The sequence below is a fragment of the Cydia fagiglandana genome, chromosome Z (genome assembly GCF_963556715.1).
Source record: "Cydia fagiglandana chromosome Z, ilCydFagi1.1, whole genome shotgun sequence".
Lineage (NCBI taxonomy): Eukaryota > Metazoa > Arthropoda > Insecta > Lepidoptera > Tortricidae > Cydia > Cydia fagiglandana.
The window spans coordinates 31,576,516-31,720,694 of NC_085959.1; the positions used below are offsets into that span (position 1 = coordinate 31,576,516).

The 144,179-nt window shown below is 36.6% G+C and overlaps 5 protein-coding genes and 2 long non-coding RNA genes across 7 annotated transcripts; 3 read left to right on the plus strand and 4 right to left on the minus strand.

Annotated features, from left to right (window-relative positions):
* Positions 1 to 23,222: 23,222 nt before the first annotated feature.
* Positions 23,223 to 55,713, plus strand: LOC134678116 (uncharacterized). The gene is made up of 14 exons (XM_063536566.1): positions 23,223 to 23,255; positions 24,658 to 24,786; positions 26,373 to 26,512; positions 27,222 to 27,402; positions 33,700 to 33,933; positions 36,282 to 36,404; positions 37,185 to 37,298; positions 37,944 to 38,129; positions 38,833 to 39,075; positions 40,289 to 40,543; positions 40,928 to 41,157; positions 52,701 to 52,852; positions 52,991 to 53,043; positions 53,758 to 55,713. The coding sequence occupies exons 1-14, from the start codon at positions 23,223 to 23,225 to the stop codon at positions 55,693 to 55,695; spliced, it is 4,011 nt and encodes a 1,336-aa protein (XP_063392636.1). The 3' UTR covers positions 55,696 to 55,713.
* A 2,165-nt stretch (positions 55,714 to 57,878) lies between these two features.
* On the plus strand, positions 57,879 to 74,366 carry LOC134678596 (ATP-binding cassette sub-family C member 4-like). The gene is made up of 25 exons (XM_063537223.1): positions 57,879 to 58,105; positions 59,978 to 60,109; positions 60,944 to 61,148; positions 62,635 to 62,860; positions 63,163 to 63,260; positions 63,841 to 64,038; positions 64,133 to 64,259; positions 64,609 to 64,755; positions 65,136 to 65,302; positions 65,421 to 65,585; positions 66,211 to 66,348; positions 66,494 to 66,661; positions 66,887 to 66,997; positions 67,432 to 67,673; positions 69,135 to 69,187; positions 69,280 to 69,489; positions 70,118 to 70,348; positions 70,439 to 70,545; positions 70,638 to 70,761; positions 71,186 to 71,359; positions 71,761 to 71,888; positions 72,233 to 72,355; positions 72,733 to 72,855; positions 73,259 to 73,419; positions 74,036 to 74,366. Exons 1-25 carry the CDS (start codon positions 57,912 to 57,914, stop codon positions 74,301 to 74,303), a joined length of 4,020 nt encoding a protein of 1,339 aa, XP_063393293.1. The 5' UTR covers positions 57,879 to 57,911; the 3' UTR covers positions 74,304 to 74,366.
* Positions 74,367 to 93,459: 19,093 nt separating this feature from the next.
* Positions 93,460 to 96,407, minus strand: LOC134678258 (uncharacterized). Its single transcript, XM_063536740.1, has 3 exons — positions 96,246 to 96,407; positions 95,534 to 95,722; positions 93,460 to 94,391 (listed from the first exon to the last, which is right to left on the minus strand). The coding sequence occupies exons 1-3, from the start codon at positions 96,393 to 96,395 to the stop codon at positions 93,747 to 93,749; spliced, it is 984 nt and encodes a 327-aa protein (XP_063392810.1). The 5' UTR covers positions 96,396 to 96,407; the 3' UTR covers positions 93,460 to 93,746.
* Positions 96,408 to 104,624: 8,217 nt separating this feature from the next.
* Positions 104,625 to 138,351, minus strand: LOC134678845 (ATP-binding cassette sub-family C member 4-like). Its single transcript, XM_063537550.1, has 25 exons — positions 138,007 to 138,351; positions 136,885 to 137,016; positions 135,652 to 135,856; positions 134,347 to 134,572; positions 133,799 to 133,896; positions 132,682 to 132,879; positions 131,907 to 132,033; positions 130,138 to 130,266; positions 129,275 to 129,459; positions 127,669 to 127,833; positions 124,665 to 124,802; positions 122,436 to 122,603; positions 121,997 to 122,110; positions 121,629 to 121,873; positions 121,400 to 121,446; positions 120,318 to 120,527; positions 119,653 to 119,883; positions 118,974 to 119,080; positions 114,367 to 114,490; positions 113,325 to 113,498; positions 106,800 to 106,927; positions 106,227 to 106,349; positions 105,781 to 105,903; positions 105,517 to 105,677; positions 104,625 to 104,952 (listed from the first exon to the last, which is right to left on the minus strand). Exons 1-25 carry the CDS (start codon positions 138,222 to 138,224, stop codon positions 104,673 to 104,675), a joined length of 4,056 nt encoding a protein of 1,351 aa, XP_063393620.1. The 5' UTR covers positions 138,225 to 138,351; the 3' UTR covers positions 104,625 to 104,672.
* Positions 123,162 to 123,530, minus strand: LOC134678865 (large ribosomal subunit protein eL42). The gene has a single exon (XM_063537586.1). The coding sequence runs from the start codon at positions 123,500 to 123,502 to the stop codon at positions 123,188 to 123,190; it is 315 nt and encodes a 104-aa protein (XP_063393656.1). The 5' UTR covers positions 123,503 to 123,530; the 3' UTR covers positions 123,162 to 123,187.
* A 1,400-nt stretch (positions 138,352 to 139,751) lies between the features above and the next one.
* LOC134678512 (uncharacterized) lies at positions 139,752 to 140,545 on the plus strand. The gene is made up of 2 exons (XR_010100197.1): positions 139,752 to 139,990; positions 140,129 to 140,545. It is a non-coding gene; the product is annotated as an uncharacterized LOC134678512 (long non-coding RNA).
* Positions 140,546 to 140,967: 422 nt separating this feature from the next.
* Positions 140,968 to 142,905, minus strand: LOC134678511 (uncharacterized). The gene is made up of 2 exons (XR_010100196.1): positions 142,316 to 142,905; positions 140,968 to 141,226 (listed from the first exon to the last, which is right to left on the minus strand). It is a non-coding gene; the product is annotated as an uncharacterized LOC134678511 (long non-coding RNA).
* Positions 142,906 to 144,179: the final 1,274 nt, after the last annotated feature.

The following is a 144,179-nucleotide window of genomic DNA, read 5'->3' on the forward strand; positions in this document are numbered from 1 at the left end:
GTGCAAGTGTTATTTTCAACGTCGATCTTCTATGAAATTACGACGTGTAACGTGTAACTAGTTTTGACCCAGGTTTCACTGGTCGCGGTCACTGGTGGTGGTGGCCGTCTATAAATGTGAGTTGATATGTAGCAACAAAGACATGACCATTTGACCATACGCAATTACCTTACAACTGTAGAGACCAAAAAAAGAAAGGCACCCTAATTGATACACATTATGTAAGTTGTATACTTTCGATTGGAACATGTACCTAGTTCATGCGGTAGGTTTTTCAGTGAAATAAAAAGAAAAAAATATGTTTAAAAAAATTTAAAATAGCGTTGACCATATTTTTTGGGAAACCCTATTCATATGTGTTCAATAACATATTTGTGACGTCCCACGGTAAAGGTACCTTATGGCGGTAGACGCTTACGCTATTATTAATACCGCTCCACGGCGCTATGCGACGTAAGCGCCAGCCGCCATAAGGTACCTTTTGCCGTGGAACACATTTTATTTCATAAATATAAGTTTCATCCAGTAGGCAGATCGGTGAAGGTTCGCCTTATTACGGAATAATCTATGTAGTACATTTAGTTTCCTTAAATGTTCTTAATAGCCATACGCCGAAGTTAACGGTGTTCAAAAAAAAAACATCCCGTATTTCCCTAAATTTCATGTCCCTTTTTCTTACTTAATGCGATTTCTAAGTAGCCTTTCTAAGAACTTTCAGTGTCACCTATGTACTCAATGCAAATTGCAGTTATAGGTATAGTAGGTACTAACCATCACGGGACAAAGTCGCGGACGGATAGGCAGTATAAATATTTTTTTATGGCAGTATAAACTGTAGTGTTAATAAATATACAGCGTTACAACAAGTAATAAAACCGACCAAGAGCATGTCGGACCATGCTCAGTGTAGGGTTCTGTAGTTACCCGTCCGTCACAATAGGTGTCTTGAGCGAGGGCTATTAGTGGTTACCTATCATGCCCATAACAAGTAAAAGGGATTACCTTCGTAGCACTTGTTTTTACCTACGTCTTTTTACTAAGAAGGAAAAAGATTTTTCGGAAACTCACAACTACTAGACCGATCATGTTCCTTATAATTATCATTGAAAGTCTTAAGCGTTACTATCACGATTTTTTTTTTCATATTTCTTGGACTCGTGTTCCAAATACTGGAATCAGTTATGTAACGCTGCCATACATGACCCAAAAATTTTTTATTAAGCTATGAGCTTCATCACATCTGATATTTGAGTAATTCTAAGCATTTCTAGCCTGAAGTGGGGGGGAGGGTGGGGTACAAAGACGGCCGCCACCCGTCAACGTCATCTTTAAAAAAAATCTATTCTGATCCTGGTGGGTACTAGGGCAAGTTTGGTATCATTTTCGTATAAACCAAAGACGTAGAATTCATTGCTGATATTTGTTTTTTTCAGTTTCATAGTAATTTTACAAGAAAAACGTAAAAAGGTGAAAAATTTGGTTGGAGATTTTTGCTACGCGGAGCCGAAACTACAAAAGATAGAAAGTTGAAATTTGCACACTAGATTACATTTATAAAGTGTACAAGAGATAAGAAGCGATTTTGAGAAATTCAACCCCTAAGGGGGTTAAAAAGGGGATGAAAGTTTGTATGGGGTTCAAGTTTTATTTTAAGCTAGGAATTTGAAACTTCGTAAAACGATATATTATTAAAATACGCGAAGCGCTGGTGGCCTAGCGGTGAGAGCGTGCGACTTGCAATCTGGAGGTCGCGGGTTCAAACCCCGGCTCGTACCAATGAGTTTTTCGGAACTTATGTATGAAATATCATTTGATATTTACCAGTCGCTTTTCGGTGAAGGAAAACATCGTGAGGAAACCGGACTAGTCCCAATAAGGCCTAGTTTACCCTCTGGGTTGGAAGGTCAGATGGCAGTCGCTTTCGTAAAAACTAGTGCCTACGTCAAATCATGGGATTAGTTGACAAGCGGACCCCAGGCTCTCATGAGCCGTGGCGAAATGCCGGGATAACGCGAGGAAGAAGAAGAAGAAGACAAGAAAACTAATTTCAGCGTTTTTGAAAATTCATCCCCTAAGGTGGTGAAAAAGGGGTTGAAAGTTTGTATGGATATCAAAAAATTTGTCGAACGCGGGACTTGAATCTTTGTATTTGGGGATATTATTAAAAGACAGGAAAAGTAATTTCAGCGTTTTGTAAAATTCATCCCCTAACAGGGTTAAAAAGGGGTTGAAAGTTTGAATCCATTACAAATCCGAGTAGACACACATTTCTTATTGCCTCCCAGGCTTGAAATGCTTAGAATTACTCAAGGAACATATGTGATGAAGCTCATAGCTTAATAAAAAAAAATTGGATCAACTTTATAACTGCTTCCGCTAAAAGGTAGAGCGGATGACACATTATTTTCCTTTCGGAGCGATACTTTTCGAAAATGTTTGCGCTATATAAAAATATTTTTGAACCTCTTATTCGTTTTAAAAGTTATCTCAAACGACAGACGAAAAAAATCACCCGGCTATACTTAGTTACGTGTCAAAAAAAACTTTTCAGGTTTTATTTTACCGTATTGACTACGAAACCCAAAAAACCGGCGATGGCACGGAATCCATGAGACACGAGTCCAACTCAAAGTGGACGTTTTTTTAAATTACTATGACCAAAAAATCGAATTTGCTATACATACTAAAATTTGTTGTGGCGTTCGTAGCTTCCATTTCCAATTTTCGATAAGGCATCAGTATAATTGGATTGGCGACGGATTTAATAACATCCAATTCGTACCCAATATGATGAACACAGGCATAAAATTAACTTTTTTTGTGTAGAGCTAATAGTGTAATTCTGACACAAAAAGATTATCTTTACTCGCATTTATGCCTAAATGCCTAACTATCATTGTACATCAGTGCAGGTACAGGTACTCATTTTGAATTGTATTACGTTCAAGGCGTAATATTTTATGGTGTACCCATAGATACTATAGGATACCTACAGTAAAATAACTCTAGAATGGAAAAGCTGACAAGAAATCCTTGAATTGCAGGTTGCAAAACCGACCCCTCATCTACTTAGCTGCACCTTAATCAAGGCTTAGACCACGCCGCCAAGGTCCAACCGGTCAATTCGTTTTACTCTTCGTCAGTAATTTGTAGTAGTACATGTTCCTCGTATCATATCTTCTGATGACAATAAATTTCATAACAACTGATGAATCATTCACTTGCTGTTCTTTTGTAGAACGTCTCAGACCCACCCAGCCCGTTTATTCATAAGCCTGTATAGAACGCAAACACAGCTACTTAATAGCAGAACACTAGATAATTTTTAAGAAAAAAGAACCGACTTCTATGGGGGGCCGGTGAAAGATTGATAGATAAGAGAGATAAAGAAAGATAGATGGTACACTATCTAGAAAAGGAGGTAAAACCACCCACTTTTCTACTAGCATTTCGCTTCTGTAAGGGTCGTAGTTCTAGCCTAACCTGTCTGGGTCCGAGTCCGGGTCCGAATCCGGGTCCGAGTCTAGGTCCGGGTCCGGGTCCGAACCGGATCCGGATATGAGTCCGGTTTCGGGTCCGAGTCCGGGTCCCAGTCCAAGTCAAAATCGAAATTCGTAATCACCAATAGTGTCACTTTGCGTCGTTGAAGAGTTCTGTTCTGGTCATCATCAGCACTCAGCAGTTCCACTTCATCAAATGCGACAGTTTTTAATGTAAATGCTTGATTATATAATGAAAATACAAAAAAATCTATACGTATGCCTTTAATATTTGAAGAGTTCCCTCGATTCCTTATGGATGCCATCATCAGAACTCGAGCATGACAAAAATGTGGCTTATAAACTTAACTTGCTTAGCAAACATAACGAAGAGGAAAAATCGCCAAGCGTGAACTATGCGTCGTTGAAGAGTTCTGTTCTGATCATCATCAGGAGTTCCAGTTCATCAAATGCGACAGTTTTTAATGAAAATGCTTGATTTTCTGATGTAAATACAAAAATCTCTATACGCAGGCCTTTAAGATTTGAAGAGTTCCCTCGATTCCTCATGGATCCCATCATCAGAACTCGAGCTTGACAAAAATGTGGCTTAAAAACTTAACTTGCTTAACAAACATAACGAAGAGGACAATCGCCAAACGTGTACTATTCGTCGTTGAAGAGTTCCGTTCTGATCATCATCAGCAGTTCCACTTCATCAAATGTCACTTTTTTGGATGTATATGCTTGATTTGTTGATAAAAACCCAAAAATCACTATATGTATGCCTTTAAGATTTGAGGAGTTCCCTCGATTCCTCATGGATCCCATCATCAGAACTGGGTTTTGACAAAAACGGGACCAATCTGTATGCATATACATGCAATCAAAAAAAATATTTTCAAAATCGGTCCAGTAATGACGGAGATATGGAGTAACAAACATAAAAAACCGGGCAAGTGCGAGTCGGACTCGCGCACCATAATGCAAAAAAAAAAAAACAAAAAAAAGCAAAAAGAAAACGGTCACCCATCCAAGTACTGACCCCTCCCGACGTTGCTTAACTTTTGATTCGGTTAAATTATGTTCTAATGTATGGGCAAGAAAAACTAAGTAATTATAGCCAGCATTCTATGAATGTACTTAGTATGATACCTTTGGGTATGGTGCTTTACGCACACTAGCGTCCCTCCCCCTCCCCCTGACGCAACCCCCCCTTTTAGCATGAAATATGTCCCGGTTTACGGTTTTTTTTTATTTTTGAGAAAAGTATTAGAGTTAGGAAATAAGTGTCGAGGTAAGAAATAATCCTTAATAAATTTTAAACAAAAAAGGTTATATACAACTTTTTAGTAAGACTCACCATATTCATGTATTAACTTGTTGAAGTTCATTATAAGTTAGTACGTGATAGTACTGAAAAAAATCTTATACGGAAAATAAGCTTGCAAGGTTATTGTCCTGTATGATTTCTTTTAATACTGTCACGTAGGTACTATGTTATATTGATCTTCTGCAAGTTTTTCAACGGTTAAATTTTGTCGAAGTTCATCTAGCCATAACATGAATATGGTGCGTCGTATCAAAAAAATGAATATAACCTTTTTTGTTTAGAATTTAATAGGGAACATTTCTTTCATTGACACTTTTTTCCTATATTGTATACTTTCCCCAAAAAACAAAAAAAAACTCCCAATCGGGACATATTTATACTAAAAGGGGGGAGGTTGCGTCTGGGGGAGGGGACGGGACGCTAGCCTGCGTAAAGCACCATACCCAAAGGTATCATACTACATTCATAGAATGCTGGCTATAATTAGTTTTTCAAAAAACACAATTTGACCGAATTATTTGGTCAAAAATCACGTTTGTTGTATGGGAGCCCCATTTAAATCTTTATTTTATTCTGTTTTTAGTATTTGTTGTTATAGCGGCAACAGAAATACATCATCTGTGAAAATTTCAACTGTCTAGCTATCACGGTTCGTGAGATACAGCCTGGTGACAGACGGACGGACGGACGGACGGACGGACGGACGGACGGACGGACGGACGGACGGACGGACGGACAGCGAAGTCTTAGTAATAGGGTCCCGTTTTACCCTTTGGGTACGGAACCCTAAAAAAAAACATACAACCGAATTGATAACCTCCTTCTTTGAGATTTGGAAGTCGGTTAAAAACTTTCGAAAATACAAATGCAATCCAATAACTTAGCACTTCATTGGTAAGCAAATTGTGCCTTACACAAATGTAGCTCTCCATAGATTAACCCTTACAATTAATTTACAAGCCTCTTTTGGTTCATTGGTGAATGCTTTATCCCTATCTAATAAGTACATAAGTTAAAATGACAGACAAGGACCAAAGATAATTAGCTTTTTTAGGCTTGAATTGGGTTTATGAACAATGTCATAAGAAACCAATAGGTACGAGGCGTTTGATTGATTGAATAGATAACAGAGTTGATGTTCCGGTGACATGGTATACATGATTCCCGCATTGAACGCCTATTGTTGCATTGCCGGTGACAATTCGTCCAGCGAGCACAATGAGCAGCTATTGACAGCCGCGTGACGGCTCCCGCCACGCCATCATTCGTTTAGGGATAACTTCTATCATGACACACGTTATATCCCAACTCTAACACGATATTATATTTATGATTGGTAATCCATACATAAATAGGACGTATATTAGTAGGTAATCATTAAACAATCGTCAAAAAAATCAAACAGTAGTTATTGTACAGTTGCCAGCAGATATATCGGAGCAGCCAGAGTGCTCACAAATATCTGGACACGCCTCTATTGTCAAGGCGCTAGGGGCTAGCACCTCGGCCGCTACAATTGAGTACCTATATTAATATTTTCTGTAATGGGTATTAATGTCTAAAGAGGAAAAAGAGGACTACGTTTGTATCGAGAAGCGGTCACGTGATTTCGTCCCCTTTCCTCTTAACTAAGTAGGTCCTACTTGGTTAAGAGGAAAGTACTAACCTATGCCATTTAGTTTCTTTAAGGGCCACTTGAGCTATCCAGTCGAGGGTTAGTCACTTGTCGGGGCTAACCGGTTAAACCCGGAGTTAACAGTACAATTTAACCCTGTGTTAGTGGTTAACTCCGTAGTTAGTGGCTAACCCTGGATGGTGTAAGTGGCCCTAAATGTTACTTAGCCATAGCCCAAAGTTAACGGAATTCTGTAAATCCACCGTGTATATTTAGTCGGCCACTTAAACGCTTTAATACTTCAGAATATTTATGACTCACTACAACAAGTTGGTACCTACTTTGTGTTTATCGTGCATACTTAACCATGGCATAACCGTTAACCGCCCTTGCCCGGATTCGATCCCGGGGCCGGGATCATCAGTTTCTTAAGCGGGGCATTACCAAGTACATACTTATAGTACTAGGTCGCCAAAATATAGGTTATTCGTTTTATACAGTATGTTTGCCAGAAAGCTCCGATGGTCGTGTAGACTTTCCGGTTTTATAAAGGAAGTCATCCCGACCGTGACACATTCATTTTTAGGCGTATTTCGTATTCTTTCTGTTTCATTGATTCGCGACGTGAATGATAAAAAAAGTAAGCGTATGTCACATTATCGTGCGACCTTCATAATTTATTTTGTTAGTTCAAGTGTACGCTTTTGGGTACATTTCGCGCTGCCAAGTGTTGCGCAGTACCATACCTACCTACTGCTCATGACGACCATTTATAGGTATGTTTGTGTGTGAGGTTTAATCAATGCGTTTGGAAAAAACCAAGTGCTCCAAGCATACTCTTACTGCCTCTCATAACGGATTTTAATACTGTCCCCAATAAGCAGGCTTATTTGTTCGTGACATGGATAACTGTGATCAATTGACTAACATAATATTTGCTACTTGGGTGTCCGTGACTTAGTATGGTTAATAAAAACAGGTGAGGTTAAAGAGGAATTTTTCATTACCTTTGAAAGTAGGTCATATTTTAACTACCTAATATAATTACTACTATGTGATTAATCGCAAGTAAGCGCACATAAAACGTGAGGGACCATTCGAACCCGGACTGGTGAGATCCTGGTGGTGGTGAGGTGGTGTGGTGGTGGTGTGGTGGTGATCTTACCGAAAAATTGAGGAAGGAGAAGGAACACACGACGTCGTATTCGTTCTGTTACCATCCTGCTTTGCTGCTGCTGCGCATCCCGCCCCTCTCTTGCGTTTCCCACTCGCACCTGTTCAACTATTTGCGACCTGAACCGATCCTGTAGGCCTACAGCAAACCACGATCGACATGTTCCCTCCCATTCACGCTTACGTACGAATTTACAAGTGCAACAGAGAGGCAACACGTCGCGGTAGTCCCTCTGACTGCACCTGCGACTCGTGTTACTAACCCTGTGACCCAGAGGATGGTTCAGGCGCGACAGCTCCTTATGCTGCGCATCTCATAGTCGTCACTTATAGTTACGTTATCCGTCATTTAGCAATCTAAATCCACCTATTCCGTTGTCCTGTCCGCTAGTTACACCGTTGATGAAGTGATCGCTGGAAACCAGATTGCTAATTACTTGTCGACGCCGAAAATACGTAGAGACGGGAAAAAATCTTCAGGCGAAAAGCCCTTCTTCCTGATGACTTGATGGGGTTATATTGTGTGTATTTATGGGTTGAAAAAAATTTAAAGTGCCAGAACAGGTAATGGTCCCTTACATATATGACAACATTTATCGGTCCTCTCGATAAGTCCTAAGATTTAGTATTGACAAAAAAATCATTGATGTGATTTTACTCATTGAACGTACTTTCAATATTAAATAAAAGTTTTTTTGATATCTTTTATATTTACAGAATAATCGCCTATAAACACTTAATGATTACACCCTGTATACAGATACTATCATTAAGGTCCTAGCACACCGCTGCTTAAAAATCGGTGACGTTACGGAATCGCAGTGACGCGTCGCAAATGTCTCGATTTTAACCCATGTCCTCCTAATGAATCCGTACTGCTATTCGTTAACGTCACCGTTTTTTAAGTAGCGGTGTGCTCGGACCTTTATTTCATCTGGTTAGGATAGGTTTTTTCTTTAAATCTTATATTGCAATTTCAATCCAAAGTAGGGGAGAGTACATGTAGTGATGTAATAAAATATCATTTTGCGACAATAGAGATATTCAAATTAAGTAGCATTCACAATGAGTATTAGCAATGTACTTATGTATAACTAAATAAATATATGTACGCATTATTTCCTCGGAACAATAATTAATTCAACCTGTTGTGTTAGATACCAGTTAAGTTCATAAATATTGTATGTACTCATAGATACGCATAATTTATTGCTGGAATCTTAACTACAATAGTACGATCTGGTAGGGTAACTACATATTTTTATAGAGCTCTTGGAAGTCTGGGATAAACCGATACCGGCAGGCTTATTAGTTATTAGCCAACTAATGCGCGTCGACCTTATATTTGCGTTTTATTTTTGATTAAATATTTATACTGTTTATAGTTATAAGTTATATATTTACTAATTGGTCCCCCATATATGTCAAAGATCCTATTTATGTCAAAATCCACTGATGATGGAATCCATGAGAAATCGAGAACTCCTTAAATCTTATAGGCATACATTAAATAAATAGCGTCTTTTGTATTTTTATCAACAAATCAAGCATTCACATACCTAATAAAAAGTGGCATTTGATGAAACTGGAACTAATGTACAGTGTATAGATGAAGACCTAAACGGAACTCCTGAATGGCGCGTACTTATTTCGCGTCTGGCATGTATTTCGACTTGTCTTTTCCGTTAAGTTTGCTGGTAAGTAAGTTCTGATGATGAGTTCCATGAGGAATTGAGGGAACAACTCCAATCTTATAAGTCTACCTACTTAGACCGATTTTTGTATTCTCATTTATAAACCAAGCATTTGCATTTAAACAGAGCTATTTGGTGAAATAGAACTGCTGATGAAGACCAGAATGGAATACCTACCTCTTCAACAAGTATTTTAATATTTTTGGAATAAATGTGTTAGGAGATGTCGTATTTCATTTAAATGGTAAATACCATTGTTTTGCAAACTCGTTTTTTTGTGAAATATTATCAACATTTCTATTAGAAGATATTATGCCGCTTGATAGCTTCTAAAACGACTGTTGTTAACGAAACCGCGATAGTTTAAGAAAAAACGCTAGGGATTATTTACGCTAGGGTTTTGACAAGTATCCGCGGTACTCGTGCCACGAGTCACTGACGGTGTCAACACTGACATATACTCGTACGCGTCTACATAATTTACTTTCTATACACGTCGCTCGCACTAATATAGATGCCAGTACGAGCGAGATGCATAGAAAGTAAGTAACATTCACGCTAGCGTTTATTTATCTTATACTGGAGTCAGTTATGTAACGCTGCCATACATGACACAAAAATTTTTTATTAAGCTATGAGCTTCATCACATCTGATATTTGAGTAATTCTAAGCATTTCTAGCCTGGGAGGCAAAAAGAAGCGTGCGTCTATTCGGGGAGGGTGGGGTCATCTTTAAAAAAAACCTATTCTGATCCTGGTGGCTGCTAGGGCAAGTTTGGTATCATTTTCGTATAAACCAAAGACGTAGAATTCATTGCTGATATTTGATTTTTTCAGTTTCATAGTAATTTTACAAGCAAAACGTAAAAAGGTGAAAATTTTGGTTGAAGATTTTTGCTACGCGGTGCCCAAACTACAAAAGATAGAAAGTTGAAATTTGCACTCTAGATTACATTTATAAAGTGTATAAGAGATAAGAAGCGATTTTGAGAAATTCAACCCCTAAGGGGGTTAAAAAGGGGATGAAAGTTTGTATGGGGTTCAAGTTTTATTTTAAGCTAGGAATTTGAAACTTCGTAAAACGATATATTATTAAAATACAAGTAAACTAATTTCAGCGTTTTTGAAAATTCATCCCCTAAGGTGGTGAAAAGGGGGTTGAAAGTTTGTATGGATATCAAAAAATTTTTCGAACGCGGGACTTGAATCTTTGTATTTGAGGATATTATTAAAAGACAGGAAAAGTAATTTCAGCGTTTTGTAAAATTCATCCCCTAACAGGGTTAAAAAGGGGTTGAAAATTTGAATCCATTACAAATCCGAGTAGACGCACATTTCTTATTGCTTCCCAGGCTTGAAATGCTTAGAATTACTCAAGGAATATATGTGATGAAGCTCATAGCTTAATAAAAAATTTTTGGGTCAACTTTATAACTGCTTCCGCTATTAGTGCCAAGCTGGTGGCAGCTGTACTAAAGTATCCTTTTGTTCCCATCGCGCATTCACTCACCCTATACTCGTATTAAGGAAATCCTATATAGCACGCCATAGTAAGGGAATTGTTTTAGTAGTATATAGTAGTTACTATATATGTGCGCACGAGATGTTTGTAATACGAGTACACACACATTTGAATTGGCGTGACCAGTCCGTATGAAATTCTATACTTAATTCTGTGAATGAAGTGAAGAGAAACTACTACCTAGCTTATTTTATAGCCCGACGTCAGAAAGTTGTGGTTTTGGTCTAGCAGGTTAGGGTTCCGTACCCGAAGGGTATAAACGGGACCCTATTACTAAGACTCCTCTGTCCGTCCGTCTGTCCGTCTGTTTGTCTCATGAACCGTGATAGTTAGACCGTTAAAATTTTCACAAATGATGTATTTTGTTGCCGCTATAACGACAAATACATACTAAAAACAGAATCAAATAAATATTTAAGAGGGGCTCCCATACAATAAACGTGCCTGACTCGCACTTGGCCGGTTTTTAATATACAGTACCTATGTATCAGAAAGGAAGGCCAAGAAAGAGACCCATTAATGTTTAAGTCATACTGAGCAACTTTTACTATGGGACCAACCCTGAAAACTCGAAAAAAAATTACTCTCCCATAGGAAATTTCAACATGTATGAATTATCCAATTTTTTTTCCGCGTTTTCGGGTTTGTTCCCATAGTAAAAGTTGCTCAGTATGACCTAAACATTAATCGGTCTCTTTCTTGGCCTTTCGTTTTGATACATCGTCGGGTGACAAGCAAAAGTCACTAACTAACATCATTGAAATTATTGAACAATAAACCGTGTTACAAGTGTAATAAAGTGCATTGTTACTTTAATTTTTTGATAGTACTTAGTGAGTTTTGCTTGTCACCCGACGACATACTGTATATCTGATATGATGGTGATGGAAAAAAATGTAATGTAGGTTTTCAAGGTACGTTTTAGCTAGCACCACACACGGCTAGCGGCTAAATACGTATGCCGTTAATGATATTGTCATTGATAGTTAAGTACGGTAAACTGGAAACGGACCTCGAGGTTCTCGGAGAACCTCGTGATCCCTATAACTAAGTATGAATCATTTTATTATTGTTCAGGTGCATACTTACTTGAAGTTAAACTATAGTCGAGGAGTCATTTTATGACAGTTATGAATTGACCCTTATAAATATTTACGAAGTTAAGACCATTTAACTGAGAGCCTTAGTGACGTACATATAAGGGTCAATTCATACCTGTCAAAATTGATTTCATAACTTACACCACCTACAGTCAACGGTAAAAATATGGGTGTACAAATCATTTCAAAAATATGTCCCATAACTCTTATGTCAGTGAAATAAGAACTATGGGACATATTTTTGAGTAAGTTGTCTACACCCATATTTTTACCGTTGACTGTACAATACAGGAAAACTACCCAACATAACAACAAGGTAATGAAAAGTGACTTTATTTCTATAATACAATCTATATTATATAAATGCAAGTGTCCTGACTGACTGACTGACTGACTGATTCATCAACGCAGAGCCGAAACTACAAAAGCCAGTAAGTTGAAATTTGCACACCAGATTGCATTTATAAAGTGTACAAGAGATAAGAAGCGATTTTGAGAAATTCAACCCCTAAGGGGGTTAAAAAGGGGATGAAAGTTTGTATGGGGTGAAAGTTTTCTTTTAAGCTAGGAATTTGAAACTTCGTAAAAAGATATATTATTAAAATACAAGAAAACTAATTTCATCGTTTTTGAAAATTCATCCCCTAAGGTGGTGAAAAAGGGATTGAAAGTTTGTATGGATATCAAAAAATTTTTTGAGTGGTGGACTTGAATCTTTGTATTTAGGAATATTATTAGAAGACATGAAAAGTAATTTCAGCGTTTTGTAAAATTCATCCCCTAACAGGGTTGAAAAGGGGTTGAAAATTTTAATCCATTACAAATGCTTTGAAACTTCTTAGAAAGGCATAATAGCCGATTACAAAAAAAAGTGGTTGCAACGTTTTTGGAAATTAAACCCCTAAGGGGGTTAAAAGGGGATGAAAGTTCGTCTTCGGGTGCAAATTTTATTTTAAGCTAGGAACTTGAAACTTTGTAAAAAAGTATCAAATTCAAATATAAGAAAACTAATTTCAGCGTATTAGAAAATTCATCCCCCAAGGTGGTGAAAAAGGGGTTGAAAGTTTGTATGGAAATGAAATTTTTTTTTGAGCGCGGGACTTTAATCTTTGTATTTGGGGATATTATTAGAAGACAATAAAAGTGATTTCAGCAATTTGTAAAATTCATCCCCTAACAGGGTTAAAAAGGGGATGAAAGTTTGTATGGGGTTAAAGTTTTCTTTTGAGCTACGAATTTGAAACTTCGTTAAAAGATATATTATTAAAATACAAGAAAACTAATTTCAGCGTTTTTGAAAATTCAACCCCTAAGGTGGTGAAAAAGGGGTTGAAAGTTTGTATGGATATCAAACATTTTTTCGAGTGTGGGACTTGAATCTTTGTATTTGGGGATAGTATTAAAACACAGGAAAAAAAAATTTCAGCGTTTTGTAAAATTCATCCCCTAACAGGGTTAAAAAGGGGTTGAAAATTTGAATCCATTACAAATGGTTTTGAAACTTCTTAGAAAGGCATAATAGCCGATTACAAAAAAAAGTAATTGCAACGTTTTTGGAATTTCAACCCCTAAGGGGTTAAAAAGGGGATGAAAGTTCGTCTTCGGGTGCAAATTTTATTTTAAGCAAGGAACTTGAAACTTTGTATAAACGTTTTAAACTAAAATAAAAGAAAACTAATTTCAGCGGTTTTCTACAAAAACTAATTCACACATTTTTGAAAATCATCCCCCAAGGTGGTGAGAAAGGGGTTGAAAGTTTGTATGGAGATCAGATATTTTGTGAGTGCGGAACTTGAATCTTTGTATAAGGGCATAGGTACCTATTATGAGAATACAAGAAAAGTAATTTCAGCAACCAACATCAAAATCCACTTGACTTGAAAGTTCATACAACTTGCTAAAAAAGAAAAGTACTTAATTTCAACATTGCTTGGATATGAAAATTATAGGTACTAAAGATGTAAAATGTTGAAGATAAGATTCCACGCGGACGAAGTCGCGGGCAACAGCTAGTCTGTTATACTTATCTTATCTGTTAATCTTTAGTCCGACTGCATAAGAGTAACATTAAGCGGAACCACAGCCAACTAATACTCATTAAGACAATTTCTAACAACTCCTACCACAATTCGGTTGCGTGGTTTTATCACAGCGTTCCTATGGACATCTCCTGTCTCCACCATCAGATCAGCTCCATATGATCATAATATTGCATTGTTATCCGATTTAAACATACCTATGTTATTTATGCAAAATTTCAGCTTAATCGGAAATCGGGAGAGGGTTACATTTAACGTCCAAGATTCGACCAACACTAACTAACAAACAAACATACCTACATACTAAGGCCAAGCGCGCACTACGATTTTTGTCATGCGATATTTTTGTTGCTGAAATGCAACCTATGTATGTGTTTATATCAGTGTGCACATACTCCTATACGACAAAACAATATAACAGCGCGATTCTATAATCGTGTCGCAAAAATTAAATACGTAGTGTGCGCTTGGCCTAACAGGGCAAGTAAAAAGGAATCACAAATATGCTTCTGGTGCTTGCTTTCCGGAGCTTTAGCGTCCGACCCATAGACCTCTTGGCCCGGCCCTGAATTTTTCGAGGATTATGTTTTTTGATTTTTAATTCTTGTGGTATTTTTCTGTCTTTGTATTATAATAGATGGTCAAGCAAATCTTGTCAGTAGAACAAGGCGCGAAATTCTAATTTTCTATGGGACGATAACCCTTCGCGCCTACATTTTTTAAATTTGCTGTCTTTTTCTACTGACAAGATTTGCTTGATCAACTAAATAGTGCCATCATTAATTGTTATTTATTTAATAAGTGAACAAAGGATGTTTAAAGGATTTCGTGATTATTTTTCGAGAACCGCTGGACTAGCACATGATTGGCGCGCCAGTATCACACCCGCGACTACACGCCCCTCTTTAATACAGTCGAAAAAGACTGGTAGTTCTATCTCGCACACAATGATAGGTATCACAGAATAAAGAGAGCTTTTCCGAGCGGGTGTGGTGAAAATACAACAGTGCTCTTTGTCAACGAAATTCTCCATACGCCTACTTATGTCAAAAAGGTTCCATAATATGGATTATGTTACATATTTACTTTCACTCACGAGACTTACTTAGGGTTAAGTTATCTTTGGCTAATTAACCTATTTTTCTATGTTAAATACGCAAATGTTTTTCAAGTATATTATTATATTGTAAGGTTGTAAAAACTAACCACGTATTATGATCTCATTATTAACTACATAACTTGTGCGCTGCGATGGCTGGGGCGTATTTTATTTGAGAATTTTGACAGTTCAGCACTAATCTCGCGCCAGCTGTTATACTCTACCAATTGCGTCTGCGGTTTCAACTTTGCGGTAGCATTCGAGAAGTAAGTGTTTACGGTCTCTCCTTACATGGGGGAGGTGCGTCTATATCTTTTCTTCCTGCATGTACTGCTGTTCATCCAGCACCTATCGAGCTGGTTTCTACATCGGCTCCGAAGCGGACGGGGCGTGTTGGGAAGATTGATGGACATAGCAAGCCATTTCGACGTGTTACAACAAATCAAGATTACCTATGACAAAATATTTACAGAAGGAATTTAAATGCTAATCGATTTTGTTAATATTTCTGGTTTGGGCCATGCATGTTTGTCTGTCAAATAGTCCTGGGCTCTGTAATAAGCTGTAATAAGGTTTACAAATAAAAATGTAAAGTATGTGGTGTTTCAACTCCCCACTGGGCTGTCCATCCTTGCAGTATCACAATACTTTTAATCTTTGTATACTCATAGTTTATGACTTCAGTATACGTCTCGGTGCTAAATTAAATATGCCAAAAATCCGCGCCTCATTCGCGGAGGCTATTGGCCAGTGCTGTACAATTTTTTATGAAGAATTTGTGTGGTAAAACATGTCTACCAGGTAAAACATGTCTATTTCACCAACCAACGACAGGTGCGACAATTCGACAAGTCTCATTGTTGCTGACGTCACAGGCATCCATGGGCTACGGTTATCGCTTACCATCGGCCGTATTCCTGTTTGTCACCATCATTGTATTATTTAAAAAACCTTTATTATATCGGCAAAAAACAGCTATTTCTCTTATGATGTTCATGATGATAATGATGACAATTGTCACAAGATTTCAAAGAACTTTCGGTAATTCTTGACAGCAAATGAGTTCTCTGTGCTGTGTCGGAATTTCGTGACAATTGTCGTATTTCTTGTGACAATTGTCATTAGCTTCGCAAAATAAGTACTTATTTACTGGCGATATAGTGGAGTTTTTTTTAAATTAACATGTTGGTGGCAAACAACCACACCGCCCGTCTGAAGGTAAGCGGTTACCGTAGCCTATGGAGGCCTGTGACGTCAGTAACAGTGATGTCGACAAATGCGACATATGTCACGTTGGTGAAATAGGGCCCAGATGATGGGATCCGACGTACCTAGTTGGATTAGGAGGACGAGACGCAGCGCGCGCGTCGCTGTGCCGCCGCGCAACTGTTGACGCGGAGCTCTGGCTAAAAATAGTAACCACATCGGAGCTAATGCTGGCTATACTTGGAAGGCTCGGACCGTTAGCGGTGGGAACCGGCCGGCGGCGCCGGCGCCCGTGCCGCCGGCGGCCGGGGTGTATCGACCCTTCTCTTTTGCTTTTTATCTTGGGATCATTGAGGATGTTGCTTCTGACTGCTCGCACTTTCACATAGCTCTAGTTAATTTACAATGCTAACATTTAAATGGTATATGTTAAAAGTGTCGGCTCTGTGTATCGCAAACCATTGGTATACTACATATGTACTCGTAACTACCATTTAATACTCGTGAAACGAGAATCGACTTTTATCAAGAGTTTAAAATGCCATCATATTATATATGATCTTTATCAGTTCCACTTCACCAAAATGGAGCTTTTTGAAAACGAATACCCAGTCTAAGATACCAGAAACAATAAAATAATTTTATATCATTATTATTTACCTTTTTTTCTTCTTATTTATTTCAAATAAGTAAAGAGTAATTATTCAAATCGGTCCAACCGTCTTAATAGGAAACATTAGTGGTAATTTTTCCATATAACATTTTGGCCCTTAGATAAATATTTTTTTATACTTTGTCAAGCAGATCTTGTCAGTAGAAAAAGGCGGCCAATTTGAAAAATGTAGGCGCGAAGGCATATCGTCTCATAGAAAATTTGAATTTCGCGCCTTTTTCTACTGACAAGATTTGCTTGACCATCTATATATGAGTTCAATATTACCAGTATCAGTAACTATAGTTTTTGCTTTTTTATATTCTTTTTTTTATAAGAACTAAGTTACTTCAAACAGAGCTAAAGAGGCCAAATAAATGAGCCGTAAACAAACGTCAAAATCGGCAACAATAACGCGAAAATCAAATCGCTTAGACACAGATAATTTCTTTTTCATTTTGGTTCCCAAAATTTCGTTACGATTGATTAAGTTTCGGAGGAAAAAAATCTCGAGAAAAAATCTTGATGTCTGAGATTTTAACGCAGGAATTTTCGGCTAAACTGCAGTTGTCCTTATCACAGTCGTCCCCGTCAGCGCGACTGAGACACGAGTAAGTACTTATTTACCTAAAGTTCTCAAATCTGAGAAGGGGCTCAGCTGGGAACCAAGAAGCACCTCTTAAAGAAATCGGGGAGAATACTTACATAGAAAAAGATCTCGAGAATTTGAGAATGTCCTTCTTCGAAATGATTTACTCTGCTAAAAATGTCTTTCGCCATACAAGTTCAGAAGGGTTCTAATTGTTTTTTGAAATCAGTATCAAAGTTGCTTTATATTCTCTACATAGATTCTTTATTTTAGCTGGTGAAATATGATGGATTTACAAGCGATGAATTTGAATTCTAAATAATTGAGAACTTGAGAACCTAAGAACAGTAGGTAGTGTGTATGTTTTGTCCCTCACAATCGTACGCGTATAGCTACTTATAAGTCTCCTCTAAAGTTCGTACCTATAGATAGCTAAAGTGGGTAGGTACTTAATAACAATATTAGGCAGGTAGGTAGGTACTTACTCTAAGTTTTACGACTGGTAACAGAGCTGGATTTCAACGCGTGATGATATTTTATGCTGAGACAATACGCGGCACGGTTGCGACGGAATCTGTTTCACATAAATAAAATATTAGTTATATATCTGATAATATTTATTGTATGATATGTAGGTATTAATAAATATATATAAACAAGAAATACATAAGAAAAAAGCCTAATAAGGAAAACACAGATTAATTTATTGATTAGGTACTTAACTCAATTAACGATGCATTAGATGAAATAGATGTTATAATTGAATTGATATCCACATAATTATGTTCCTTACACGCGCTTGAAAATTTTTAAATCTCATCGTATCGTCTTGGGTCGTCCCATTCGTTTTTCGTCAAGTTCTTAAATTAGTCCTATTCTGCTTTCGTCACTCATTCTACATTGAAAGCCACCGACGATTGTGACGAATGTAGAATGAGTGACAAAAGCAGATTAGGACTAATTTAAGAACTCGACGAAAAACGAATGGGACGACCCAAGACGATACCATCTCATCATGTACTTACCTTGCAATTTTATATAAGTTATGAAAAATGTTGATAGTCAAACAGAAAAATGAGTATCTATATATACATATAACTAGCGACTCGACCCAGCTTCGCACGCGTAAATCTTAGCAAAATATACTCCTAAACATTACTCAAGAATCTCTCTATCAATAGGTGAAAACCGCATGAAAATCCGTTTCGTAATTTTTGAGTTTATTACGAACGAACCAACAGACAGACGCGGTGGGGGACTTTGTTTTTTTATTTAAAAGGTGTAGTGATAAGCAAGGTGTAGTGATATATTTGAGGTATAATATTCTAGGTCCATGGTGATAAGATAATAAATAAGGATTTATTTACACTAAATGTATTTTTTCCATACAAACCTAACTAAATTTGTGTTTTTCTAATCAAAGCAAAATAGTAGGTCCAATAGTGTAATGTTCAATCTGCCGGCGCTGAGTGATATGAAGTAATAATTATTATTATGAAATAGTTTATAATATATCTGTACTTATGACATATCCATCAAATAAATTGAAAGATGAACTGCAAATGAACTGCGACTTGCACCCACAGAATATAATACTGCACAGTGGTTATATTCTCTTTGACTGCACCTCAAGGCCTATTGACTTCCTTGGAATGACGTGACCCTTCATAATTGTACATGTGTGCTCCGTTTCTAGAGCTGTATTGCCAGTAATTACCATAAAAATATTTTACTACAGCAACATTGCTAGAACTGGCTTTGTCTATACGATTTCTAGGAACAAATCCAATTATTTGATCAAATATATTTTGATTTGTATTTTATGAAGTAGTCAAAGTCATATGTAAATTAATATTTATTTTTTGAAATATGTAAATTATTATCTATTGCAGTTTGTCTTTGTCTATGTTCATAAAATCTATGAAGGGTAGACGTGCCTCTACCCTCCTTGATAAAAGTTAAAAAAAAATCTTTGTTAATAGGCCTCTTTGATAGGCCTTGATTTGAGTCTGGCCGGTAAGAACATAGACAAGACAAAAGTCTGTAATGTCAATGCTGTCATTTAAGTCATTTAACGCCAAAAATATAAATTTTCATATAAAACGATTTATTCACTTGAAATATATTTATTTACCTATTAATTTAAAAATAAAAACTATTCATAAGTACGAGCAACATATCTAAATGCGTCTTCGCACAGACTTAGTTAAATTTAAACCGTTGTCGCTCTTCCTTCCTTGCTGCATTATGTATCCGGCAATGGCGACTTCATCAACAATTCTTATCCGGATTATGAAAAGCCCTAATGTGTGTGTGGAAACCGTTGTAGTAAACCAGAAACAGCGATAATTTCAAGGTAACAAATATATCAATCTTTAAATAAAAATGAGCGTACTAATTACCAAATTCAAATATAATAATTTAATCTTACTATCCCCGTAAGTCCCACGGACGCTATATCGCGTCCGAAATTATAATCTAAATTCATCATAGATGTAAAACCTCTCATTGTTTACGAGTAAGCTGGTAAATTTAGACCTTAGGAATTAGCGACGTTAGTAATTAGGAAGTTAGATTATATTGTTTAATTTGTGACCATTTTGTTTTAGAAAGTCATGGCTTGAGCGTGAGATAATAATATAATCCTGGCCCGTCATATGATTTCTTGGAAAAAGCTCAAAGGGCACGTATCTGCTGCATATACAGACTAGTTTTCCGGTGACCGAGAACGCTGCGTGGAGTTGTGGAGCAGAAATGTCCGATAACCGGATAGATGTAATCATCATCATCATCATCATCTCAGCCATAAGACGTCCACTGCTGAACATAGGCCTCCCCCTTGGACCTCCATTCGTACCGGTTGGAAGCCACCCGCATCCAGCGTCTTCCGGCGGCTTTAACAAGGTCGTCCGTCCATCTTGTGGGTGGACGTCCTACGCTGCGTTTGCTAGTCCGTGGTCTCCACTCGAGCACTTTTCGACCCCATCGGCCATCTTCTCTGCGCGCAATGTGGCCTGCCCATTGCCACTTCAGCTTGCTAATCCGGTGAGCTATGTCGGTGACTTTAGTTCGTCTACGGATCTCCTCATTTCTGATTCGATCACGCAGAGAAACTCCGAGCATAGCCCTCTCCATAGCTCGTTGAGCGACTTTGAATTTTGAGATGAGGCCGATAGTGAAAGACCACGTTTCGGAGCCGTAAGTCATCGCTGGTAACACACATTGATTAAAGACTTTCGTCTTGAGGCACTGAGGTATGTCGGACGAAAAGACATTACGTAGTTTCCCGAACGCTGCCCAACCGAGTTGGATTCGGCGGTTGACCTCCTTCTCGAAGTTGGACCTACCTAATTGGACTACTTGTCCTAGGTAGATGTACGAGTCAACAACTTCGAGTACCGAGTTCCCAACAGAGACTGGGATGGGCACAACATTGGCATTTGACATAAGTTTCGTCTTGTCCATGTTCATTTTCAAGCCCACCCGTTGTGAAACTCGGTTGAGGTCATCGAGCATCATGCTGAGTTCCTCCATCGACTTTGCCATGACTACGATATCGTCGGCAAACCGAAGGTGAGTGATGTATTCGCCGTTGATGTTGATGCCAAGTCCTTGCCATTCCAGGAGCTTGAAGGTGTCTTCCATTACGGCAGTAAACAGTTTCGGAGAGATAACGTCTCCCTGCCTTACGCCTCTTTGCAATGGAATCGCCTTCGTGCTCTGCTCCTGTACTCGGACCGACATGGTGGCGTTACTATACAAATACTTCAACACTTCGATGTACCGATAGTCAATATGGCATCGCTGAAGAGACTCAAGCACCGCCCATGTTTCCACCGAATCGAAGGCTTTCTCATAGTCCACAAACGCTAAGCATAATGGTAAGTTATACTCTTCGGTCTTCTGTATAACTTGCCGCAGCGTATGGATGTGGTCTATGGTACTATAGCCTTTTCGAAACCCGGCTTGTTCGGGAGGCTGGAAGTCATCAAGTCTGTGTTCGAGACGGTTCGTGATGACCCTTGAAAACAGCTTATAGACATGGCTCAGAAGCGTGATGGGTCTGTAGTTCTTCAATAGGCTGTTATCACCTTTTTTGAAAAACAGCACCACCTCGCCTCTATTCCATGTTTCAGGCGTTTTGCCCTCGCACAAGACGGAATTAAAGAGCTTCTGGAGGACTTTAAGTACCGGTGTTCCACCCGCTCTCAGAAGCTCTGAAGATAGATAGATAGATGTAATAACAACTTGTAACCATTTGCCATATCAATGTATGTATTCATATGTATTGCTCCTAACATATATACACTATAATCCTAATAGGCATGAAAATATTTATATCTTAATAATACGTAACTTTTTGCAACCTTTTATATTTGACGACTTTTTAAATATAGCACCTAATCATTATCTTATAACGTATTTCTTTATTTATTTGTGATATGCTAATTTAAGAGCCCAACGAAGTGCACACCAGCACCACTGCTAAAATAAATAATCGTGATTATTTAAGTTAAATTTAAATTTTACAGGTATTTAAAAAGTGGCCGCTACTGACTGTATTGTGTATTTAAGTACCTTTTGAATACATCAAACTAGTTTTTATGTTGCTGGATTCGTCAATCTATGAGCTCAAAACAAAAACGGCCGCTTTAGTTTTGAACGGGTAGGTTGACGAATCCAGTAACATAAAAATTAGTTTAATGTATTCAGCAGTGGCGCTAGTGTGCACGTTGATGGGCTCTTAAAAACCTGACCCCAACAAAAAATAAAATAATACAAAAAGAAATTCCCTCTCCGGGATTCGAACCCAGGACCATTAGCTTCCTGAACTGGATTACTGCCAATACCCGCTAGGGGCGCTAGGCTAAACGGGTTGTCAATTCTAATTACAATGGTATCCTACCGAGCGCTAGTAGTATAAACGAACTTTTGAAGGGGACATTTTTTTGTATGGAGTTATCGTTCTTCTCCTAGTGAGTATTATATTCTTTGCTGCACCTATAGCAAACCTATAGTCTGTCACACTAAAGAGGTTGTTGCTCTGTGGAAATGAGGGAACCATAGATCAACCATAGATAATATAATCATTTCCAATCTGGAAGGCTTCGAGCAACACCGGCTTCCGACACGTCGGATGGAAGGGACTATAATAGATGTCATTTGCATAAATTCGCGTGCAAAATTGTATTGAATATTGAATTGACATCTATCGTACTTTCCAGTTTGAAAATATAGTGTGTCAAAGGACTGTCTCATTTCAATCATAGACAGAGAGAATCATAATATCCTTACTAGTACTAGCACCCAAAAGAAAAGGATGAGTACCTATAGTTTTCCGGTTCTTACTGACTGATAAATTGGTTTGACCAACTATATTATAATGTTAATCTTCTACAAACTTCTTATAGCAAAACGAAGGCTGGTAAGAACAAATTTGAACCGTGGCGGTTGTTAATTTTTCTTTTGTAATACATCAACAAACGTCACTCATCATCATCATGGTATCCTAAAAGTTATAGTCTCGAGCGAATAAATTTGTATAAAAGAAAACGTAAGGAACGTGTGTCATTAGATAAAAAAATCATTACGTATGAATGTATGCGGGGCAAATTACTGTGCTATTAGTAATGCCCTTCTAGAAATAGCAAGCGCATAATTAAAAAAACATATATCCGTGAATCCAATGTGAAAAGACGTCAGCAAATATATAAGTACCAAATGGACAGTATGCACAATGCAGAAAAAGTGCCGGTGAGTGAGCCCTTTGCGGTTTTGTTTTAGAAACCAGTTCACTCGGTCAATTGTAGTGCACCGCAAGACGAGAACGTAACAACGCACGTAACATACGTTCGGCGCGATTCGGGAAATAAATTAGAGATTAACTAGATATGAAATAGTAAAGACATGTGACGTTCTACGGCAAAAGGTACCTTATGGCGGCTGGCGCTTACGCTATTATTAACGCCGCTCCACTATTCAGCCGGGGCAATGGTACCTTTTGCCGTGGGTGGAACGTCACATATCTTTACTATTTTATATCTAGTGAATCACTAATTCATTTCTCGAATCGCGCCGTTTATTATGGATGTGAGTGTGACATTATCAGCGCTACTATTATTTTAACTTTTGTCGAGGTTTCATTTACGTAGGTACTTTTGCACGCTTGCATGATACATTCGTCAAACATTTTGTACTATGCTCAAATGTTTTATAAGTTGAATTATCGAGAAGATGGAATTGCATTTGTAGTGGTTGTACCGTTTGCAACAAAAGGAGAATAATTTTCTCTTAACTTAATAAAATGACATACCCAAGAAGTGGAATAAGTAGTAGTCCTCTGTTTTTTATTATTCGTAGTCGTACGGGCGGACACAATAATTAATTGAGAATACAATCAAATCAGAGTTAAAAATATACGCACAACGTAAATAATATTGACAATTTCACACTGACATTATTTTTGTTTTTAGTTCTTCGATATATATATAACAACCTCTTTGTATGCTGATAGTACAAGAAAATAGAAAATTCAAATATAGAATGCCTGTAAACAAACAATACTACTACATATGCAATTCCACGCTCTCGATGATTCAACTATAACATTTGAGCCCCTAGTAGGATGTTTTTGATTTGGAAGCAGCTTAAAATAACGTAAGGTTAGTTAAGATTTTGTTATTGAAATAATATCACAGAATCACAATTTTTATTGGTTTATTTAGGTACTGCCGCGAATCTCAAGATGTTGTTCTTTATATTATGTAGTATTTAAATGATAATATCTGGGAGACCGAGCTTTGCTCGGAAAACATATAAAAACTCAAAAATGCACGTTTTCTCAGAGATAACACCTAACTAGATCGATTTATCACCCTCGAAAACCCCTATGTAGCAAATTTCATCAAAATCGTTAGACCCGTTTCCGAGATTCCCGAAATGTATAAATTAAATATATACATATAAATAAATAAATAAACATGAATTGCTCGGTCAAAGTTATAGATAATAAATCATTATTATTTATTGCGATTAACATTATTAATTATATTAACAGTTTGGTTAACTAACCGCGTCCTCACTAGATTTTATGGCACACACAGTGCCTCCGTTCACGTAATACATAATATTTATGTTGCCGTGCCTTTTTTTCCAGAGATATGTTGGTCTAGATAGCAAGAAAAAGGATATACAAAGAGTAAACAGAAGAACGCCATCGTTGAAAACACTTATCAAATGGAATATATCCAAAGCACAAAAAAATTATCCTGGAATTGACTTGAAGGTATAAGTTTCAGTTTTTTTCATTAATTATATTATATTATTCTGTACTACGATTATACGTATTTAGGGCCCGGAATTTTGGGTGCAGCTTGGTAGGGAGGGAACAAAACTACAATTTATTGATGTTATCGACAATATGATAGTTCTTTCATTAGTACTATGTACACATTTAAGTACCTATGTATATCAAACTATCCTTACACGTACCTTCTCTTTTCAATATAATTCGTTTAAACTGTTTTATTGAAATGAGTATGATCACCGCTCGTTTTTGCTAGAAAAGCTTTTAGATGTAGCAATATCCTTAAAACTTATATTAAATATATTACCTACTCATAACATTCACTAACAAGTTGTATCATGCCTGGTCAGAAAACATTGATTTGAAACTTCTGTAGAAGCTGTAATTATTTAAGTATTGTTCATTTACAACCAGGCTTTTAGGTACTTTTGCGGATTTTGATCGTTTATTATAAGAAACAAGTTCCACTTTCTTCTTTCCTGTCGAGACTGCCGGCGCCATTAGCTGGTAGTGTCTGAAGCGTATTAATTCTATTTATGACAGCAATTACACTCAAGCGGATTGATCGCGTTTATTTTTCTTGTACCGTTATTAAAAAACCTTTGTATCGTGGCTCACATAAATAAGTTATATGTCTTTTGCCATTACGGAACACTTGGTGTTTTGGACATTCAAACGCGTGCTTGGAGCCGAAGCCAACACGCACCCATCCAACATTCTGATGATCATCATAATATCTAATGATGATATAATTATACCTATTAGTTAAAAGGTTATAAAAATGTTCACAAAATTTACCTGTAACAAAGACTGCTCTTCAAGACAAGTTGCTTAGTGGCGCCTGCCGCTTGCTCCTGGTAAAAGCTTTCCGCAACCAGAGCAGACCGCGGCAGAGACGTCAGGAATTCAAGGCGCTTGCCTCTTCACCTTTACTTATTTAATCGTTCCTGCACAGAAGAGAACTCATCGTACAATACAAAGGCGCTCGCTCAATGGTATTCTCTACTCAAGTCAACTTTCAGGCAAAGCAGATAAGTTAATGCCCAGATTTAAAAGGTGGTCTAAAGCTGACAGTATGTATTTTAGTTACTAAGTCGAAACATTTTAATCTTGAAATTTTATAGGTTTATAAAAATACCACAGGCTAAGTATGATTATATAAGTTTTTATTGATTTGATTTTAAATTAATTAGCAGCTTTTAACCCACTAGCGCCTGATCTATTTTAATGGATCCGACAGAGCCACACGTCGTTATGTCGCCATAGTGTTTTAGTTTATGAAATTTATAAGTAGGTATATATAAGTATTTTAATTAGTCTAACGTATTTGTAATATATGCCTCGTTGCCTAACTCAAATTTAATTACATGAATTGGACATTGTGTGGCAAAATACAACCTGAAATCAAAACTCTTTGTAGTATTTTATAACTTTACATTACAACTCCCGTCTTAGTATATCAAAGTGTTTATTGATTATTAATCAAAATGCTGTTAATAGTATTTAAGCCAGTAAATTGTGGTCTGTGAACACAATAATCTAAACCAATATAATTGACTGGACAGGGAGCGTTGCGAGAAACAGAACAGCGGTTGGACGAGGTGCACGATGCGAAGGCTCTGGTGTCTCCAGACGCGCGCAACCTTTGTTGCGCCCTCTTGGCCTGGCAGCAGCTCGGCCACCGTAGAGCCGACAGCTTATACAAGTAACTACCTAACTAATTGTTGATTTTACACTTTGTTCTTTTCACTTGCCTGCCTATCACTGTCGTTGGTCTTTTTGGATAATTACATAGGCTTAGCTTGAATACCCAAAGCTGATGTTGACAATAAGAAAGCGACTCTATAAAAGCAGGACACGCGGTGATCTTGGTACTTTAATGAGTTCACGGCAAAGTCAGCAGGCAGAGCGCTGAAAGTCACGCGAGTCTGATTAAACATAATACATAATAGATGATCAAAATTGATGCGGGTCAGAGGACGAGCAAGAAATTACTTTGAAATGCAATAAATGCTACCATTAGGTACTAATTACATATTAGTACCTAATGGTAGCATTTATTGCATTTCAAAGTAATATAATTACTTAAGATTCAAGGAGAATTGAGAGTGATGCTTATTTCAAAAGCGAAATGTAGTAGGTAATTCCTACTACATTTCGCTTTTGAAATAAGCATCACGGTTTAAGCCGAAATGAAGTTTTAATGCTACGTAGCACGTTTATGTGGTTGTGGACAAATATTCTTCTAGGTATTATTAATAGTTGTTTTCTTACAGTTTTATTAAAACTCAAGAAGAAGAATTTGAGCTTGAAGGAAGTATAGAAAGTCTATGTAAAAGGACTAGTTACGAAAGTGATATTCCTACCCGCTCTGTTATATCGCCTCTTAATGTACCTGTGTCGAAAAATTCAAGCCTCATGCCTTGTCAGTGGGGTAGTCCTACCAAGATGAACTTCAGCAGTTCCTTTGGGCTCGTGGTAAACCTGCCCAGAGACCCTCAAATGCTAATGTACCTCTCTAATCCCATCATCAAAGTTCCAGAGGAAAAGTCTAAAAGATGTTCTTGTGGCAAACCCGTCAAAAAAGTTGATACCGTGAGTATTTTTTATAACATTTTAAGATTAGACTAATAGAGGATGGCGCTGGAGCTAATATACGGCGTTGCATGAACAAGAGTTTTCCTTTGGCAGGATTGGTCCTTAGGACCCAGGGACGGATTCAAGAAGTGGAGCCACCGAGATTTTTGATGTAAAATTTCAAATTGTAAAACTTGATCTTGATATCTGTATCATTTAAGCTACTAGGTCAAGTTTGGTATCGTTTCCGTATAAATCGGGGGTGCTGAATTCATTTCTGATATCATAATGACACCATTCCGAAGTAAAAACACATAAAATATGAAAAAAATACTTTTTTTTTAATTCCTCTTCACGCTTAAACTGCTGAACCAATTTAGTTAAAATTTGGTACAGAGTTTGAGTCCCAGGGAATAATATAGCATACTTTTAATCTCAATTATCATCCCTTAAGGGTGTGAAAAGGGAGGAGGAAATTTGTATGGGGATTCAATAACCGCTGAACCGATTTAGATAAAATTTGGTATAGAGATCGTTTGAGTCCCAGGGAAGAACATAGGATAGTTTTTATTCCAAAAAAAAACCTTAAAAATGAAAGGTAAGTAAGGTGTAGGATTGTATGGGAAATCAATAAACGCTGAACCGATTTCGATGAAATCTATGTCTACATCTTTAATTAAGTTGAAAATGATACTAAACTTGACTTAGAACCTAAACTTAAATAATTATTAACCTCAAACGTCGCAGACGCTTAAACCCCCCCCCCCCACCCCCCACCTGCATCAAAAATCTGGGTGGCTCCACTTCTTAAATCCATCCTTGGGTCCTAAGGACCAATCCTGCTAAAGGAAATCTCTTGTTCATGCAACGTCGTGGTTGACCTTTTTTTGCTCTGAGCAAACACAACTATAAATCGCAGGCAGATTTTACAAAGCATGTATCAAAAACTACTTATACTTGAGTAAAAATTGCAAGATTGCCACCAATAGAAAGTAATAAAATGCATTTGCAACATACGTATAATTTTAAACCGCGAACCTGTAAGTATACATTAATTAAAGTAATTAGTCTAGTATACATACGTGCTAAAAATATTACTTACATTCTGTTCTACCTAGAACAGTTAATAAACATAACATAAACATTTGGGTCAATTTCTGAACACGATTTTTTTTCTGTCCATGATGAAAATCGCGGGTTAGCATCAGATAATACTTACCATTTTTTTTTTACATAAAGAAGCCACACTTTCACACGGGGTTCCACATGAATTCACTGATTAATTGGTTTTTAGAGTACACTTAAAAATACCTAAAGGCTCAAATTACTACTCCCGTGCCCTGTCCGGAATCTACTTTTGAGCATAATGAAAAATCCTATGAAAAATTCTACATTAGTATCACTAATTTAGTGTCAAATACTTAAAATAGATGATATTTACTATCACTGAGCACATACACTATTAACTTCATTGTGGTAAATAACTCGTGATCGAAGTTTAAATTTTGTCCGAGCGCGCGAGTAAAATTTCGTCGGCAAAACTCAAAGGCCTCTGACAGCCGACGTATGTATCTGAACCGCCTCGTGTCCCGCCTCACCTGTACTGGCAGTATTCGGCTCTTTCTCAAAGCAAGCGGATGTAAGTCAAGCCGCGGCGTGTTCGAGCAAATCGCATAAGTATTTCGGAATCCGGGTGGGCGACAATTTTTTTCTAATTTCGATGCCCCTTATACATTTTATTTCCCACATAGCTTTTCAATAACAATTGTCATATTTAGGAACCCTTTATGTTTCTTTATGTAAGCGATAACATAACAGTTTGGTTAAACACGATTTAAATTTTTGGCGAATTTTTTTATTACGAATTCTAATTTCCGTGCCCTAATTCCCATAGAATATTTACCTAAAACAGCTGATTAAGTGGCACGGGAATTAGAAAATATTACATTTATTGTCAACAAATTTTTAATTGGGGGCACTGTAAGTTAATTAGCAATGTTTACGTCATATTATTATTACATATATATATATATTGGCATTGAATATATATTATATGTAATAATAATATGACGTATATCTTTCTATTTTACATTTAAGGAAATCTCAAAGAATGCACAAAAATCTATGAACGGTTTTTTAGTATAAGTACTATAGTACATACTTACAGGGTGGACCCGAATAACCCGGGCAATTTTAATACGTAAGGTAAGGTGGGGTAAGACGACACTGGGGTAAGACTATCACTTGTATGGAATCCTCGTAATGTTAGTCTTGCGCCACCTTACCTTATTAATTGATCATATTATAACATTAAAATATTATATAAACATAAAACTATTTTTGGAATTATTACATATTATAATACCCGTACCTAAGGTTACATGAAACAAAATGAATCAAATTTACAATGGTTTTTTTTGTAAATTTGACAGCTGACAGCGTAAGCCGTATAAAGTTTAAATATCTGGGAGGCCGAGCTTTGCTCGGAAAACATATACCTACCTAAAAACTCAAAAATGCGCGTTTTCCCAGAGACACCTAGCTAGATCGATTTTTCATCCCAGAAAACGCCCATATATGATCAAATTTCATCGAAATCGTTAGAGCTGTTTCCAAGATCCCCGAAATATATACAAGAATTGCTCGTTTAATAGATTAGTTGTTATAAATTAGCTTTATCAAACTGCACAACGGGACTTAATCGCGTATTTAAGTTTTAAGATTTACAACTAAATCTTAAAACTTAAATACGCGATTAAGTCCCGTTGTGCAGTTTGATAATGTTTAATAATCGTGAAAGTTTAAATAAATTAGCTTTTCTAATAGGTACAAGAAAAATTAAATATATCCTATTCTTACTATATTATAAATGCGAAAGTATCTCTGTCTGTCTGTCTGTTATCTTGTCACGCTTAAGCCGCTGAAACAATATCATCTTGATAATACATATTTGGCATGGAGATAGTTTGAGGCCTGAAGAAGGACAAAGGATCTCGGGGCACGGCAGTGCCGCGGCCAAGTCGAGCAAAACAAAGTGGCACGGCCGTACCATCAAATCTCAATAACATTCTATCTAAATAACATTTAATTTGAGCATGTAGTCTAAGAATTAATACACTTTAAAATCCCTTAGTTTTGTAACTGGTACAATCACTCTCAATCAATATTATTTTAAGGTACTTCTAGCATACCCACAAGTTCCAAATTAGAAACGTAATTATGTTTTAGCTTTTTAAGCCATAAAAATCTACTAATACTGCAATATTAGTCACGTCCTAAAGATAACTGCATAATTAAGTTTGTAATCCTATAGAAATATATGCGATAACAACGTTACCTTTTAGTTCTTATAATTAGTAGGGAAAGTAAAGGTACACTACGATGGACGATGTGAGTATGAATAAAGATGGAGGATCCTATCAAAAAGAATTCATGTAAAAAGATGCAAATCTCGCAACGCAGTTCTTCTACTCTACTACAAAACAGTTTTGGGATGTAATGAGAAACCAAGTCGGTTATTTTAGTCAATGCCAGGGGGTATTGTTTTAGCAAGTATTGTTTAGGAAGATTATGATATTTTTGAGAAATTACTTGACCAACCTACACTTTGAAGATTTTCCCGCAGGGCAGGGACACCCCGTATACCTATGTGTAAAGTAAGGCGGGGGAAGACTAACTTAGTTTATTTTGATCAGGGCAAGACTAACAGTATGAGGATTCTATACAAGTGATAGTCTTACCTCGGTGATAGTCTTACCCCACCTTACCTCATATGACATATCATAATGGGAATTGTATTTTTAAGGTATTTGTATTTGTAACGTTAACTTTTTTAAGGCCTCGTTTTTTTTTTTTTTGAATTTGTACTTGGTAGAGATAAGATATATTTGACCCTAGTTTTTAATGTATGTACTAATTATATGCATGTATTACTATTCGACACAATGTATATTGTTTAGAATTAAATAAAATAAATAAAAAATAATAAAAAATAAAAATATGTGTTCAAACAATTTTTTGGGTTATTAATTTATGAAGGCAGCATATTCGATTTCTTCAGATTAACTTACACAATAACTTCTTCTCAATGTGCCCCTATTTATTTCTTAGTATCATTTCCTATAAGACCATATACCAGATCATACACCTTGTACCTATCTACATGCAGATACATAATGACACTTTTTAATTAATAGTTTTGTATGTAAAGGCGGACAAGTTTACGAAACTACTCAAAGTATTGTTTTGAAATATGTACATTTTACTAAGAAAGAGAGATTAGTTGCCATTAAAATAAAGGAAAGGATTATTCAAATACGTAGTTTTTAGTGTAACATACTTTCGTAGATTTGTCGTTCGAAACTAAAATTAAAGAAGGTAAATATGTCCGATGCCACTTCAGTGTGGTTGCAGTATATTATTGTAGATTAAAATATATATAAATAATAGTTTTAAGTACCAAAATAAGTTAAGAGAACAATTCCCGTGCCGTGTTCTAATTTCCGTCCTAGTAAAATCTAATTTCCATGGACACACTAATTCCCGTGCCCTGACCAAAATTTTAAATTTAAATAACTTTTATAGTTTTATGAATATTTTTATCCCATAAGAAAATTAATATTTATTATATTTTTTATCAAATTCTCAGCATATTTTTTTTTGTGTAATGTTAGTATTTCAAAATTCCATGGGAATTAGACAAAAATGCTCGTTTGGTGAAATTGACCCATTTGCTGCCTAAACTTGTTTCTTGGTCTTATGACCTCTGAAAACTGTAACTAATATGTTTTATTTTTAATTTGCAACTTGCTAAATATCTTCTTTATGTAGATAGATCTATTATTTAGACATTATTAAGGATTGTATTAAGTCCAAAATTGTTCGGTAATGTCGTATATAGGTTTATACTCAAATTATACGCAATTCTTTGTAGCAACTCTGCCAATGGGGTTGGCAACTGTCAAAGGTTTGCATAGATGGCGCCATCATAACTTGCCCCTTTTTCTATGAAATTTGGCTTAAAGGGCTGGCATCCAGGGTAGTTGTAACAAAAAATGGACACAATTGTATGGAATGACAGGGCAAGCTATGATGGCGCCATCTGCTAAAAACTTCCACCGGCCAACCCCATTGGACGGAAACAGGCACTGCACGGTGAACTGACGCAATTACCTTATCTAGGTTCTTTTTTACGGCGGTATAACCACACATACACTCCACAGTTTTACTTTATACTTACCTAAATTCATTTGGTACTTTCTTAAGGGTTCTGGATTTTATGCTTTCTTTTAGTTTTTATATAATATTATGTTCTTCAATAATACGTGCCATTTAAGTGATGCGAATATGCTACGAGTATTAGCCTTTTAGCCAGTCTAAAGTTACGCACGTAGGTAATTAAATAGGGAATATTACGCCAAACTCTGCCTAGGAGGCTTACTGCAAAATACGAAAATCGAAGTTTCGTTTTCTGCCTCTCTATCACGCTTGCATATTTGAGCAGATAGGTACAGTCTGTTCGGAAAGAGAAGAGTCGTTGAATGTGTTGTGCCCCATAGCTACATTCCGCGATACTTCTCTTTCCAACGATATTTTGATCTTCACCTTTTGTGGTAGGCAAACAAACCGTCTTGGTATTTCATTTTGTCTAACATTTTTTTTTTGACAAACTATATGTGAAAACTTGTCAAAAAATTGAAGGCATAGTATAATATATGGTTACTCTATGGTTTACAATTTGTGTTATTGCTGCAAAAAGTGCACAAATAAATATAACAGATACTATTACATACTTATGTACACATAGGCAATGTGTTTTTACTATCATTATAATTATAATATAAGAGTACTTAGGTAGTTGTTTAAAAGTCCGTGACCGCGTGAAAATTATTTTTGTATGTATACCCTTTTTACCATTTCTATTGAAGTATTCACTCTTTGATTTGTTAGAGGAAGCACCCAGTACCTATGTTGGCGATATTTTCTAAGTTTTCTATTTTTAATCACTTAGGCAATACATGGTACTCTGAGGAAATCCATTGTCGAAATGTGAATAATGCGAAAATACAAACCTACCATCGCCAACACTGCACTAACGCCGCTGCTTAGAAGTCTTGGAACGCACTGCGGTTATTTTATTGCGGATTCAGAACCGCAAAAAGTGTAACGTACCTCCGGCAAGCCTGATAAGCGCAAGCACTTTCAAGACTGAAACCGCAAGAAATTAGACTGAAAACACAATAAATTAATCGCAGTGCGTTCTAAGCCTACAAGTGTTATCAATGTTGCTCCCTGATTAGCCTGCTTTGGGTTTAGGCATCAAATATAGCACTAAAGGGATGTTGCCCGGACAAAAAGTGCATGGAGCGTCTGACGAAAATAGAGGCGGAGACGAAGGAGCTGAAAAATCGCGCCGAGCAGTTCACGCACCGCGTGCGGCAGCGCGGTGAGCAGCTGGAGCGCGCCGAGATGGCCTGGCGAGATCTCGACGCGGGCTACCAGCGGCGGCTGCGGGTCGCCAAGGATAAGGAGGAGGAGTATCAAAAGCAGGTTAGTTAGGTTTATAGTCACTTGTGCTAAAGCAAAGATGCTACATTCTTGTTCACTCGGTGAGGACCTATTGCCTTGCCACAAGAGCTTTATCTTGGAAAAGTCGTTCGCAAAAATGAACTGGCTCATCGTTACGCGCTTCTTGCTTATCGTTGACTGTGGGACAACTCCTTCTTTAAATTCATAATGCTTAGGACCGATACATATGGAATGCAACCCGACTGCAAATTGTATGAGAACTGCACGCCGACTGCACGCCAACTGCAACGTCGGCGTACAGTTCCCATACAAGTTGCAGTCGGTTTGCGGACTGTAGGTACCGGTCATTACCGGTAGGCTTTCATATTTCCTTATGTACAGTCAACGGTAAAAATATGGGTGTAGACAACTTACTCAAAAATATGTCCCATAGTTCTTAATTCACTGACGTAAGAGTTATGGGACATATTTTTGAAATGATTTGTACACCCATATTTTTACCGTTGACTGTACCTACATATTATGTATAAATCTGTGTTCAATAATAATTATTACAGTAGGTACATCTGGTGCCACATTTTACGATACCAGGTGTTATAATAACCACATTACGTAACTACGTCGAAAATTTAAAGGGACATATGTAGGTACTGTAAAACGTTGTACGGTACGATACACGTGCGAATAGGCACTTTTCACACCTGTATCGTAAATAACTATTATTGTAAGGTAATTAGCCAGTAACTGGCCACTTTTAGTAACTGGCCGCCCTTAACTAAAAATGAATTCTATTCACTTATAACCAGAATTCATTTTAGTATAAGCTTTCAATAACTGGCCACCATATACTAAAATTAATTCTATTTACAGGCGAATAGAATTCATTTTTGAATAGAATAAAAAAATATATTAATTGGTGATAGAATTCATTTTTAGTTTGGGGTGGCCAGTTACTAAAAGTGGCCAGCTATTGCTAATTACCCTACATCTGTATAGGATCAAGGTCTATAATATCGACACGGACAAAGTACCAAAAATATACGTACTACCCTATCTACAACAAACCAAGACATTAAAAAGTATAGATATTGGCCCTTTGTCCGTGCATAGTTGGCTATTTCTTATAATAGGGTATTTTCCTACTAGTCAAATCAGTTGCTTTTTTGGAACTGTCAAAACGATTTGCTGATATGTAATTTATATGAAACATTACATCGTGACGTCACGGTCAATTCACCTACTTTTTATATTCCTATCACATTTATTTAATAGAACTTGTGTTTATAAATATCTCCTATCGGTGTTTTTCTAATAATTATCTGGTGCTTTATTTCATGCATTTCATTCATAATTACTATAGTACGTTTTTTTAGCATTAGAAAAAGACTAGGTGATCTTGACGTGTCTTTTATTTGAAAAAAGCTTGTTAAAAATTAATAACTCTTACTTATGAAAGCAAAAGAATGTAAATAATCGTACATTATTCATAATTGTTACATATTTGCCGTGACTTATTTTTCATAAGTGTTTTTCAATCAAAAGACACGTCAAGATTGTTTACCTTTAATCTACTGCTAAAAAAACGAACTATAATATGTACTGTAATAGATATTATTATCAATGACAAGACACGAAGTTATCCACAAATCAAATTTCGTGGCCGTACGTGTACGTACGTACGTCTAACAGAAAACTAAAAGTTCAACGTACATACATTAATTATAAACCTAAGCAATAATAACATATTCTACCATAATTACATATCACGTAACTATGACTGCATTGACCGTCCAGTGGCGCCCTCATTGGGGGAATTGTGTCTTCTAATTATTTATTTATTTGTTAGCCTGTTGTGTCCCACTGCTGGGCAAAGGCCTCCCTCTCTTTCTTTCACGCGTCTCGTTCCATGCCAATATTAGGCCAATCTTTCCGAAAGACGTCAAGATCGTGCCGTCATCTCCTTCTAGAGGTCTGCCGTAACGCCGCACTATGTTTGGTGTCCACTCGACCAAACCAATAAACCAATTAATTTATGTATAATTCAGTATATTGCTCGTGTTGTCCTACTAATTTTCCAACTTTTGGTCTTTATCACAAATGTAGTTTTATTTTGTTTATTTTTCGTTTTATCAACTAAACGGCAAATGGTAGCCACATTTTTCGTTTAGGTGATAAAGCAAAATAATACCGAAATAAAACTAGCTTTGTGACAAAGACCAAAAGTTGGGAAATCAGTGAGACAACAGTACTCATAATTATACTGATATATACATAGTTAAATTAATTGATTTACTAGAAAACAAAGTTCCCCAAATGGGGGCGCCACTGGGCGGTTGATGTAGTCTTAAATACTCATGTGAAAATACCAGACGGCAAGAGTTTTGGATGAGAGGAACAAAATCAAGCTGGCATGTTTGCCGCTGGTGGACGCGCTGAAGAAGAAAAGCTCAGTGGCGGAGAAGGATCAAGAAACATTGAAGCAGCTTGAGAAGGTGGGGTGCAAGCTAAACAGATTGTTGATATAATCGTTTTCATTACACTTGATCGAAAAATATCATATTACATGCAGGTGTACCGAAGGGGCAGGTTGTACCCGCGGAATTAGTGCGTAGGGACCGTGCGCGTTAGAGGACTTGTCTCATGGGGACCTGATTTTTAAACTCTAACGCTTTACGTCTATAAGCACGTGCTGTCCCGTAAAATTCTTGCACACTCTCATGGGCGTTTTAGGGTCGGCCATCTAGTGGCCTAAATTGAAAACTTCAACTTGCCTCTAGGTATATATACGCGCCAAAAACCAGGGAGCTCCTGTGCTGCCTCTACAGTTCATATGCAGTCATCAAATATATAATATGCAGGGTTGCAGGGGTACTAAGCAAATAGTTTTGCTGACTTTACGTTCCCTGTAGCTTTACACCCTCTGCACTGAGAGAAAAGTACAACAAAAACACACTTAGTATTACAAAAATAAACTTAATCCCGGGGAGAAGGAGAGTCAACTAATAGGAACAAATTGACTTTTGTAATTTCTATTAGTTCTTGCAATTTCTATTATCTGTTTGTTGAAATTATATTTGGGATTACTGAGCTGTTTGTAGAAATAATTAAACTTTACAGAAATAGTGAAACGTCCATAATTATTACTAAAACTTAATTTTTTCCCCCAGTACAGAACTGTTTTTTAATTCCTGGTGATGATTTTTCTCTCAGTGTGTAAGAGTCATAACTCCGGATTTATTAGCAAGGCATAATTTTACAAGCGTTGTGCACAGGAGATGTGCGCGCGAGCATGCGGACGGGCCCAGCTGGCCGAAAACGTCGCGCGCGTCAGCGCACAGCTCACGGAACATCAGTGCAAAAGTTCCCAGCTTGACAGAAACTTAGCGGTACTGTTTTTAGCTTATTTTCCGTTACGTGGTATTTGGTTAAAGCTTGATTTTACTTTGGGCCAGTTGCACTAATCACAGTTAACAGACTAATCAACGTCACGCAGCAGATATCTATGGAACTTCCCATAGAATAAATAAAATTCTGCGATCGCTTACATCTTATGGATTGTCAAGTGGGTAAAAACTATTTAATTTTGGATTTGGTCAAAAAATTGCCGAGAACACCTCGCGTGATTTGTGCACAACCCCCTATCTTCTAAATCTTCTTTTCTAAGTAAAAAGACGTAAGTACAAAGCGCTGCAAAGGTACTACTACCTTATGATACTTACTGATAGCCCCCGCCGCCTGGCCTGTTTTGACAGAATGGTAACTACGACACCCTACACATGGTCTGCATGGTCCGGGCCAGACATGCTCTTGGCCGATTATTGTTTGAAAAACCATCACACTGTTTGACACTGAAACAGGAGGTCACAGTTTGTATAGGTTTCCATACATTCCACGACACTTCTCTTTCCGCACAGACTGTAATCTAATCCATATCGTCTAGATAGACGTAATATTTAAGTATCTTAAAGTCCGATTTGGGTCGTTATTTTTATTACTCGTATATTCGGTTTATATCTAAAATTGTATGCCAGTGGAAAGAGGAGCATGAGCGTAGTCAACATCGTGCGCTGGAGGACGCGATAGAGGTGGCGAAGGTGCTGACGCACGAGGCGGAGTGTGCGCACCGCGTGGAACTGGAGGCGCTGCGCGGGCAGGTGGCGCAGGCGTCGCAGGACTTGCTGGAGGAGGATGCTCGCACGGCGCTCTTGAAGAAACGAGTATGTATCCCTCGTGTATACGCGTGCGTCCGCTAATGCTCTAGTTTCCTAGGATAGCGGTGCCGTCATATAGCGGTCGTCTCCATGCAAATACTACGACATCCATATTTAGCCGTATTATTTAGTAAGGAGACGGCCGCTATATGGTGCACCGCTATCCTAGGAAAACCGATCTTAAGCGTCCTTTGAGAAAGCGAACATAGATTGATTAATTTTTTGTGACACAATTTCACCATATTTTGAAAGGTAATGCAACACTATTTGTTTTAAGTAGGCATGTTTCAAAATGTTCATGATCATCAAATATTTAGTTACGGATACATTCAATATGTACATAGAAAGTACTTAATGTTACAAATATGATTAAAGATATGATATGAGTAGGTATTACTAATCTTTTGATAAAATTATCCGCGTCATGACAAGTAGCATAAAGACAAAATATTTTAAACAATAATGATGATACATTATGACTCATTCGTTTTTTATTTTATGGACAAATATGTACGTTGGTATGTTTATACTTTGATCTTTTAAATTTGCTAGGACGCTTTTATTACACTATGACTATGCGATAAGTAGGTATATGTAACTGGAAACATCTGAATTTGTGGAAATAACAAAAACAAGTCATGTCTAATATTAATCACGCTCTCTTTTAATTAAACAGTACCTACCCTACATCTTATTTTTTTGTTTTTAGATCGAAGATTATATGGAAGAAAAAAATGGAATGATAGAAGACTTAGAAGGTTGTCAGACCATGTGTGAAAATCGTATGGGAGCATTAGTGAAAGATTTGAGGAGTAAGAAGGATAAGCTTGATGAGTTAAAAGCTAAGGTGATGAAATGCCGCTGCAAAGAGCCCGTAGAGCGAGCGGTGGAGGCGAAGCGGACGCCGTCGCTGGCCGCGTTGTGCAAGTGCTCGCCGAGCGATACCACTCAGGTGACTATCACTGGTAGAATATGCCTGTGCTATTGCTGAGAATAAGGGACTTTATACGGGAATGACGAAGGCTGCGTTTCCACCAAAGCTGTGTGATGTGTTTGTCATGCACCAATAGAAACAGTTCATTTACCTGTCCTCGCTCAGTGCAGCTCCAGTTCAAACAGGTCGCTCGAAACAGCGGATCGATGTTTTTGTACATATAAATTTAAGGGAAGGATGTGGTGAACGAGGAATGTATGGGAGGTGTTACGAGGGATGTGTTGCGAGGGATGTGTTGCGACGGATGTGTTGCGAAATTTGCGAGTTGGACGCGAGCAAAACACGCTTCACCGCACCCTGCTTGCTTATTTGAAAAGAGCCGGTACACTACACATCCTCGCACCGCTCACCTACACTCGCACAGCTTTGGTGGAAACTTAGCCTTATACCCGGTATACGTAAATGAACCAGCGTTTTCGCCTGCAAGGCATGAGGTATGAAGGATACGGTGGAAATATTCGCTGTGAAGGTTAAGTATTGGGTCTTGGTAGCTCAGTTCTATGACGCCTGATCACTAATTCTTCTTGCTACTACTGATGTAGTGAATATAATCCATTACCATCGTATTTATATATTTGTTGTATTATGCTCGACATACGCCGAGAGAATTGTTAACTTGTAATTACATTTTCACAAATAGGTATACTTACTATAATACACGGTGTAACATGAGGAAACCGAATAATTTTAACAGCGTATTCCTGATCATATTTAGAGACAAAAATGTCCTATAAACTTTTTTGAAATATCGCCTAATTTCAGAGATATTTTTAATTAAAAAAAAAGATTTTATTGTTACATAGTGTAAAAGGCCTTTTTGACGGTGATGTTGCTGCTATGGGACGTAGTCTAAATAGGTATCCTTATTGATAGATGGTAAAAAGGGACAAGTAACACTTTGCAAAAAGTAGGTTTTACGAAAAAAAAAATGTAAAAATCAATTTTAAGTGACAAGTTATCTAATAACATTTTTTATGTACAAATACATTCAAAAACTAAAAAAAAAAACAAAACAAAAAATTTTTTTTTGGCGAAATTGACCTAAACTCATATTACATTTTTTACTTTCTTTGACTCAGAAATGCGTGGTTAAAATTATTCGGTTTCCTCATGTTACACAGTGTATAAGTATACCTGTATAATTCATTTAGGTATAATTGCATTCTCTTAGGGATCGTGTTCGTGTACGTCACTACGAAGTCGGCTTCTCTCGTCACTCCTTAAGAATTTATTTAACGGCCTAAAATCGGAAATGGAAACCATCGGCTCTCAGATGCCTTGTAACCTCTTGAAGTGTCTCGAAGACAAACATAATTGGGACCAAAGTACTGAAGTCAAAAAAAGCGTTCGTGCTTATTTTTCCGGACTTTTGCTCAGTGAACTTGACATCGCTATTGCAACAGTAATTGAAAGGAGCCACGCACAGGTAGTAATTCAGCACTCATAGGTAATTTACTTCGTTAATATAGTTTTAAGCGCCGCAGTGAGCTCGACAAAAAACGAGATTAGCTTAAGGCTCGGCCGCCAGCCTCAATTTCCTACAATTATATAGGTGTTGTGCTGACGTGCCCAAAATGCGCTCGAGTATTTAGCAAGAAGTTAGGGTACGTGAGCCACTTAAGGGCGCACTAGAGAGTGGATCAGCTACACTCTAATAACACCAGTTAATAATTGCCTACTCCAGAGCACGCAGTCGCTGTGGCCGAAATCGGTCAGGAGAGCATTCATCACGAGTAATTTTTGTAGTAATATCGCAGCCCAGTTCCATAAATCTTAATAGAAATCCTAACATGATGGTACTGAATTGCAGTGGGTGGGTGAATCTTGCGTTGATAAGATGAGGTCGTCAGTTTCACCAGTCTCCAGGCACAGCTCACGGTGGCAAGAACATGAGCTCCAGATGAAGACGCAGAAACTGGCTAGTGAGCTAGCCGAGAAGATGTTCAAAGAGAGAGCGAAAGAGTTGGCCGAGCTGGCTCAAAAAGAACTACAAGATAGTCGTCCTCCGTGCGAATGTGACCTCATCGACTCACCACAGAAGTTACCAGGTTATTGCTGCCCCACTTATTAAAAATCTTAAAATTGCTTTATACGTAGTGTTCTTAAATTCGATACCTTTTTAAACTAAGTACCTTTTAAAACATAGTATCATGACGTGTTATTTTTGGTCCACAGCCCTATATCCTTGCCTGGTTCGACCGTATCCAAATAAGACGAAGGATGGAGTGATTGTTTCTTTTAGCCAAGTTCAGTCTAGTAAAAGTCCTATATCTCAAATTATGCAAAATAGGTCTTCGAAAAAAGTAAGTGTTGTTTATCTATATACTAGCTGTTGCCCGCGACTTCGTCCGCGTGGAATCTTATCTTCAACATTTTACATCTTTAGTACCCATAATTTTCATATCCAAGCAATGTTGAAATTAAGTAGGTACTTTTCTTTTTTAGCAAGTACTTGTATTCTCATAATAGGTACCTATGCCCTTATACAAAGATTCATGTTCCGCACTCACAAAATATCTGATCTCCATACAAACTTTCAACCCCTTTCTCACCACCTTGAGGGATGATTTTCAAAAACGCTGAAATTAGTTTTCTTGTATTTTAATTTAAAACGTTTTTACAAAGTTTCAAGTTCTTTGCTTAAAATAAAATTTGCACCCGCAGACGAACTTTCATCCCCTTTTTAACCCCCTTAGGGGGTGAAATTCCAAAAACGTTGCAATTACTTTTTTTTTGTAATCGGCCATTATGCCTTTCTAAGAAGTTTCAAAACAATTGTAATGGATTCAAACTTTCAACCCCTTTTTAACCCTGTTAGGGGATGAATTTTACAAAACGCTGTAATTACTTTTCCTATCTTCTAATAATATCCCTAAATACAAATATTCAAGTCCCACACTCGAAAAAATGTTTGATATCCATACAAACTTTCAATCCCTTTTTCACCACCTTAATTAACCACCGTATTTTAATAATATATCTTTTTACGAAGTTTCAAATTCCTAGCTTTAAAAAAAACATTAACCCCATACAAACTTTCATCCCCTTTTGAACCCCCTTAGGGGTTGAATTTCTCAAAATCGCTTCTTATCTCTTGTACATTTTATAAATGCAATCTGGGCCCAGTTTTATAAAGTTACAAGTTACAAGTTTACAGGCGTTTACTGGCAACACTTGCTCCGTTTTTTACAATTTGCGTTTTATAAAAGTACTGTGTTACAATTTTACAGGTTACAGGTACAAGTGCCTGTAGCTCAACCATAGACGAAAATACGGGAGTTTTATAGTTTTAAACTCATAATCGAACAGGCGTTTTATAAAAAATTTGTAAATTACAAGGGTAGATTGGTACACTTGTAACAAAAACTTACATACGTCTTGAGTCCTGTAACAGCACAACAGCAGTTACTTGTAGACTCGTTTTCTGAGAGATTTTAAACTTTACTCTTTATTGTTAAGCACCAACGCCAACGATTGTGCCAGGGCATGCATACTTTTCTATGCACTGACCTTATCAGTTTTTGTTAATGTATCTGAAATATATAGTAAATAGGAAATAAAGTGACAATATGTTTGATATTGATTTTATTGACGATTCGTTTTATTTTATCTACTAGGAAATGGAAAGGGATTATTGCCGATATTTGTCGTTGATTTATTAGCATTCGTCTCTTTATATAAGTATAGTGCATTCACATTATGGTAAAGTGTACTATTCATAATTTTCGATACACACCGTATTTATCTACCCTCTCTATCTTTGAGCCGCTACCGAAACGATACATTTTAATGTAAGCATGTGAAAGAGTACCTACTTATTTATATGTTATTTACTTATTACGTAAATATTTCATTAAATCTAACTTAATCTGAATCTGAAAACGGCCCAAAAAGTATATCCTTGGCATGGAACGCCGCTCTCAACCACTCGATTTTCCCTTCATTTCTGGCCATTTTTCCAGTAATTAATATTTTACAGCAAACAAAAACACATAATTTAGTAGAGAACCGAGTATCTATGACACACGTTTTTTTTTAAATAGTGATGTCCTTCACACCTGTAGATTTCACATGTAATCGAGATTGACCGTGGTTCTTTACAACTGTAATTATTTATGTGTATTTATAAAACACCTGTAGCCGTTCACAGTGCATTACAGGTGCCTGTAGCCTGTACTCTTGTAACCTGTAACTTGTAACTTTATAAAACTGGGCCCTGGTGTGCAAATTTCAACTTTCTGGCTTTTGTAGTTTCGGCTCCGCGTTGATAAATCAGTCAGTCAGGACACTTGCATTTATATATATATAGATAGAAGAATATTATCTATATATATAAATGCATTAATAAGATATAAATGCAAGTGTCATGACTGACTGACTGACTGACTGATGATTTTGAGAAATTCAACCCCTAAGGGGGTTCAAAAGGGGATGAAAGTTTGTATGGGGTTAAAGTTTTCTTTTAAGCTAGGAATTTGAAACTTCGTAAAAAGACATATTATTAAAATACTAGAAAAGTAATTTCAGCGTTTATGAAAATTCATCCCCTAAGGTGGTGAAAAAGGGGTTGAATGTTTGTATGGATATCAAAAATTTTTTCGAGTAGTGGATTTGAATCTTTGGATTTGGGGATATTATTAGAAGACAATAAAAGTGATTTCAGCGTTTTGTAAAATTCATCCCCTAACAGGGTTAAAAAGGGGTTGAAAATTTTTATCTATTACAAATGCTTTGAAACTTCTTAGAAAGGCATAATAGCCGATTACAAAAAAAGTGATTGCAGCGTTTTTGGAAATTCAACCCCTAAGGGGGTTAAAAAGGGGATGAAAGTTCGTCTTCGGGTGCAAATTTTATTTTAAGCTAGGAACTTGAAACTTTGTAAAAAAGTATCAAATTTAAATACAAGAAAACTGATTTCAGCGTTTTAGAAAATTCATCCCACAAGGTGATGAAAATACAACTTGCTAAAAAAGAAAAGTACTTAATTTCAACATTGCTTGGATATGAAAATTATAGGTACTAAAGATGTAAAATGTTGAAGATAAGATTCCACGCTGACGAAGTCGCGGGCAACAGCTAGTAATTTATAAATAGCCCATATATTTGTAAGACACTACACATTTATAAAGGTTTTATCATCACATCTGCTCGGAAAAGCTCTCTGTTTGTTTTGAAAACAAAGTTGTATCCTCTAGGAGTGCATTTGATGCATATTTTGAATTACACTGATTTAAAGAAGAAAGAAAGAAAGAAAGAAAATACATTTATTTACGTCAACAGACCAATTAAATTACAAATTTTATATCGAGGCTTAGACGTTAAATATGACCCCCACTCAGCGTAATGCTGCGACGGTAAGCCGCAGCGCTGATTTTCGGTGGGGATCTAACTTATCACTAACTTAAAACTAATAAGGTGAAAATTAAAATTGACAACACATTTAAACTTCTTTCACGGGTGCGGCGGTTGTTTTATGCGATAAACGCTGCGTTGAACGCATGCGTTAACGGAATGTAAATAAAATGATAATGTGTTCACCGCGTCGGTACTGTGAGGCACAACACAAGCATATTCAGTAGAGATGCCACGAATATTCGGCAACTATGCGGTATTCGGCCTATTCGGCCACTTTGCCGAATATTCGGTATTCGGCCGAATGTTGCCCACTATTCGGCCGAATACCGAATATCTGTTGCACCTACCTAAAAAGAAAAACTACTCAAAAAAATTACCAAAAAATAGATATATTCCATATTTAAAACGTATTCTTGGAAAGTAGTTAAATACGAAGGCACGTTTTTGAGCATTTGTTGATTACAAAATATTTTATTTTTATCATGGGTCGGATTTAATTGACTCTAATGATTCGGTCAAGTTGTGTTTTAATGTATGCGGTAGACAAACAAATTATAGCCAGCATTCAATGAATGTAGTATGATACCTTTGGGTATGGTGCTTTACGTACACTAGCGTCCCTCCCCCTCCCCCTGATGCAACCCCCCCCTTTTAGCATGAAATATGTACCGGGTGACGGTTTTTTTTAATTTTTGAGAAGAGTATAAGACTTAGGAATAAAGTGTAAAGGTAAGAAATAATCGTTAATAAATTTTAAACAAAAAAGCTTATATGCAACTTTTTGGTTAGACTCGCCATATTCATGTATTACCTTCTTGAAGTTTAATATAACATAGTACTTGATAGTACTGAAAGAAATCTTATACGGAAAATGAGCTTGCAAGGTTATTCTCCTGTATGATTTCTTTTAATACTATCACGTACTATGTTATATTGATCTTTAACAAGTTTTTCAACGGTTATATTTTGTCGAAGTTCATCTAGCCATAACATGAATACGGTGCGTCATATCAAAAATTTAATATGATCTTTTTTGTTAAGAATTTAATAAGAATTATTTCTTTCATTGACAATTTTTTCCTATATAGTATACTTTCCCCAAAAAATAAAAAAAACTGTCAAACGGGACATATTTCATGCTAAAAAGGGGGGTTGCGTCAGGGGGAGGGGATTGGACACTAGTGTGCGTAAAGCACCATATCTAAAGGAATCATACTACATTCATCAAATGCTGGCTATAATTTGTTTTTCAAAAAACACAATTTGACCGAATCATAACTAGGTACATTCATTAATTCTGTTTAACATAAAAATATATCTTAGAAAACGTTGTGCTTTGTTGGCGAAAAGTTTTCATAATAATTGTTACTCAAAAGGTTCGCATATCATGCCGAATATTCGGTATTCGGCCGAGAGAGGGGCCGAATATTAGGTATTCGGTATTCGGCCAAATTCACTATTCGGGGCATCTCTAATATTCAGTACAAGAGACATATGTCCAGACGGGAACAATTTTTCGCCAATCTAATACCTTTAAACGAGCAATTCTTGTTTATATCTCGGAAACGGCTCTAACGATTTCGATGAAATTTGCTATAGGGGGGTATTCGGGGGCGATCAAGCTAGGTCTTATCTCTGGAAAAACGAGATTTTTTTGTGTTTTTATATGTTTTTCGAACAAATCTCGGTCTCCCAGATATTCTGATTAAACTTTTCGATCAAATCAGGCCGTGCGGTTTGCGGGCTGCCATTTGCGTCCAAACGCCAATTTGGCTCGCCAAATTCAACCGCCAATTTTGACCGATATTATTTTTAACCGACTTCCATTTCATAGAAGGAGGAGGTTCTGTATTCGGTTGTGGCTATATATTTTTTTTCTATGTACGTTCACCGATTACTCCGACATCCGTAGTCCGATTTAAGTAATTCTTTTTTTGTTTGAAAGGAGCTACCTCCGAGTTGATCCCATTTTAATTTGGTTCTGTTCTGATGATGGAATCCATGAGGAATTGAGGGAACTCTTCAGTTTTTAAAGGCACGTGTAAAGTAATTTCGGTGTTTTCTAAAGTAACTCGAGCATTTGCTTCCGAACATCGCTAATTTGATGTAGTGCAAGTGTAGCCTTACTACGAGTTTGACATTGACATATTCGCTAAGTTAGCGACGCTAACGTCTTCGAAACTTGTCGCCTTTTCATGGCTAAACAGTTGTTTAGCCATGAAAAGGCGACAAAGAGGCAGACAGAATTACTTGTTACATATTTATAATAGTTATTAGTACAGTTCTAATGTGATTTATAGTCATAAGGCTGATTATTTTTGACGGGTATTGTTACTACTTGGCTTGGCACCGACTTCAAACATATCAGTTGGTAACGCATAGACTTAAAAAGGATAATATTTTATTTCATCCTTTTTGAAGTTAGTTTTCTTTTTTTTTGTAAAAAGTTTTTATTTAATTTAGAGCGCTCATATCACCACAAATTTAAAATTGGTGAAAGTGACCAATTTGGCGCCACCTGATTTGACCGGACAATTTAATCAGATTGGCGAAAAATTGTTCCCGTCTGGACAGACTTAAAAATGCACACTCGTGGAATCCCGCCATAATGAAGAAAAAAATGTGCGTACCAGGTAGAATAGAAATAGAAATAGAATAGAGTGGTTAAGAGAGTTATTGTCATGGCAAATTATGTAGCCAGAGTAGGCCAAACATATGGCGCCATAGCTCGTTTTTAGACATGAACAAATTTAAGACATATCAGTGAGAAAATAAGGATCAAAGTCAAATGGCGTTCTAAAAGTTGTTCTGTCGAAAGATGGCAATAAATTTATTGTGGCTTCCTAATTTACTGTGACAATCCGCCTCTATTTCAAATTCTCTTTGGTGCGTACATAATTTCCTATTACACTGGTTATAGGTCAAAATTCTAAAAAAATATTAGAGACAACTATGTATATGTAGAACGAGTAATGTAAGGACGCTAAGCCCAAAGAATTTCGTACATTGACCTGCCATTTCCTATCACTATCGCACGCGCATAATAATATTGCTGTCCAAGCGGGACATAAATGTAATTATTCGCGTGCGATAGAAATAGGAAATGGCAAGTCGATGTGGCTGCTTTCTGAATTCTTCATGTAAGGCGTCCTTACTTTGGTCGTTACACCCATGTTCGAGGTTCAAAAGATTGACAACTCTATCTGGTTTTGTATGTTTCTTCTGATCTAAAAGTTGATAATGATAATCTATCCAACCTTTAGAATGCGTTTGTAACGACTTTCTACAGCGTTGACATTAAATACCTAATATGTTATTCGGCTAGGCAATTTGATTGAGCATTCCCTTGTAGTTGAGATAAAGTTTTTAAAAAACTTGGCGTATTTTATCAACATAATAAATTAATAAGTATAACAAAATAAGGGGGTGCATCTTCTTCTGTCTAGAGTTTGAAATTTTCCCATACAACCGTGAACCACCCTAACCCCAGTGACCTAGCCCCCACCCACTTACCTACTGAGAGTACTGAGGCAACCCTTACCGGTTGACGGTTTTTTTAACTATCAAGAAAATTATTAAGATTAAGATCAGATAAAAGTGTTAGTATTTATAAGAAATAATCCTTAATGAATTTTAAACTAAACCAAATAAGTTTTATCAACGATTTTGATAATATTCAGCATTTTCATGTAATAAGTTGAAGCTCAAAAATTCGATATTTGAACAAATACCTAGTTCTTTAAGAACAAGGGAGCTGTTTAGTCCTCGTGCTTATATCTAGTGAGGTAAGCAGTGTCACCCAATGTATGGGACGTGCAAATTTTGGTATCGGATGAATTCACTTGGCACAGATGTAGTATAGGTAAAGCTAAGCCAATCCAGCCCGGTAGCCAAACGCCACCCCCTGGTGGGTAAGCACTAAGCAGGGGGGCATCCAAAGTTACACGCTACATATCGGCTCCTATTTACCTACCACCTCGAGTTTGGTATCATTTCCAGATAAATCGGGCATAAGGAATTCATTTTTGAGACATTTAATGTACAGTTAATAGAAAAAAATAAAAATATTGACGAACAAATCAAAATCGGTTTGCAATTTTTTATTCAATTATTAATATTATCAGCCGAAACTACAATTGCTAGAAAGTTGAAATTTGCACACCAGGTTACATTTATAATGTGTACAAGAGATAAGAAGCGATTTTGAAAAATTCAACCCCTAAGGGGGTTAAAAAGGGGACGAAAGTTTATATGGAGTTCATGTTTTATTTTAAGCTAGGAATTTCAAACTTCGTTATAAGATATATTATTGAAATACAAGAAAACTATTAATTTCAGCGTTTTTGAAAATTTATCCCCCAAGGTGGTGAAATAGGGGTTGAACATTTGTATGGAGATCAATATTTTTATCGAGTGTGGGGCTTGAAACTTTTTATATGCGCATATTATTAGAATACAAGAAAAGTAATTTCAGCGTTTTTAAAAATTCATCCTCTAAGGGGGTTAAAAAGGAGTTCAAAGCTTGAATCCATTACAAATTACTTTGACTGCCCCCCCTGCCTACCTGCCAGGGGGTGGCGGATTTCTACCGGGCTCAATTAGCTTAGCTTTACGTATATTACATCTGTGCTAAGTGAATTCATCCGATACCAAAATTTGCACCTTATGACAGTACTTCCCAGGCTAATCGAGAAAGAATTAAAGACTAAATCTCGCGAGTAGGTAGTTCAAAAAGAGGAATCTTGAGCTTTACGAGTGTTTCAAGGCATGAGAGATGATAAAAAATGTCATCATTAAAGGAATATAATATTTACTGTAGCTGTAAAACATTACACATACAATGCTGGAAAAATCTCATAGCTAAGGACATCCACAACAGCCAAAGACAAAACAATACCTAGTGTTATAGTTGACGAAATATCATTTTAACAATACATAGTATATACAAACATATGAAGTAATATAGTAGTAATATAGTTAGGCCTATGAAATCATCTGAATGAAAAAAAAAACATACTTACTTAGGGTAATTCGCCAGTAACTGGCCACCCTAAACTAAAAATGAATTCTATTCACCTATAAACATAATTCATTTGTATATAGTAGGGTCAGTAAGGTCATTTAGCATGCACTTTAGTCTCAGGCGATGCCGCTTGGCACGATTGTTCCTTAGGTCAAACAAAGTTGATCTGGCCCGGTACACAGGAGATCGTACCATGCAGACCCCCCAAAAAGGGGGGGTGAAGGGGTCGGCTCCCCAGGTCCAATCTATGCTATATTCCTTCCTAGTCTTAGCAACTAGGTCAAGTTATATATCATTTTCGTATAAATTAGGGACGAGGAATTCATTTTTGAAAGAATTATTATGCCTTTCCATACAAAAAATATATTTTCGTATAAAACATGAAAATATTATGTAATTTTTTGTGACAATTTTGGATGGTACAATCACAGTGTGACGATTTGCATTAAATAAAAAATTGGACGATGTAGCCCATGTATCCTTTATTCTGGAAAATATCACTTTAAAGTAGGCATTCATACATTTTTTTGTAGTAAAAAAATAATTTATAGCGCGTGGCGGTAACGATTTCCATACAAATGGAACTATGCCCAAAGTCAAAGATTAAAAATGTTTACTAAAACACTGAATTTGGCATTTTAAAAGTTTAAATATAATCTTTGAATAATTTTTCCATGCGTTTTTGCCCTTTTTTGGTACAAATTTGATGTTTTTATTTTTCTTCCATACAAACTTTCTCCTCCCCGATTTCCCCCCTTAAGGGTAGATATTTTTAAATTTGTTTTTATAACTAACTTATACCTTTTGTAATTAATCGATGTTCAAACTTTCAGGTTAAAATGTTCAGTAGTTTGGGATCTACATGTGTTTGAGCTAAAGACATTTTATTTCATAATATCCCATACATTATAATATCTAACAAAACTCTGCCACAGGGCGGACACGCCATACATCAAAATTCGTTTGCGTGTATATGTGTGAACGGCACGTCTGTACACGCGTCATTGTGTGAGTAAGTCGCTTAGGGCTACTATTTACATGTTTTTGAGTTCACGGAGCGTTATCGTTGTACTCGTAACGTAAATATCAAACATTTTTATTCCTAAAATTAAAGAAACAAACATACTTTACAAGATGGTATTTTCTCCTAGATCCTTGCTATAATAAACTGTTCTATTCACAGGTCACAGCTAATATTATTTGAACGTATATGCGAACTCACCCGTAACCTGTAAAGGCCGTAAAATATTACGTAAAGTATGGTGCGGCAATAAATTACCAAAAATGTCATGTCGAATTGTCGATACACAATTAGCGTGGACTAAATATAAATCATTACAAAACGCTACTTTTTAATATATGTATAATAAAAATAAATGTTCTTTATTTCGTGAATTTCAAAAACAACCATACATCGCAAAATACATCGGCATTTTGAACGTTGCGTCATCGCGCCGCGGCGTTGCTAGCCGAACTGAGAGTATGTCAGGAGTCCGTCAGAACTCACTCGCGGGGCGAGGTAATCCGAGTCGGGGCGGGGCGGTGCGTGTCCGTTCTGTTTGATAATACTATTACTTATTCTGTGACTCTGCTTACTTTCAGACATCATACAATCTAAACCCCTGAAGATATAAAGCTGAAATTTTCAACATCAATTAAATGCAACAGGTTTAAGATAAAATAAAATTTTATAAAATCAACGCTTAAGGGGGGCAAATAGGGGGGAGAAAGTTTGTATGGAAGAAAAATATAAACAACAAATTTGTACCAAAAAAGGGCAAAAATAACGCATGGAAAAATTATTAAAACACTATATATAAACTTTTAAAATTTCAAAAACAGTGTTTTAGTAAACATTTTTAATCTTAGATTTTGGGCATAGTTCCATTTGTATGGAAATCGTTACCGCCATGCGCTATAATTTATTTTTTTATTACATAAAAATGTATGAATGCCTACTTTAAAGTCATATTTTCCAAAATAAAGAATACATGGGCTACATCGTCCAATTTTTTATCTAGTGCAAATCGCCACACTGTGATTGTAACATCCAAAATTCTCACAAATAATTACATAACATTTTCATGTTTTGTACGAAAATCATTTTTTTTGTATGGAAAGGCATAATAATTATTTCGAAAAATGAATTCCTCGTCTCTAATTTATACGTAAATGATATATAACTTGCCCTAGTTGCTAAGACTAGGATGGAATATAGCATAGATTGGACCTGGGAGCCGACCCTTTCACCCCCCCCCCCCTCTTTGGGGGGTCTGCATGGTACGATCTCCTGGCTACCGGGCCAGATCAACTTTGTTTGACCTAAGGAACAATCATTCCAAGCGGCATCGCCTGAGACTAAAGTGCATGCACTTCCATACATTTGTGTTCCTTACTAACCCTACTACATATATACGGTGGGTAGTTATTGAAGGCTGGCCAGCTATAGAAACCTCATACTAAAACGAATTCTTTTTATAGGTGAAAAGAATTCATTTTCAGTTTAGAGTGGCCAGTTATTGACCGGTAGCCATTTACTGGCGAATTACGTGGAAAAAATACGATTGTCATTTTTAAATAAGGAATCAAAAAATATCGGAAATGACATCTACATAATAAAACATTTTTCATACTAAAAGGGGGGATTGCTTCAGGGTGTGGTTGGGGGTAGTTTTAGAATGGTCCTCGTAATAATTAGTTTGTCTTCCCATCCCACACCTACCACTTCATTGACACGGTGGAACATAACTTGACCATACCGTAGGTACACTCTATAAGTTATATTTTGACTTCTTGCAATAGTGTTTTTTCAGGACGCGAATAAGACTGTGATGACTCAGCCAAAATACGTGTATCCATCAGACAAAATAGGAAGAAAATATGTTAATAATAGAAAGCCTGAACCGATATTGACGAATAAAGGCAATGCTTGTAAACCTGCTACAACTCGAAGAGTCCTAAATATGACTGCGAAAAAACTTAAATCATGTACGAACAAAGCTAATCCAAATATACTAGCCATAAACGCTACCAACAAATTGATTAAAAAGCCCCAACAATATGCAGTAAATATGTGCTTATGCGATAATCAAAAACAATCTACCTCTAATAAACCTGATAAGAACTCTAATATGAAATCGGAATTGTGTCGCACTTATAATAGTGTTTCAAATTTAAGACAGCTGAAACCCATATTGGATTTTAGGGCGAATAGTTTTCAGGAGAGTGACAAGAGTATTTGTTTGTGTCGGGACACATGCGCTTGCTTGAACAAAACACCATCAACTACGTCTATCGACAAAATTATTAGTGTTTTAACAAAATGGAAAGATAATTTAGTTGGATCACGAGATTGTGGTATCCGTGAAATTGTTAATACACATTCTTTGTTTAAAATAACTCATTCAAGTATTTTAAATATTCTACGAGAAATAGATTACAAAACAGATCAAACTGAATATAAAAAGAGTGAAATTACTTTTGAAAACTTTGCAGAAATACATCAACACGACAAGAATGTTAAATCACTAAAAGACAGTAACAATGAAGTACATGAGTGTCCAAAAGCCATTATATCTAGCCAGATGCAGATAAAACAGTCTAAATTATTGATTGATATAAATTTAAACGATGATTCGTACCATTGCGATGATAATGTAAAAATGATCAAATCAAACACTAATCGTCCATTACCTATCATGCCTTCTGTCCAATCCGAACCTGTTGAATTATATATACAAAAGAAATCGATTGATAATTCCTTTCCAATAATAGACAATATAAACCTCGATAATTACAATGGAATCGATACGTCTATCAACAAAAATAATAATGCGGAATTAAAGTTACCTGTAAAGAATATCGTTGAATGTTCTGCAGTACAGTGCCAAGATAGTGAAAAATGTATTCAATTTTTGGGCGCTACACTTTCAAATGCAATGCTCAAACATTCTTTGATTAAAAACGATAGTCCTACTTTGGGTGTTGAACAAAGAAACAGCAATAATTTAAGTACATTAAACAATCAACATGTCACCACAGAAATTGGCGATGTTGCAAAATTTCCTGCCGAAAATACAAATAACATTCGTTCCCAAAATAACACCCAGTTGTTAGGCATTACACTTGACAATGCAAAAGGAAATCTATTATTGAAGAGGGATACAAAAAAATCTAAGAACCGAAAAAGGTATAAAATACATCATCGAAGAAATACGTTTGAGGATAATCGAATTAAAGCACTGAGTGTGTTACATGTTCAGAATGACTGTATCTATCCGCGGACCAAGGATGAGATTTCGAATGAAGACAAGTCTGTAGAAGTTCAAAATAATAGCAATGATGTGAAAGAATGTGTTTTAAGTCCTGATGAACCTTGTGTATGTTGTCCGATAACCAACGCAGACAATACAAACGATTTGGAAGTAAATGCTTTTCAATTGTTGGAAGAACATTTAAAAAGTAAATTAGATGAATTGAGGCGTTCAGTCAGTAGATCATCTTACATACCAAAAGTGGACGAAAAAAGTATTTTGGGTGATACTATAGTCAAGGTTAAAAAACTTATTACGGAAAGTGCGACTAAAGCTACCTGTAAATGTGGTAGAAATGACCAATCCAGCTGTGGAAGCTGGAACAGAGCATATAGTTTATTACATGAATATTTGAAAACTAAAATAGAAGATGTAAAATGTATCTGTAATTCGGTCGAATATAGACAGGACGAAAATTTGGTGACGCGTGTTTTAAATCAAATAAGTTGCTTAATTGAAAATGATTTACAGCGACTTAAAAATATATGCAAATGTAATGATAGGACATTACAGACCATCAGTAAACGGGAATCGCATATAACGCATGAACTTCAATGTGGTATTAATGATTTGTACAATCACGATAATATGATAATAACGAATTCTATTGAAAAAAATAACATGCGAATGACTCAAGTGATGGAATCCAAATATCTTAGTTATGATAAAGGTGTTTCGTTGTCGCACAATAAAGCAGCACAAGTTTTGCTTCATCATTCAGTTGACAACAAGTCATGCAATGCTTTAAAAATATCTAGTAAGTACTCTGGAGTACAAACATTAGACGTAATGAAAACTGAGCTTGTTACAGATAATTATATTACTAGTGAAAGTGATGATGTTAAACCTACCACCAACCAACAAGACAACGATAGTTCTACCAAGAAAGCCGAGAAAAAGTCAAATATCTATCCTGATATACAAAATAATGGGCTTACTAAAGAACCTACACCTTTTAAAAAAAAAGTCATCACAGTATTGCCTCTAGCATTGTCATCAGGTAACAACATTGATGAAAATAGTTCCAAGAAAAATAACCTAATCGACGACCAATTGCCGGATGCAAAAAAACTGATCCACGTCTTTAACGAAGACAACAACTTTGATGAACCATTTTTCGCAAATATTGGTTGTACAATAAATTGTTGCTGCGATCGTGACTTAGGTTGTGTTTGCACAAAGTCAACAGTTCTGTCAAACAGTCAGAGGTTAAGAACACATGATATATTTAAAACATTTACACAAAAACAAAGTGTAGTTGAGAATGTTTCGTACATACTAAAGAGCAAACCGAATAAAATGCCGAAGAATGTAAATTCCATAGAAGATCATTCAGAGGATGTTGACCAAATTGAAAAAATTAAAACGAATAATCTAAATCAACGTGAATCCAATGTTGAGGGAAATATTTATTTCGGTCGATGTAAACAAACGGTACACGTAGTTAACGATGATTACAAAGCAGAATTGGTGCATGAAAGCAAAACAATAGTATGCGAGTCTGGGATAAACACCAGCGATCATATTTACTTAAATCAATCTACTCAAAGATTCGAAATAATTAATGATTATAATGATTCTGCTAACACTATAAAAGATGAATCCTCACTTCAATTTAATTACATGCCTCCTAAATCCAAACACCGTGGCATCCTCAAACGAAGTACACATAAGTTATTCAAACATGTTCCAATGTGCAGCAACAGTGATACTGTACTAATAGCTGACAATGAATTGCAAAAGTCGGAGCCCTTGTCCACAAATTGTGATTGCGCAATGGTTCCTTTATGTCACGTCAAAATGCTTGTGGAAAATATTGGAAATAAGCTGATTAAAGCTGAGTGTACATGTGATTCGTTAAAATCCGTCTGCCCAATTCATTCTTAAGATCTGTTATTAAATAAAGATATGTTATATATTTGGTAACAAGTAAAATTCTAATAACTATACAGACCGTCTAATTATTTAACAACGCAACTTCTCTTTAACCTGTACCTAGTAGCCATGCACAACTTGCCTCAACTCTGACAACAGTAACGGCTCGATTCTGAAAATGTATTAGATCTCTACTAGACATCAACAAGTTACGATATGGATAATTTAAAGATATTTGTAAGATAGATATATCAAATTTGACGTTTCCGCGATTCTGGAGGTCCTCTTGAACGATTTCGACAAGATAGATATGTCAAATTTGACGTTTCCGCGATTCTGGAGGTCCTCTTGAACGACTTCGACAAGTTATGACTTAGATATCCAAGTCACATCTAGTCGATATCTAATGTAAATCTAGTTGATCTCTATATCGTTTCTAGATCTTATGATTATCTCGTTTCCCGAATACGCGTGTAAATTATGCCCATCCCATGAGGTATGGTATAGATGTTGTGCATAATTATTTTCCTTCGCATTTTCACGGAAACGTACGAACGTGTCTTGCTATTTCAATCAGTCTCAGTACAAGAGGTTGACTGAAATAGCATGACATATACGAAATTGATCAAACTTGACATTAAGGTGAAAATTTAAATTCAAAAAGATGATATCAGCGGTTCCAAATACCCACATCCATCCCGCTCAAGCTTACGCTCAAGAGTGAGGGGGCCCTTAAACAGTTCGCTTAGGTACAATAAATTGTTAAAAACTATAGCGCCATTTAGTTCGGCTGTCAAAGTCACGATCTCAATTGTTTCTTAGATTTTACAACTGTTCTACAATTATTAAGAACTCTTTGCTTTGACCCAAGGGCAGTTCCGCTTTAAATGGTTTACACAATGGTGCAAAGCTTAAATTAGCAAACCCTTGGCCCGTCCAAGCCCATTGAATTTTAAATCTTTTATTTAGGTAGTCATTCACCCATTTGATTAATTAGATATCCCCATGTTCTCGCCAAAAAATAATAATTAGGTAGTTAAGTATTATAGAAATTTACAAATTTAATGACTAAGGTCGATAAGTACCCGATTAAATGTGCCTAGCATCCTGCTGGCGTTGTCTCTTTGAAAAGCCAGCAAAATATGCTGTATTAAATATGCGCATGACCTGGGGTCGCCGCTTTTATTTCGGAGGCGTTATTATTTATCGGAGTAAAAGAGAAAGATACCCGCAATTTGCGAATTTCGGTTTTTATTGCGGTAGACCTTCAGGGCAAGAAATACGCATTGTGACTAATTTAATAGTACATTGTGCAACATGGGGCGTAAGTTAAATATTGCAAACGAGAGTAAGTTAAATCGCGACGGCTTGCCGGAGCGATTTATAGACTCGAGTTTGCAATATTATTACGCCCCGAGTTACACACAATGTTTTTCATCACACTTGCGATACAAATATTAAGTATAAAGACAAAAAACTGTTAATTATGGCACTAATAACTTCATAACTCCCTAGGGAGAACGCTTTTTCTATAACTCCCGCTAAACCTGCGTGTAATTCCACATTTACTGAGCGAGTGCGATACAAATATTAAGTATAAAGACAAAAAACTGTTAATTATGGCACTAATAACTTCATAACTCCCTAGGGAGAACGCTTTTTCTATAACTCCCGCTAAACCTGCGTGTAATTCCACATTTACTGAGCGAGTATGATGAAAAAACACTTTTGTGTCTTAATTAGCCGGTTTTGTATACCTAACTTATAATGAAGTTATAAGTTTTAGTCTCTTTCCGAGGTTGAGCCCTTTTACCATGTTACTCGTAATACTTTACCAGGAGGCTGACAGTTTAAAAATGACAATCGAATATAAATTCCTGACCGAAAATAGAACACATGTTAGAAGTGCCGTATGTGGAAAATATATATCCGTTAGTCTGGTAAAGGGTTAAAATAACTGAATTGATGACAGGATTTCTGAATTTCAGCGGGCGTAGAAATAGTAGATACTATCCAACGACCGATAACCATTATTGCGTCACGGCGATAAGAAATCTAATTAATAAACGATATATGGTTCATATCGTTTAATAGATTAGTAGACTCGAATCAGCTTTTTAATCAGTATGTCCTGTTGAAAGTAAAATATATGTACTTAAAAAATAAAAGTAAACAAATACAGTGTTAATGTGTAATTAAATTATAATTATTAATGTACCTGGACAGTCATGGACAACTTGAGTAAAGTCCCTAAAGATGGAGCAGAAAAGAAAAGAAGTGATCCTAACATATTATCGCGTTTATTTATATGCTGGGTTTGTCCTGTACTCGTGAAAGGAAATAGAAGGGATGTCGAAGAAGAAGATCTTATCATACCTGGAAAACAATACGATTCAATTCGACAGGGCCAAATATTGGAAAGGTAATGAGTTCTTTTGCGAATTGTATATTCTATATTATATAAGTATGTACTGTAAAATGTTGTACGTGTACGATACACGTGTGAATAGTTGATTAGTTTAACTCGTCGATTAAAACACGACCGAAGCAAGGAGACATTTCTCGCCACTCGTTGCGAGTTTCCAACTTTTCGCACTTGTATCGTAATGTTACTACTAATATTGTGTAACTGTAATGTTAAATTAAGCATGTTGCAGTTTTAATTCTGCTCTTAATTTTTTTTCTCTATTTTATTGCTCTAGTTGTTAAAGGCACCTTAAAAAGTAATGAAATACAAACCCTAGTAGCGAAGATGACGTCGTTAATCGACAAATGCCAACCAAAGAGTAAAAATGTATCGAGATGACAGATATTATATAAATGATCATGTGACTCATTTCCATTCATTGACGTTTTTTATACACACTTAATTGTCACATGGCCAGCTCCCCCTGTTACATTGCTTGGCGAATCTTGTCTATATACCTCCTCTGCGCAGCGTCAAACACGAGTTTTTGTTGAAAGAACAGAGCCAGAGAGCCACAGTAAGGTTTCATCATTGTGGCATATATTCGTATATTTCGTATTGTTAAAAAAATTTACTAAAGCCCTTCTTGCATGTAGTTGTGTACACATTGAATAAAATCGCATGAGCATAAGGAATTTAATAGACTTTGTCAACTGTAATGCATGATTTTCGTTTTTAGGGTTCCATAGTTAACTAAGAACCCATGTCCGTCTCTCTGTCTGTCCTTACTTCTAGAAAGCTACAATTTGCCATAAGTAGACATATAAATCAAAAAATCAGACTAAGTCGTAGAATATTTTTTTTTTACGGTAGTTACCTACCTTCTACACGTTTTTTTCCCGGTTCAACCCTATGGCGTGGGGTGTCGTTGGATAGGTCTTTTAAAACGAATAGGGGTCATGAATAAACATTTTTTGCTAAAGTGAATGTATTCGGAAGTAATATGAATTTTTGTTTCTTAAATATGAATACTTTTTGAGATATTGGGGAAATAAAAATATTAACTTTTTTCTCTTTTTTGCTAATAACTTTTGATATTTCTTGTGTGCTAATACATGCTTCAAATATATTTTTCTAGACATTATGACGAATTTAATGAGGTATCACACGTATTTTAGGAGCTTTATCTTTACTTTTCACCGTTTTCAGGATCTCGAACAGACTAATAAGACAATTAAGTAGATATTTGAATGAAAATTATGATAAATAGGTTAAATGTTTGAAGAACTCCGCATAGGTACTTAAAAAGACTTCAGACGAAGGTTGTATGAACATACAAATACAAAAATACGTGCGCAATAAAACCTATTTCTAATAATATTGGATAAATAAAATAGATTAGTAATAGGCTGAACAACCCGAAAAGTTATTGGTGCCTGTGCCGTAACCGTCACCACGGATAATTAGGTAGCTTACCTATTGTTTAAAAAAATGATTTAACAAATACCCAACTTGAGTTGCGTTTTTCATATTTATAAGTATACCACATGTCCCAAAATTCAACGATAAGCTGGCACCAGAAGATGGACCTGCTCATGACTACTCGAGGAAAAAAGTAAAAAAAAAGTATCTCAATATGTATACTATGGAATTACAAAAAATAAAATTAAAATCGATAGTGGTATTTTTAACGACCTTGTCTACAATTTTTTTTTTTAAGTTTTTGTCACCTCCAGTAGTCATGAGCACTGAGCAGGTCGTTCTTCTGGTGCCAGCTTATCGTTGAAATTTGGGACACGTTGTATGTATACATATTATTCCATACCTATTTTTGTATCAGGCGCCTGTCTGAAGTGTTGATATATCTGTGGACAATGTTATTTTTAGTTATTGGATGCAAGAGTACGAGAGAGCTAATAGAGAAAACCGAAAACCATCGTTATGGAGTGCATTACGGCGTGCGTACTGGCTCCAATACATGCCAGGAGCCCTATACCTCTCTATCAACGCTGCAGCCAGGTAACATCATCGCTAATCATTCCTTGCTTAAGCCAGTGTCGATATATTTCGATGATGCTCTACTATTTCATCCAATTGGTTTTCTATTAGATTTTATGCATTATATAAAACGTAAGTAATTTGCCAGTAACTGGCCGCCCTAAACTACGAATGAATTATATTCACCTAGTAGGTACTTTAGTATAACCCTTTAGTCCATTCATAGCGGCAACATACTTGTCATCATACTTAAAACAAAAACGCATCTCTACTATAAGAAGTACGGTTCAAAATCGAATGACTGGAATGGAATGTCAAATGGTTAAAGGGATAAGGCGGCTAGTTATTAAAGACTGGGCAGTTATTGAAACCTTATAATAAATACAATTTTGTTTATAGGTGAATAGAATTCATTTAGTACTAACAGTGGCCGGTTACTGGCGAATTACTTTAATTTCAATTCTGACTGAATACGTTGCAAATGGTACGTGTATTTTGATTATTACCGAGTGGTTTTCGTATTATTTCGGACTATTGTCGTACTAAAAACACAATTATAACAGTTACATTAAATTACCCATATCATTTATCAATCTCTTCAGCGATAAGAGTGGAATACGTCTATTTATCAATGACCTTACAAATTGTAGATACACCTTCTAATGGTGAGTCATGCCATTTAATATTGATTTGATAATTTATCAAATCAATCAAGGTCAGTACCGAGCAAGTGTCTCCGAGAGTCTACAATAATAATTTGGAGAAACGGCGTTAGTGTGTATTGACCTCTTTAACCCACCTTTTGCGAAAATGCTTTCCTGAATTACGAGTAACTTTTGCCTAAATAATTTTCAGGATGATGCAGCCACTACTTTTTACTGAGCTTCTGTCATACTGGTCTGCGGATTCCACCATCACTCGATTGGAGGCTGGCTACTACGCCCTGGGCATGTTGGGACTCAATTTCGTCGCCATGATGTGTCATCATCACAACACTTTATTTGTTAATAGATTCAGTTTAAGAGTCAAAGTGGCAGCTACATCTCTCCTGTACAGAAAGGTCCTATAAACAATAAGATTTTGACATAATTTTATACTGTCGGCCTAAGTCGCAAACCCCGTAACTCCATTTCAAGGAAATTAGTAATTGCTACCTTGGACAATAATACTTAAAGTCGCAAACCTCGTAACTCCCCCGGAGGAGTTACGAGGTTTGCGACTTAGGCCGACGAATTACTTATAGCATACGAGTAGTTGCTTATTGATTAGGTATCAATATTATCATGGACATTAATAATAAATTATTCGTTGCAGTTCGAAGAATGAATGAGATGATGGAGTAAGCTTAGTAAGCTAACATTGCCCGTATGCTATAAATAAACTATATTTTAACCTATTGTGAATTTTTGTTGTTTTTATTTACGTGATTCAAGTATGTACAGTCAAGTCGAAAAATATGGGGCATACAACTTGCTCAAAAATATGTCCCATTGTTCTTAGTAGCTATGGGACATATTTTTGAGTATGATGAGTAGATACTTATTATACCTATACACCTATATTTTTATACTTGATTGTAACTAGTATTAGCACGTACTAAAAAAAATGCTTGAAACACAACCTATTATTGAAACTGCTGTCAGTTTTACTTAATTCTGAATGTTATGAATTGAGAGATAACCAAGTCTTTATACCAAGATCAAATAAGGTATACCCGGGTAAGATCGGATGGATGGTAAGATCGTATATCGCAATTGCTTCCAAAATACTACTTGTAATACATCGCTAACGATACAATGTGTGACGCCATTTCATCCCGCCCCTCTTGCCACATTGAAATATGAGCGGTAACTACAAGTCTTGTTAGTTCCGAACGTTTAAAAAAAGTACATAAAAGTTAAAATCCGGATTATTTCAACGTATGTAACTTATTCTCCTTTTAAATTAACAATTAGCCGAACTTAGTCTAAGAGGGTGATTCAATAAGGTGTCTTGAAAAAAAAAAAATCGACTTTGAGTTATTAAGGAGCATTAAGTGAATTAAATAAAATTGTTGTTCTTTTTTTATCATTTGCAATAAACATTGGAAGCTAAAAGTTAGTGAGAAATGAGTAATATATTTTTTTGTGACGTTCTTCCAACTCGCCGAAAAATAGTCCGGTCTTATGACACATTGCAGTCCGGCAATGTAATGTAACGGCAAATCATTAATGTCAAATTTCTATGAAAATATCACGTTTATATTGATACCACTTCACTTTGTTATCTGGGTCGATCAACTGTTTCTTATTGTTATTCTGTCCCATTAGCCAGGAGACAATAGTAGTGTAGTTTCTTAGAAGAGCTGTCTGTACCATATTCTACAAACTTGCTTAGTAGATGACCCATTATGGAAAGGCCAAGTTTGGTTCATTTAAATATGAAATAACTACTACATACTTATTTTACGAGTGACCCAGCAGACCATAACCATGGCAACTAGTGACAAGAAAAAGTTGATTCACCCATCTACCTATGCAAGTGGTCAAATTGATTTCCATTTATAGTTGCTGCGCATGAGCCAGGTGTCGGTTGGCGAGGTGGCGGCGGGCAAGCTGGTGAACCTGATGTCCAACGACGTGGCGCGCTTCGACTACGCGCTCATGTTCCTGCACCAGCTGTGGGTGATCCCGGTGCAGGCGGCCGTGGTCCTGTACCTGCTCTACATCGCCGCCGGATGGGCGCCATTCGTCGGCCTGTTTGGCGTAGTGCTCATTATCATACCCTTGCAAGGTTGACATTTTTAGATATATACTTTGATTTAGATAAGTAGATAAGATACTGTGGGGCTTAGTCAATTAGTGTAAGAATGTCCCATAATACTTATTGTATTTGTTTGTTATTATTTATAACTTTGTCCCATTAAATTTATCAAGAGGTAATTTGTAATAGAACCGAGATCGTGGTTTTATATTTATGATCTCTACAGTTTCGAAGTTTCTATAACTGGACTGAAGCTGATGTACCTACCGATCATATTGTTAATGGTATTCATTGTAACCTGGTAAAATTAAAATTTAATTGATCATTTTCAGCCGTTCTTACAAAACTAACTGCTGTTGTAAGACGTAAAACTGCTGTCAGAACCGACAAGAGAATAAAACTCATGAGTGAAATCATAAGCGGGATTCAGGTTTGCTACATTTTATTATATAATTTGCTAAGTATCTTAAGATACATTCATTTCTGTCAGTCGCGGGACGATGGAAGAATTGCACTCTGTATAATGTCGATTATTGTCGATGATCTGATGATGTTGTTCGAAAGTTTGCCAAAAGGACTTTACAGAGAAATATGTACATCCAGATATTTTGACGATATTAGGTAAAGTCACAACAACAGACTGTATCAAAAATACATATAACTTCTTACAGAACTTTGTGCTTATTTAACTTTATATTTCACATTTTCTGTTTTTTCTGGGGGCCAATTTTTGAAATTCGACCTCTCTATTTCGTGTATTTCGTTAAATCAATCTCCACTACTAGGCGTTTAAATTCTACTAATAGAATTGCAATCGAGTGGTCAATACCACTAGATTCAAAATTTCGATCGTTCGTATTTCAAAAATTAGCATTTCGCCGTTTTCCACCGATTTTCGAGTGACGAAATCGAGCGATCGAAATTCAAAAATCGCCTCCCTGTACTTAAATTGACATCAAGAATAATTTCTATCAGGACGTAATTTTATACTTTTGAACTGTAATTTGCAGGTTATAAAGATGTATGCTTGGGAAATTCCGTTCCAAGCAGTAGTGAAAATGGCCCGATCGCATGAAATAGCTTCAGTAAAGAATGCCATGATTATTCGTAGCATATTCCTTGGATTCATGCTATTCACTGAAAGGACAATTTTGTTCTTAACAGCTTTGACCCTCATTTTATCTGGGTCAATGATCACTGCAACCACGGTATGTAATAATATTATCGTCGTATAATACACTTAACTAAAAACGTGTCTGCCAGTGAGACAAAGATTCATCTAACACAGTGTTTTCGTTGCAGATTTATCCTATTCAACAATATTTTGCGATTATCCAGATGAATTTGACTCTTATTCTGCCGTTTGCTATTGCCAACCTGTCCGAACTATTTGTTTCCTTAGACCGTATTCAAGAAATTTTGGTAATGGGTCAGTATGTTATTTATTACATTTATACAGGATGGCTAAAAATTTAGTTCATTCCTGTTGCCGGGGTGGTTTTGGGATTATACAGAGAAACTTTTACTATAATAAATTACCCTCCCATCGAAAATGGACCAGTCATAATGTATAAATAAAATAGCCAGATTATTTTGGCGCGATTTCGGGGTTGGTACATATAGAAGACATATAGAAACCTAGAGGACTTTTAAAATTTGGACATATATTTTATTTATATATATTGGTAAGCTTAACTTCGTCAACTATGGTCGCGACGCATTATAATTGTTATTGGTTTAAGTGCCTTTATATTTACTCTCCTTTTATTATGTTTCAGATGAAAGAGAGGATATTAAGACCATACCAGGAGGAAACAATACTATAAGACCAGTCTCATTTGACTCTAATCCTATAAAACAAGAGCCAAATTCTATTGTCCCCAAGAAATATACCCACAACGATGAATTCACAGGACAAGAACCGGGTATTTTTTTAATTTACCTAATTTCTTCGACCAAATACCTACGACTGTGGTACCTAAACTCTATGTGACGTCAAAACTATTTGTTGGTAAATGGTAGTAACTTATCATAAAATTGGTGCAATATTGCTGTAATGCAATCGAACGGATATTATCCCAATTTATAATCACTCAGTTTCCCCGAATCTCTTCATTAGTACTCACCTCGTCTTCTACATCTCGTATCGAACGATGGTCCCTATGACAGTTCCTTCAAGTCTCCTTCGGTTGGGCTTAACTAAAAAAAAATATGTTTTTACCTTATTTGTATTACTTTAATGCTACACTCCTAAACAAATTAAAGAAACTTCCAATAATAATAATTATGCTTTGTGTTATTCCAGAAACTCCTATAAGACGTCCATCGGTAGCCGTCGACTACGCTTTAGAGTTGGCGGGAGTGACCGCCTCCTGGTCGCCGAACGGCGACGAGACCACTCTTACCAATTTGTCGATAAGAATACGCAAAGGCAAACTTTGTGCAATGATAGGCCCTGTTGGCTCCGGAAAAGTAAATATAATTACATACATATGGCACACCTTGAGTAAAAGATGAAGCTTACAAAGAAAAAATCTCAAAAATTATATAATTAGTGATAATAATGATGAATATTTTTCTTGCTTTTCAGTCTTCATTGTTACAAGTGCTGCTCAGAGAGTTGCCAATAAGCAAAGGCAACCTCAATGTGAAGGGACGATTGTCGTACGCCAGCCAGGATTCCTGGTTGTTCCCCGCAACCGTCCGAGAAAATATTTTGTTTGGACTGCCTTATGACTCCAATAAATATAAAGAGGTATTGTTATCAACACTCTATGGCCATCAAGTGTATAACTGATGAGGACTGTAACTAATCATTATTATTAACGTTAAACCTTATTTATCCTATCATTCACATTAAGGTTCCGTCGCGAACGTTTTTTTATGTAAAAGCAGCGCGCCGCGCTCACGCCCCGCCCGCCCGGAAAACGCGCATGTGTGACGAAGTCTATCTTGTTCATTTAAGTTTCGATTATTCATCTCAAATGGCATTTAGGGATGTAACAGTGCACTTCGTGACTTGGACAGATCATTTCATATTGAAACGAAGTTTGTTTGACTTGTGGCCGAATTTCACGTTCTCATACAATATATGAGTGGGGGTAGTATATAATAGGTGAAGATAAAATTAGTTTTTTGCTCTTTTGCAACATCGAAAGAGCTATTTTAAGGATCCGAGCGTTTGTATAAAGCACTTCATCTAGCGTCAATTTAACTGACTTTCAGTGTTGTCCTTTTCTTGGGTAAATAAACACCTCGTATGCGGCCTGACAAATTTGATCATTGATAAATTGTCGGATCTATGCTCATATAGAATGATTATAACAACTTACTAGCACGCGTACGAATATAGTTAATGTATTTTTTTCGGTTTGTTCTAGGTCTGTCGGGTGTGCTGCCTGTTGCCAGATTTCAAACAATTTCCATACGGTGACCTTACTCTCGTAGGAGAACGCGGAGTGTCTCTGTCGGGAGGACAGAAAGCCCGCATTAATTTAGCAAGAGCAGTCTATCGTGAGGTAAAAAAATGCTATTATTCATACCTATGGAACAGTGAATACTAACTAGTATTTAAACATGCTTGGATATACCTAATTTTTATATACTTATTTATTATTTATTTATTTTTATTTCGCTGTCAACTTTATGGTTTCCTTCTTTTAGGCGGATATTTACTTATTGGATGACCCTCTGTCTGCTGTGGATGCCAATGTCGGCAGGATTCTGTTTGAAGATTGTATTAAAGGTTACCTGCACGGTAAAACTGTCATTCTGGTTACCCATCAAATTCACTTCCTCAAGTCAGCGGACACTATAGTAGTATTGAATGAAGTAAGTATTCGTATCTCTCTTCAGTATCATAACTTGCAAAACAAAACGCAAATAGGACGCACGGAGTAGGTACTTATCTATTTTATACGCCCGACAACTTTTCCCATTTTCCTGCGGATAGTATTAAAAGCAAAATGATTACCAGATTTATTACTGATTGAAAGTTAATTTAAGTAATAAAATACCTACCTAGAATATTAAGTAATATATATTTTATAATTTTAGGGTGCTATTGAAAATGTGGGTAATTACGAAGAACTCGCCAAATCTGGGAAAGAATTTGCGTTACTCCTGTCAAGCCCCGACGAGAACGTCGCTGAACCCGGAGCTACTAAGGTAATTTAACCTAGTTGGTCGCCGTTCGTTCCCTACGGTCGTGATTCTATTATATAATCTTTCACTTGTATGCGACTCGAAATTCGCACTTCAGGTCTGTACTCATACTTAGGTAAATAGCGTTGCGCTTTTGTAGCACAAATTACCTAGTTTATGATTGTAAATTAAGACATCACTCATCACTTTCCTTTACGAGTCCACTATAAATTTATTATACTTACTTATAACTCACTCACTTTTTAAAGACATTAATTATATGTAGGTATGTGAAAATATTAAACTTGTCAGTTTTTATAGCAAATAATTTCTCCTAAATGGACTCTTTCTTGAACTGGTATTAAATTTATTCAATACAAATAGCAAGCTGGGCCTAATTTCACCCTCCCATGCAAAAGGACATGGCTAGTTATTTAATATTATTTCGTTATCTGTAGCTCGAAGCGAGACCATCGATGAAACGAGGTATCTCAAGAGTATCAATCAAAAGCGAAAGTAGTGAAATAGAAAAGGAGCAAATCCAAGAAGCTGAAGAAAGGGCCAAGGGCAACCTGAAGTGGAAGGTGCTCTGGACCTACCTATCCTCAGTGCAGTCGTGGTGCCTCGTAGCCACCACGTTGGTGGTGGTCATGGCTACCCAGGCGGCTGCTACTGCCACGGACTTCTGGCTCAGTCAATGGTATAGCCTGACAAGTTCTTTTTTAGCCCTGATATAATGTCGCTACAAACAGCTTACATATAGCAACAATACGTGTACGTCATGAATAGTCGGGACAGTGTGTATTGGCATCGTGCAAGAGCGAGTGAGGTATACAATTATGTACATGTGAGTTGTAGAAGTATGTTTCCCAATCGAAACCCAATCGAAAGAGCATGTTTAGTTGAAAATTAAGTATGAATAATTTACCTATCCGCCATAATTTGATTCTAAATATTCGACCTCCGTATATATATTTACCAGATTCAGTCACTCGTGGTGGTAATGGCTCATTCTTATAATAAATATTTTTGATTATAGCACTAAAGACGCCTTAAATGAGAAAAATAATAATTTAATAATTAATATTCATATTTAGTACAAAACTAACCAGTTTATTACAAACTCACTATGAAAATCAGTACCCGTCATGTCAACAAATAATTTCACAACATTGTTTAATGGAATGCTACTGAATCCCGTATCCTTTTTCTGTCGCAAGTATTTTAATGTATTTAAAATTATTTGTTTAGCATCGGTGTGAATTTTTTTGGGCATTTTGATTGCAAAATCTATTATTATCCTGAAATATTTACAATCATTTTCGATTTGTTTACATCGGTGACATTCAATGACTTTCAATGTCGGATGTCAAACAAAATAATTGCCATTAAAATAAATTAGTTCCATCGAAAATCCGCAACGTGGCGAGGGCTAAAAAGGAACTTGTTAGGCTTTAAATAGGATTAGACTTACTTATTTAGTTCGTAATAACTTGATATTTTTGGATGCCTGCCTTGAAAAGTTAGAGGAGGGACACTTCAATTATCTTAGCGATTTCAATTATTTCCAAAAGTATTAACTCCATCAAGAAACGTTCTTATCAACCTTAATGTTATTTTTACCTGTCGATTGATGGGCCACACGTTTACTTTTACGGATTTTTTTATCACTTTTAGTTACATAAATGAAGTGCCCCAAAAAAAATATTTTTTATATTTTTTACTTTATAACTAAGTACCTAGCGGCTTACATAATACACCTACATTCAAAATTCCGTGACATACGGACAATCGACGGCCGGACAGACGGCCAGACAGACGGCCAGAAAATTAGTTTTGATCTTAATTAAACTACAATTCAAAAGCTACAATTTATATTTAAACCAACCACGTTACAGTGATACTTGCATTGAAATGGAGTTACTAATTTGTTGTTCAAAGTCAAAGATAGCGTGTAAAACGTATGTAGGTATATACCTTTTTTTCTAGTTGTAGGTTGTAGGTGTAGAACGAGGATAAGTTTTACTTACCTAATTGCTATATTATTTTGTAAATTGTTATTGTTATTATTAAAAACATAATGCTTATCTTACAAGCCAAAAAAATATATGAATAATGAATAAGAATTACCCGTATCTCATAAAAAATACGCAATTTGCAGGACAAATAGTGTCGACGCATACGAACAGTCTTTGCCAGCTGGGGAGGAACCCGGTAAGTAACTTAATAATGCACACTTTGACACATATTATAATCTTGTATCAGACAATAATTTCTTTTTACATTTACGTGATGTACAATTTCAGATCCCGGTTGGAATACTGAAATTGGAAACTTGCAAACTTGGCAATATTTACTCATTTATGGCTGCTTAATTTTGGGTATCATCGTGATCCTGCACACTCGAATCTACGCCTTTGTTGTAATGACAGTCCGAGCCTCAAAAAATATTCATAATCTTATATTTAAAAATCTTATCAATGCCTTGATGAGGTTCTTTGACACAAACTTATCGGGTGAGTTATTTATGTTTGTAATATTCATCAAAATGTGTCAGACTACTTTTACTAGCCTATACTCTTGCTTGCTAGGAATTATCTTAAATAGCATTCCATTTGTTGTACCATTTGTAGAAGCCTTTTAAGTATAGTAAATATTTAAGAAGCCAGGAAATTTAAAGGGAACAATAGCTTGAAATTTGTGATGGACCATATCGCGGTTGCGCGGGTTGTAAAGTACCTCTTATTTTAATTACCTACTCTGAAAATTATATATCCGTTATAAATATTACTCGGCAGATCCCTTTTCTATATCATTAGATAGTTGATACTAAAATTATACTATTAAAATAAATCATGTATTCGTGATTTTTTCTATCGAGTAAACTTCTACTTTTTAAGGTTTTGGTTGGAGTCTGCCCATGCAAATATAGTAAAATCTCTGTGTAGATTTCTCATGCAAATGTGGCTTTAAAAAAATGTGTATAAATTCAATATATGTATAAAAAATTGCGGTAGCCACTTAAAAATCCTTTATATAGAGTGAAATATATAATTGCATAAGTAACTAACTACTTTTTACCATTTATCAACAAGTGTTTATGCATACTGCAAGTATAATCGAGAAGTAATGTTTAATTGGCAGGTCGAGTTTTGAATAGATTCTCAAAAGACATGGGTGCGTTGGACGAAATCTTGCCGCGATCGATGCTGGAAACCATCCAAATGTACCTCTCCATGATAAGCATCCTAGTGCTGAACGCGTTGGCCCTATGGTGGACGATCATACCGACCTTCGTTTTAGTTATCATTTTTATCGTTCTCCTGAAATGGTACTTGAATGCAGCACAAGCTGTGAAGAGATTGGAGAGCACAAGTAAGATTTAAAAAAGACACAAGTATATAAATAAATTAGGTTAATTTTAAGGATATTCGCTTCATATACTAATAATACTTTATGTTACAGCAAAGAGTCCCGTTTTCGGTATGATTACGTCTACAATATCGGGCTTGTCCACAATTAGGAGCTCGGGTTCTGAAAATAGGTTAAACCAATTATTTGATGCTGCACAGGTTTGTAAATTTATATGCCTATATTTTGTACATATATTAGCGTTTTCTTAATACGATGACACTTGTTATGTATAATATATATTTCTTTTTAGGATCTACATTCAAGTGCTTTTTATACATTCTTGGGAGCTCAAAGTGCATTTGGATTATATTTAGATTATCTTTGTCTCGCGTACCTGGGCACTATTATTGCCGTTTTCCTCGTTGTTGATTTTGGTAAGTTTTAGATAACTCAACAAAATAGTAGTTTGTGTTACAATTGATCAAAATGATATATTTTCTTCAAGGGCGTACATTGAATCCTGAATGAAGCGATGGATTCTACAATAGAATCCCGAACGTACGGAGCCCAGGACGAAATAATTTTGATACCGTGTGACACATACTGCTTTTCACATCTCCTATGAGAGAATTATAATGCTTAAACAGATTTTTTAAGCTAAAAAAATAATGTGCAAAAAAATGTAAAAATAGTGTGCTAGAACAGAATAGTGTTACTTTAATCACTTCTAGCAGGGGAGAAAAGTGCCACTATGATCCCTCCTAGCAGGGAAGAAAAAACCCTTTTTCGAATTGGTGATGTAAAAAACAGTTTTAGTTATCAAGTGTGAAACTTAACGAGTATGTTTAATATTTTCAGGTGAATTAATCCCGGTGGGTAGCGTGGGTCTTGCTGTCAGTCAATCCATGATACTCACAGTGATGTTACAAATGGCCGCCCGGTTCACTGCCGACTTTTTGGCGCAAATGACGTCGGTCGAGAGAGTGATTGAGTACAGTGAGCTGCCAAAGGAAGAAAACATGTATGAAGGAAGTAAGTATACCTGGGTGAATCAACTTTTTCTTGTCACTAGTTGCCATAGTTACGGTCTCCTGGGTTGCTCTTAAAATACTAGTTATTTCGTATGTAAAAGAACCAAACTTGAATTTTTTGGTAGTTATAAGGCCTTTCCATAATGAGACATCTACCAAGCACGTTTGTAGAACATGATACAGCAGCTCTTCTAAGAAACTATGCTACGATTCCTGGCTGATGGGACAGAATAACAACAAGAAATAGTTGATCGACCCACCTGTATTAGTTAGGGTGACGATTCTTAGTAAGTAGGTAGTTAATACTCATTCGGTTTCTTTTTTCATAATTTTATATTTATTAGCGTAAATATAGGTATGTGTTTTAATTCAAACACACTAATATATTTATTGTCCATTCAGAAATACAGGCGCCACCGACTTGGCCGTCTGAGGGGGAGGTGCGATTCGAAAACGTCTTCATGAAATATGGACCTGAAGATCCGCCAGTTTTGAATGATTTGAGCTTCCAAATTAATAGTGGCTGGAAGGTAAATATAAAATTGAGGTAACAATTATAAATTATTAAGTATCAGGCCGGTTTGCCTAATTGCTGAAAATGAAAATATTTAATGTAAAAAAAATGAATCCGGCCCGATTCATACTTTAAGATACGTCAATTAAGAGATCTAGAAACGATATGGATTAGATATGTCAGTTTTAAATGTGCCGTTTTTTCAAACGAAAATATCACTTTTGATACTGACACATCTAATCCATATCGTTTCTAAGTCTATTAATTGACGTGTCTTATAGATCAAATCGGGCAGTAACACTTAAATTAATTCAACTAAGGAAGATTTGACATTTTTTAAGTACTATTGTCAATTTTTAGGTGGGAGTCGTAGGCCGAACTGGGGCAGGAAAATCTTCGTTGATTTCAGCTCTATTTCAACTTTATAAGATCGAAGGGAACATCAAAATTGATGGAGTAAACATCAAAGACTTGTCTAAACAGGTAAAAAAATTTACTACGTTACAGTGGCGGTGCGTCAAACATATCCTTAGGCAAGCCGGGGCTAATTTGGCTTACATATTCCCTTTACAACTCTGCTCAAACGTCGAAAAACAGGGAAGCCGGTGGGAATCGGCTTTTATGGACGCGCCGCCACTGCTACGTTACAATTTGTTACCCGTCTCTAAAATGTACGTAAGTACCTGCAACTGCATGGTACCTAATCAAATCAATAAATTAATGGGGCAAATGGTGATAGCCGTACTTGGTATGAAGTACCTAAGTATTATTCGACCAATGTCCTAAAAGCCCTATAACTTTATTATTTCATACAAACTAGACGACAGCAAAATAAACTTATGTCATCGTTTAATTTCCAGGCCTTGAGATCGAAAATATCCATTATCCCTCAAGACCCCATACTTTTTTCCGCTACATTGCGTTACAACTTGGACCCCTTCGATACCTACAGTGACGACGATATTTGGAGAGCCTTGGAGCAGGTAGGCACTAATGTTTAGTTTCCCATTCAGATCACGCAAATATTCGAATGGCAACTGATACCACGTATTTGGCATTATTCTTATGCAGCAATATAGTCATATATTGGAAATGTCGTAATGGATGTATTTGGATGCCGTCGTGCAACTTAATTATGTAAGGGGTATCCAGGTAACTTGAACCCTTGGTAGGGTTTAACATTTTTTTTAAGTAATTTTAATTTGCGATACACTAACTACACATGATTTAGTAGTCATTGCATATGGGAGGCTGCATCTAGTATCTTAAGACTTTATTGTGATTCATTACAGAACTCATGTCATTTGATGAAAGTGTTCCGTAAGTTTAATTGATTTTCAGTTAAATATTGCTTCAAGCTTCTTACTCGACATATGTGGTTCACAGGTAGAGATGAAAGATGCTATACCGTCGTTGAGCTACAAGGTCGCAGAAGGCGGCGGCAATTTCTCTGTGGGACAGCGGCAGCTGCTGTGTCTGGCGCGCGCCGTGCTGCGCTCTAACAAGGTGCTGGTGATGGACGAGGCCACCGCCAACGTCGACCCTCAGTGAGTCATCATTTGCCGTCCGTGTTTCGATTTTATGATCAGCAATGTGGTTTTTTAATCAAGCAGTAGGGAACTGTTTCACAAATGTATTTTTAAACTGTGATATCTCTGATTCTCTGTTAGGTATCAAAGATTTACCACCATCTAAATAAAATATAATATAATAGGAGGGACGTAGCTACTCAGTGAGCTGGTGTCGGCAGCAAGTCGGTCTTATTCCTTGCCTGAACCCTAACTGGTGCCCTTCTTGGCCCAAAGATATATTAATTAAAATATTTATTTTACCAAGAGACAAATATCTATCAATACCCAATAAATAGATATGTGCGTAAAAAGCAATTTAAAGTAAAAAAAAATTCCAATACCTTGCTTCGCCACCTGCTCCCAGCTTCACCTACTTAATCTTTTGTATTATTATGTAAATTATACTTATTAAATGTAATAGTTGTAGATGTACTAAACGTCCATAATACGAGTTACAGCTTACTTATGGCGAAGTTACGTATCCACTAAAGGCGGAATTTATATTTCGTATACAAACTCTAACCCATATTTCCAATTAACTGCAACATTGATAACGGTGTTTCATCACTGTATTGTATTTAAATTTTTTTAGAACGGACGCACTGATCCAGTCGACCATCCGACGCGTGTTCTCGGCATGCACGGTGATCACGATCGCGCACCGTCTCAACACCGTGATGGACTCCGACCGCGTGCTCGTGATGGACAAGGGCCGCGTGGCCGAGTACGACTACCCCTACATCCTGCTCAAGAATCCCAGCAGCCTCCTCAACTTCATGGTCAAGGAGACGGGCGAAATGGGCAGGGCTCTTAACGACATGGCCAAGGCTAAATATGACAGTGATCATCCCCCTGCTTAAAGCGAATGTATACTAGGTAGATAGAGTTGGAACAAGCTAATTCTATATGGTATTTGCAATGACAAACTGTGGTGCCTAATATCATCACTAATTTGAGATTGTCATGAAAATGTGACGTTTATAATTATAGTTCCTTACCCTGTTCGGTACAAAGTTAGCTTACACGGACTATTTTTATTATTGCTCTAATTGTATAGAGAACTCATGAACGTAATGTCACCCACCACATTATGACTTGCAGATACCAAACTATCACTGCTAATAATAGTTATAATTTTTTATAACTACAGGTATAAGGTATAACTTTATGTAACGAGTTTAAAAGGAAACTGGAAAATTATTACGAGTAGGGTGTCAATTTGTGTCAAGGTACAGACAATCCTCAACGATCGATAGCGGCTATACCGGTCGAGCGATGCTTATTTTATGTAGTTATTTCTTTGGAGTACTTATGTAGTTATTTCTTTGGAGTGTGTTTGATGTGTTTGGCTGACTTTTACATTACTAAAGTTAGACGAATCATTTATTTACCAAAATCTACGTATAGATAGATTTAGACTGAACAAAACTACCTATTAGATAGTTAGATTTCGTACATAATGATAACAACAGAAAAAAATCCTACACCTAAAATCTTCAGAAATTATGCCCTTTATATGGACCAACGGATGACTATTTCGTGGATTGCTCTGTATGGCTTTTGGTGTTCTTATATTTATAGTAACTTTAATTTTAAGTCTAAATAATTATACATGTAGATAATAGTGATTATTACGTCCTCACTAGGAGCTAAATGGTTCCTGGACCTACGTTTATATGTATGATTTAATTATTTATATAACTACTTATTCAAAATGTAAAAAAAACCCTGCTGTATGCGAAAAAATCCATTTTACGCCAAAATGCCTTACGTCATTTTGCAAAAGAGCAGGAGCCGATTTTTAAATTACGAGCGCTTGAGTTCGTGTGGGTCCCTTCAATGTATCTCCACTACTAGGCATTTAAATTCAACTAATAGAATTGAAAACGAGTGGTCAATACTACTAGATTCAATCCTACTAGATACTACTAGAATTTTTATTGCTCGTATTTAAAAAAAACGTCAATTGGCCGTTTTACACATCGAGTGACGAAATCTTAAATCGACATTAAAAAATCGGCAGCCTGCTGGTTCGATTTCTATCAAACATACCTAGAGTTAGACCAAGAAAAGTTTACAACGATTTTGATAGCATACGCAGTGCAAGTGTTATTTATACGTCAACATTTCATAGACATTTGACATTTTAAAAAACACTTGCACTGTGTGTGCTAATAAAATCGTTGCAGACTTATCTTGGTATAATTATAACTAAGAACCACTGCAAGGAAACTCGCATTAACGTAAAAAAAAATCCATTGGAGAGCTACGATGACACACACAGACAGACATTAGCGTCAAATATACCGGTACCGGGTGTGGCCTGTAACATGAGCAAATAATTAAAACATTTATTGTACTCCTCCAACGGTGACACTTTTGTTCTACAACTTAAAAATTATGAAGTATTTAGACTCCCTATTTTTCATACAAAATAAATAATCTCTTCAATGGACGCCATCGCCACGCCATATCATTGTGATTGACGTTGCTTGTCACGCCTTAAACATAACAAAATTCGCAATACATTGCGTCTTAGAATTAACTTTAAAGTATATTAAAAATCAAACCACAAGTTATTTTTAAAAGTCGCTGAACAAATGTTGGTTAGTATGAGGAGTACAGCCTTCAGTTTAATTTTTTGCTCATATTACAGGCCACACCCGGTATAACACCCCTCTTTTTCCGTCGGGGGTTAACTAGTATTTCGTTATATTTTATTGTGTGACATAGCGGGCAATTTAATAAATATTATGTTCATATATAAACTGTTATTTTATTATTTTTCATACATCAATGTGACGTTTCTTCAAACAAAAACGTCAGTTTTGACACTGACACATCTAATCCATATCGTCTCTAGGTCCATTCATTGACGTATCTTAACCCTTTAACCATTTGACATTCCTTTCTAGTCATTCGATTTCGAACCGTAATTCTTATATAGTAGAGATTCGTTTTTAGGGTTCCGTACCCAAAGGGTAAAACGGGACCCTATTACTAAGACTTTTAGGGTTCCGTACCCAAAGGGTAAAACGGGACCCTATTACTAAGACTTCGCTGTCCGTCCGTCCGTCCGTCCGTCCGTCTGTCACCAGGCTGTATCTCACGAACCGTGATAGCTAGACAGTTGAAATTTTCACAGATGATGTATTTCTGTTGCCGCTATAACAACAAATACTAAAAACAGAATAAAATAAAGATTTAAATGGGGCTCCCATACAACAAACGTGATTTTTGACCAAAGTTAAGCAACGTCGGGAGTGGTCAGTACTTGGATGGGTGACCGTTTTTTTTTTGCATTTTTTTTTTTGCATTATGGTACGGAACCCTTCGTGCGCGAGTCCGACTCGTACTTGCCCGGTTTTGTTTTAGGTATGATGGCAAGTATGTTGCTGTCTTCGAATCCGGCAGGGAGTCAAAAATTGTGTTCCTAGCATTTCCCTCTATAGCTGCCATAGCTGGTTTGTTAGTGCACGACACCTTGCACTTTGCGACTCGGCTTTGCGACTATGCGCTGAAACTTAGCACAGTTGATTCTTAGCTGGTCATAAGCAGATACAGACCGGGAGACATCGAGAGCGAGATCGACACTGCCGCACTTCACTTGGAGCTACATTTCTCTAAAACTGGTGTGGACGACACACCTTTTTATACGTTTACTTATTATAATTTTATTGTATTTTTGAATTCCTTTGTTCTTATAATTTTATGTTCTTTTTGACACCATATTTTTGTTCAGTCTTCTCTTAGGATTCATGAAATAAAGTACTATCCTGAACCAGTGCGCCTTATCATTAACAACTGGTATAGTTTGTAGCGAAAAAGTTTTAATAACCTTTTTTGTAGGAAATTTATGTAAATTATTTATGTACAGCCAACGGTAAAAATATGGGTGTAGACAACTTATAAATAAGTAAATAAATATTATAGGACATTCTTACACAGATTGACTAAGTCCCACAGTAAGCTCAAGAAGGCTTGTGTTGTGGGTACTCAGACAACGATATATATATATATACAACTTACTCAAAAATATGTCCCATAGTTCTTATTTCACTGACATAAGAGTTATGGGACATATTTTTGAAATGATTTGTACACCCTTATTTTTACCGTTGACTGTAATAAAACATTTTTTGCTATTGGCCATCGTTTACGAGTTATTTACGAATTACTAAAAAAGGGGACCTTCGAATTTATTTTTTTCCTTCATTTTTTTAAATATTTATCAAAAAGTAGCACTTTATAAGAAACTGAAGCAGATTATTTACGTAAAAGATATTTTTTTGATGTGGGCTACCATTTACGAGTTATTTATGAAAAACTAAAAAAAATAAACGATTGTAGAACGAGTTATAAGTAACTTTCCCACCTTAATAATATTTGGCTGCTATTTAACTGACCACCAGATTTAGTAAAATTTAATACCAAAAAACTCTATTTTACCATCCTAATAAAATAATGAATGATCACCAAAATTATAACACCATTTTAATGTGAAATGATTACCAATTTTATTACATTTTACTATCCTTTTAAAGGAAATGACACCAAACTAATCATTATTAACCCAAATTATAGTAAATGATTACCAAATTTCAAACCCCATTTTAATGTGAAATGATAACCAAATTTTTACATCTTGCTATCCTATTAAAGAAAATGACACCAAAATAATAATTGTAAACCCAAAAATAGTAAATGACCACCAAAATTAGAACTCCATTTTAATGTAAAATGATAACCAAATTTTTAAATCTTGCTATCCAATTAAAGCAAATGACTCCAAAATAATCATTGTAAACCCAGAAATAGTAAAAGATCACAAAATTTTTAACCATATTTTAATTAAAAATGTGCAAATATTTAATATATCGTTATCCTATTAAATTCATTAATCCACTTCGTCACCTTTTTCTAGTAGCATTTTATTCCTGTAACAGTCGCAGTTCTAACCTAACCTAACCCACTTTTCTAGTAGCATTTCTTTTCTGCAAGGGTCGCAGTTCAAACCTAACCTAATCCACTTTTCTAGTAGCATTTCGTTTCTGTATGGGTCGCAGTTCAAACCTAACCTAACCCACTTTTCTAGTAGCATTTCTTTTCTGTAAGGGTCGCAGTTCAAACCTAACCTAACCCACTTTTCTAGTAGCATTTCTTTTCTGCAAGGGTCGCAGTTCAAACCTAACCTAACCCACTTTTCTAGTAGCAATTCGTTTCTGTAAAGGTCGCAGTTCAAACCTAACCTAACCCACTTTTCTAGTAGCATTTCGTGTCTGTATGGGTAGCAGTTGAAACTTAACCTAACCTACTTTTCTAGTACCATTTCGTTTCGTAACCCACTTAACTGATAGCAGTTACTTTTCTAGTAGCATAACGAAATACTACTAGAAAAGTAGATTAGGTTAGGTAGGTATGCGGTGCGGGCTACGGGGGTTGAGCGGGAGGGGCTAGTAATTTTGGCATCAGTTTACTTTATTTAGTAATATGTACCTATACATTTTTTGGTAATCATAGTGGTTTATTTAGGTGAAAATATCGCATTAATTTGGTCTTCAAGATTTGGTGATCATTAATGATTTTTGGTGATCATTTAATATATTTGGTATTTGAATACAATTCGAAGTGCAGTCGTAATTAAAATGGTGGTACTTTTGTATTTTTAGGTAATTTTTTTTGGTAAGCATGATTTTTTTATTTAGGGTACCAAAGTATTTTTTGGTGGTCATTATATTTGTAGCCATAATATTTTGTATTGAGATCACTCTGACCCACGCTTAATATTATTTTTTATTTCCCATTTATCAACAGATTTCTATAATAAACTATATATTTTTACAAACGTAATAAGTGTAGCTTTACGACTATATTTTTTGTTTTCAGATTGCTGCTACACATAAAAAAAATTAGTAATTATAATAAATATAAAACACGTTTTTTTATCTTTTCTTATTTATTCTTTTTTTGTTAGAAAGTGCATTGTTTTTGTTCTAAAAATAGATTCCTCGTCCTTAATTTATCCGAAAATGATATATCACATGCCCTAATAGGTATAGTTTTAAAGAAATCCAAGTGAAGCGCGGCAGTGTCGAACTTCCCCCTCCCCCCCCCCCCACTAATTGAGAGGTGGCTCTCGATGTCTCCCGGTCTGTATCTGCTCATGACCAGCTAAGAATCAACTGTGCCAAGTTTCAGCGCATAGTCACAATCCCATCCAAAGAGTATAGTTATAGTTTATACTGGGTCAAGCAGTTCTCTCAGTAGAAAAAGGCGGCAAATTTAAAAATGTATGCGCGACAGGATATAGTCCCATAGAAAATTTGAATTTCGCGCATTTTTCTACTGACTAGATTTGCTTGACCATGTAAACGTGAGTATTATATTCTTTGATCTATAAGTTTTCTACAGGGGGGGACACTCGGAATATAGTTAACGTCAGTAAAGATGGCGGATGATGGATTCAATTTAGAAAGAAAGAAAAATTGCGTAAAGCAGACTTCTGATTATGCAAACTACGTCATTAGATGTGTCAATATAAAATTGATGAATACAACATTGAGAAGGTTACATACCTAGTTTGTCAAGACCTTTATTAATTTTTAATGTTGGTTACTTAGCAACTGTTTACTTGTCAGACCAAAATAAATGTCGTAAACAAATTATATAAGATAACTAGGTGGGCCCGCGGCTCTGCTCGCGTAAATGGAATAAAGAGTTTGTCTTATGTTTAGTTAAATATCGACATTAAATATTATGTATTCAACCCTGCCAGGGTTCATAACTCTGTGGTAGGGAGTTCTTATTTGTAACCGTTATTTGTTATTTGGATAACTTAATTCGCATATTTCTCAATAAATAATGTCATTTGAAAAAAGGCAAGATTGTAGTTTTTTAAATTATTATTTATTTTTATAAGCTCATATCAGTCCAGTCAGCAAAAACGTTCATTAGATTAATTTCCGCCTTAAGATGAATGTGGACGACCACCGCCCATAAATCGCCTTTCATACAAACGTAGGTAGTCCCCATTTTCCTTTCCGGATATTAATAATACTTACTACGGTGAAGCAACCGACCCAAAAAGAGTCCTGGCCTCTGACACCAGATCACGCCATGTTTCTTGGTCTTGCAATAGCTCTCGCCAGTCGCTATGGCCGAGGTTGAGCAGGTCTTGAGCAACGACGTCGTTTCTGCGGTACCTAGGACGTCCAATCGGGTGTCTCTCATTTCGTTGTCCCAAGTACGCTCTCTTCACGGCACGATCCTCTCTCATTCTCTCTGTGACCGAGCCACGGAAGCTTAGCCGCTTTGGTCTCTCCAATACCCAAATATATCGCCAAATATATCGGAACACATCCTTATTTCTATGGCCACAAATATTTGGCTACTGTAGCCGTCACTATCTATTTCATACTGACTGTACATTTGCTTTATGAATGTGTAGTCGCCATTAGATATATATCGTAGCCACCAAGGTCGCTCAAAAATATATGAACATGCACTTTAATTACATTATACATAATTTACATGGTTCAGATATTTGTGAATACCTCATCCGCTCTGATATATCTGATGGTGACTTTCAGCAAGAAGAAAAATCTTACCTGGTCGAGTCGTATCGTATTACGCGAGAAAACAGTTCCCGAATTGATTATATCTCTAAAGTCATCCATTGAACTGATGGACTTCATATTAATCAACTATTTATTTTTTGGGCTTTCTCGGCAGCCCGTTCCCCGGACGAATGGCAATGGTTGCCGAAGCCGTAAAAGTCAATCTGAATAATATAACTCGAAAAGAAATTTAAAACAACGAAATGCAAATTATTAGTAATAGTAACTATTAATACAAATATGACAGAAGTCACTCGTATGGGGCATACCAAGGTTGACATTGACAGCACTTTTTATTTTACTTCGAGTAAAAAAGACCGAAATCACTGCATACCAACATAACAAACATAATTTTGGTTATTTGAACTTCGAAACGAAACCAACCGAGAGTTTCCGAAAATAGCCGATAGTCGTAAAATGAATAATGTTATGAAAATTTATTTTGCTTATTGTAAATTAAATACGCATCGAAAGAGATAGTTTTTATGCTCTAGTTATATTCTCATACTTAGATAATAGATTGGAACAGTTTTTTCTTATCATACGTGCGTCGTATTCGAGAAACGTGTCAAAAACTTTTTTAGAAATTTGTAAGGCGCTATCTCGCTTCTTCCCTCGTTTTTTTATCCCGTTCTGGTTTTTCAATTTTATATATATGATGATGATGATGATTATTCTCTATTAATTTTAAAGTGTAACCGAGTAAAAATGGAGCAAGCATTAAATACGAAAATAGGGAAATTAGCCTCCCAATATTACAACACCTGTGGCCCATTTTATAAAGCTACAAGTTACAATTGGGTAGGTAAAGTTTTTTGAAGATAGGCAAATTATATTTTTTCCCGATAGTATTCATTATAGCGATCACGCAAATGCAGCTCTTTTATTTTTATATCATTTTATTGATTAAATATAATTTTTTAAATGATAGATATGACGTTTGTGAGGTGAAATGGCAGACTCGAGTAATTAATTCCTTGGCGCGTAGTAAATGGGACGAGATAGAAAAAAAATCGATGTTAACTGTCAGTGTCATTCTTGGAAAATTACTTGCAAATTATTGGAAAATAATGGTCGGACGAAACATTTGTGTTTTCTTGTAATTGGATGTCGGTGTGATTTCTAGAATACGTATTTTTAACGTCCCTAGCACGATCAACACGGATATTTTGATAATGATAACGATTGCTTTCGACTACTTGGCACTGCTTCTTGGAGAACATTTTCATTAACACCTCCACCACGACTCTTGGACTGCTACACGAGTCATTTTGGATCTCAGTATCAACACAATAGATGGAGACGATCCCGGAAACGTTCGAATGGAAATAGAATATTACAAAGATGAACTCAAAGTGCGTCGTACCGTCTTGTAGGAAGTACAGACGTTACTTTCCAAATTCAGCGTATTTGAGCACACCAAAGTCTTTAACAGCGATTCGGTGCCAAGCTTTGAAGATATATTGGCCAAAATGGTAACTTATACGTTTGTGAGGACTATATAAACGTGATTGTTGTATTATACATACATAATGATTAAGATTGTAATAGTGTTAATAACTAGGTCGTTATTGGCTATTATATATGGGCTCGGCAAGGTGTTCACAATATCTGAACACGCACGCCCTGATAATAGAGGCGTGTTCAGATATTTATGAGCACCCTAGCTGCACCAATATATCTGATGGCGACTGTACTTTAGAAAACTTATAATATAAATCCAAAATAATATAATATAAATCTAGTAAATTTCGTTTCGTTTTATTTTAAAATCCACAAATTATTATCCTTAAGCATTAACATTACAACAGTATATAGAATCACGCTGTGTGGCGTGCCCTTGAAGAGAGTTGAGAGGTTCAAATATGGTCAATATGGATAAGTATGTCTGTAGGGTAAATGTGCTTCACGTTGGGGCCTGTTTACATATTGATTAGTGTTGATTGCGGGTTTAATACATTTGCCACTATACACAAGTAGCAAGTGTATCAACTCGCAAAAATACTACATTTTTGCTTCCATTGAGGTATACATAGTAAGCACTATTCTCAAATTATGTGAGGAAATAAAACAAATTCAATTTAGTAAAGCGTATTTAATAGGGGTAAAGTGACGCGAATACAATTAAAAAAACAACGCATATTCTTAGTTTATATTAAATGTAGATGGCTTTTTAGTTTTCACTTGGTCACAGAAATACGCTAAAAACCACTTTCAGAGTAGGTATTTCTTGCGTTTTGGCTGTCCTTCTTGTGTCCTTCCACAGCATGAGCATGTCGTAAGTCCTGTTGTATTTGTCCCAGGACTTAGCAGGAAGCTAGTTATTCATTATTAAGTTTGCTTCTGCTTTAAAATGAGGCGGTGCATGCCGTCTATTCCAGGTCGTTTTCGTCACTTGAACTCATTTTGTTTATTACGAGTATTAAAATAACAAGCGGTAACTTATTGAGTATTGCACAACGAATAAACTTTGCCGCCTTTTATTTGCATATTTTTTAAAATTATATTACCATAGATACAAAGCATACGGTACGCGCATGCGTCAATCCGCGCGCACCGCGCAGCGCCCTTTCGCGGTGCTAAAGCGGTATCCAGACGGGACTGATCAAATCGGTCGATTTGATCAGAAATGAAATTGGCGTCAATCTCCAATTTTAGATTTATGGTGATATTAGACCCATTTAAATTGAAAAAATGCCCCATAACGAAAATACTAGCCTCACAAATTGGTGTTCTTGTGTCCGCACCTCATTTTATTGGTCATCATCGGCGGTTGAATTCGGCGAGCCAAATTGGCATTTGCGTCCGTACGTCCCGATTCGATCGGGCAATTTAATCAGATTGGCGAAAAATTGACTAATTTGGATACGCCTTAAGCAACATCGAGTTCACGATAATTTGACATATAATAATAATAGATTTTTAGCATAAGTTGCATTTCATAAAACTTAACCCAAATCATTTGTACATTTTCAAGTCAAAGATAAAGACATGTTGGTTTTAAAATTTTAATAAGTATAGACCATAACATTGTCATGATCTTGTAACATTGTTAAAATAAGAGAGTCTCCCATTTTCATTTTATTGCATTTTTTATAAAATGTCTTTAGATTCTCGGGATATCTTGGTCCTAATTCGATTGCTCTTTTTTATGGAAATAATTATATCCTTCAGATTCACAGGATGCTCGAGGCTTAGCCGAATAACACTGCAAGGAAGTATGTCATGGCTCAATGGTTCTAATTAGCCATCAGTATAATACCGCCAATGAATGTTTACATCCACCTGAAAATAAGAACAACATTCATAAAATGAGGATAACCACACAAAACTAACAGATGGTTTTTCAACCATTGTTAGAAAAAATTAGACCGATTTCTTGTTTACGAACTTAACAGCTCATGGCAATTTAATAATAAAAATCAAAACACAAGTGAAGAAAGTTTTCTGTACCTATGTATTTCACGGATACGTACTCCTGTACGGCCATTGCTCCTCTAATTCAATGGCATTGTGCTTATCACTGTTATGATAATAATTTCAAATTTGTAGAATCTGCTCGCAATCTCGTATGAACTCGCTTATTTTTTTTGCAAAACTCTGTCCAAGGGTCAGCGTAGGGGCCGTCGTGTAGGGGTGGGGAAGAAAACGTTGTCCAATAATTTATGCAGTGCCAAGTTATCGAAAGTAAATTCAATCTTTGTCCAAATACGCGCAGATGTCGTGGGGAATCAGAAGTCCGTGGGTCGTGCTGAGGTCGCCGAAAATCTCAATGATAACATTAATAGCAATTCGCAAGGTAACATGAGGCTTGTCCGTTATTTTTCGGGAATGAGAGCTAAGTGACACTGACAGTTGACATCGATTTTTTTTCTATCACGTCCCATTTACTACGCGCCAAGGAATTAATTACTCGAGTCTGCCATTTCACCTCACAAACGTCATATCGATCATTTAAAAAATTATATTTAATCAATAAAATGATATAAAAATAAAAGAGCTGCATTTCCGTGATCGCTATAATGAATACTATCGGGAAAAAATATAATTTGCCTATCTTCAAAAAACTTTACCTACCCAATTTACAAGCGGAAGTCTCTTTCTAACCCTATGTGTTAGAACGAGACTTCCGCTTGTAAATTGTAACTTGTAGCTTTATAAAATAGGCCACTGGAGGTTTAAAATTTTTAATAGTGCTCAAGAAAATGCCGGGAGGTTTAGATATTCTCGAACGAAAAATGAAAAATTCCATCGTTGGCGCTCACTGCAAATAGCGATAAAAAGGACCTTAGTTATAATTTCGAAACTATAATAGTGCAATTTTAATTTTCACGACAAACGTGTCCTATGACATTCTGCAAAAATTCATGCGTCTTGATTCCGCTAAAGACACGCGGAAGAAACAGGAGCGCATATTATGGAGGTACCTGGTTAGACAATAGATACCTAATACATATGTAGTTACGCCTGGAATTCTTCAGTTACAAGATGGATCAGAATTATGACATCAATACTCACGTGTTTTAAAGAATATCTGGAGTAAACGGAGCTACAGAGCGTGGCGTGGCGTATTACCCGTAAATCTTCTAATGTGACAATTATTGCAAAGAAAATGGATATAGAGTCGCTCGACTCGTAGAGAAGCTGCAAGCGGTACATTCCTGCTATTAATAGGTACTATCTGTATATACCAAATTGAAGGCAATAAAATACTTTACTATTACTTACTATTATGGTTTTGTTATATTCATTCCACTGTTTAAAACCTTTGTTACATAATATTAGGTCTACTTGGGCGGTTTACGAGTCATTCTATTAGTTTGATGTCTTGTAATCAAAAACCTTTTATAAGTTACAAGAAAACAAACACAAAATATTTGACTGGTAAACCGCCCAAGTAGACTTAATATTATGTAGGACGAAAGTACACGTACGGAGGCATATGTAGATGTGCACACACACATTCATAGGTAGTTTCGGAAGCAAATCAGAGATGGTGCTTTCAAATGAGTTTCCAAAAAATGCTTCAAGACGGCTCTCTTTACCTATATACTTACTTTACTCTTTGGTTTTCTATAACCCAAAGAGATACCAAAGAGTAAAGCAAAGAGTAAAGTAAGTATTGAATAACCACAGATCTAGAATGTAATAACCGTAAACGTCAACGTCTATAATACCTAGTGATTATATGATTATATGCTCTTTGTATAATACAAACGCTGTGACCAAAGAGTAAAGTAAGTATAATAGGTATATAATAGGTAGGCTGTGACTATGCTGTGACGCTGTGACTTTTGACTATGTCATATTTCAAAATATATCTCTAAATGGAGATGGAAAAACATGGCATGGAGGTGGAAAATTACTACAGAAATTAAAATGTGACCTAAAGGAAACTTGGTACACAATGCTTATACAATAATGGCCAGTATCCCAAACAAGGCGATAAAAGGATAATAATAGGTAGGTAATGGGCTGCTGTCGAAAGATGCTCTGCTCATGTGAAAATCCAAGTATATTTGATAATCCTCAAGTTTGGAACGCCACAGTAGTGTTATTCACACTCATTATAGTCCTCGGCATATTTTGGATCTATACGTGTTATTTTGAAAAATGAAGCTATTGCAAGTATACATGTAGTCGATGCCAAACAAAAACAGTAGAAGCGGCTGGATATATATATTAAGTTCTTAATGTTACGTGTGCGAACGAGCGCCGCGCCGAACAACCTTCGACAGCGGCTCAAACCTTCAAGAAAATAGCTTACTTCCATCTTAAATGCCGGCAACGCACTTAACCCTTTTGAAGTTACGGGTGTCTATGGGCAAAGGTAATCGCTTACCATCAGGCGATCATTTCCTATATCATAAAAAATTAACATATAATATATGCGAGGAAGCGTGAGTTAGTGTGCCGCTCCGTACGCCAAACTTTAGTGTGAAGACTGTAAGGAACTTATACAAGAACCTACAATGATTGGTGCCAAATATGCTTATAGGTGGAAAGTTTGTTTTATTATTTAATATAATTGTGATATTATTCAATGCCTAGAGATTACAGACATGCCAACAAGAGTGTTTTTTTTATGTGTTCCTCTCCGTTCTTTGTATTAAGATCCCTTCAACGTGCACACTAGCGCCACAGCTAAATAATCGTGATTATTTAAATTTAACGAAAGATTTTGAAAAAAGGGAAATACGTACTGTATTGTGTATTTAAGTACCTTTTGAATACATCAAACTAGTTTTTATGTTGCTGGTTTCGTCGATCTAGGAACTAAAACGGCCGTTTTAACTTTGGACGCATAGATTGACGAATCCAGCAACATAAAAACTAGTCTGACGTATTCAAAAGGTACTTAAATACACAATACAGTACGTAGCGGCCCCCTTTTTTCAATATCTTTCGTCAAATTTAAATAATCACGATTAACTATTTAGCTGTGGCGCTAATGTGCACGTTGAAGTGCTCTTAATTTATTAATATCTGGGAGACAACATATAAAAAAATGAAAATTCAAGAATGCGCGTGACGCCTATTGAAAAAAACGGACATGTGCGAGTCGGACTCGCCCACCGAGGGTTCCGTACAAATTCAACATTTTTTTTTATTTTAAAAATGAATAGTTTTTAGATTGTTCCTTATACCCGTAGTTAGTATAGGACGGTATTACTTGTCAAATTGCATAGTTCTAGGTCAACGGAAAGTACCAACCCTATAAATTTGGTTTCCTTCAGAGTGTCGAAATGTACGTTTTTTATGGCATAAACGGCCGAATCTTTTAACGTTAATTTAGAAATTGGATTTTTTTCACAGCTTTAAGACACTGTAGCCCTGAGCATATGTCTTGTCGACACCTCCACGCGTTCCCGACATAGGTAAAGGATCTGGACAAACAGATGGACGGATAGACAGGCAGATGGACAACAAAGTGATCGTATAAAGTTTCCGTTATTTTCGTTTGAGGTACGGAACCCCTAAAAAACCAAGTGATTTTTTTAGCGTCAGGGCGGAATCCCACCAGTGTGCTCAGATTACTCTGAGCCAGTGTGCGTGTGCGGCACTTATGCCGCCTAAACGAGCAGCAACCAAGTGTGGAACAAGCTTACGACAAAGTGGGATAGGCCTGCCGTCATAATTTCATAAACGTAAAATTTCTATTTCTGCAGTTAATCGGGAGGATTGGAAGTCTAGGGGGGAGGCCTTTGCCCAACAGTGGGACATATGGAAGGTAGAGATGAGGAAAACAATCTTCATGTATTAAAAAGTGTCCCTCAAAAACATTAAATAGGCCGCGCCGCGGCGCCACTGTGCATCGCGAACCAATTTTTGACGGTCTTTTAGCCTTGTCGGTAGAGTCTGGCTAACCAAAAATTGTTGACAGATATTTCGTTGTTGTATCACCAATTGTTTATGATTAAAAAAAAAGCTAAAAGTCAGTTGTCAATTTATGTCATTCATTCAAATTGTTTGCGGTTTATAATGGGTTTATTTTAAATAATATTAATAATTTCTATACTGAGTGAGGTTCGCTAACTATTATTTAAGCTCGTAAATAATTACGACAATGTGCGAAGTCGACGTGTAGCGTTGTATAACGAAAAACTGCAATGTTTACAACTCCTAACCAAATGTAAACAAATTAGGAGGTTGGTGCTCTATAAATATTTTGATACTTTAAGTACTAGTTCTAACATTTGCGTATTACTTTGATTAAGTACGTGAATTTATTAATGCCTGAATCTCATAAATATGACAAGTGTACAAAGAAACGGATAAACTAAAAGTTCTGAAAAATATCTATAAAATCTAAATAAGGTAAACGTCCGTATGGATGACACTGACCTAATGTATGACTTTTACGCAGTTTATTTTGAAAAACAAGAAAACGGTTTTTAATATAAACATAAAACAGGACTTAATCGATTGCATGTGTTATCTATGAATTTTGTTCCGAAGCTGTCATTAATACGTTAAATATTTTTCACTTTGTGAGCATAGATATAAACTATGGATGAGCGCATGCATACGAATTGCCCGTTGCGATCTTCATGTCAGCAAAAAAGCGCCATCTGTTACACACTGCGTACAACTACGTGAGCTCGACTCTCGCGATAACTTTGTACGGGCGTACAAGGCTTGTTAAGTTTATTCGCGGTTTATATCAGAAGAGCGTCGATTAAGTTTATGGTTAATCAAAATTATTTGTTGTATTTGTTGGCGTTGTTTGATATCCGTGTCGTCGACACTGACGCTCCTTCTTACCTCTCAAGACCCGTGACATATAATCTGTACTAAAATCAGCTGAAGACGAAAAACAGAGAAAATATTCCACGGCCTGTGAAATGCGACATGCAACTTTCACACCACTTGTAACATCTGTTGACAGCGTCTATGCACCCCAAATGTCCTCCGTTATAAAACATATGGCAGAAACCATATCTCAACGTTGGAACCGATCTCTAAGTACTGTACTGGGCTGGCTGAGATGCAGGATCAGTAACGCCGTTATACGTGCCACCACCATGTGCATCCGAGGCACACGCCACCGGTTTAAGTCCCCCGCCAGGTGGCTTGGGTTCGACGACGGTGCCGCCCTTCCACACATCGACTGAAACCCCTTTTCTACCCTACCTACATATGTCTTAACCTAACCCTTTGCCTATGTATTACTTATGATTCTCGTAATAAATGCTTTAGTTAACATATTTATTGTATTAAAATGGGCGAACTTATCCTTATAAGTTTCCGTTCTTCTACGTTATTTCGTGATGTCATTATCGTCTCAGGCGGCAATGCAATATTTTAAACATTCGCGCAGTACGGTGTGCCGTCCTGTGTAAGCCGGCTCTGTCAAGGTCGACAATTTGGCCGAGCTACTAGCTACAGCAGTACAGTTCGATAAGTACCTCCCGAGCTTTCGCGAGTAAAATGCGGCGAACAACTATTTCTGTTAGTTTCTTGCTTGCAAAACAGGTAGAGTAAAAAAGAAGGAAACAGCAATACAAACTAACTATTTTGGCTCAGTGATCCAAAGAGAATCTTGGCCTCCGAAACGAGAGCGTGCCACCTGTCCACAAATATGATGCAAAAATATAAGTAGGTAATGGAAAGTATTAAATACAGCGATGTGAATTAATCGGTGTTTGAAAATGCGCGCTTTGTTTCTAGCGCTCACCTGTTAATTTTTTTTGAGTTTTACCTACAGTTAATTAAAAACTTATACCTGACAAGAATCAATATACTAGGTACCTAAGTCAACGAATAAAACAATAACAAATACTTGATCTTGTTATTTCGAATGTTTTTAATAATTATGTAAAAGAAACGGGAACAAACTCTGTAAGACAGACAATAGGTACTTTAATTTCGGTAATTATATCCGGTAGGTAATCAACTAATCATATTTAAGTAGATTTACCTATACAAATCACGCAGTATGCATTTCTACTTCATAATAACTTCCAAAGAGAAATGACGTCCTTACAAGGTTAATGCATTAGCGCTATGACGTAAGAGCGAACATCAGTTGCTCGTGAGAATGAAATAAAATTATCGTTTAAAATTGGTTTTAAGCAATAAATAAACCTAATTGGAAATTACTTACCGATGATATGAGATCCCATTTTTTTTCTTATACTTCCTATAATGGTTTTTGCACCCTTTTACAACGCAATAAGGCATTTTTGTGTTATGCTGCGTGACAACTTTCTACTGCGCAATTCGCCACACGACTGAGCGCCGGGGTGTGATAAATGCAAATATCACACCCATGTAGCGGCCCCCTTTTTAGTGCTCGTTAGCCGCGTCCTTACGAAGTAATATATATGTCCATGTTTGTGAGGTAGTTTTTGCTAGGAGGTGCATCGATTTAGTTGTGCGTCGGGTTTCTTAGTACATCTGTTAAGACATTGCATCTTAAAAGTGTGAATAAAAAACAGGACTTTATAAGTAATTAGTAAGTGCTTATTCATATTGATACATAATAAACCAAACGATTGATATTGTATATTAAAAGTAGATTATTTTCCTTACGTTAGTATTTATAAGACATGTCATACACTGGTAAAAAAATTTAGCGTTTAGTAGTGTATGACATCTATGTCATTCACTCGCACAAATTACTATTTTATGAAATTTAATATTGACCATGATGTAAGGAAGAAAGACATACTTTTAATATACTCTGTAAAAACCAATTATTTTTCGATCATGTGAGCAGTATCTGACATGAGTGTCATACACTGTTTTACTATGGTGGTGGAGTGAATGACAGTTACGTATTGAGATGTCATTCATTGGGTCGTAACTAGTGTCATACATTGGTTACAGCTATCATGTAAACTTGATGCACCTCCATGTCATACACTGGGTCAACGACATTTTTTTTTCATAGTCATACAATGGGACATTCGAAATTTTGCCAGTTATCCACATTACAATTTCAGATGTCGAGGAAAACTGAAATAATTAATAATTGTTATTACTATTATACAATGTATTGTTCCGCTGATATTAAGGAAGAACTGGTTTATAAATCTGCATACACCAATAGTCTGTATGGGTCATAGTTAAGTAGTTTTCCGGGTAAATGTCTTAATTTCCTCCTAATAGTGTCATTCACAGGGACACTTACCTTATTGGAACGTAAACATTAGGTGTTTGTCGTTGACTGTACTTTAAATAGTGGTAGAAATTATGTGAGCTGACTTTGAGTGCACGTAAACGTTTATTTAACTTATTTCCTTAGGTACCTTACTTGTACACAGAATATCATAAATATTGTCGAGTATCAAAACTATAATTCCTACTACACAAAGTGTGCCCAGCCCAAATTTTTTTGAATATCCCGCCAAAAATTTAGGTAAAATTTCAGTAGCCAGACTCTAGTGACCCCGCTTATGAAGCAGGAGGTCCCGGGTTCGAATCCCGATAAGAGTATTTATTAGCTTTTTATTATTTGTATTTGTAGGTATTTAATACCAATATATAAATTAATATTGATATACATATGTAAGTTGAAAAAGATAGAGAACAGAAATTGTGATGACCAGCATCACTGGAGGAGGCCTTCACCCTCACAGGAGGGGTTGTTGCAGAATAAATTACAAGAAAAAAATATAATTACTTACTACTTATTACATAACCAAGCATAATAGAACATTGATTTGAGGAATATTAAATATTATTGTAATACTAAACCTAATGTAAATTTAAGTTTATAATATTGTGTTTGTTTTACCGGCGAGAAATAAAAGGCTCTTTTTGTTTTTCGTTTTTAATATTAATATAAAAGTAAAATATAAAAACACTTACAAAACAAAAAAAAACACCCGAACACATTTTTATATATGTATAATGTAGTGGCGGATTTGCAGTCTTTGCCGCCCTAGGCCCCAGGCCCTGTAGCCGCCCCTTTCTCAGCACCCATCATATTGACTACATTTTGAGTTATTTCTTGTTAACATCAGCGAATGTTTTGTCACAATTTGCCTGCATCTGACCCTTGATCCAGTCTCTAGGTGTTGGTCGAGACTCTTCGCTATGAGACCGTCCGCTGAGACGACTATCGCAACAATGATCGTCGAGTCAACATCCCACATGGCGGTAATCTCGTATATAAAGTATTACTTACCTAAGTATCACTAGTGAGATTGAGTTGGAAATCAAAACCTGAGTGTGCGCGCTGCGCGGTAGTTTTCAGCGAATGCGAGTTCTTAGTTCGGGGCGAACTATTAGTAATTAAGACAATAACTTGGCATTTTTCCTATTCATTTTAGTTTTGGTTTTGGCTGCGGCGTAACGTTTATTTTTATATTTTGCCAGAAAGTGGGCTCGCATAACTACGTACATATCGATAACATTTTTTAATATATGTTTGAAATGGTCGACACATCCAACTTTTATCAATGCTCCTTTTAGTCATTCTTGCGTAATTTCACTGATCGTCTCCATATTGGTTAAAGCTTTGCTTATTACTCTTAACATACATTTCTCTATCATTTTGGTCAGATTGAATAGATCGTCACTAGCATAAATTAACCCGCCGTATAAATCCATTTTATCGATTACGTCGTTTCTCACTAACAGTTTTCCCTCATTAGGACTCATTTGTATGAGTTTTAAACAATTATTGCATTTTACGATTTTTCGCAATTTGCGGACGATGTACCCAGCAATGTAAGACTGAACCGCGTCACTGGTTTACAGCCTCGTTGTAATCATGGTCTTCATAACCATGAATCAATGGTTACCAGATCCTTCGCTCCTAGTAAGTTCTTCAGCAAATCCTTGCCGGAAACATTACAACCGGGCGTATTAGGGAAAAACGAGACGCCAATCGGTAAACTTGTGCAAACATTTTGGGATCAGGGTGATCGTTTCCTCCACACGAACGGAAAAAAAACCGAGACGACTATCGCAACAATGATCGTCGAGTCAACATCCCACGTGGCGGTAATCTCGTATATAAAGTATTAGTAGGTATCACTAGTGAGATTGAGTTGGAAATCAAAACCTGAGTGTGCGCGCTGCGCGGTAGTTTTCAGCGAATACGAGTTCTTAGTTCGGGGCGAACTACTAGTAATTAAGACAATAACTTGGCATTTTTCCTGTTCATTTTAGTTTTGGTTTTGGCTGCGTCGTAACGTTTATTTTCATATTTTGCCAGAAAGTGGGCTCGCATAACTACGTACATATCGATAATTTTTTTGATACTTGTTTGGAATGGTCGGCACATCCAACTTTTATCAATGTTTCTTTTTGTAATTCTTGCGTAATTTCGCTGATCGTCTCCATATTGGTTAAAGCTTTGCTTATTGCTCTTAACACACATTTCTCTATCATTTTGGTCAGATTGAATAGATCGTCACTAGCATAAATTAACCCGCCGTATAAATCCATTTTATCGATTACGTCGTTTCTCATTAACATTTTTCCCTCATTGGGACTCATTTGTATGAGTTTCAAACAATTATTGCATTTTACGATTTTTCGCAATTTGCGGACGATGTACCCAGCAATGTAAGACTGCACCGCGTCACTGGTGACAGCCTCGTTGTAGTCATGGTCTTCATAACCATCAATCAATGGTTCACCATTATCTAGTATATGGTCGAGGCTTTCCAGCCGTGCTTGCTTAGCCTCGTTTGAACCAGTTACCATATCCTTTGCTCCTAGTAAGTTCTTCAGCAAATCTTTGCCGGAAACGTTACAACCTTTCGGAGGGCGTATTAGGGAAAAACAAGACGCCAATCGGTAAACTTGTGCAAACATTTTGGGATCAGGGTGATCGTTTCCTCCACACGAATATCTCATGACGGAGAAAAATCTCTGAAAACAAGTCAAAATTATTATTCAATAAAAAATATAGGACCTCGGGTCTCAAACTATCTCCATAATTTTATCTAAATTGGTTCAGCGGTTTAAGCGTGAAGAGGTAACAGACACACTTTTGCATTTATAATAGTACTAATATTTGTATGGCTATGTTCGTTTTTTTAGCATTAGAAAGAAGGTAAGCGATAAAAAACGTCCACAGCCCAAAGTTACGCCTCATTTCAAAAGAATTAAACCCAAAAACACCAGGCAGAAATATATTGATGGGTACATTAAGTATATGGACTAGGTAGGAACTGTATCCTAAAAAAATATGTGCCACCTGTCATGCTTAACGGAGCTCTCTTAGACAGAGTACAGAGTTTCAAGTACCTAGGGCATATTGTTACTGCGGACCTCAAGGATGATGTGGATATGGAGCGGGAGCGGAGGGCGTTGTGCGTAAGGGCGAACATGTTGGCTCGCAGGTTTGCTCGTTGTAGTAGTGACGTGAAGATAACGCTTTTCAAAGCGTACTGCACGTCGCTGTACACGTGTGGCCTGTGGGCGGACTACACGCAAAGAGCGTACAACGCGCTCCGCGTCCAGTACAATAACGCATTCAGGGCGGTGTTGGGGCTGCCCCGCTACTGTAGCGCTTCGGGCATGTTCGCGGGGGCCCACACGGCCTGTTTCCACGCCACCATGCGCGTGCGCGCAGCTGCGCTGGTGCGGCGCGTGCGGGCCAGCGCCAACACTGTCCTGGCGATGATCGCAGATCGGCTTGACTGTCCTTATATTGTGCACTGTTGCAACAGGCATGTAAGGACAGGTGTAGGTTAGTTTTGTATGTATTGTTGTGTTTTTGTGTATATATTGTATATCATTATTCTTTAATGTGATTTGTAAATTTTTAAATTTTATTGTTAATTTTAGTAGATTATATTTAAATGTAATGTTATTAATGTTGTGTAATCAAAATGTAAATAATGTAAAAATATGAGTATAATTAGCTTGAATTAATGAATTTTAATTTATTTTTTATTTTTAAAAAGGCTTTCTGGACTTTCTCCAAAAGTAAGGCAGCATACATTATGCAGATTCCATACAAGCAGATTCATATTCATTGGATTACATAATTAGTAATTATTAATTACCTCCAACGGATCTTGAGATAGGGTTGCTGTCATCAAATACTTGTAATCACATGCAACATTCAGCATATCCAAAATTTCAAGTGTTGCCCGTAAAGTTACTTTTAATCCAGTTAACGTGCTCCTTGACACAGGTTTTTTTTTTTCGAGCTTTTCCCAGTCTGCAAGGAATTCTAAAAATTCCTGGATTGCCTGAAAAAAGTATTTCTTCATTAAGTAAACAAGCTTCAAAGCTATACAATGAAATATTAAGAGGAAAGGGGACGGCCGCTTCTCTACACAAAAGTATAGTCAGTAGTAGACATTTACAGATATTAGTAAGGAGCAAAAAATATATTCCATACAAATTTTTAAATGTTCCTAATTTTTATATTAAACTAAAAATTACAGTATAGGCTGTATAGGTGCCAAGGGATATATTCAGGTTGCGAGGCGGCGGCGGTTCCGGCATATTAACATTAACACATAATATTCACTACCAGCAACGCATAATTATATTAATTCTAATTATAATCGGCATAAAATATTCTTCACTATAAGAGGTATCTACTAACAAAAATACATTAAAAGGTTGGCTACTTCTGGTTTAAGGCACCGTCCGGCCGGTCTTTCTTTATGACGGTCTTCCCTTAAATGTTATAGTGAGTAGACGGACTTAGCTGATAGACGGTCTTCTCCGCATTGACCTTAATTTTAATCGCCAACTATTTCTTACCTTTCTTCGTCTGCAATTTTCATTCACGTACAGAGCATCTCTTGGTATACGCGAAGACATAGCTTGTATCAAATTGAATACAAGATCAATAAATTTTTGTGTTGCAGTTGAATCCTTCAATTCCTCGCAATAGGGTTGATAGTGAGCCATGGCGACCGAAATTTCGTGAACAAACACCTGTTTTTATAAGATTAATAATATTAGTTTTGATGAGCCGAAAGTCCTACGAAATAAATCCGGACAATCAATGAAAATTATTGATTATATTTATAGGTACATACTTCAGTTGCAAGAGGAACATTCATTACTTGAAAACCTTTCGGTTTCAAATGCGCTGGTGTTAACTTGTAAGCGATTTTTAAGTTAGGCTGACGATAATTCTCTTCCTCTAATACCGCTTCCCAATGTCTTTTTTTCACAGTTCCGTAAGGGGTCTGAAAAAATAATATTACATTAGTTTGACTTCGTATTATCATTTTATACAAGGCGAAATTGTTATCTCTGACCAAACTCTGAGGGGTGAATATAGGTCATACTTAACAACTTATACTATGGGACCAGCCCCGAAATCGTGAAAAAAAATCTGCTGTCTCATACATATTGCGGTGAATCAGTAGAGTCAATGTTTTCTATTAAACAGGCGATTTCTTTTTCGTGATTTCAGGGTTGGCTATAGTAAAAGTTGTTCAGTATGACCTACATATTCACCCCTCAGAGTTTGGTCAGATATAATAATTACACCTTGTATATTTTTAAAATTATCATTACTCATGCATTACTCTTAATTAACCTTGAACTCTTGTAGCTTATCATCCAAAGTAGATGTTCGAAAACATTTCACTAAATGATTAAAATCTGAAATCATCCATAACCGTCGTGAGCAGTCACAAGGGTGTTCACAGCTAACAGTGTCTTCATTTACACCGAATATTTTCCATACTCCTCGGTTCCAAGGTGCACCGTCCATCACGACAGCATCAACACAAATTCCGCTGTTTTCCATTAAAACAATACACTCTAAAACTAGTTTATGTAGCGGTTCGCTTTTGCATGAATTTTTCGATAAAAAGCAACCTAAGGCTTGAACCCATCTACCTCGAAAAGGCACAAACTTGAACACCAAAGCATGGTCCGCTGTTGTATTTTTTAAATTATCTGGAGTGTGTTGCCCCAGGTCAACAAAACCATTAAATTTCATGGTTTGAGAATCAAAATAAACGCCTTCACTTAATTTCATTTCATCCACTAAAATAACTCCTCGTTTCTCCTCCTTCTTCATCGCCTCACATCTTTCTTTTAAACTAAAGAAAGTAGAGGATTGGAATCCATATGCAGAACAGCTGATTTTGCTGAGATACTTATTTAAAGTTTGTACAGAAGGAAGGGGTAAAATATTTCTTTTACGTATAAATTCATACGTATTCCTGCTTTTTATACGTATCAACATGCACTCATAAATCCATTCTAACGTATATCGACGACCTTTTGTATTATTTTTTTTCGCGGCTTCAAAACATGATCTCACGGCATTTTGAAATTCTTCAGGTAGTTTTGAAATAGATGCTTGTACTACGGTATCCGATTTCTTTGCACACTGCGCCTTAGCCAAGGAAATTTTCTCTCTTAATTGGATATTCTGCAATTATATGAACGGTCGATATGAAATTCGTTACTCAAGTAGGTACAATGTATAAAGTTATAAGCCGACAAGATATTGTAGTAATTAAAATGTGGCAACATCGTAGTGTCGTCCCGTTTTCTTAGATTGATTTGAAAGGGACGACACTACGATGTTGCCACTTTTTAATTTCTACAATTTCTTGTTGGTCTATAAGCGGGTGTGCGAATAAAAAACAACAGCTAAGTAAAGTGGTATCCAGACGGGACTGATCAAATCGGTTGATTTTATCAGAAATGAAATTGGCGTCAATCTCTAATTTTAGATTTATGGTGATATTAGAGCCCTCTACATTGAAAAAATCCAGAAATGGTATCCAGACTGGCCTCACAAATTGGTATTCTTGCATCTGCACTTCATTTTATCGGTAATATCGGTCATTATCGGCGGTTGAATTCGGCGAGCCAAATTGGTATTTGCATCCGCACTTCGATCCTGATTCGATCGGGCAATTGAATCAGATTGGCGAAAAATTTACTAATCTGGATACGCCTTAAGGGACTTCGAAATGATTTCGAAAAATATGTATGAAAACTTCTTGCTAAAGTTTCTTTTTGTATTATTTTACGTCTTCAATTATACAAATACAGTATATTATAGCGTCGCCTAGTACCCATAGTACAACTTTTGCTTAATTTGGGGCTAGGTTGACCTGTGTAAAGGCCAATACACAACGGGCCAGCGTGGGCTAGTCTGGGGGACGCATTTATGCGTTAGAGGGAGCAAGTGATATTGCTATCTCATTCTACCGCATGGCAGCGTCCCTTGGCCTGGCCGGCGCTGGCCCATTGTGTACAGGGGCCTTTAGATGTCCCCTAATATTTATTTATTTAATATGTTTTTGATAAAAAGCCGTAACAGACTACCGCACCATACCGCGACTTTAGTGCGGTGCGGCGCACGTATCGATAGTCGTAAGGTGGTCGCCGTACGTGCGTTAAGAGCCCCCTCCAGACTATGCGCGTGAATCGCGGGCGAAGCCGCGAACGCGAGTGTGGAGTCCAGAACGCAGACCTGCGAAATCGACTCCACACTCGCGTTCGCGGCTTCGCCCGCGATTCACGCGCATAGTCTGGAGGGGGCTAAGGATGTAGCTATAATTTGGAGCGTGAAAGAGATATTTTAACCGCACCATCAAGGTCGTGGCGCGGTGCGGTAGTCTGTTACGGCTTTAATGCCGGCTACATACGTAACGATAAATCGTTGCGATAAAACTGTGCAGTCCGATTGTCCGATTGTCGATTATCGTAACGATTTGTCATACACACGGTTCGATTTATCCGCACAGTCGGACTGCACAGTTTTATCGTTACGTATGTAGCCGGCATAAGACTTACCGTCCTCTTCAGACGCTTGCATTTATGTACAAGATTTGAAGCGCGCCGTTTAGCTTGTGCCATTTTTTGTAATAGAGTTGAAGTGGAATTACGGTTCTGCAAACGATTTCGTAATATTCGACAAGATTTACATCTTGGGTACTGTTGATTTCTTTCGTAAGTATCATCACCAATAATCACACCTTTACAAAATCTGAAAATTGATGTAATTATTAGATAAATTCGTTTTTATCTTTTATTATTCTCCTGTACCATTGTTTATGTATAAATAGTGCTTTAATCTACAGGTACCTACATAATAAGGGTTCTTAAAATACACATAAAAGTCGAGTTTTAATAGGATAGGTTCAAGAATTAAGACCTATTTAATGTACCGTTACATACAATATTTTTAATGACAAAAATGTTAAATAAAATCAAAGTGAGGCTTACGAGTTATCCTTTTATTTTAAATACAACTGTTACATTATGGTATATATATTCATAAGACGACTGCAAACAGTTGTATTATCGCCTACACCCATAGTACAAGCTTTGGGGCTAGGTTCCTCGTATTCGAAATGAAAAGTAGAGTGTTTAACTCGGGTGAATGGCATCATTTTAGCCTCGGACTATACTCTCACTGCGTTCATCCCTTGGTTAACAATCTACCAAAACTTACTTATTGTCGTCAATCTGAGTACCAACGCACAAAGGCCATCTTTCAACCGATTTTAAGTAATCGTAGGTGTTGTCATATGAATTAATTTTCTCCTTTAGTGGCAATTGTTCATTATTGGGAAAAATTACCTGCAATTAAATAGCAATTATGTTTCGTTACAAATTCAAATCATGCCAACCGAATTTTATTGTTACATTAATAAACACTTACAGTGACAGTTAGATCATCGTTTAAACGTATATGATGTTTAATCTTCTGAGTTTTTGGATCCATTCGCATAAATTCCAGCCCATTAGGATTTTCTGCATGTAGCCAAAAAGGCGGCAACAACGAAAATGCCCGAAACTTACTTTTAAAATTCTCTATTGGATTTATTGTTACATTAGTATCCTGATATTGACTAAACAATGGTTCCGCAAAGTCCTGTTGTATCATTTCATAATCCATTAAATAATTAGAATCATTTTGATCTTCTGATAATTCCTGTTGCTCGGCATTGATTTGTTGTTGCTGCTCGTCCTTAGGTTGATTGGGGTATGGTTCGAAAGATTCCTCTATGTGAATAGTATTGGCTTGGAGTTCATGTTCGGGAATGGGAATAAACTGATGCTCAATCGTGGGCACAGCTTCTTCCTTAAGCGTTTTTCTTTGTGTAGGAATATATTTGAGCTCTCCTTTAATAGTTAACTTTTCGTACATATTTATATTTTCTTCTTTAAAATGAAGATGGCAAATATAATCATTTGCTTTTAATGCAATTCCTAACGACTTTTTCCAACTTTCCAACCGTGCCGGAGTCTGAGAATTAATAGAAAAATGAAGAATTGTTGAAGTGAAATTGTGAAATTTATAAGAAAAATATAAAAATCACAATATAATATTTTATTAAATAACTAGCGACCGGCTTCGCACTAGTCAACAAATTATATAAGTAAACCTTCCTCAAGAATCACTCTATTGATAGGTGAAAACCGCATGAAAATCGAACTGAAACCGTCCAGTAGTTTGTTTATCGCAAAGATACATTCAAACCCACGAACAGACAGTCGCGGCGGGGGACTTTGTTTTATAAGGTGTAGTGAAAATTACATACTTACCGTTGGTTGGAAAAAAGATACGGATTTCGTAACATTTTTCTGTTTTTTCCTCTTACGCCCACTTTGGCAACTGTTTACGATGCAAACTTTTCCCATTTTTACTATAGAAAATATATCCTATAGCGGTGGATTTGCCCTAAAGCCCCACATTCACACTCCTACCTTGTAGGCCGCCTCGTAGTCCACGTCGTTGGGTAGGATTGTGTATGGGGGTTGCGGACTACGAGCCGTCCTACCGTTTAGCCGTTTGTAGGACGGCTCGTAGTCCGCAACCCCCATACACAATCCTACCCAACGAGGCGGACTACGAGGCGGCCTACAAGGTAGGAGTGTGAATGTGGGGCTTAAGGCCTGGTAAGCCCAGGCCCGAGGTGGCTAGATAACAGAGGTGGCAGTCTATATGATGCGTACTGAGACAGGGGCGGCTAGTTTTACTACACAAGGAAATCCTAAATTTAATAAATCAATTTATGAAAATTTTAAATAAAATTTCAAAAAACTGACAGCGCACTTCACTCAGTCAATAAGGTCTAAATTCATGTTAGTTCCCAGTACTACCTACTAGCGCCACCGGAGAGATTTCGAACTATTCTTTCAACTGACAGCTGGACACTTTTACAACCGTCTTATCATAAAAGATAGCTCTCCTTTACTTCTACACTCCATATACTGTGCCTTAAACTGTTTTTTGACAAGTTTTCACAGACAATAAAATATGACATTGATGCATCAAGGCGGTTTGTTAACAAGGGCCTACCGGTAAACGCGAAAATCGAAATTTAGTTATCTGCCTCTTTATCGCCAGAGTGATAGAGAGATTAGATAACGAAATTACGATTCTCTTGTTTCGCGATAGGTCATAGATGTATCCATGTGGTTTGTTTACTTTATGTGCCACAAAGGTGCCACCTACGCAGAGCTTTGCCTAATATTCCCTATCCATCTACCTTAAAACCTTCTTGCACTTATAGGTACGAGTAGACTGACATTATGATGGCGTTACTTTTGCTTATTGTCAACCTAAATAAACAAAACAATGAAACGATTAACAGTAACATAACAACTTGAAAAGAATCAACCTGAAAATGTTCAAGAATAAAAATGTATATTAATGATGTGTATAATAATGACTTTAATGGCCGTTCTCGAAGGCTCGGATCTTAACGTCTACTGCGCTGAAACCTGCTCATCTGAGGTTAACTCGTTGCTATCTCGCATCCTTTCTTACGCTAAGAAATATAAGCCCCAAATTTTCTTGGCAGGATTGCTTTTGGTTGTCTTTAGCCTCGCTTACAAAGTGATTGCTTGTCACCGCTTTCGTCAGCGTTGTCGTCGCCGTTATGGAAGGTAGAGGTAGTCGGCGTTATCTTGGACAATCATATCGATTATAATTATGGTTAAAGAAAGATTATACGTAACAGTTTCAACTAAACAGCAACGCTGTGCGCAACCTTTAGTCCTACACTTTTCGTCGTATAAAGTCTATTAAAAGGTAAGAAACTATTTTATATCTAATACTTAATCGACTGACAAACATCATGTTTTATTTATTTATTTACTTATTTAAACTTTATTGCACAAAATACAAATATAATGTACAAATGGCGAACCTAATGCCTAAAGGCATTCTCTACCAGTCAACCATAGGGCTAAACAGAGATGTAATAAAAATGGTGCGAGAAGAAAAGTAAGAGAATTTATGTTTTTATGCGGTTTATGAAGCGTGCTGCCAACCGATTTTGATACAACAACGTATTTCTGGCCTTAGGCCGGGCTCTCAGGCCATCAAGCTTCACTCACACTTCCACTCGCGAGTACCTGCCGGGCTCCACTCCTCATTACGTCAGGACGAAAGATCCTGAGTACCTTGAACTACGAGTAATATAGTTATCATTACCACTCATTTCTGGTCAGGTCTATAAGAACTATACTGTTGAAACTTGGTAAGTAGATGTATTCTGTGAACCGCATTAAGATTACCGCACAAAAATATAAAAAAAAACAATAAATTTTGGTGGTCCCCATACTTAGAACTGAAACTCAAAAATTGTTTTTTCATCAAACGTGTGGGGTATCTATGGATAGGTCTTCAAAAATGATATTGAGGTTTCTAGGTGGATTTCAAAAAAGTTTATAGGACATGTTTGTCTCTAAATATGATCAGGATTACGCTGTTAAAATTATTCGGTTTCGTCATGTTACACCGTGTACATATTGAATTGCTACGTTAGTCATATAATAACCTCTCTTTTTTGGCGGGGTCTTTTAATTTGGTGCACAACTTTGCGCCCCCAATAAACTATACTATAACAATGGATATCTTTTGCTTCTTATTCATAGCTTCATATCTATATAAACCTTTCATAACGTTGCTTTTCCGCTAAAAATTAAGTTACATAAGACGTTCTTCTTAATATCAATTCGTCTGAATATTTAATAATGAATAGTTTAAGAATTATTCAACATTTCCTTAAAGTAGAGCGAATATTAGAGCAAAGGAGGATCGTTTTTCGGTAGGTACCTACTGTAGGTAGACACATATTCGGGGCATAATACTCATAATACATATACTCGTAATTATATTTTGTATTTTTTTTTGTTAATATTGTATATGACTCGACTTTGTAATTTTGAAGACCTTGCTAGTTATATCTCCTTATAATATTATTTTCATCAGTACTCTTGCGAAAACAAAGTTTATAGCTATATAAATTTTAAATTCCTAAGGTTAGAATTAATTAAATTAAACATATTATTATTCACCACAAGCGACAAGCGCTGGTGGCCTAGCGGTAAGAGCGTGCGACTTTCAATCCGGAGGTCGCGGGTTCAAACCCCGGCTCGTACCAATGAGTTTTTCGGAACTTATGTACGAAATATCATTTGATATTTGCCAGTCGGTTTTCGGTGAAGGAAAACATCGTGAGGAAACCGGACTAATCCCAATAAGGCCTAGTTTCCCCTCTGAGTTGGAAGGTCAGATGGCAGTCGCTTTCGTAAAAACTAGTGCCTACGTCAAATCATGGGATTAGTTGTCAAGCGGACCCCAGGCTCCCATGTGCCGTGGCAAAATGCCGGAATAACGCCAGGAAGAAGATGATATTATTATTCACCTTGATCATCAAGCTTTAACATAAAATACTCACCAGTAGGAATGTTGATAGTAAAATAAAAGTAACATTATGTGTGTATATGGAAACCTCTATTTATTTATTGTAAAATGTATTAATTAAATTAGATGCCAATTATCTACCTAAATTGTAAAAAATCTTCTTTAAATAAAAAGGCACTCTTTTATTTGTACTCTGTCGGAGTAATCAGGCCGCGTAGCCAAGATGCCGATCGCTTACGCTCCGTAGCGATCGAAACGCAACTGTCACTGTCGCACTAATATGGAAGTGTGATAGAGAGACATAATGGTTTTCGTTGTCGAAGCGATAGCGATTGTAACCTTGGCTAGGCCGGCAGGGTAGCGGTCTTCGCATTAGATGCCTATTTCCATTTGGACGAAACTCTGGTGATAGATATGTACATAGCGCTGTCTGTCAGAGTGGATCCACCATCAGCGTGATAACAGCGTAAACAAACTCACCTTTTGACTTTGGTATTAGTAAATTTCATGAGGAGTTTTCTTAAAATTAATTTGGATTCAGTTCATGAGGCATTTTCTTTCAGATTACTTTGGAAATAGGCATCTTTGGCTATTTGAAACAGGCGAGCCATGTTCGAGTCCCCAGTCTCCCGGACCATGGAGGAAAGCCGGCTGTTGGGGTCGGAGAGCAGGTGGTAGGGGTAGTCGAACTCCGCCACCTCGCCGCTGTCCATCACCAGCACACAGTCCGAGTCCATGATGGTGTTGAGCCGGTGAGCGATCGTCAACACCGTACATGAAGCAAATTTGCTGCGGATCGTTTTCTGTATAAAATTGTCAGTCCTGAAAATAAATTATAACCAATGTAGGTACTGACTCATTTTAAAAGTGTTTTATTTGTTTTATACTCGCACTCGCTCTTGTACCTATACTATGTCGTCACTGTAGTAACACATTGCTCATTGAATTTGCAACCTAGTATAACTAATAACTTAGTTTCCAATAAAATATCTCCGTAAATTATATACAATAAAGCAATAAATGCCTATGTAAATCTCCTTACTATATTATAAACGTGAAAGTAACTCTGGCTGTCTGTATATTTACACGCTTAAACCGCTGAAACGATTAAGATGTGTTTAAAAGATATGTTAGTTTGAAGACCGAGGAAGGACATAGGACAGTTTTTATCAATACTTCATCATCATTTACGCAAACTGAGTCGCTGACAGAAGCTAGTAGTTGTGTAATAGGATTCATTCCTGACATTGCTTCTTACCTACTCCCCTCCTAAAAGCCTCGATCCTAATGACTTAAAAAAATGGCATTTCACATTATTTTTTGCTTACAACATTCTACAAGTCCGTCCAAATTATCCAATGCATTGCAAATTATACTTTTACTTACTGAGGGTCTACGTTGGCAGTGGCTTCATCCATAATCAAAATTTTATTCGATCTGAGTACAGCACGGGCCAGACACATCAATTGCCGCTGCCCTACAGAAAAATTAGATCCTCCTTCGGTTACTAGGAAATCCAGAGAAGGTATTGCAGATTTCATATCCACCTGAAAATAATAAAATGTAGTTTATAGGTACCTAGTACTCGTAGTACCAGTATAATACATTTAAAATATATTGGCTCGGTATATAATAGTATCGTACTCGTACCTGTTCGAGTGCTCTCCAGAGGTCGTCGTCACTGTACACATTGAACGGGTCTAGATTATAACGAATTGTTGCTGAGAATAGGACTGGCTCTTGAGGTATGATAGAAATTTTGGTTCGGAGATCCTAAAAACAAAATATCGTACATTTAGAGATTCTATATTTGCTGCTAAACGCAAGTGCCTTATCATTAATGTGTAGATAATGCAGGCCTTAGGAAAATTAAACATGTCAATTGTATTTAATGTACTTAATATATAATATATAACAAATGTATAAGTATAGCATAAGCTAACACAGTTTCATGCATGTAACTTATATAGAAACTGCTTAAAAATGTCGAAACACAATGGAAAATTACAGGCCCTTAACTATGTACATTTGTTTTCGCAATTTAAGTATCATCAACTCATCACTCATAACATAAAACGGGAAGAAAGAAAACTCACTTGTCGAGCTATCAGCGATGTATCCAATCCGTCAATTGTGACAGTGCCGTCCAAAAATGCAAATCTGAATAATGCAGAAATTAGGGACGATTTTCCAGCGCCAGTTCTACCCACTACACCGACCTGTTGGAAATAATTTGGTAAGTACCCAAATTCCATCTTCCCGTATTAACTTTCAGTTTATAAATCGTGTAAATGTTAGCTTAGGTTAGCTATGTCACGAATATGAAGGCTGCAGAAAATGCGAGTGTTACTTATGTGATCATTTTTCGTTACTCCGCACATCTGGTGCACTTAGGTGGGCATGTATAGTTTAATGTTACATTATAGGTAACCTATACACAATATTTTTTGTTGAAAAGATACCTACTTAAACAAGCAAATGTTACAAATAAGTCGCCAGCTTTATATAATAACGACGTCGAAATAAAGTATACTCGATACCGTACTGTAGTAGGTAGTTACCAATAATTGTTTATGTTAGACAAACATGGTTTCTTCTTGTCTTCAGATTAACCTAATGGTATGTCATTATTTACGTAGGTCAAGAACGTTTCAAAAGTTTATACAAACCTTCCAACCACTTTCGACTGTAATATTTAAGTTCTTTAGTATCGGGGCTTCGTCGGGCGCATAACGCATGTTCACGTTTTGGAATACGATCCTGCCCTGTGATGGCCACATGTTAGGAGTAGCCACCTCTGTAAAACCAAACAAAAAAGTGTAAGTAAAATGTACGCAATAAATAACTAACTCCTCAAAATTTTATTGTGTTTACATTAAACCACTCCATACATAGAATTACGAAATAGGTACCCTTCTGCTCACGGAAGAAAGAATGAGCGCGCCGCGCTCTGACGGGAAACGGCATGTGCCTGGATTAGTATGAGAACCTATAAGGCTTGCTACACGGTCGCCGACAAGCCCCCAGACCGCGTGGCCTTGGTCTGTCCCGGACCGTGTAGACAGTTGTTACCAACAAAATTTCGTTTGACCTCCGGACGCCCTTGGCATGCGAGCGCGCGCCAGCGACCGCGGTCTGAGCGGTCGGTCCGGAACCGTGTGGCCGCCCGTCGCCGACCGCACTAGGCCATTTCGCTTGGAGGACGCGCCGTGTGCGCTCGTGTGGTTAATAGCCATGCCATGGGTACTCAGTAGCATTTCTAATAATTCATCAAATACCTTCCTCTTCATTCTCAGAAAGTTATGTATGTCCCCGTAGCGTAGTCCAGCAAATTTATTAAGTTAAAATGATTCAACAAATGCCGTTTTTTGAGTCAGCGTTTCATTCATATACCCTTTTCTTTTTTACAAGCTTTTTATTAACTTAGCAATATACCTAATGTAAGTATGTATGTAAATATGTTTGTACGGGTCAAATCTTAATTCATAATTCATTTATTGCATTTATAATCATGTGTTACATAAGGTCTTACAAAGAGCATTTTACAGCTAGTGTTCACATGAACCCTGTTAGGGTACATAGCAATGTAAGTACTTAACTAAAACTTAATACTACAGTAAATTTAACCTAATTTTTATATGGCATGCAACATGACACGATTTTGTAGTGGAAAATTATTAAGAAAATTAAAATTTATTAAAAATAGTTTTCGGTTTGACTAGTTTACAAGTGGTTAAATTTAACATCGACAATAAAATAAATTAATTAAAAACATTTATGTTGTATAATTAATAATAAATTAAAAATATTTATTCATTGCTTATCAATTGAGTGTAAAAGAAAATGATACATTTTATTTGAGGATGATACATTTTATTATAACATTTACATTAATATGTACCTATATTTTTAGTTCGATAAGGTTGTATCATTTAAGAATTCCTCAACAGAGTAATAGAATAGCACCTTTTAATTAACAGATCTTTAAGTTTTCGTTTGAACAATTCATCTTTGGTTTCGTTTTTTATTACGTCTGGTATTTTATTCGCTATTAGTATACATCGGTAATACGGACCATTTCTGAACATTGCTAATGTTGAAATTGGTAATTCTAGCTGGTTTAATTTATTTCGTCTCTGTGATTTTATTACTTTTTGTTTAAATAAATTCATGTTCTTCCTAACAAATAGAGCTGCTTCTAGAATATAAATAGAGGGTAACGTAAGGATTTCAAGTTTAATGAAATGTGGAACACAGCTATCTGGTACCCGAGTATTTGATAGAATGCGGATGCATTTCTTTTGTAATATGAGTAACTGGTGTACATCAGTGCTGGCTCCCCATAATATTACACCATATTGGAGCCATGCATGGGCGAAGGCAAAATAGGCTGATAACGCGGTTTTCTGATTTGTATTGGCCTTGAGAACACTTAGTGCATATATAAAGCTACTCAATTTACTCTTGATGGATTGAATATGATATTTCCAATTTATACTTGAATCAATTGTTATTCCTAATAATTTAAATTCAGCTACTTCTTCAATAATTGTATTATTTATCTGTAATGTCATTTCTAATGCGGCTTTTTGTGTGGGTTTAAATTGTATTATTTTAGTTTTGCTTATATTTATTTCTAAATTATGGTTTACTAGCCATTCGCAAACTGTTTTTGATACTTCTGACAAGCGCTCGTTACATTCTGTGCTACTATCACTACTTATGAGTATGGACACGTCGTCAGCAAACATCACGCATTTAGTGTTTATGTTTAGTATTTTGGGCAAGTCGTTTATATAAGCGAGGAATAGGAGACAACCAGTTACACTTCCCTGGGGGATTGAACATGTTATATGTCGCATTTTTGAGGTTACGGTTTTTGTCTCTCCCGAGTTTGTATAGTACCAGTTGATTTGTACACACTGCTGCCGGTTTTGTAGATATGTTTGAAACCATCTATATGCGTTACCTCTGATCCCCATGCCATATAATTTTCGCAACAGAATATCATGTGATACGCGGTCATAGGCTTTTGACATATCCAGAAGTAATCCAATGGCGTAGTTTTTGTTATTTATGTGACTAAGAATTTCTTGAATATAGTGGTAAACGGCTAATACGGTGGAGTGTTTTTTTCTGAATCCAAACTGATTTTTATCTAATATCCCATATTTTTCAAAGAAATTATACACGCGGTTTACCATAGCTTTTTCAAATAACTTTGAAATGGTGGGCAGAAGTGCAATTGGGCGGTATTGACTTGGCTCAGTTTCCAAACCTCGCGGTTTTAGTATGGGTTTAATTATTGCGCATTTTAACAAGTCAGGGAAAACGCCATCGGTTAAAGACTGGTTTATTAGGAGGCGTAAAGGCAGTACTAATTCATTTGAGCATAATTTAATTAAAACCGCAGGAATTTCATCCATACCAAAACTCATTTTATTTTTCATTTGGCGGATAAGTGTATTAATTTCAAGCTCAGTAACTTCACTTATCATTATAGAGTTAATACTGGGGGTAATCACTGACTGGCCGGTCGCTTGCGTATAAGTACAAGCAAGTTAAATTAGACTCACTTTCTAGTTTCCGATGGAGCTGAAAATTTGCATACATATATAAGTCGGGTGACAATGCATTATTATGGTATCATAGAGCTGATCTGATGATGGAGACAGGAGGTGGCCATAGGAACCCTGTGTTAGAACAACGCGACCTAATTGTGTTTGGGGTTTTTAGAATCATCTCGACGAGTATTAGTTGCCTGTGGAAAGAAAAGTACAGTCAGCGATAAAAGCTTGTACCAAAAATTAAATTTTTGCCAAAAACTTATTTTTTTGTCATTGCACTAGTATGAGTAGGTTATGAAATTTGGCGCCCCGGCCAATAAGTTTTGCCGCCCCAGAAGTCAAGGAAGAAAAACAAAATGCAATCCGCCAGGGGTGGCATACGCCGCCCTTAGGGCCATACGCCACTGAGTAGGTACTTAATGCCACGCCAACTTTCTGAAAGGTTCGGGGCCATTTTGTGCGCTTGCATTACGTGTTGTCCGTCCGCGAGTTCTGAACACACTGTGGTCTGCCACCGTCTAGCCGGACGACTCAGACGGACCCACATACCAAGGACAGACCAAGGTCAGACGGTTAGTAGGCTTGTCGGCGACCGTGTAGCAGGGCTTTATGTCGCCAAAACGCTGTCACAAAAATTGGCCATATTTTCTTATTTCGAAAGGAATTATGAGCCCTTGCCCATCACAGTAATTTGAACTTTACAGTCAAGAAAATTATGTCAAAATTGCACTACGATTTTTATTTTTTGTAAAATACACAAATCATTGACAAATTGTCATTTATGCTCTATCCCTTTTACACTTGCATGGTTTTTCCAAGAGTGAATGCGATAGGATAAAATATTCGACTATGAGGTTGACACATGCGATAGGGATGTGCATGATTCGGTGTGATATCGATAAACGCTTATTAATTATCAATGTACACGTAAACTATTCAGTTTTTTTATACATATGTATTACTTTATTTTCGACGATTAGGTACTTACCTACTTACTTTTTAATAAAAAAAATCTCGTATTGAAAGTAATCACGCCACCAACCACGCATATAACTGTAAGCGAGTAGGTATATAATAAAAACTGTTACTCTTTAGCACACCCCAGAACAATATTGCTTTGTAATGACGCGAAATAATAACCTGCTAGCCAATTAGTGCTAACCCGTTGTGTACTTATAGTTTTTTTTAATTAAATCAAATTTCTTACCCTCCCACCGCGATGCGTGTGTGCGTGCGTGAAAATACGCGAGATGCGTATTTTTTACCTGCAATTAATATTCTCACTAGATGCGTGCGTAAAAAATACGCAAGTTAGTGTAAGTGTAGTTAATAAGTGTTCACAATACTTATTAACTAGCACGTTATTATTTTAAGGCAAAACAAAGCAATAATGTTGTGTTATACATCAATATGAATCTCCGATATAAGCTCGTATGCAAAATTATTAAAAAATGCTAATTATAAACAATGGAAATATTAACAATATTTTTTGCACTTAGACGGTTATCAACTTAACGCAATAATGCGGATAGAAATGCCGCTCTGATGTACGAGCGAGATAGCACTATGCACGTTTTTACCGGAGCATGGTGTGTACTCGCATCCAATGTGAAGAACGCTTCAAGATTTGTGCAAGCTTGTGGAGCGGGCTTTAGACTGGCCAGCAAATACCCGGCAGTAAAATTATGTGACAGCTTAAAACTGACACCTTACCTACTCGTATTTTAATAGAGAAAATTGATAAATATCTGGGTCAAGCAAATCTTGTCAGTAGCAAACGGCGGCAAATTTGAAAAATCGCGGGTTAGCAACACTGTGTTCGAATAATTCGAAAATCGCGTGTCATCTGTGTTTTATCTGTGGAATGTGGATCGTGAATGACAGCCATCATCTTGTTTGTTTACAAATGGTTTACAATGTTTACATTCTGAATCGATTCTATTTCAAGAGATATTTCTGCTGTGTCACCATTAAATACCAATATATTAAACAAGACTGTGCTTAATTAAAGCTAAGGTGCCTACAATGCCTACAGTGCCAACTGAGAAATCTAATAAAATATGAAAATCCAGTATGACATCTACCTGCTTAAGCAATGATTTTATTCATACATTCTTGTTTAACGGCATAGTCCACTTACAATTTTATTTTGAGATCTTCAAATTAGTTAATCATTTTTATCAACATCACACACCGCTTTTAAATTGTCCGTCCATACGTATTAATAACAATTTCAAACATTTTCAATAGAGAATCCGCGAGTGACAATTTGAACTGACGTACGTCGTACGTGACAAGGCGCGCTCAGCGGAAAAAAAGTTTTGGTTCGATGTACATTGTACATTGCTGCTTTTCTTAGCGCAATACTACTCTTTGAGTGTTGCCCTACTTTAGTTTGCTTTACATTGCTACTGACAAGATTTGCTTGACGCACTATATGTATGGATACTAGATACTATACTATAAGAAAAACTTAAAATCAAATAATCCATTGAATTGGAATAAATAAGTAAGAACATATTTTGTGCCTACATAATATAAAATGTGCATAAGCGACGACTTTTTTGATATGATCATCCAGAGGCAAAACAAAAATAAATTATTAAGAACATGTATGAACATAAACAAACCGAACTGTGTATATTTATACGAACATCGACATCGGTAACTTTTTTGATATGGTCCTCGCACTGTGGGCGAATAGCGCACCCGTACATGACTTTTACGCTAAGTAGATATCAACCTTATCTCATTTACATAAATCTGATATTTGTACTAAACAATCCAAAAATCCTTGCGGAAACCGAAAATGTAAAAAATATTGAAATATTACATAAAATAATACTTACCGATGATATGAAATGCCTCCATATCTAATATTTTTTGTCCCACTAGTGTTTTAACACTCCAAAATGGAGCAGCACGGCATATTTGTAATTATTTCTAATTTTTACTGGAATCGTTTTCACATCTGACATGTCAAAAGCGCCATGCTGAACTGTCACACGACTGACAATAGTCTGTGCTGAAAGTGTATGCAGCTAACCATAATCTTGCCACACGCTATAGACATACGTTTCACTTCTATTACTTCTGTGTTTTGTGCTTCTGCTTGACGAAAACTCTCACCAGACATGGATATCTCAAGGAAAAGTTTAGCAATATATTGTCCTGTTATTTTATGTTTATTAAATATTTTTAGTGATACCCTCAAGTACGAAATGATACTTTTTTAAACGGTACTAAATAGTGCATTTATATTATACGGCCACATTTTTATAAATTTCGATACGGACTAAGTTCCAAAAATATGTATTCATTACCTTAATCATCATGGCAATAAGGCCGTATACCTATTTTTGACATTTTGTATCGATATTTTCAGACGTGACTGTACTATCCAACCTTTCAATAATTGGCAGATTACCAATGCTGTACTCTCATAGAAACCGTAAAGCATCCATAATTAATAGTAAAACTTATTTTTTCCCCAAGTACAGTTTTTTTTTAATCTCGTAAGACCCAGGGCAATTTTGGCGCTTTTGGATTTGGAACTTTCTTTTATTTTTATTTATTTTTATTTCTCAGTTATTTAAATAAATAGCCTGTTGCAGAATATAAACTTACGCCCTTCAAATAGGTTAGTCTCGGTGTCGATGCGGCTGTACTCCAGCACGCGCTCGACGCTGGTGAGCTGCGCGAGGAACTCCACCAGCATCCGCGCTCCGTGCTGCAGCATCGTGGTCAGCGTCAGGCTCTGCGTCACCGCCAGCCCCACGCTGCCGATCGCGATCGCTCCGCCTGCAACGTTCCTACCTTTAGTATCAGGTACACGACGGACATTTGTATTATCTAACACCATTAAACGAGCAATTCTTGTATATTTATTTATTTCTCTATCTAATATCTTTAAACGAGCAATTCTTATATATTTATTTCGGGGACCCCAAAAACGGCTGTAATGATTTCGACGAAATTTGCTATATTAGGGGTTTTCAGGGGCGATAAATCGATCTAGTCTTATCTCTGAAAAAACGCGATTTTTTTTATTTTTCTGAGTAAAACTCGGTCTCCCAGATATTTATTTATTTAATTTATTTCCACACATACAAATATCATTACAGGCAGAACCCAATGCGATATTGTTGCAAAAAACTCAAACATAAACAGACAAACAAAAACAAACATAAATATCTAACAAAACTTTTTTTTACTTAATATTGTTTTAGATTTAGGCTCAATGTATTATCCGATACGACATCGCTTTAGGAGCCGATATCCCACACTTGAAAATCCTGACAATTTGGACGGAGGAGTTGACAGAATATGAACAGTGAACATAGTGTGCGGTGTTTTAAGATCGGCTCCAATAACTATAGTGCCTTCACAATAGTACCTACGCATATGTACTCGTACTTACCTAAACCACAGAATAAATAATAATACTAGGTACAGAAGACTCACTTTCTAACAAAACGCTTATGTCACGATCAGCACAGATATGGCCGCTAGGTGGCGACAGCGCCACGCGCGGCTTATGGCAAACCCCAAAATTGGGGTCGAACGGATGGACATTTAGCTACTTACCTGTAGCAAAGCGACGAAATCGCGGAGTGAGCCACGCCTGCCTAAACTGGACATTTAATGCGACAACGTAACCGGTACTTACCAAAGTCAACGTATAAGAAGACAAATACTATAGTTGCCAAGTAAATACAGCATAGCGTATCCAAATAAAAGCCGAAAGTTGCACCCCCTCCTAAGAAGCCATTCCAAGCAGCCGTATGCAAGTTCTGAAAGTATTATTATTACATTAATTTATATAGGTACCTAATCATTAATATGTTAAACACACAATCAATGTGGAAATTAAACATCAAAATTAAATTATTTTAACATTAGGGTCTTGCGCAGATATTTTTGACCACAACAGATCGAAGACTGAATCTTTTGTTGGGTGTGGCTTGGGTCGCTTCATTCTATCTAGCTGTCTAAGGGCCACTTGCACTATCCCACTAACCCGCGGTTAAGCGGTTAAACCATTAACCTAGTGTCAAACTGTAGTGGTAACTCCAGGTTTAACCGGTTAACCCCGGGTTGGTGGAATGGTGCAAGTGGGCCTAATTGGACAAAAAAAAACCGATAAGTAATAACTTTTGGAACAAATCAATATATGTATAGGTACATAGAATCAATTGATATTAGATTTTTTAAATCCTACTTAAACTTAACACTGGAAATCCTGAGGTTTCGGTTTTAGTCAACCGCCATTATCATTGTTAAATGCATAAAAATAACCACTTTGTGTTGCGATTTCAGGAAACGAAATATGTAGTTGGCCTCAGGGTAACGATCACAATGCAATTTAGAGAGTTCTGTCCTCAGAGGATAAAATCAATAGAGACGTGTGTGTGACTATTTGTGTGTAATTATGTATTGTTTATTGATTTCTTTGTTTTGACGCTACTATAATATTAAACCGAAGTATTACACCGTGCGCAGCAGAGTTATTAAGTAAAGCGTTCCTAATATCATGAAGCTACGTTTCATTTTGATTCACAATAACAAACTGAAAATTTTAAAATAAAAACCGGGTCCGACTGATCATAAAATCTTACGATTTGCAGTTAAGAGGAGGGATTTGCATAAAAGATACCCGGAAACAACTGTAATACTGGGAAAGGTGGGAGCCTGGACTTAGGTAATCAATTTATGAAAGACTGAAACGTAAATACGACTTGAATGCAATTGTAACACGCTGTCTGAACGTGAGGAGAATATTTGAATTTGACCCCCGGGATTTGACATTGTAGGACGTGATGGTACAACAATTTGTAGGTACTTAAACCGAAACAAACTGGCTTTTTCTATAGCATATTTTCGTTCCCGAAAGGTGAAAACCTGAACCCTATTACTTATTAAGCTCAGGCTGTTTGTCCGTTTGTCTGTCAGCGGGCTTCATCTTAATAAATTTTAAAAGTATTTAGATAGGTAGTTGGCATTTTCTGTGTGTATTTTTCTATTGTCGCTTTAACAACAAACAATAAAAATGATTTTAAATTAATGGGGGCTCCCACACAAAAAACGCGGTTTTAAATGTTTCTTATTTATTATGTGTCGCTCAGCGGGCTCATGCTCATAAACTGTAGGTAATAATAATCAAAAAATTGAAATTCTATTTAATTTGCCCATACATACAACAACAAAATAATATAAAAATTAAATAACATTACACATCAAGAAAAAAAAAACAAAGGAAGACACAAGAAACCTTTTTTACTGTTCTATTAACGGTTAAGCGTATACACTCCTCAAACTTGGTGCAGAAATGTAAAGAAATATACTGCATATAAACCAACAACACACGGAAACAAATTAAAACATTGTAACAATAGTGTATTGGCCCTCAATCCTTAGGAAGCGAATGCAACTCGCACTTGGCCGTTTTATTATTTTTTCTGTTCAAGCTAGACAAAGAAAAGACTGGCGCCCTGACAATTGTGCTAGCCCTGCTAAAAGCTAATAGGTACCTAGCTCTAATAGGTGCGCCGTGGCACTCTATTTTCCTCTACAATGTATTAGTTATTTTATTTTATAACAATGTTCTATAATAACAAAAGAGGGACTCAGCGCAAACCGTTCGCATGGCAGCATATTGTCAAATCACAAAAAGGAATATGAAGATCTCATACATACCGTTGAATTACGGAAATGATTCCTTGCGACTCGATACTTGTTACGGTTGTAAACTGTCAACAGTAAGCATAGTTACGGACGCTTAGATGTAAAAAAAAATACATATTCCTAACATCCGAAAGAAACCTTGAAACGGCATCTGCGAGTATCAAATGCCTAGGCACAAAAAATTTAAGAAGCACTGAGCATAAAAATTAGTTAATGTAGGAGTAAAACTCACGACTTTTATCTCAGTGAACTAAATATTGGATGGACACGCAATTTCTCATCAATTTTGTAATTTTATTTAACTCCATACAAAGGTTATTGCCTACTGCACAAGAATATTCGATTTCAAGCTACTGGCTTTGAAAGATAGTCAGCAACAGGATACCCTGGGCACTTATTCAGCTCTGCGGGGCTAGCACAAGGGACCTCACTGCACGAAGCGTTTGCAACATTAAGTACAACCTACGATATTGTAATCAACAAAATATACACAAAAATGTATCGTAAAACCTGTATGTAGTATACGCGGTTTCCTTTGTAGTTAAGAACTGTTTTAAACGCTGTTTAAAGGTAAAGTTACCTAGAACTGGTCATTCGAAATTAATTGGGTTAATACTAATTTTAACTACGGGTGAACTCTTCGTTATAATTTCATTTTGTAGCTCTGTAAGCTGCAGGTAGACCTTTCGAGCCCCTATGATACAGTCATTAAAATTATCGACAAAAAAATTACATAAGGTAAGTGAGGCATGTACCTTAATTCAAAATGAAATAATTACTCGTAATTATCGAATCCGCTCACAAAATTAGACTGGTATCGGTTACGAAATGCGACCTGCAGAGAAGAACAGCTGGACAGTCGGAGAGCCTTTTTGCCTAACTTGAAACAGAGACGCTTTGCGCTCGCTCAGTCAAAAATACTGTATAATCTTTGAAAAACATAGTATAACTCTTGATATTAAGGTCAAATATTCTATTGTCATTTAATATTTAGTCAGAGTTATTATAAAATTTAGAATATGTAATTTTTTTGTAGCTGTGTATTTAATCGGTATGTTTTTGAGCAATAAAAAGTCAATAATTGAAATAAATAAAAATAACCTATATTCCAAATTATACATATACTTTATATCATTCATATATGTAAGTGTGGAGTAAAATGGCTGTGACGTGCTGTCAGACCGGTGGCCGGACTGTTTCATTTTTGCTATTTTAATATTAAAACTCAGATCAGTTGGACGAAAAGAAAACTAACGAAGAGGTTTTACGCATACTAGGAGAGAGGAGGAGTTTGTTAAGAACTATAGACAATAGAAGAGGAAGGATGCTTGGGCACCTGATACGAGACCTGATACGACACGACGAATTTATCAAAAATATCATAGAGGGAAAGTTGAAGCAAACAGGAAGAGGGGAAGACCAAGGAGAGCGTACATGGATCAAATAAAGGAAAAGATCAACGTCGTGTCGTATCGGGCTGTCAAAGAAAAGGCGGAGGACCGCCAAACATGGAAATTGCTCCACCGACAAGAGCAAAGAATTACTTATATGACAAAGAACAACTCTCAATCTTCAAAAGTGTGACCAAAAATGAAATGCAAGTGAGTGCGTAAATTGTCTATGTGAGATCAAAAATAGTGATGTCATGTTACAACATATTAATAATCTGTCGATGTTTGATTGCTTTATCGACTACTTTTTCAAATGTGTTATTTTAAACACTAAAATTGACATTATGACGTATAAATAACACTTGCACTGCGTTTGCCATAAAATTCGTTGCAGACTTATCTTAATGTAACTCTTACTGTGTTGGAAAGTGAAGTTATCATGACACGCTAAACATGAACACCTTCAAAAAAGTATAACAATCGTTATTATTTGAAGTCGGTTATAAAAGATAATATCTTAATGATGTCTTGTGAAGAAATAATTACATAGCTATTAATATACCGACAAGTTATCGATACTGTCATATGAACATTTTGTCAAGCCCTAGCGTAAACTAACAGTTTATGTTTTTACACAAAATATTCTAAATTATTGACTAATATGATAAAATATTAGCACGGAACGGAAGAAAAACTTATAATGAACTGTATAAACCGGCTTCTTACACTTTTTACGCTGTTAATTTGACAAAATATCGCTATGAAAATTTCGCTCGGAATATCATAAATCCTCTGAAATGAGTATTTGCTTGGATTATTTGGCCCTGTGACACTGCAATCCGGCAAACTACAAGACACCATCTTCACTGAATTACTTTATTTAATACTTTTCGTCCTAATCCATGTATATTTTTCAATTTGAAAATTACCGTGATACGCTCTTGGCCGTCCGCGGCCGTCGTCAAACTCAAAAGTGGTTAAGTTTTCTCATTGGTAGTCTGACTCTTTCGCACTTATGGGATGTTCATATACGTGATGGCTTCCCTTTCGCACACTTAAGCTGTCTGTCAAGCGCAAGCGAATCCTAGGTCTATGGACAAGAGTCATACTCTTAAATATATGATGATGAATATTAAAGCTAGTTAAATAATAAAGCTACTTAAAGTAGGTTCCTTTAAGATTTAAATAATTGAACAGTTACCTGATGCCGATCAAAATCATCAATTAGTTTCTTTTGGGCTCCACAAGATCTTATAGTTGAAATGCCATTAAGAGAAGACGTCACTAAGCCGAATACGGGACTCTTTGCTGCAAATAAACGAAAAGAAAAATACTGTGTTAAGTAGGTACCTAAGATAATTATAATTAATTCATTATACTGTTCACTCAAGTATTTTAGTCAGTCCAAAACATATCACGCGAGTGACTAAAATACGCGAGTTAAACCGTATAATTAGTGTTAGTATGCACGACAGTTTAAATTTGATTACTTTAATTCGATTACGAATTTATATAACTCATCATCTTACCAAGCTATCACGCGTTTCACGCAAAATGGTTGTCGATTTGCGGAAAATGCCCAGGATAACTAACTAATTACCTTACTAACTAACTAAGATATCATGCGTTTATATGATTAACGTTATGGTGATATAACCATAACTAGCTGGAACTTTTTCAGTCAGGAATCGAGTGCAACTTGATAAAATGAAACATCGATAATCCTGTTAAATATTGACATGACAAGTTTGATTTCCGTGATATAAGTATGGGCTAAAAACTTAAAAAGATAACATAATTGTATTATCGTGACCATTGCTTATGTAGATTTCCAAAAATCTCATTGATACCTACGCAGTACACGGCTTAATACCACTTACTTGTGCCTTCTAGACGCTTAATGCTCTGAGCAGCGTTTAAGTAGATTTTAACAAAGATCCCGAATATGGTAATGAGCACCGCAGACGGTATAAGAGTCCAGTAGAGGGCGATGGCGTTGAGAGTCAAGATGGCGCCCAGCGTGCTGTAGATCTGGAACACGTCGAGCAGCGTGCGCGGCAGGATCTCATCCACCGCGCCGATATCCTTGGTGAAGCGATTTAAAATACGCCCTGTAAAAAGCTCCAAAGTAATACTCGTAGCTTAGCGCCTTTCTTTTGTTTTTAATTAACGTCAATATTATTTAGCTAATAGAGGGTATTACTGCAATGGTCTGCCGCCAGAGTGCAACACTAATTTGTTTATAAACCATACTCGTAGAGTAACTTAAACATAGGTACTATTTAGGCTCAACCAGTTTTTGACAAGTTTTCAATATGAGTATGAATTTCGTTTACAGGTGGCCTACCACGAAACGTGAAAATCTACTTTATCTGTCTCTCTATCGATCGAATAGGCAAAAGTGATAGAGAGGCAGTAACCTAACTTTCGATTGTCGTGTTTCACGGTAGGCCATGTGATTGGCCTAGGGACGCCCTGTACGCAGAGTTTTGCATAATATTCCCTATTAAAATTAAATGGTGAAAGTACTTAGAATGTGGGTTACCTGAAGAGCTAGTGTCAAAGAAGCGCATGATGCCCCTCAACATGACAGAAAACATATTGTTGTGCAGTTTTCGGGATGAAGCGATGCAGAGTTGCACAAAGGGCAGCACGCGAACGTTGACGAGCAGTATGAGCACGGAGACGATGCAGCCGTGCACGATCAGGTACTGCCGCGTCGTGAACCGACCCACCTGCTCATCCAGCCCGCCATCTGTGCGATCAAACATTTACCAAAGTTATATAAAGGGCTATAATCGAGAAAATCGAAGTTCGCAAATTGCGGGCATCTTTCTCTGTCACTCTAATTACATCTTCATTGGAGTAAAAGAGAATGATCCCCGAAATATTTGTTCCTGAGTTATGGATGTTTTCTATGTATATAAGTATTATATATACCTATGTATTATATGTATATATCGTCGTCTAGTACCCACTACACAAGCCTTATTGTGCTTACTGTGGGACTAGGTCGATCTGTGTAAAATTGTCCTATAATATTTATTTATAATTTGCGAATTTCTGTTTTCGTGGTAGAGTCGGACCAAAAAAAGTCTGCAGCGGATTTGATAGCCCACGCAGTGCAAATGTCATTTATACGTCATAATTTTATAGAAGTTTGAAGTTTAAAATAACACTTAAGTACACTGCGTGGGCTATCAAATCCGCTGCAGACTATTCTTGGTCTGACTCTAGCCCCCCAGAACTTAGGCTTAGCCGTCAATGCTTTTTATATTGAAAAATTAAAAATAAAATAAAATAGGTGAAGAAAACTTTATCTAGAGACAATTAACCACCATACCATACAATGTCGCGTGCCTCGTCAATCATCATTGTTTTAGATAGAATAGCACTATTTATTATGTTCGTATTTAAGCTTTTTGCGTAAGAAATCCGCCCTCTTTCTAGTTTTATAACTTATGATATGAACATAAAACTAATCTACTTGCTTGCTGTCACAAATCAAACTACTTACAATTAGTAGCTGGACATACTTATAAAACAATTGTTGGGTTGGTGTGAATAAAGGGACCCCAATCTTCTCTTTTTGCTAGAATGATTTTTTATATAAACAAATTTATTTACCGGTGTCGATTCCTACTTCCTCTTCATGTCTTGCCATTTCATTTGTCCTGTAAGAATGACAAAATACTTAACTGAATTTTACTTTCCATTTATACATGTATTACGTTACTTATCTGCTTGTTTAGAGGTACAAAAGTCTACCTAACGGGTTGCTATAAAATCTAATGTAGCGTGTACGAGTCAGTTAACACTCGACCTCACTTATTATTCATATTAAATATAAGCTTACCAATTGCTGACCCAATAGTCGGCAGAGCCCGCGGCCGCGGTGGCAGCCAGCACCACGCCCACCGTGAACAGGACGTAGCAGACGCTGTTGCCAGACAGGAAGTAAGCGGCGATCACCTCCAGCCGCAAGCTGCCAGACTGCCGCTCCTCGGCCACCGCTACCTGGGCCTTGAACTCTGGCTGCTCCTCGGATTCGCTCACTCTGGATATACTTCTCTTAAACAAGTTTGCTTTATCCTCACTTTTCTAAAAGAAAAACATAAAATACCAAATCCTTGAGACAGTATTTCCTAAGTAGTTAGGTAATTTAACTTCGATTAATTTGATTTCTGAAATCTTTTAGGATATATATTTCGATGACAAACTTACTGCGCTAAGACTGATTGAATCTTTGTCTTTTTCTTTGTCTTCCGACAAAAATCTGGTCAAGTCTCTACCACTCTTTATTAATTCTTGGTATGTTCCCATATTTTCAATTTTGCCCTGAAATAAGGAAATTTTCCAAATTATTGGTTTATACTCAATTCAACATTGCAAATGGTTTTAGTGTTAGGTAAATATATTCACCCCGACTTTACTAGTTATACTTTACTTTACTAGTTATATGGTATAATTGATGTTATCCTGTGTTTGTATACTTTGTATGGAATCATCTTGTTCATAGATTTTATTCTATAGATAAATTATTGCAATGGTATTCCACTATCATGGTGGTAAGTATCTATAACAAGGAAGCAAGTTGAATTTTAGTAGTAGTCGGGTGTATAGGTACATGTTACTTGTAGTAGTTAAGTATGTTGTATCCCACCTCGTTGAGGATGATGATGTAGTCGGCGGCCTTGAGGAAGTGTATCTGGTGTGTGACGAGCACGCGCGTGCGCCCGCGCAGGTAGCCGTTGATGCAGCCCTCGAACAGCTGCCGGCCCACGTTCGCGTCCACCGCCGACAGCGGATCGTCTAGCAGGTAGATGTCCGCCTTCAAAATAAACATAAATTAAACTCATGTAATATAGTCGTTCGATTTGTAGCTGGCCCCGAACCTCTATTTATTGTTAGGCAAAACCGCACGTGCTACTTACCTGCTTAAAAAGGTTGGATCGCTTTAACCGGTTATTCTATTACGACTCTATAATAAGTAGAATAGGATTTAAAATAAACTAATGGAAAAATATTTTGCGAGGCTGTATGTGGTCTCTCTACGGTTACTGAGGTTCGGCGAGTCGAACGCTACAGAACCAGTCTAAAATGTGTCATCGAGATGCATCAAAGGCGCGTTATCGGAGAGCGCACTTACATTGGTTATTTGAGCGCTGGACTAGCCTGCCTACACTAACCTAACTCTTGTAATATGTATATATAATATATTCGAAAAAAAACGAAGAGGCATAAATGTGTAAAAATAATTTCTGTGATGTCAATACCCAGGGAGGAACTACAGTTCTATAAAGAAGCGGTCGTCGACTATCGTCTTAAGTTTTGTTCATTTTTCGAAAGGTTTCATTATTTTATTAGTAGGTAGTTTTTTTTTTTCATATTAGTTGTTCTTATTTATTATCGCGCCTAGAACTGGATCATCTGTCCCTTTCTCTTCTTGTCACCACCAAGCTCGAAGTGCTTGCACCTCTTCAGCGCCACCTGGGATCGCACCTTGCAGTCAGCGCATTCCAGACGGAGCACAATTTTCTTGGTGGTTTTCGCCTTTTTCTTGAAGATGGGCTTGGACTGACCACCATAACCCTGCTGTTTGCGGTCGTAACGCCTTCTGCCCTGGGCGGCGTGTCTTTCCTTGGACTTCTTATACTGAGACACTTTGTGGGTCTTGTGGACCTTGCATTTTTTGCAGTACGTCCTGCGCTGTTTAGGTACGTTCACCATTTTTGTGTTTGACTTTGCACGAGTAATCGTAACCTGCCAATAGTTATCAGCGGCGGGATAGCCACTTGACAAGCTCCGTGTACCATAATTTACCTGAGCGTTTAGTGAAACATTAAATCCACTTTGCAGTGCGCGATAAAATACCTAATGCGATTTATATAATTCAATTTTAGGTGAGGCTAGCTTAAGGTTTAGTGACTAAAGTGCACGCATACGTAAACATTTGGAGACACATCGTTCAATAAGTAGCATGACTTAACAAAACCTATTAAAATTTAATTTAATTTAGAATATGCCTAAAGCCGACCACTGACTAACAGGCCGCCTGACGATATCGGCCTGTCAGTTAGAACAAAAATTTGAAAGTTTCGAACAACTGACCGGCCGATATCGTCCGGCGGACTGTTAGTCAGTGATCGGCTTAATGCCTACTTAATAGGTAAGAAGGTATAAAGAAGTTAGATAGGCAAGTACTATAAGAACGAGACAAGTTCGAGTTGAAACTAAAACTATACCTATATACCCAGATCTAGAGCCCCTTGAAGCTGTGAAAAATCAAACTCCTAAGCTAACGTAAAAATAAGATACTTACAGCCGTTTATGTCGCAAAAAACGTATATTTCGTAACTCTCAAGGGAATCAATATTTATGAGGTACTTCCCGTTGACCTATTACTATAAAATTTGGCACGTATATCGTTGTACACTACAAGTACAGGAAAAAAATTGAACACTATTTTGTATAAAAATAAAAAATTGTTAATGTGACGAGCCCGACTAGCACTATAGCTGGTTTTTAGGGTTCCGTACCCAAAGGGTAAAACGGGACCTTATTCCGTCCGTCTGTCCGTCTGTCTGTTACCAGGCTGTATCTCACGAACCGTGATAGCTAGACAGTTGAAATTTTCACAGATGATGTATTTCTGTTGCCGCTATAACAACAAATACTAAAAACAGAATAAAATAAAGATTTAAATGGGGCTCCCATACAACAAACGTGATTTTTGACGAAAGTTAAGCAACGTCGGGAGTGGTCAGTACTTGGATGGGTGACCGTTTATTTTGCTTTTTTTTTGTTTTTTTTTTTGCATTATGGCACGGAACCCTTCGTGCGCGAGTCCGACTCGCACTTGCCCGGTTTTTTTACTAGGTACATATTTTACCTCACGATAGACAGCGCGCGCCAGATTGATGCGCGCGCGCTGACCGCCTGACAGCGACACGCCGCGCTCTCCCACCAGCGTCTGGTCGCTGAACGGAAACTGCTTGAAATCCTTCTCGAGCGCGCACACTTTGCATACCTGTATCATATACATATATGTAAGTGTACATTTAACGATAGATCTCATACACAATATAGCGCTCTTATAAACACACATTTCAAAGGTACTTACGAGATTTTTTTTAATGAACTATTTTATACCCTGGGGTATAAGTTTTCATACTTAATAATAATATCTGGGAGACCGAGTTTTGCTCGGAAAATATACAAAAACTAAAAAATGCGAGATAAGATAAAACTAGCTATTTCGATAAGCAGTGGTGGCCGAGTGGATATGACGCCTGACTTTCAATCCGGAGGTCGCGGGTTCAAATCCTGGCTCGTACAATGAGTTTCTTCGGAACTTATGTACGAAATATCATTTGATATTTACCACTAGCTTTTCGGCGAAGGAAAACATCGTGAGGAAACCTGCATTAATCTGCGAAGAAATTCGTAGGTGTATGTGAAGTCCCCAATCCGCATTGGGCTAGCGTGGGGACTATAGCCCAAGCCCTCTCGCGCATGAGAGGAGGCCTGTGCTCAGCAGTGGGACGTATATAGGCTGAAATGATGATGATGATGATGATTTCGATTTATGGCCCTCAAAAACCCCTTGGCCAGCAAATTTCATCGAAATCGTTAGATAGATTAAGTTTTATGGGAGGTATGATAAACCGTATGAATGAAACTTGCTTATAACTTAATATTTACTAAGTTTAAATCTTATTATAAGTAAGTTTTCGTCTAGCTCGATTAAAACTTCTTGTAAATAGTTTTTTTTTCTTTGTAAGGAGTGAGCACTCTATGACTGCTACGCTTTTCAATTTAAGTCTGAGTTTCTGAAAAATTGTAATTCCTTATCGTTAATAAAACCCGATTCACTTTCCTAGTATGTACTAAAATTCCTTGATTTCGACATGGCCTAAGCAATTGAGCATTCGTAAAGCTTTACTAGTTTTGTCAGGAAATATAGTTCGTTTTTTTAGCATTAGAAAGAACTCCACAGAAGCACGCGTGCAGTTTTTATCAGGCTCTTTAATCGTTAATAATTATTGGATTATCTAATGTAGCATGGTAAATACATATAATTTACTTCAAATTATTACCGCTAAAAGTGCCGAATTTGGAACCACAAGCTTACTTCGCGAAGTTGTTTCTAATGCTAAAAAAAAACGAACTGTAGTGTCATATTAATTTGAATAGCTGAATTCAAATTCGATGTGTTAAAATTATTTCTGTGGTATATTGTTTTGTATTGTAAATACGACGCAAAAAATATGAAGACAATTACTCGACATTGACAATTACAAAAAGATAAGATATATTTTTTTAAATATCTTATCATGACAATAGAATTATGTGACCAAAATAATCAAGCTTGAAGGGATAGCAAATAAATAATGTCATGAGGGCGAAACCTATGCGAAACTCCCTTCGGACGTGATTCTCCACTAGTTTCCTATTTTTCGCAATTGTATCGTAAATAACTATTTCTATACAAATTTCAAAAATGGAATGGCTATTCAAACACTCGCACATGCTGGAGAAACTTCAGTATTTTCTTAGGGTTACGTACCAAAGGGTACAAACGGGACCCTATTACTAAGACTCCGCTGTCCGTCTCTCCGTCGGTCCATCCACCCGTCCGTCTGTCTGTCACCCAGGCTGTAACTCATGGACCGTGATAGTTCCACAGTTGTCATTTTCACAGATGATGTATTTTTGTTGCCGCCATAATAACAAATATTTAAGTGGGGCTCCCATACGACAATCGTAATTTTTTCCCGTTTTTAGGGTTCCGTAGCCAAATGGCAGAAAACGGAACCATTATGGATTCGTCATGTCTGTCTGTCTGTCCGTCCGTATGTCACAGCCACTTTTTTCCGAAACTATAAGAACTATACTGTTTAACTAAAACTTGGTAAGTAGATGTATTCTGTGCACCGCATTAAGATTTTCGCAGAAAAATAGAAAATTAAAAAATTAAAATTTTTAGGGTACCTCCGTTTTTTTAATTTTTTTTGCTAACGTCTTGTACAACCATTTTTTGATATAGTTAATATTTTCGGAAATAAGCGCTCTGAAGGAAAAATAAAATGTGTTCCCCCCCTCTCTAAATTTTGAACCACGGGTCCTAAAAATATGAAAAAAAATAAGAGCCTAATAAATACTTTCAATGAAAACTATAGCAAACATTATCGGTCTAGTAGTTTTTGAGTTATTGCAAAAAATCTTCTTTTCTTAGTAAAAAGACGTAAGTACAAAACGCTGCAAAGGTACTCTCTTATTAATTCACTTACTAATAATCCGTTTGGCCTATTTTGACAGAATGGTAACTACGAAACCCTACACTGAGCATGGCCCGACATGCTCTTGGCTAATTTTATTTTACCTTACATCGTTTGAAAATTACGATATGTACGTAAATTCAAATGTAATTGTGATGTATGTACTTATGTAGATACCTAAGTATAATAGTCGTGTATGAACGCCATTGTGTTGCATTTAATACATCCTAACTGGCGACGAGGGTGGGATTTGAACCCACGCGTGCACACTTTGGATTAAATTGGAATTGGTTGGATTGTTTAAATACCACTTAACTTAAATACCACACAGGCAAGAAGTGAGGTTTACTTTTAACGATTTTGTCATTTATTGTTTAGTTTGTATTTGAATGTTCCAATAAAGTTATCCTTATATTTCTTTATGTCACTACGTGCCCTAATTTGATTTTAAGCAGCAAAACATCGACCATAATTAACTAATTATTGAAACAAATATAAAAATAGCTATGATAAAAATACTTCATATTTATTGCGCTGTGTCTCAGTTTGTAGGCAGACACGTGTTGTTAGATAATGTATTATAGCCGTAACTATCTAAATAGGCTAACTACTTACGGTTTTGTATTTGCTTGGAATATACGGCAATCCGAATAATATGTTATCCCGAACCGTGGCGGGGAAGAGCCACGCCTCTTGGCACGCGTAGGACAGCGAGCCGTATATTGACACGCTGCCAGACGACGGGCTCAGCTCCTTCAGGAGCAGTTGCAGGAACGACGACTGAAAAATATCATAGCACCATCAATAACCAGGAGTTAACCGGTTAAACCTGTAGTTGCCATGGTACCATTACATTTTGTCACTGGGTTAACGATATAACCGGTTAACCCCGGGTTAGTGGGATGGTGCAAGTGGCGCTAAGAAAGTGTATGAAATTGAGACTGCCCTGATTTCATAACTAATGATTATAAAATAATGTTTACAGTTGTACTTCTTATCTCAGGCCGTAAAGAAGTTGGCATTATTTACTTAACATAATACCAATCAGCTTTATACAACCGAGCATTCACCCAGCCCGTAGTTGATAATAATAACTTCATTACAAATATACTTATCCCTAATAACACTAAAGAATAATACTTAGCCAATAAATAGCTTGTCTTAATAACAAACCTAACAACGTTAATTATTTAATGTTGTGTTTATTACATCATACTTTGGTTACGATGAGGCTTAGAGTTCTCTTTTCACGCTCGAGGCCATAACCAGGAAGGGATGGTCATTAACATGGCCATCCGGATGAGCACATAAATGACCAAACAGGCCTCTCGCGCGCCCGGCCATTCCGTTGAATGAAAGGGTGCCACGTCGGTGAGATTAATTAAAACACGGACGGCGGACATTGTTAATCTTAAACTTTAAAATTAGATAGGTATTTAGTCTAAATCTTGCTAATAAAACTAATATAAAGGCACGTATCTTCAGTGAGGGTTATAAAGGCGGCGGCACTTAATCAATATGGAGGCTGCGGCGGGGAGTCCGCATGATAAGACCACGCGCCACCTGAGCTGCCTCGTGCTCTGAGAGCGAGCCAAACAAACACTCGCCTTAATTGAATACTAACTTTGCCATTCAAAATGGCTTTCTAAACATGTCCAACAAGACCTTTCAAAAACATAACTTTATTAATAAACCATTGTGGAATGGATTCAAGATTACCTTACAGACAATGACTGTAAACGATTTTGCAGAAACAATCATGGAATGTTATGTTATGAAGCTCGAGCAGTAGGTATACTCGTCGGAGAGAAAAAAAGTGTAATATTATGTTTATTTTATAAATGAAGTTTGTAACATTTTAAGACGTGTAATGCATCAACAAATGTAAGGCGTCAGGCGTCCATAGGCTACGGTGACTGCTTACCATCAGGCGGGCCGTATGCTTGTTTGCCACCGATATGGTATAAATAAAAAGCTTAACTAACACATGTAGGCCAGCTATTGTCTAGGCACTGAGTGATATTGTTTTAAGCATTGTAAAGCGAAGTTTTTCAAACTTTGATATAGGTATAGTTCGCTATATAGGTATAACGCTATGATATAGGTATAACGCTAAAAAAAACGAACTATAGTTTTTAAATAAACATCAATGAAAGAAGGATAATGTTAAGGCCTACAAAACAGTTCTTTGTACTTACAACTACTAGTTTAATTATGTTACCTTTCCGCACCCAACCGATCCGATGATCGCGCACAACTTTCCTTTCCGAATGCGCAAAGTAATGTTTTTAAGAGCTTGCATGTTGGGATCATTGGTCCAACTGGCGCTGACATCGCGGACGTCAACCGCCACGTCGTCCAGCTGAGACACGCTTCGCCTGAACTTTTTGTCGTGCGGGGCGAAGCCTAAAAAAACATGTAGGTAAGTGGACTCAAGGGCACGACACATATTAAAGCTGGATGGACCCTGGATTGTTTGAGGTGATTTCGATTTCTACCGAGGGTTCTTTGTTTAACGAGTATATCTAGAAATGCATCTAGTTAAAGAGTCCACCTAAAAAAATCCCTAGGTTTGCCACCCTAAGAACTGGAATTAACTAAATTAGCTTTAAATACAACTACTTACTTAAAGGAAAATTCTATATAAACACAGTTAAATATTTTTTATGAAGTATTTAAAGCATTCTAAAAGCACCCATTAAAATTCATTTAACTCTCGCGCATGTAGCAGGTCTGAAAATTTAAACTAGATATGTAATGTAATGAATGATCACGAATACCGACGGAATGGTTGGCTCACTTTAGAACGGCCCGGGTCCAGGCCGAGGCACCGACACTTCGTTTTGCTATAAAATGCATCACGTGATCATCGGTCACCTGTCATAGAAAAAATGTGTGACGGACCCGGGCCATCCTAACGGGAGTCATCCATAAAGGGGCCTACCGATTACCAATCCGCCGGACGATAGCGGTCTGTCAGTTAAAAGCAAAATTTGACAGCTCCGTACAACTGATTGGCTGATATCGTCCGGCGAACTGGTAAATTGTGGGCCCCATAATGGAAGAATTACGTTGAGAGTTTACCGTTGGAGGGATCAAGAAAGTCGTCAGTGGTGAGTCGGTAGGACAGCGCGCTGACGGGCCGCTCGCTCTTGCGGCGCGGGAAGTGGAGCTGCGATCCCGCCTGGCTCGCCACCAAGTCGGGCCGGTCCTCTGGAAATATATGTAAGTACCTACTGCATTTGGCAACTGCACCAGAAGTGTCTTGTATCTTTAAAACAACAAAACTTTGTACAGTAATGCAAGCTTTTTAGTGCTATACGTACTTAACTTTTTATATGGTCATTCAAATTAAGGACCTATTACTAACTTTACTCTTTGTTAGGAACAATTGGGTCAAAAACGTTCTGGCAAATGAGAGTCTGTCCTGTGGACGTGGATAGTTAACGAAAATGGTTCAATTTACCTACAGCTTTTAAGAAATATAAAATTTCAATGTGCCATAAACCTCGATTTTTTTAGCATTAGAAAAAGGTAAACAAACAAACACTTTTGAAAAATAAAAAATAAGTATGTAACAATTAAATAATAAGGATATCTATTTACATTCTTTGGGTTTCATGAGTACCTAGTCGTTACAGAAGAGTCGTTCATGAGTACAGAATTGGTATTCTGGAATGCGGGTCTAATTCCCAGTAGAACTCTGGCGAATCACAAATGTAACCCAATTTGATTGCGTTAGTGCTGCACGTGTCTTGTGCTGTCCTACAACCTATGTATATAATCTAGAGGAGTTTCGTCACTTACCAAACGTAGGTAAACATTTCTGACTATTCATCTAAATTATGCATATTTTTAACTTTTTGGAGACCGTTATTATTTATATTATAAGGTACAATAAATGTACCTAGTGGTTTAATTTTTCCTTTACTTTTTCCTTATCAGAACGCGATACTGAAAGTATATTCTTAAATCACGTATCACCACTATTTATATTAATAGCGTATGTTTTTTTTAGGTATTAGTTTTATTCTGTAGTACTTACTTTTTATTTTGCGTTAAATGCTATTCTGACTTTTGTATTAATTATTTTACTACTTTGAGTCTCAATACTCAGCCACAGATTATATAATAGACTCAGCTAGATAGTAGGTAGGTACTTCACACCACCGAAGTACCTACTTCTCATCTATAGAGTCAAAGGTTAAATAAAAGTGACTTTATAAACAAATATATAGCCTAGAGAGTTCAGAAAATAGTTAACGCAGTGCGTGCAGCTGTGCGTGCCAAAGGTGTGGACCTTATTGATTTTAAATAGTTGCTACCGGTGACCCACATATGAGGTAGATATTGTCAAAGGGTTAAGCGACGTCAAAAAAAAATGATTTCAGCGTTTGATAATGTATGACCTTTAAGCATATTATGACATTGTATATAAATAAACGTGCATGTATAAATGCCACCGTTACTTATTTCGGAAAGACCATTTACAAATTGCAAACAAAATTATCTTAGAGCCACTTGCGCGTTCCAGGATTAGCCAAATAACTCAGAGTTAACCGTTTAACCCTACAGTTACCCATACAGTTTAAACTTTTATAAGGAATCAATTGAAAACTGTACGTATTTTTACAGTTTCGCACTTTAAAAAAAACAATAGCTCGTGTGCTAAAATCAGCAGTTCTAACTACGATACGTAGTTACGTGGACGCCTAGATAAGAGTAGAGATTTTTCCTGAAAAATACAGGATTTTTGAATTACCAAAATGCCTAACCCTTTGAGACCTAAATGCCCTCGGTTATTTTTAGGTGTTTTAAGCCAGTTTATTTTAAAGGCACATTTGTAAACTTACCAAATGCGAGGAATTCTTCGACTCGTTTAATCGTGACGCGCATCTCGGCCGTAAAGGACAGCACCAGAGGCAGGATTAGAGTCACTTTCACGCTCGTTGTGTTCATGAATTGCTGCAGCGGATATATCTGACAACAGTAAATAAAATCATAATGTTATTGACCGATTTCCAGCTGGCATATAAATAACTAAAAACATGCCAAAAATGTACGCGATAAACGCAGAGTTCCATGGAGATGGTTAGTCTTAAATATTTACTAACAAGCCAACGAACGACATATTATTAGTATTTAGGTATATACGCGTGTTTATAAACAGATATAAACAGTTCGTAATATTTCTTGAGGATCATAGACATCGTGGTTTTATATCTTAATACAATTTGTTACCTAATTAAGCCATTTGACTGTATTCTGATATTTACGCGACAATGTAATTGAAAAAACTATTAACTATATAGAAATTATTATATAACTGGATAGATTAATCCAAACCACACAATATAACGGTCCAATTGTCATCAAGAATCGATAATTATCATTTTATCACTATAGCTGAGTTAAATACGTCAATTATTGTAGACATTTTACGAATTGAATGAATATATTGCAATGTCATAACAAAACCTCAAAAAAACCAAATAAGTATCTTATAAAATCTTCAATACAAATCTATACAAACGTGACGCGAGAGATAAGAGTAGTATAAATATGTATACAACATGTGAAAGTGGGTATATAGTATATAAAGTACTAAGTACATAGGTAATAACTTACCACAGATGCCGACATCGTGTTCCCCAGCAGGATATACACCAAGATAGCGATGAACAGGGCCGTCCTCTCCGTGAACATCAAAAAGCCAAGGAAAACTGTCTTCAGAATGGTTGCAATTCTCACTTCTTTTAACTCTAAGCTTCTCTTTTTACTAATTACTTTTTGGAATGGTATCTCCCAAGCATACATTTTAATTACCTGAAATATTATACATATATAAGATGTTTGTAGGTATACAATCCTTTTAACCAAATAACCATGCATTAGAAAATTACCTTTTTTGTTTTAATTAATTCAATTTCCTATTTCCTTCACACCAATTGTATGAGAGTTATCTCTTTGATCCTATGCAAGTTATGGTTGACTGGTGGAGAAAGCAACTTGTCGTTAAATCCGACGTTTGTACATTGTTGTACCTTTATATTTTTTGCAATAAAGTTTAAATAAGTAATTGAACGTCAGAACTCGAGGTCTTTGTGAAGAAGAGTAACCGCTGACTACTGTGAAATATATGTAGCATTTTGCTTACCTAAAGTTGCTAACTCAAATTCCACGGAGACTAATCCATCGTTTAAAATTATTAATCAACTCAAGTCCTATTTATCATTATTTTTATGGTAGCTTTGGTTATCACGCTTAGATACTGATATAGAAGTTGGTTATTTGATCACCTGTATTGATAGAACACTTATAGTGAGAGTACCTATATTATTTGACTGAGATTAATCTAGCCATAATAACACGAGATAGTATCAGGTGCATTGATGGCTTTTAGTTTCGTGATTATTATTGTGCTTTGTAGTTTTATTGTGACATCGTAAACATTGCATTGTCTAGCAGCTAATGAAATACAATTTATTATTATTATGAAGGCCATGATTTTGAATTCTGGCTTTACTCTTGGCCGTTTTTTTTTATTTGAGTCTTAAATACCGAAACTGTATCCCGCCTGTCAGAGTGCACCTTAAAAAATAGTATTTAGATTTCATTAACTTCGATATGTCTACAGAAAAGACTCGAACGAGTTAACCATCCGATCCGATTACAAAGATAGTAACGATGATTAAGATTTATTCATGTGTACTTTCAAGGGATACTTATATCCTGTGCATCTTACCTGTATTCCATTAATAACTTCACTCATTGTCTTAACTCTGTCGTCTGTTTTCTCAGCTGTGCGGAACCTAACCTTGGCTATGAGTCGACTGAGGCCACCTAAAACAAACAATTTTATAATTCATCAGTAAAAGGAAATAGGGATTAAAAGATTGTGTTAAATATTAATATATCACGAACTTTAAGTAATGGATCAAATAGTTTAAAAGTAAAATCTTATCGTAGCGTATTCCCTTATTCTAGTTATATCCCAGATTAGCCCCAGGTCTGATTGGCGACAGTATTTTAAATCTACTAGCTGCCATCTGATCTGATCTTCCAACTAAAAGGACTACTTAGGCTTTATCGGAATTAATCCGCTTTCCTCACCATGTTTTCCTGCACCGAATACCTACGGAAATAATATTTCATAATTCATAATGATTCAATAAACTTTTCGATTCATATCGGATTCCCCCAGTAACCTCCGGTTTGCAAGTCGCATCCCTCACCGCTAGGCCACCTCGATTTTTAGCATATATGTATGGATTTAAACATCAAATATCTTACTTTGGATGGGTATGGCGATGATTAGCAACGCGGCCAAACCGACAAATGCGGAATATCCTGCCTGCAAATAGCCCAGGTACAAGACAGCAGCATACTGCAGGGGTATAATCCAAACATAGTGCAGGAAAAGGAGCGCCAGGTCGAAACGCAATAAATCGTTTGATAAAATATTGACGATTTTACCCACAGTTGTCCCGCCGAGGGCGCCGTTATTCATTACCATGACCTAAAAGTATAAATGCTTTGTTTAGCGAACAGATAGTGCGTTGAGTTGTCCCACGAATCCCGAATGTTTTATAACGAACGTGTGAAATGAAAATCGCTTAGACGAACACTGCGCTACTACGTAAGAAATACTTCGCCTAAATTTTCGACACGAAGATTGTTAATATAAGTACTCGTGATAATGTAAGCGTATTTTTCTGCACTGACTTACGTACTTTGATTTGTTCCCGGATATATAGATAGATTGAATAGAATACTCTTTATTGGCACACCTCAATAAAAGATAGAGGCCTACGGCTTAAAGAAAACAATAGATTAAGATAATGGGTAGACAACGAGTGTTTGTAATCTATGAACGCACATTTTTAATTTTCTTTTAATACAAAGAATATCAATCTTACAAAGTTTTCAGCGCAAGCCGAGCCAGAGAAGCGACCATACCGCTACTTTTAGCAGCCGTTTATATCTAATAATTAACAACTGTTTATATTATTATCCAATTCCTAATAATGGGAGAAATATTGCCAATATTAGGAATTTAATATTGACAACTATTTGGTAGAAAATAAGTATGTTTGTCATGATCGGCAGTATTACATGACACTTTTACTTTGAGTTTAACTCAGACAAATCTCATTTTATTGCCTAATTTGTACGCAGTAGCGTTAAATAATAAAGCCTTTTTGTACGTGAGTCAAACTCGCACTTGGCTGAATCATTTTAAGTTATAATAAACCTACATACTAATTTCAGATTTTTAGGTCTAGAGTAGACCGTTGAAGCTGTGAAAAAACGTACTTCTAAGAGTTCTAATCTAAGTCAACACAATCAACAGAATAGGTACCAAGAAAATAATATTAAAAAAACTAAGGTTACTTTGTGGTGAGTGTTGACCTAGAAACTTAGCAAAATACTATGTTTTATAGCACAACTAAAGGGAAAAGTCTGAAAACTGTAAATGTGAAAACTATAATTGTATCACGACAACGGCAAAGTTAAGAGTGTATGACACTATTCATATTCGTATTCGTAAAAGTTCCACATTAGTTGCATCACTACTCGTAATTATCACTAGTTTACCTTTCTAAACATCAAAGAACTCGTCGCAATTCTAAGTTTCATTCCAAACTGTTGGCAGAACAAATTCCCGTGATGATTGCAGAAGGCTGCAACCCAGTTGGCCACGATCACGCCGCCGGCGTAGTATGAGGCGGTCTGTGCCGTCATAGTCGAGTCCACCTGCCAATAGCTCAGCAGCTGGGCGAAGAGGAGCGGGGTTCCCGTTCTGTTTGGAGCAGGCAATATACAATCAAATCACCTAATGAATACAATACGCTACCACGACGCACCGCTCTTGCTCATGTTTCCAGATCAACAAAACATTCTTACAGGCCAATTCGAGTTTTCGGCATTAGATTTATTTCTGATATGATACAGCCGGCTTAGCCAAGGTGATAATCGCTATCGCTTCGACAACGAAACGCTTTGGGTCTCTCTATCACTGTTTTGTGCGATAGTGACAGTTGCGTTTCGATCGCTACGAAGCGTAAGCGATTGGCATGTTGGCTACGCAGCCGAATCTGCCAGTGTCATGTTGGAAACAAATCGAATAGCTAAAACTCGAATTAGTTTGTTCAATTAAAACAGCCGCGGCCTCCTGTTTGAATGAAGATCCATTTGCTTGCAAAATGTGAAATAAAACAAGACAGTTGGTTTCTTCAGTTGTAACCGAAAACGGTTAAAATAAAATTTGGCTAAAACATAAAAATAAAATAAAATAATAAACACCGTAATATTGTGTTCCGTGAGTCTATAATCAAACGTAGGTTAGGTTAGGTTAGTATGTCAGTGTAATTTCACTAGCGAGATTGTAAACTAGTGACTAATGTTTACAATTTTACGATTACATCAGGTATACAATATTCTACCAACAATGGTAAGAACAGCAAAATAAGTGATAATATATTATATACTTGGGTATAATTGGAGAGCCCCTTCGAATTATTGGAAACATTAAGAATCATACGTTGAGACGCTGAATATTTTATACCATCGATCGTATCAGTTGGTACTAAACCACGTTACTACATATTTATGTCAACTGTCCATAAACGGTACACAGTTAAGAATGACTCATGTTAGACCGGGCCGTGTCCAGGCCGGAGCTTCCGGCGTATCGTCTTCTACGGAAAGCATCACGTGATATCCTGTCATGTCATAGAAAAGTAAGCGCCGGAAGCTCCGGCCCTGACGCGGCCCGGTCTAACGTGAATAATGCTTTAGCCCGATGTTATAAAAATAAGTTATACGGACCTTATAGCTTCAGCGGCGAGCTGCATTAACCCGCCGGGCAAGTAAGACCAACCGAAAGCTTTAATGAGTGCTTTTAAGAACGACGGCTTTTTGCCAGCTGCTTTTGCTCTGAATTCCTCTTCGTACCACACCCTGTTGAATTGAATACAAATATCGACATAATTAGAGTCATCCTCGAGAGTTAATCGGATTATTATTGTTTTGTACATTAACGAAGTATACTGCCAAAGGTTAATGTAGATAAAATTTAAAGGAGATTTAGGTAAGGACTCAAACGAGATTAATTCTACAATAGTTTGACACGTTTATCACCACTGGGTGGACTTAAATGACATCTATATCATGTTTCGTGTCGTTTGGTAACGTTGCCCCTTGAATTTTAAGAATCCTTATTGTTACCTGTTGCACAAAATAATATTAAAAGTTCTTAAACTTTCGTAGGCATTCTATGTAACACAGATATAGAACAAACGAAAATCATTCTTAAAAAATGGAAACAAATGACAAAAAAATGTGTGTAAATGCAGCACTTATGAAATATTAGTAATAAAGTAAGTCATGACATGAATTATGAAATATATTCAGCCTGAAAAACCTTTTTTGCGTATATACGAGTATAAAGCGCTGCATTAGGATAAGCAAAGAAAGAGGAATGCCACAGTTTGTGTGTTTCTATTAAGGGTGTTTCAAGGTGACGTCCAAAAACTCGTACTATGCAAATGAAGAATTGCAGATCGAAATATATGTTTGGAGTAAAACGTTTTACTTTACTGCAAATGTTAGCCAGTTTTATAGAAATGTTTTCTCAGTGTTGATTAAAACTATTAAAACAATACAGACCGACTTGGACGGTCATAAGAAGTTGCAAAATATGCTACCTTAATTTAAACAGCGTTTATTTATTATTTATTACGTTTCTTATTTGTTTATCTATAATACTTATATGTACATACCACCTACGACGCTGGAGGGCCAGGGTTCGGATCCCGGTAAGGGCATTTTATATGTGTTATTGGATGACTTTTTAAATCTATTTAAGTATATATATTATGTATTCATTAAGCTATATGTCAGACTAGGCCGATATGTGTAAGATTATCCAATATTTATTTATTTACTTACCGTTCCAGTTTGTCTCCAACTATTTTCGAATCATACATGCTCTTCGCTGCTATTAAATCATATTCTTCCAAGTCCCTGCGATTACCGTTAAAAAACGCAGGAATCATCCAGAAGAACCCAAGTCTTGCGAGTAACCCGGGAGGGTCCTGTATTGAAGTCTTCTCCTCCATTTTCTTTTTCGGCGGATGTTCATTCACTTCCTTTTGTTTCTTGGTCATTTTGAGCAAAATCTAGCACTTCACAAATATTGTTATTACGCTGTATAAATTTCTTCAGTTACGTATTATTAACTATGTAGTAGGCGTTACCATAAAAACCATATTATTAATCAGAAAATTAAAAATACGCATCAAATTTTTCATAAATATTACATTATATTGTTGTTCTGAGACAATGACCCTTCAGTAACGGTTACCGAACATTGGAGTTGGCACACGTCTGTACGCCCTTGCCGTGTGCTCACGTCTGGTTAAACCTCGCCGTTATAATATTGTACAGATTGTCATAAAGCACGCGTAATTCAATACTATCATAATTCATGAAAATTCCTCCGTAGGTAGCGCCAGAATTATTATTTATCACTGATAAATACAAGGCGCTAGCGTGAGTGATAACACGCTTAGATTAAGTCAGTTTCCCGGCGCCGCTGAAACAAATAATACTTGCACAGGTAGAGAAACTCATTATAAGAGTGTGTAAAATTATAAATTTGCTACACGCCATAAAATAATAGAGATAAATAGAACGTTTATAATAACCGGAAAGTAAAACAATGGTTAAATCTTTGCATTAATATTGGACACACCAAGTATACCGGGTATGGCTGTAATACGAGCAAATAATTAAACTGTAGGTTGTACAACTTACTCCTCATACTGACCAACATTCGTTCAGCTACTTTATAAAATTACTTTTGTTTTGTTTTCTAGTAATTTTATTAATTAATACAATCCAACGAATTTTTAATTTAAAATACATATCTCACTTTGAAACAGACTATATAAAAACTATAGTTTCCTCCTTTATCTCTGTATATAAGTAAAAGGTAAAGCAGTAAAGTAATATATTATGCATGTATTTATTTAAGGGTATATTTTATGGTCGGTACTAATTATACAACATGACACCTACAACATGTAACCTACTTCATTGATATGGCACCAATCTTGACATATTTAAGAGAAACATTTGGAATATTTTTGATGCTCTACTGATGATACCTGTAAAATGTCTATCGCGTTGCGCGTTAAAAGTAGAATGTCCTTTCGGCTTTCATGTTTTCGACGTGTTTAATGATATATAGGACATGTTAGTTTAATTGGTCTCAATTTAAAATAGATTTTGTCGTTAATTCTTTTTAAATAGAAATAAATTAATAAATCATCAAACTTAAGCTTTAAAACTTGTCTAAGATTCTTATTTTTGGTAAAATGTTGCCAGTGTTTAAAAACTGATGTTAAATTTCACATGATTTGTGTTTTACGACTCATTTCTCCATCCATTATCTCTTCAAGTGGCGCCAGTCGTGACAACGTTGAGGCGTCCGCATCGGCTGTTAAAACAGACGCAGCTCTTCGCGCAATCTCCCGCCATCTCTACCTGTTGATAGACTGTCTGGCACAGTCAGATATGCGGTTTCCAACTGCAGATTTTATTTGGTCAGTCTAGCACATTGTTGGCCTGCCGCGCGATTTGGTTTCCTCCACTTTTCCTTTATGCGACAAGCCACTGGGCCCGTAGCCAAATTACATTCGCTCCGTGTCGATTCGATCTCTACGTTCGCGAGCGACTGGTCGATAATGTTTATAATAACCTAGCCAAGAGGCAATCTTTTTAGTTAACGCTCAAGCTACGCGCCAAGTCGGTAAAAATTAATTTTTGTCTGTGGTTCTCGTTCAAAACCGTCAAGAAACGTCATCTGTCAGCTGTCAAGAGTGTCAAGTGAACAGCGAATCTAATTTTGGAGAAAATAATTGTTTTATCGGTAAGCAAATTAAATATTTTGGTATTTGTCTAACTTAGTTAATCACAATTTCGTGATAAAATAACTCTATATAGTGTAATATTTGAAAAGTGTGTTGTTAATTGCATATAATTTTGACCTAAAGTTTAACAATTTCAGACAGCCGTCGTCCCCGCAGCCCCAACCAAGGCGGCGGCGCAGCCAGAGCGGGCAAGAGCGGGCTCCGCGGGCTCTTCTTCCACGCTGAGAAGTCCTCGCCAAGTTGGCAGTACAGTACAGTCAAAGCTGCCGCTGCAATCTTCATGACAGTTACCAGTGCTAAGGACATGCACTGCTGGCTTACTTGACCAGAAGAGACAATACTTTAAGCGTTAGTAATGATTCAAACCGTGAAGTGAAATTGTGGACAGGTTTGCCCGAATCAGTGTAACCTCAGTGAAATCATTTACTTCATAGACTTCAAACATTTTCGAAATTAACAAAAGTCAAGCGGACATTGAATACATAGATGTTATGCATTAGATAAGATAAAAGCTGCCTGTGAAACCAAAACTAATAAATCATATTGTTACTTAATATTATTGTTTTATTACCTACTGTCTTTGCTTTTTGTTCATATTTAACCTTTTGTATGCTCCTGTCAAAAATTTGTAATTTATATATCAATCATAATTAAATAAAATAAAATAAATAACTTACACATACTTATATAGACAAATACATACTTGTATACATAGAAAACACCCATGACTCAGGAACAAATATTAGTGTTCATCACACAAATAAATGCCCTTACTGGGATTCGAACCCAGGACCATCGGCTTAGCAGGCAGGGTCAATACCCACTATGCCAGACCGGTCGTTTTTTAAAGACAACTTTTAAAAATTAATGCATTTTTTTAAAGTTGAATATAGGTAAGTATATACATGGGAGCAGATCTGCTCCTAAGCATACCAAAAGTTAAGGTGGTAACCACCATAAATAAATGAAACAATGATTGGGTTAAAAAGTTAATTTATTTTATTGAAAATCTGTTAATGAAAGATGCAGCAGGTATTTTTTGCTGGCAGCATGAAATCAGTAGCCAAGCATTCTTGTTTGTACATATATTATGTACAGTGTTTTAAAACAGTAAAACAACACTCAATATATTTTTGTGGTTGTACATGTGACATAGTTTCTTCCCTTGACCCTGGCTTTGGAGCACCACAAAGTATTGGTTCATATGCCAAGGCTGCAATGAATATCCAAGTCACCTGAAACAAAATGAATGCTTAGTTTTTCAACAAACTTTGTAACATTTGGTTATAATACTTATTCTCTACCAGTCACATGACAAAAAAAACTAAATGTTTTGTGTAAGTATATGTTAAGATTATTTTTATATAGTGTGTAGGTACAGACAGCTGCAGAGAAAAGGTACCACTGCTACATAGAAGTTTGTATGCAGGGGTGGTACCTTTTCTCTTCAGCTGACTGTACCTGTGCCTGCCAAAAGAAGTCATATACAATATGTTTCATAATATGAAAAAGTTTCAATACTATGGTTGATAATTGATATGTATGACAACAGCCCGTCTGGCCTAGTTGGTAGTGACTATAGTGACCCTGCCGGTTAAGCTGATAATCCTGAGTTTGAATCCCCGGTAAGGAAATTTGTGTAATGAGCACAGATATTTTGTACCTGAGTCATGGGTGTTGTCTATGTATTTAAGTATAGTTTGACAAAGGACTGTCTCATTTCAAACAAAGACGGAGAGAATCATACTAGCTTTGTCATATACTAGTACTAGCACCCAAAAGATAACTATGAGTATAGTTTTCCTGGTTCTTACTGACTGACAAATTGGTTTGACCATCTATATATAGTTATCTAAGTACCCTAAGTACCCACAACACAAGTCTTCTTGAGCTTACTGTACAGTCCGACAAGAAATTGTAGAAATTAAAAAGTAGCAACACTGTAGTCTCGTCCCTTTCAAATCAATTTAAGAAAATGGGATGACACTACAATGTTGCTAGTTGTTAGTGACCTTGCCTATGAAGGTGATGGTTTTGCGTCCTGGGAAGGGCATTTATTTGTGTGAAGAACATTTGTTCCCGAGTCTTTATCTATATTTGTAAAGCCTTTACCTATATACCTTTGCCTTTACACATTCAATTCACTTTCCTATTGAAAAACAAGTGCTTGCCATTGTGCATATGGGTACCAAATTTAATCTACACCGTTCATCGGTTTATATTTGATGACGTAACAGGAACACATTTGTTATTTTAGCATTAATAACATATTTTATATACTTTTTAGTAGGTATAGTAGGAATAAGTTATTGACTCACTCTTACCTTTGTAGGGACGTTGTTACGTGTTGCATTTGTGGGTGCATAATCCATTTTTCCATGACACTGTCACTATAGATAGGTAGATATTCAGCGCCTCGGTCACATTGGATTCTTTGGGTGAAATGCTGCGTACGGCCCACAATCCTTTGATCGTAGCAGTCCTTTCCTAAGCAGTTTCAATAGAGGCGATTTTTCAGACGGCGCCTGCGTCTAAGCGACACTTCCGCGTTGTTCGCCGCCCACAATGATGTTGAAGTATGCTTTTTACTACAAATTCTAATTTACAAACACTATTATTCGGTATTTTCTTGTGCTTCGATAAGTTATCTGCAAGGGGATAGCTCGCGCTACGTAGCTACACCTAGGAGGCGATAACGATTTGATTTCGCTTGTCAAAAGTGTCACTTGGCTAGGCAATGTATGACAGATGGCGAATCCCGGTAACGAAAGTTTTGCGTTTCGTTACAACATTGCAACTTGGCTAACATTTTTGTATTCGTTAATATTTTTCGACAGACTCATCTACGGTACCTGTCATTCCCATACATTTTTTATCGATTCGTTAGCGATATCTTTTTTCGAAATGTGTTTTGGCTAGGCCCCTATGGGCCTTTTCATATTGGCGATTTACGAGCGAGACAAGCGCGCAGCGAATTAACCTCGAGCGCGCAAAGAGTTCGCCGCGAACGCGCACCGATCTCGCCGCGAGCTCGTCCCGATTTCGCCGAAAGCGCGCAACGGTTTTTTAAAGAATCCCAGTTTTCGCAAAATCGTTGCGCGCTCGCGTCGTCGAAATATGTTGATTAGTGGAGTGTTAGGATCACAACCCGGAAATAATTATCCAAAATTGTGCTGAAATCCGACGGATATTCCGTAGGTATGTAAGTACATAGGTAATATATGTAGCTTGTAGCTAGATTACAAACCATACTGGAGCTTCACTATACTAGATTAGGTACTTTATATGTAATGCGTAATATTTACTCATTCCCAAAAAATATAATAAATTATTCACAATTGTATAACTGAAAAATAAAAAATAACCGCTGAAATCTGAGTTCGTATCGATTATAATACACCTGCACTAGTAAATATTTAATAAGTACCTAGTACTCGTATCTATGTTGTCAAGGCTATGTACTCGTACACTATATCGCGATTGCGGTTGCCAGGGGAGTATACCTACAGTTTGGTAGAACAACAATAATGCAGTTTAAAGGCGTCATTGTTAAATTTTGTATTTATCCAATGCGTTTTTATAATACACACACACTTACATGTACTTACATGGAATAGGGGCTTTTATTTATCCGCGATTCGATTATCAATATTTTCATTAAACTTATTACGCGCCAGCTTTCGTCAAATGTTGTGCAAGCCCTTAATTAAGCTTCAATTATATTTATATTAAATTAAAGTATATCGGACCATATTACACTTAAATAGTGAACATTGGTGACGTTCCACGGAAAAAGGTACCTTATGGCGGCCGGCGCTTACGTTGCATAACGCCGCAATAATATTGGAGCGACGTAATAATAGCGAAAGCGCCAACCGCCATAAGGTACCTTTACCCGCGGGACGTCACAATTATCTTTACTATATCGTATCTAGTTATTCTCTAATTCATTTCTCGAATCACGCCGAGTGTGCCGAAATTGAAGTTTACAACAACAAACAACTTCACAGATTCGGCCTCCGCGGCTACCTATATCCATCCTAATTACTTCTAAGAAGTGAGGTCGGTAGATACGGGTAAGTATGGCTGTGGGATAAGTGTGACTGGCTTTCACATTGGGACCCGTTTACACATTTATTAGTGTTTATTATTTGTTACTAAACACAAGTAGCTGCAGCCATAAGTACT

Bases quoted from the DNA above. Each gene is read 5' to 3' on its own strand.
- LOC134678116 (XM_063536566.1), top strand. From the start codon at position 23,223: ATGGACAGTATGCACAATGCAGAAAAAGTGCCG. The intron at 33,934-36,281 runs GTTAGTTAGGTT...TGAAAATACCAG, and splicing joins AGGAGGAGTATCAAAAGCAG to ACGGCAAGAGTTTTGGATGA. The intron at 41,158-52,700 runs GTTACCAGGTTA...ATTGGATTTTAG, and splicing joins CTCATCGACTCACCACAGAA to GGCGAATAGTTTTCAGGAGA.
- LOC134678258 (XM_063536740.1), bottom strand. From the start codon at position 96,395: ATGGCTCACTATCAACCCTATTGCGAGGAATTGAAGGATTCAACTGCA. The intron at 95,723-96,245 runs GTAAGAAATAGT...TACTTTTTTCAG, and splicing joins AAAATTGCAGACGAAGAAAG to GCAATCCAGGAATTTTTAGA. The intron at 94,392-95,533 runs GTAATTAATAAT...ACTTGTTTTCAG, and splicing joins TATCTCAAGATCCGTTGGAG to AGATTTTTCTCCGTCATGAG.
- LOC134678596 (XM_063537223.1), top strand. From the start codon at position 57,912: ATGGACAACTTGAGTAAAGTCCCTAAAGATGGAGCAGAAAAGAAAAGA. The intron at 66,662-66,886 runs GTAAGTATTCGT...TTATAATTTTAG, and splicing joins CTATAGTAGTATTGAATGAA to GGTGCTATTGAAAATGTGGG. The intron at 72,856-73,258 runs GTAGGCACTAAT...TGTGGTTCACAG, and splicing joins TTTGGAGAGCCTTGGAGCAG to GTAGAGATGAAAGATGCTAT.
- LOC134678865 (XM_063537586.1), bottom strand. From the start codon at position 123,502: ATGGTGAACGTACCTAAACAGCGCAGGACGTACTGCAAAAAATGCAAG.
- LOC134678845 (XM_063537550.1), bottom strand. From the start codon at position 138,224: ATGACCAAGAAACAAAAGGAAGTGAATGAACATCCGCCGAAAAAGAAA. The intron at 127,834-129,274 runs GTAACATAATTA...GATATTTTTCAG, and splicing joins GATCGGTTGGGTGCGGAAAG to TCGTCGTTCCTGCAACTGCT. The intron at 104,953-105,516 runs GTAAGTAAAAGT...ATTTATTTTCAG, and splicing joins ACTGCCAACGTAGACCCTCA to GACTGACAATTTTATACAGA.